The following is a 144,179-nucleotide window of genomic DNA, read 5'->3' on the forward strand; positions in this document are numbered from 1 at the left end:
AGTAGGGTGACATCGCGCAACTGTCTAAAACTTTTGTGCACCCATAAACCTAATAATCAAGAATCCCATCCAAAATTCACTGAAAATGTTGTCTATAATGAAATCCTGTGAAATAAAGTTAGGTTTTCTTTCATTATGACGTACCGTACTATCAATGATACCGCCTGTATCAATGATTGCTGATGTATACCTGTATCTATCTTTACTGTAACTATGATTGAAAATTAATGTATAAATGGAAAGGATTTTCCTTATATATTGTACACAAACAGTCCGTTCAATTACATTCTTTTCCATTGTCTGTACTGTAGACTTCCTTCTCTGTGTATTAAATACAAATGTTACACTATCTACTCTACTATCTGCGGCTCTATTACATTTTTATATCAGTTCACAGGAGTCATCATTTCTCATTGACCTCAAACCTCCAAGTAAGCCCGACCCTCTGCTATAACCGTCCTTTGGACGGGTACTTGGCTAGTGTATAAATAATTGAACTCATCATCCAATTATGATAAACTTTCTCAATGTTGGCCAGGAGGTGCTGCCCCTCTGTGACAAACTGGGACATTACAAGTTTTTTCAAGGTTTTTTGGACCATTTTCGCATGGCCAGGTCTCATCTTTCGGGGACCCCTAAATAAAACTTTTTTCTCAGAATTATTTTTTGGAAATAGGTACGAGTTTTGAAACGAGATAACTTAAAGTATTTATCCAATTCTCCACAGATATCACAGCCATTAGATTAGAGGGATGTTCCACTTGTATCTATTCATTAGAAGTTGTAAACATTATGATGTTTCCTAATATTATTTATAAATCTTCAAAATCATAAAGATTACAAATTCAAAGATGAAATAATCTTACATTAAGATATGTCTCTACAATTGGTAGAACCCGTATACCAAAAATTGGAAAATCCTCCCATCTGATTATCATAAACCATGCATTCATGAGATATCCCTGTACAAAAATTTCTTCTAAAAATTGTCAAAACCAATTACCATGGCAGCTACATTTGGTTTTTCATTTTTCCAATTGGTTTTGGTATTGCAATGTGGGCTTTAGGCCTATTATGCAAGTAATATCATCTGAAGAACAATTATCTTCACAGTAAAGGAGCCCCTTGAACTTGTGGAATCTGGAGAATGTTTATTTTAAGTATACTACAACTAAACTTGTCTTGTAGGTAGTGTTTTTTCTTTTATACCCCAATCTCAAGGACAATGCTGCATTGACATTGCAGCCTAATCCATGATAACTCCACTGTACTTACCATGTTAACATTACAATTCTGCTAGAACATGCCCATATTAACATATAATATGAATAGTTATTCTTCGAACCATAGGACTATATTGTCCTCTTGTTGAACATTCCGATCATCAGCAAAGGAGCAAGGTTTGGCAGCGATGGCTGCAGTACAATGATCGGGTGCCCAACGGTGCGGCTACACAGCTTAAACTGGTATGTAAAACATCTTTGAAGAATATACAATGTAATATTTTTTTGTCATTGTATTACGCGATTGTACAAATGTATAAATAATGTATCTATCTTTTTCTTCAGATTGAAAATACGATAGTTAGCAGCCATTGTATTGCTCACCGTCTTGCTCTCGCAATTGCTCAAGTAGAGAAGGAAATCAATTACATTAAACGCTTTAACACAACCCTCCAAAATATTTATGAACTTCATGATAATTCGACGGTTAGAATGGGAACATTAACTAGGGGTCCAGTGACACCATGTCCACTGTGGGCAGTGGTTTCAAATGCCCAATAATCTAACAATTTCAATATTCAATGCCTCCTGGTGGCCATATACAAAAACCAATGACCTTGAAACTCACCACAATCATAGAACATGTCATGAACTACAACTTTGCAATATATCATGGTAGCAAAATATGCCTAGGTACCGATATAATAGGGTTAAACTAAGTTATTCTACTTTTCAAAGCCCCCCTGGTGACCATATAGAATAGCTTATGTCCTTAAAACTCACTACAATCATAGACGATGTCATGAGCTACAACTTTGCAATTTATTGTGGTAACAAAATATTCATAGGTATAAATATAAAATAGAAGTTATTGTATTATTCAACCAATGACCTTGAAACTCACCAAAATCATAATACATCTTCATTTGAGCTACAACCTTCCAATAGATTGTTGTAACAAAATATGCTTAGATATCATTCTAAAGTCGAAAAACTTTTTCCCACCTATGGATGAGTACTGATGGCACCAAGATGGCCAACAATTGTGTCATAATTGGCTGATCAAAAGTACCAGTCTCAGGTATAAAACATCCCTTTTCAAAGAATACCCATCACAAATTGCAATGGAAAATAGCAAACCAGTAGGAAGCTAAAGGACTCAGAATTAGGATCAAAATTGACATTTTTGGGCGCTAAGGTCATAAGACGGCAATCTTGAGTCCAATCCACCCAATTTTTCTTAAGCTGATGGGCCCTTAGGGGATTCAAATATACCAAACATCAAGGTAATTGATCAAAGCATCTTCAAAATTTCCATCAAAAAGTTCAAAAATGTGTAAAAAGTGCTGATTTTGGCGAACAACAACGGCTGCCAGTCGGTCATCTTGATTCTGACAGGGCCAGTTTTTGGGCTGAAAATGTGTCTAGGGTAGACACATGAGTAAGTCAAATATCAGGACATTACATTGAAGCATCTTCAAAACTTCCCAAAATAAGTGGATTCCGTCTACGGACGGACGGACGGACGGACGAACAGATGGACGAAAAGTGAACGCAATGGCCCGCTGGGACTAAAGTCCCAAGCGGGCTAAAAATGATTCAGGTAGTGTTCCTCAAGATATAGGACAGTAATTGTACGTCAGATGTTAAAATTCCATTACCAGCGCAAGGGTAATATGATTAAATGTGTTTAAAAAAAATCCTCGTTTTAGGAATCTCTTGAACAGCCAGGATTATGGCAAAAAAGCAAGAACAACTTGTTGGTTGTCACATGATCAGGCATTTTCAGACTTGGCAAGGACTCTGCAGAGTGTGATCGCTAGTGGAAATTTGTGGCAACCAACAAATGAATGATATATCGCCACAATTGGCAATTCTTTCGATTTGTTTCCAGGTATTAGAGGAATATATAAATATAGTATCTGTTCATTATTATCATCATATACCTCTCCCTAGGGAGAGATGACTGATACATGGAACAGAGTTATAGGCTGGGGGTAATAATACCAAGTTTGGAGCGCATTTGAACACTCTAGTTTGGATACGTGCGCTATATAAATGTCAATTATTATAGTGTAATATTCTGCTCTGTTTCAGAAATCCTCTATCGATTTCGATTTGATACAGAGCGCAGTAACCAATAGGATCGCAGTTTTAGAAAGCCACATAATCGTCCCTGGCAGTTTCTTCAAACAGATTTTGGATGGTTCTGTGTTAAATGAGCTCAATGAGAAATATCATCTTAAAGTGCCATTTAATGACAATGACCTACAAGATTTCAAATCCAATGTAAGCTCATAATTGAAATATATTTTAACCAAGGAGCATGAGCATAGCCATACTGCTGAATCAATGCCAATTTCCAGGTACGTGACAAATTCATCTCATTGGTGATAGAAAATATTCGCAGCAGATTTCCGGACACTGGAATTGTGGGAGCATTTAGGATGTTCGATCCTAAAAGTTTCCCTGATGCCATTGAAACCATGGATTAACATAAAGACAATAATCTTGAGGTATTTTTTGAATTTTTTGATGTTGTTAACACTTGAATACAGTATCACAAATGAATCGGCTGGGTTTTTTTCAGACACTGTTAGACCACTACGCTGCGAGACTAGGTATTAACACAGATGCAGCAAGGGGTGAATGGATATCGCTGTGCCCTTTATTAAAAGGCGAAAGTAGTCTGAAGACAGCTATCTCGACCGTAATCTGTAAAATGAAAGATCTATATCCTAAGTTAAAGGGTAACTGACACTTTTTTTTAATTTCAAAATATGATGTATTCTATTGATCTATACACTCATCTTCAACCATTCTGTTCAAAAATGTTTAGTTTACGCGCAATTTGTGATTTTGTAACATGATTTTTTACCTCATTTTTGTCTCCACCAAGAAAATTTTAGAAATCAAAAGCGTTTTCCGAGCACTTAGAGTGATCTTGAACCCATGAACGACTACTATATTTTGGTAGGTAATGGCAAGTTCAAGTGGTACATTCTCATTCGATGATATTCAGCATCTCATGCATTACGGGTCGAGCCCTGAATTATTGCAGTTAAAATGCGCTGATGAATGCTCACTAAAAATCATCACCCAGTAGTGTATAATATCTGAAGGCGTTTGCCACACAGGCGCGGCAATAGTAAGTAGGCCTATATACATTACTAAATGATATTTTTCAATACCAAAATCCACGGGAAACCGCGGATCCGCGGGGAATTCTCATCCCTGAATAGAAGAATCACTCTTAAACGTACCTCGATTTTACATGAATTGGCTCAATGCCAACTTCCTATCACCGACAAAGGTTAACCAAAAATCCTTACATGTCTCTGAGTTAAGCGAGTTATGCTGAACCATTAAGAAGGTGAGGGCTAAGGAGAAAAACAAAATATGAATTTTTACTATCACAGAAGATTTGAAAATAGGGAGAGAGCACGCCTAATTTTTCCTGCAAGTTTTGTGGAAGGACTTCAGAAAAAATGAAAAGGAGTGAACACTGTATTTGATTGAATTCATCTGATGGTAGAAAAATGACTATTTGCAGATACAGTAGAACTGGCCGACTGTAAGTTGGACAACTCGAAGTTGGAAAATCGAAATTCCAAGGTCCCAATTTTTTCAGTTCATTTTCCTATCAAAATGTGTCTCGAAGTCTGATTCTAGAAGCCGAAAATTCAGAAAGTTGGGTAAAATATATGTTCCCAAAAGTTCCAAAACAATGCAATTCTTAATTTGTAAGTCTGGCTAATTTCAGTTATTTAAAAAAAAATTGTCACTGGCGCGCAGTGTCTATTACACATGTACACTGGTAGATCAATTTTTATGTCGACGGACACGCATGTTAAGCACACAAATTTTGGTCAGTGATAACTGACTTTTCAACGAGAATGAAATCTTCAAACAAGAGCCCCAAGGGGCACTATGGCCAGCCTGTCAGCTTTTCATAAAATGGCAAATGATGCATTCCGTGGATTGAATTTGTCCAAATACACAGCCCAGACTAGTCAATCCCAGGCTAATAATTTACACAATTCAATTGTGTTTTCATAAGTTGCATAGACAGCAACTGCAGCTGGCAGGAACAAATACCTCCGATAAATCTTTTCCTTAGTCTTATTGATTTGAATGCGGAATAGAATTGAATTTTCTGAAATTTGCTCAATAAAAACAAATTGAATTGGATTTGCTGTTTTACCTTGTTCAATAGAGTAAAATTGAATTGGATTTGATATTTTTTTTGCAGAATAAAATTTGATTTAATTTGCAGTTTGAGCACATGGCTAATTAGCATATCAAGGTCATCCATCCGATTTGAGAAAAAGCTATTTTTCGCAATTTTTGCACAATTGTCAATGATATTTTCTGTAGTGCAAATAAAGATATTCCTCCCAAGAACTTAATCAACTAAAGATTTCACAGAAATCGATATTGAAATACAATTTTAGATCTTAGAATAAAACCCGGAAGTAAAACGGTAGACGATACCGCGGGTTCACGTGAACACCTGCTGATCTCTGCGGCTAAGCCAATCATAGAGGAGTCTTTGCTTTCTGATTGGCTTTTAAAAACAGATATTTTTGCGATCAGAATTTCGCTAAAAAGCTCATATGAATTTTTACGAGGCCCTCTTTCAAAATTCAGCTTCATAGGGGTTGGAGAATGGATAATGCTCGAATGAATGATTTGTATGATTAAAAGCTCAGTTGCACAGTCAATGGGCCTTAGCTCTGGAAACCATGTCATTTAAATTTGCTCCATTTGTATAGTAATAGGCTCAGCCTACGGCTGGCCTTAAAACAACTAAAACTATGAGTGAACCGCAAGCAGGCAAGCTTACAAATCGGTGTGGCGCGCGTTATCAATGACTGATACATACATACATACAGTGAACATGAGACTATAAGGCAATATTGCATACACGACTGTACACGACATTCAACGTGAACACTTATCACTATGCCACGATTTACAAACTAATACAAATAATCAGGCTCCAAAATGGTCGTTAATGCGTTAATGCGAACGTCAATAAAATTACTTCAATTAATGATGATAAAACAATTATTAGTCGTGTAAATATCAAGAACATTTATCAAACATGGCTGACCAGGCTGGTAGTGTATCACCCCAGCTCTGATTGTAAAGGATTTTGCAAGCTAATTTCCAGGTTGATTGGTATTATTTTGACATCAGCATGTAGATAAAGTTTTGGTGATCGGTCTGGTGATAAGTTTACTTTGTTACTCAAAAAAACTGTATTTTAACTGTATTTAGATCAGAAATTGGATTGGATTTATGTGACAGCTGTCAAATTGATCACTCACTCATTTACTCGCTGCCATAACTCAATCGCTCACTCAACCTTGTGATTTTTTGTGTGACAATCTGTGACTACACCACTGATATTTACAGTATAACACTAAAACTTTTTTGTTTCGAGAATGGCTACACAAACAGCAATTACTGCCTTTACACAAGGCAATTCGGATTCTTCGTTAAAAGATACAGTGATTCCCGAAACAGACATAACCGAAAATGTATTTAGCGATTCTATCGCGATGGACAATACTTCTAGTTAGAATAGGAGTAATAAACGACCGAGACAAACCTCATCAACTAGTCAAACCTGACTCGGATCTACTAACTAAAGATTACTTACATTCATATATGGAAGCGTTCAAATCTAGCTTACAAGAATCGTTTAGAGAAATGTTATCTAGCGAACCAGCACAAATGCAAAGTAAACTCATCGATATGGAAAAAACTGTTCACATATATGATTCAAAATCCAAAAAACTCGAAGAAGAAAATGTAGCCATGAAGGAAGATATCTTAGAACTTAAACGGAATACTGTGGCTAATAATCAGTACTCTCGTCGCCATAATCTTTGGATTTATGGTTCTTCTCAACCAAACGTTGCATAGGGTGAAATCTGTAGCAAAATCGTAGTGCATTAAGTCTTTTCTAAATTAAAGATACCAAAGCAAATGAAAGTATGCAAGATGATATTGAAGTAGCCCATCGCCTTTTCAATAGCAAATCTAATAAAGACAAACCACCAGGAATAATCGTTCACTTCAAATAGAGACACTCGAGATCGTGTTTTAGCTCACCGTAGACATCTGAAAGGGAAGAATATCGTGATTCAAGAGGACCTAGCTCCTGAAATCTCAAGACTTTGTGATAATGCCTCTAAAAGTGGTAAATATGAAACTGTATTCGTATCTAATGGAAAAGTATTTGAATGGTCAGAAATCCAAATTTAAGCTCCAGATTTACATAATATAACTTTGAATTGTCACGCTATGTATATGTGTACGTATGCGTATGTATGTGTGAATATGTATATATATATATATGTGTGTGCGTGTGTATGTATATATCTATGTAGGTATATGTATATCACTAATATTGTAATAATTCAACTTCAAATAGTCTTTTGATATTCTATATCATAAGATTTTTTGCGATTTTCCTTTTTGATATGTAAAGTGTAAAGTGCGCCACCATTTAAGGAAAGCTTTAACGGAAACAAATTTTCCGCAGAAAGGAATTATTTACTCAGTATATATTGTTAGCTAAGTTAGCTATTGTTGTCTCGGAGTCACTCTTGTACTATTATGCTGCTAGTAATTGACACATCGTCAACGTTTCATAAAACACTTACTACAAGTGTTTATTGTTTATTTTTCATCTAATTAATCAATTTTTCGTTCATATTCATCATCCTGTATCCATTTAAAATATAATTTTTATATATATATATCTATTTTTTTTCTCCTGTATTATGTGTCTTGGTAATCTAGATTTTTTTCGAAAATTAATTAGTCATGCGAATGATCAAGATTTATACTTAAATAGTATAATAGATGATCAATTTTCATTCAATAATGAACGATGTCCCTATGTTTTAACTTAATGAACTTGGTAGCAAATTTAAGATTAATCCATCAAACTTAAATGTCCTACAAATCAATATTCATAGTCTTACATGTAAATTACAAGAATTGAAAGTAATTATCGATAATTTAGCCAAGCAAATTATAGTTCTAGATACCATCATGACAGATATGACAGAAATGCTTTATCATGTAAAATCCCTGGATATGAACTTGTTGAAAACCGTAGGCTCAATACTTCTGGTGGGGGTGTTGCTATATATATTAATAATATAAATTTAATAAATAGACCTGACCTTGATATTTTTCAGGAAGGCAAATTTGAATTATGTTTTGTCGAATTGAATTTGAATCGTTATCTAAGTAAGAAAATAATTGTTGGAGAAATTTATCGAGTTCCAGGCAATAGTGAAATTGATTTCCTAGACAATTATGAAAAAAAAAAATGAAAAAAAATCTGAAGTTATTCTTGGCATGGACCAAAATTTAGATTACATTAAGATAAATACACATAAAAATACCTCAAAATTTCCAACAATACTGCGGCCTACCAGAGTTACGCACACAACTGCAACGCTTATCGATAATGTTTATTTATAACAGAGGTAGGAACATAAACATAGGAGTGCTATTATATTGACTCATATATCAGATCACTTACCTTGCTTTGACACTATGGACTGTAAAAAATCCCAATCATCAAAGGAAGAATATTTTTCAAGAAATTTAAATAATAGTAATATTGAAAGGATGAATAAAAATCTTTCTGACTTAGACTGGTCTCATGTAGAAAGGCTTAATTGCAATAATTGTTATGATTTCATCACAGCTAAGTTTACAGCAGTGGTAAACGACGTTTCCCCAGAATTTAAAACTAATAGGAAAAGAAAATTAATTGAACCATGGATGATAAAATCTATTCTGAAATCTTCTATGAAAGCTGATAAAATGTTTAAAAAAGTCATGAAACTAGATCAATCGGATGAACGATACAGAAAACACAAACTCTACCGTAACCAGCTAAATTATTTAAAAAGACACCAGAAATTGAAATTTTATACTCAGAAAATAGCTACATATAGTAAAGATAGCCGAAAATTATGGTCTACCATTCCAGAATTAATTGGGAAATCCAATGACACTTCCACCACCAATATTTTTGTTATCGACGGCAAAGAAACTAGTGACAAATTTACAATTAGTAAAGGTTTCAATAAATTTTTCTCAACTATCGGTAAGAATTATGCAGAAAATGTTCCTAAATCTAAGAATGATTTCACCAAGTATCTTCCTAAAAAAATGAAAATGTTATATTTCTTTGCCCTACAAACAGTGAAGAGATATATAAAATAATTAATAACTTATCACCAAAAACAGCTGTGGCGGGGATGATAATTCAAGTAATAAGTTATTAAAACAATTCGTAATGAGCATTATTGGACCCCTCACTATTCTTTTCAATAAATCACTCCAGGAAGGCGTATTTCCTGATAACATGAAAATAGCTAAAGTAACTCCCTTATTTAAAAAAGGGAACAAAAAAATATTAACAAATTATCGACCTATATCATAACTCCCTGTTTTATCTAAGGTCCTTGAAAAACTTGTCCACTCACGACTCGATAGTTTCCAAACAAAATATGGTATCCTAAATCCTAGCCAATATGGCTTTAGGCCATTGCATTCTACAACGCATGCTATAACAGAATTTATAGGAAATCTAATTATAAATTTAGAAAAAAAAACAAATCATTGGGTCTTTTTTTAGATCTATCTAAAGCTTTTGATTCTATCAGTATTGATATTGTTAGTAAAACTAGATCATTATGGTATTAGAGGTCATGCCTACACTTGGTTTAAAAGTTATTTTAAAGATCGAAAAATATTCACTAAATTTAATCAAACAAGTTCGAATCAGAATGATATATCGTATGGAATACCTCAAGGTTCGGTGCAAGGCCCTCTTCTTTTCCTGATTTATGTAAATGATCTGAACAACAATTTAACCTTTACACAGGCGATTTCTTTTGCGGATGACACAAACCTGTTGATTATTAACAAAGACTTTCACAAAACGAAAAAATATTAAAATAAGGCCATCCCAAAATAATTGTTTGCTGCAACACCGACTCAACTTTTCAGGATGAGTCGGTAGGTAGGTAGAAATTTTTTTTGCAAAATTTTTGGGCAAAATAAACAAATTTTTCACCTTTGGGCTTTTTTACATGAAAACAATATCGCCAAAAGTTCATCTACGTTGTGCATGGGAAATTTGTCTAATAGCGTAGATTTCAAGAATTATTCTAAAATTATAACTTCGTCCAGAGCGTCATCTCTGTGTTAACGAGAGATCCACGGATCTTAATATCTCGGGCGCAGAATGTTATCTTTGTAATGTATAGGCGCCATCTGATTGATGCATCTTTAAGGTTTTCCTTGAACACTTCGTGGATGTGTAAAATCTGCTGATTTCGGTGAACAACATCATCGAAATCTAATCAGCAATCATCGCGGCAATACGGGATATCGACAAATTCAAGTTCTTGAATTACTCGTTTGATGGCGCTAGTCTGAACCGGAAATTGGAACCTAAATCCGCCATGTTCTAGTTCATTTGCAATAAAGATCTCTCGCTTCAATTTTCTAGTTAGCGATATTTTACTTACTATACAACGGCACGCATAATCCTTTGAGTATGATATCCTGACGTGTTGAATTCGATAAAACCTCACTTTGAACCCTAAAGATCACTAGAAATGTAAAAAAACTACCAAAAATAACAAATTTAGCGATGACGCTCGAAGCAGCTAACGGAAGTAATGACTGGTGCCGGGTGTCATCACTTCATTGTTGAGTTCAAGTCTCTAAGGTAAATTTATTGCAGGCAACACTGATAAATATGAAATGATATTATGAAATAAAATTGATTTTAGAAGGACTGAACTCGTAGATTTATTTAAAAAAAATATGAAAAGTACCAGGACTCGAACCAACAATCTTAATTGGGCCGTCAAGTGCTGCCACCATGTGATACCTGGAAACCAGCCGTTGCAAAATGTTTTTTGATAATTTTAGGACACTTATAGTGATTTCTAGCCACTGCAGTGAGGTTTTATCATATCCAACGTAGCAGTAGGATAACATATCTCAAGGATTACGCGTGACGATATATAGTAAGTAAAATATCGCTCATTGAAAACTTGAAGCGAGAGATTTTCATTGCAAATGAACTAGAGCACGGCGGATTTAGGTTCCAATTTCCGGTTCTGACTAGCGCCATCAAACGAGTAATTCAAGAACTTGAATTTGTCGATATCCCGTATACAGGAGGTTTGGGCCTATTCGATTGTGCGCGCATAATCTTCCGTGAAGTAGCGTATTGATTGAATCTTCGGTTATTTGCATAATGAAATAGATATGGGAGACAGAATCGATACTTCGGCTGTCAAATTAAAAATAAACATATAAGACTCTCCCATGACTGGGAAATGAGAAACTAGAACCGAGCAGATTAATAGATGAGAAGATTAAAAGACCGGTTTGTCTGCGTCAATCGAATATACCCTTTTACATTGACAGCGGGAGCTCAGCCAACCACAGGGAGCAGTTATTTTACTTCAATGTAACGTTGTACATCGGCCTTCTAGCCGTTTTATGAAATAAAATGCTCCTTGAAATTTCTTTAAAAATCGCCACAAATTCGTCGATTTCTCTTAAATGAACGCGATATTCAAAATTCCATTTCCAACAGATTTTAGCTGCATGATGAAGCTACATTTCGCACATAAACATAGTAGATTGCATGACTTCGTGTCAAAGTTATAACCTCATTTGTTAGCAAAAATTCGATTTTTGGACCCATTACAATATCTCGAGCTTCGCCCGAGATAAAAATGAAACAGTACATTGAATATGTGCGCGCTTTAATATAGTCACTATTAGAATGAATGGCAGCTTATTGGAACACTGCCAGTTTCTTGGAAAACTTAAACTAGGCCACACGTGTCAAGGCATGTTTTCACACGATGCACACTTGAATTCAAACATACGTGGCTCATAGTCGGCAGTCGGTCAGTCGGCCGTTTTTATCAAAAATAAAATTTATTTCAATGAATCCCAGAAAAAAGTTTTCACTACTCGGTACCTTTGAAGTCGGGTTATACTGAAATTTACCTCGACAGACCTTATACTTTGCTGCTTAGTATTTTCAGGTCACAAGAAATTACAATTTATTACAAATTCTATCGAACAGAAAACACAGCGCTCATCTACTGCTATGATTATTCAGCCTATTTTCATGTCAAACGTGCACGCGTTACAGCATCACCCTTAGTAGTGTACTGTACGAGTTTGTGTGTGTGTGTGTGTGTGTGTGTGTTGTAGCACTCCGCGCGCATGTGGAGGCTTTGTGTTACATTCGCTTACACCTCAATGTCAATCAAAACAATCACCAGGTTTTAAAATGAAACAATACCTATGGCGGATGAGTGAAATAATTACATCCTCACCAGCAATGAGCATTTGAGATTCAAACGTATACGGCACCGAGTCCAATGAAACGTACGCCATTCTATGGCTTCCCATAATTATTTTAGTAGCGCCGGAATTCCCCATATATCCAAAAAACAGCCAATCCCATTCGCTCCTAGAGACGGCGCCCCCCAATCATGGTCATTGCAATTTTACACGCGAGAGCTAAGAATTTTCCCGCCAAAAACAGTTTTTCGTAGAATTTTAACTCAGTTGACCATGTCATCGACGGAGGTTCGCCATGTCTTCAATCGCATCGATTATACGTCGTTTAACCCGAGAACCAATGACACAAATGCTAACATAAAAAAACGTACCGCGATTTTACATGAATTGGCTCAATGCCAACCTCATACTGCTGACAAAGGTAAACCAAAAATATGAAACCCATGGCTTTCAACTTTGCGCACCATAAAGAAAAACAAATTACGAAATCTTTGCTTAATCCGTTCAATTCGCCCATGAGTAGTGAAATTACAGGCTACTGAGATTGCGTTTGAGTGTGCTAAAAATAGCTTTGAGGGAAGCGTTTAAGCATACGATTGATTATCGATTGGCCAGACCGTTGACATAGGCTCACTAACGCTAGCCAAAATCTTAAAACAAACCAACATTTATAATGTTGGTTTGTTATGACTTCAAGAGGATTAAGCGTTGAAAATGCTGATCAAGTGTGTGTTGCTCCATGTGCATAGTGTGAACTTGGATGCTGAATGTACGCTGTGTATTGTGTATGTTAGACAATCTATCAATGTAAATTGAAAGATTTCAAAATCCAAAATCCACTGCTATCCATAGCCAGGAATCTTTTTTTTCAATTCACTGCTATTCACAGCTTTCACTGCCTGCGCTGAATTCTGACACATGAACTCTGACAACGCACTGGGAGAAAGTACAATGTTACGCCTACATCGCTGATTTTTTCTCACAAAAGATATTTACAATGGATACAATCATTTATTCATTTTTGATCATTTTCATGTCTTAAACTGAATTCAATAATAAATGTCGAAGGTTAATATATTCGAGAAAAGAGCTCCGAGCATACGCATGTTTGGTTTGATGCACGAGAATCTTTTAACAAAACTCATTTTACTGAATTTTCTGACTTCTCGACGATCACCAATCAAATAAGATATACTGGTCCCCATATTTACTGGTACAGTAAAGCATATTTTACGGGGTTATGGATGAAACTTTCAATGAACCATTGAGTGCTGCCATCTTGTAAATGTTCTATTAAAAGTAAGTCAACTCCTGAAAACGCGTAGTCACCAAAAATATGTTCTATGGATAGATTACCAATCCATGGTATTATCATCATCACAATATCACAATAACTGTTCCAAAGTTCCCTATCACATGTTAAGTTCATCACTTGTATTTCAGTTGGCTCAAAAAATACAGTTGAGCATTTCGTTACGCAGATGCAGCAGACTACCACAACAATAAACTTAGGTCAAATTAAATGCTACCAGTACAGATCAAGAAGGTCATAGTCAGAGGAATCACTATCGGAATCACTGCTCATGAATATATTCCCGAGAACATCAGCTAATGCAAAATCCAATAAAAGGCTATTTTCACGATCTTCAATGAAATCCCAAAGAAAAAGTTCTTGCATAAGTTCTGTGATGCTTTCATCTCCATCAGGTTGTTGTCGCCTTCTGCGCCGTCTTCGTGGCTTAGGAGAGGCAATTTTCCCATCAGGGTATGCATGAAGGTAGAAACATTTCTCATTGAACGGACATTCGCCTTTACCTTGTTTGAAATATTTACAGCTTTTCTTACTGTAAGAAAAAAAAAAATTATCTAAATTAAAGATAGATACTTTCAACGTACGTATTACATGCTTTATAAAAGGTAACTTGCAATTGTTTCATCAAACAGTATTTTCAAACTGACACCAGTGACTAGCCCAGTATATATTATAGTTGAAATATACCATATACCATTTCCTCCAATAAGCCAACATTTCAAATAAGTCGAGGGCATGTTTTAGCCTGAAATACATGGATTCCATAAAGATTCACCCAATAAGCCGAGGCCCATCATCAAAGATTTCAATTCACTGATTTGTCAATTAGTTTATCTTAATTGACGATGTAAGAGGCTGACAATACATGCCGGCGCCGGTGATGTGTGAGAGTCCTATGCATACTATCATAGCCTAGTCACTGTTCTATATTTAGAATCACTCAGGTGATGACTAGTACACACATCCTCCCTTGGCAGGAATCGAACCTGATGGACTGATTTCAATTATATCCTACACAATATTGGTCTACCTATATGGTGTTTTCTAATGCAAATTAGGATTGTTTAAAATTCATCTGCATATAGATACAAACGTTCTCTCCATCAATGTAACTCTGGGCGTATGCATAATCAATTTGGGTTCAAATAATCTTTTTATTTATCGATTATCCTTTATCAATAATAATATAAGGTTAACGGGTTCATTGATTTAACTATACGTGTTACTAAAACAAGAGAGCTATCATCACAGCTCTGCAGTAGAGTTAAGTTCCAAATATTGCAACATGGAATTTTGCACAGTACAAGATGTCTAAACTATCTTCTTCTATCTAGCTGATGTCAGTTGATAGTATGTGTGGACTACATGCACTGTGAATTGTGATACCTATTACTGATCAATAGACAGTGAACGTGCATTATATCTCATATCTGTGTCACAATTTACAAAATAAATACAGATAATAAGGCCCCAAAAATGATCGTTAACGCAAAAGTTCATAAAAACGAATCCAATTAATTAAGATAAATGTTGTTTACTTAAGTACCATAAGCAAATTTTCAGCCTTGCTTGGACTACAATTTATGATCTTCAAATTGGTTGTAGTCCAACTGATTGTAACAAGCAAAGTACACCGTGCATCAACATGGCATCATCAACACAGTATAAGGATCCTTATCATTTTACTTTCAAAGCTTAGTTGAACTAAATCGGATGACAATTACTAGTTCATTACTTTTGAAGTGGAGAAAAACATCAGTGACATACAATGGACCGGTATGCACCACTGAAAGACGCTAGTTACGCACATCCATGAATGAGTGCCGGTCTAATATTTGGTGTCCAAAATACATTTCTAAGCCTTATATTATTTACAAAAATGAAAGGAACCAAGATTGTGTAATTGTGTTTAAGTTTTGGACTTAATTTCGAGGGTAAAGCTACCAAAACGACATAACAAGCAGTTTAGCAAGAAACTTGGTCCACTAGAGGGAAAAAGGTCCTGTCCTCTCGAGGTCCAGTTTTTATAATAACAGTGAAAACATATTACATTGTTCATTCTACAACTCTTTTTATTATGCAGATCTGTTCACTTTAAAAACATCCCATGGGGCTATGGTGAGACTGAAGCTCAGACAGTGGTAGGCAGGAACATATATGTCAGATCGCTTTCTTTTACCTATTCCAGGGATGAAAACAGCCCATATTGAAAAATTCGGAAGATTTTTTCAAAAAAAAGATATTTTTCTGGGAACAAAAATCAGTAACTTTTAGCCAAAAAACTTACTTCCTTTTGGTCAAAATGTTAATAGTTTGGGCCTGAATAAGAGCCTCTTTTTGAATGAGACGCCATATTGGTTTCTCCGACTCCACAGTTGTGCTTACAACTGCCGAAAACCGTCTTAAGGAGCACACCTAACAACGGAGCAGTCCGATGTGACACCCGCGATTGAGGTGATTAAAGCAATTGAGGTGATTTACACTGTTCTCAGGAATAAAGAAAATGTTAGAAAAGGTCGGAAATCCGTCTATGGTCGGAAGATTTTCATCCCTACTATTCACAGAAACGTTCAGGAAATCTGACTCAATGTGTAAGAAAGTTAAGTACCAACAGCTAGCCCCACAGTTTTCCTTGCCATAATAGATAAATCCTGAATACTGCAGGGATCCCAGAGGGCTTTCAGCAAATCCACGGAAATATCTGATGTTACAATACAAGAGGCCCATGGGCCATGAAGCATTGGTAGATTATACTATGGTAAGCTATTCAGTGGTTAAAGGGGAACTGCAGTCAAAAAATTATAATTGGCCATTCATTTCTACTCTTGTTGTTGCTTAGCGTAACGCTAGTTGAAATTTCCAATTCTTCCTAATTAACTTCTATACAACGATTTTAATACTGTTATCAGCAGAATTTACAGCAGATGAGAGCCGCCATATTTAAATTCCAAAGTGAGGCAAGTAAACATTGATGACGTATCCCGGCCCATCACACACTACAGTGTGTACACAAATAGATACACTCATTGAAGATCTCAGTTGAAAATTGCAATTGAAATACTCCTGCTGGGCTGCCAGTGGGGTCTACTTTTATTTATCCTCTCACTGTGTGAAACATATCCAAATAATTGCTGGTGTGACATTATGCTGCAGTTTAGAACTGTTGAACTGCAAGTGATGAAAACACTATGAATAGCAGCAGTAACATGTATCGCAGTGGGCCAAACTACATCACAGCCAAGAGAAAAGCATCTGCTACGTGAAGAAATGGCGGCGGTCAGGCACTCTACAAAACCCTCTTTTTTGGATAAAGTATTAGATGAAATGTTTTTCTGCTTTTTTGAAAATTTATTTATAAAGGTGTCCAACACATATAGTTATAAAAAATTTTGCACTGCAGTTCCCCTTTAATGCTTTAAATCTGCCGGAGATGAAGACCCTGATGAACTTTGTTGGCACAAAGCCAAGTCCCTTTCAACAGTCCCAAAATAACCGCCGTGATGATGCAAAAGCGTCGAAACCTTGCAAGCACTTGACTCATAAGAAGCGAGAGAGTCCCGCGTTTGGGAAGAAGTGCAGCAAGTGCCAGCGTCTTAATCACTTAGGCAAATTTAGTCTATCTACATTAAATATCTGCGAGTGATATCATGTAGAAAAGAAATTAAGTGAATTTTGGTGACATCCGAGGCGTTCATGTTATAACGGACGACATGATCACAGCAGAAGATGATCACGATCATGATGAAATAATCCACATGGTCATGCTGCCCGAACGTGAAAGGGGTGCCACATTCAACAAGCCAAAACTCAAGATCAAAGTACCAGAGGTTTCCAGAGGCAATACTGTTAGCTCTGACACGATGTTTCGCTCCCCGATTAACGATCAGACTGGGCAATAGTCAGTCAGCACCATTAAGCATGGATTGCCAGAACGACAGCCAAGCCTATCGCCCGACATAATAGACTACTGGAATGATCATGACAAGCTACTTGTTGTCGACGGTGTCGTGGCGAAAGGTAGTCGCAACGTCATACTGGCTACTTTGCCATCACAAATGCTAGAACTGCTACATGAGGGACATCTCGGAGAAGAGAATAAAAAAGCTTGTGCCAGGCAAGTCCTGTATAGGCCCGGGATCAATGGCGACATTGATTGCATGGTGTCCACATGCGGCGTATGCCTGGAACACGCTGACTGGTCAGCGAAGGAACCACTCCCATCGTTCCCAATACCAGACCGCCCATGACATTGTCTTGTTGCTGACATAATCGAATTTAAGGGTCGCAAATACCTCGTTGTAGCCGATTGCTACTCGAAGTACCATAATCAATTGCATGAAATCCATATTTCCCCGCCATGGCATTCCCGAAAGGTTGATATGCGATAACATGCCGTTCTCGAGCAGAGAATTTCTACGCTTTGCAGATTAGTGGGGATTCCAGGTCACCACTTCCAGTCAACAGTTCAAGTTTCCTCAATCGAATGGTTTTAGCGAGAGGGCTGTTAGAATAGTGGATGCTCAAGAAAACCGAAGATGAGGACTTGGATCAATACATTGCTTTGTTACAGTATATCAGGAATGTCGTTAAGTAGACAACTACGCACAACACTGCCGATTGTTCCAGATTTGTCGTACCCGAGCACCATCCGACAAATCATGGCAACCAGCGATTGTAGAACATCACTCCGGATTTTCGCGATCATTTGCATAAGTCGCAATGGAGCGAGTTACCGCAGATACAGGCTTCATCTAGTGAAAACCCCTGAACCGGTTCCTGTCGACAATATGCCCGCAGACATTGATGACACTCAATTGTCTGATAACGACAAACACCCGGAAACACCTCCAGAGGAGAAGTGGACCCGGAATCGGCCAACCAAAATACCTCGAGGATTAAGTTACTTGTTAAGTGTCCAAATTATGTGGTCAAGTGCTAGCAACCTCTGATCATCGCGTGTGTTCTTGTGTGTTGAGTTTTGCGTAAAATTATACTCAATTCATTTGTTAAACTGATTAGCTTTCAGTTTTACTTTGCTTTATTGTGTAATTATTTTCTGTGACAAAAGCTAAGTGTTTAAAAATCTGTGACATTTTAATGCTTCCTGGGACAGCAGGATAAACAATGAAATTCTGTAGCTGTCCAGCAAAATTCGGGACGGTTGGCAGCTCTGGCTAATGGACTGGTTGCGTGTCAAATTCTGAGTCTAGACTGGTTGCCTGTCTAAATGCATGTGTACCGTCTTAACCGTACAGCTCCACTCTCCGATTTCACACCACCTCACTTTCTATAGTGTACTATCGATCAACTATCAGGCTTATGATAGCAGCACTACGTGAGCATCGTCATTCTGTAGCCATCATCGCTAACATTGACAATGCTGTAATAGCGAATTGGAAAAGCTAATCCTATTTTTACATCAAATTAACATCGATCTCGGAGACCAAAAAATCACCAACAAAACAGCAGATTTCCGCTGATCGCAGAACTCAGGGATGTGACTGCTAGGGCTACTGACTGCTAGGGCCAGTGTTAACTTGCTTGATTATGTGATCCATAGAGTATAGAAAATTAAATTATAAAAAATTTATGATAATTTGCCTCAGGCAAAGTGGTGTGTTCACCTTTCTGCTATCTAGAAGAACGTACAATTATACATGTATTCATTTTGATTTTCACTTGCGTGGCTGATAGTTTTGGTTTAAATATGTCCAGAAAACTATAAGGGCTCTGGGTAGCATGACACAAAATTTGATATTGGCTGTGTGCTTTAGTGATGCTTTGTATTTAGCATAAAAATGCAGGAAGCCAATTAAACAGTTCCAAAATTCGTATTTTCAGCCCACCAGCTCATTTTATTCCTGATGGATGTGGCAATATTTTCCTATAGGTTTAGATTTTGTTCAATGCACTATCCAATCATTCCAGCAGTTTCAATCGGCATCTTGAATGCACATACATATAGATGATGAGACAGGAGAGCGCAGTAGTGCAGCGCGTGTAAACGTGAATACAGAGTATACATACACTTTGTCATGCACTGCAGTGTGTATGTACGTACATTAGATATATGGGATATGGGATATATAGATATATTTAATGTGTATGCACTGTTATGCGAAGAGTGCCAATATACCACAAAAACATCGTCAAGCACACTAATTAGCCTCCGGCAATAGCAAATGAAAAAGCGCACACAACTGTGTGGAACGATTAAATCTCATTTCAACAACGATGCTTAACATTTGTTGACTGCCTTTCTCCAAAAACGGCGTGTCACCACCAGCTCAGGCTGGTGCCATCGTCTTTTAATTTTTCAAAGAAAGAATGTATTTTGTAGTCAAAACCAAGCTAGGACTATAGAAATTGCCACACTTACTAAGTTCGAGACACTAAATAAGAAGCCGACTCCATTATAATCCTCACAAACGAACAAACTATTAGCAAACTAACCTCGGCACGAATGTCAAATGAATTGCTTGCCATTTTGTGATTCCCAAAATTACGTCAGAGGTGCCGAAATTCCTGGAAATTTCGAGAATTTCCCGTATTCACGTCGGAAACACAAATATAGGTCAACACAAGTAACTTATAGAAAGCGATGAATTTTCGAAAAATATTGCATCATCCGTTCGAAGCTTACTGGCCTGACCTCCGCGCATCAATTCTACTTGCTTAACGATAAAAGACAACAACGTGAGTATTACAACTAAATTTTGTGCTGCGATTTAACATACACTTGGCAGACTGCCAACCAACAGCCATAACATAGGTAAACCAAAAACTATATTTTTTCCGTGACAAAAGCCATTTTTTTTAAAATCTGTAACATTTTATTGTTTCCGAGAACACAGGGAAAACCCATAAAATTCTGTGAAAGTCGAATAATATGCAGCATGGTTGGCAGCTCTGTGATGGTATACTGGGCTAAATCGAACAGATATATGGTGGTTGATAATATGAGTAAAAGCAAGTGACGAGTTGAAGCCTCTTGTTCTAACTGCATGTAGTGAAGTAACTAGAATTAGAATTACCTAAGCGCAGATTTATAGCCCCTGATTATAGTTTTCTTCTCTTCTGGCTCTTCTACCCAATATTCACTAGGAGTTACAAAATCAGACGTCACCCTACATTCAGGACACGCCCTGAAACAAAAAACATGCATATATAATAGTTAAGAATTCATTAATTCAAAAAATCTTCCAAAATGATAAAATGCCCTTTGAAATGTCTTGTGAAATGACTGGAAACAGTGTTCAACAGAGATTACATCAGAAAAACGCGCACCAGCACACATAATCAATTACAGCGAGCACATGTTCAAATCAATGATTTAAAAGTCTTATTTCTCAATAAAGGCTTAACAAAAATTCGAACCAGTAGCACATTCATAATTTGTGAACAGATAAGTTTATAGAATAACTTATACACGATATTTCCTCAAGTGGCTGGCAGAGGCTTGACACACCTACTATGACAATTTACCTTGTCACAGACAATGCAATTCCTAGCTTCCTGAGAGATTTGACAGAGGCATAAACCCAAATTGGGATGTTATGCCAAATTCTCTGCCAAATTTCATGTAAATGTTTTAAGAAATGATGGCTGTAAAATGGCAGCAAGAAAATCAAGATGTCTGCCCTAGCGACCATATTGGACACATGATGACCTCCATTTTCAATAGTGGTGAACATCTTACCTGCCCTAATCCTCAAAACATGTTTCATGTAAATCCATCAAGAATTGTAGGCTCTCCAACCCTTCTGAAAGGCTTAACTCTGATATCATCAAGAAACAAGGTCAAGCATTGAATTGTAGAGTTGGGAAAAATACATTAACTCTTTCCGTGTTGAATATATCATTGATTAATGGTATTCAGCTGTGATGAATTAGTTCATTGTTTTAGAACAATTTTGTAGTATTTTTTTCAAAGCCTTATTGCAGTCGTTCTAATGGAAATAGCATAATAATAGTTATAATTTTCTTGGAGCTTATGACCTCAGCTACCAGAATATTATTTTCAAAAATTCAACTTGGGGTCTTGGGGTCTATGGGGGTCAAGTAGACCCCTCAAAACAGTAAAATTTTGCAGTATATATTTACTATGTAATACTTCTAAAAGAAATTAGAGATATATATTCAAAAATATTCAAAAAGACATTTAGAAGAAAAATCCATGGTTTTTGGGGTCCAGGGTCCTGATCATGCACATCTACCCATTGACGAGCGGGCTGCAGGGCTTGTTGATGACCTCCACGGCCTCGACCACGACCACGACCTCAACCACGCCCTCGACCCCTAGCTGGAGCAGTGACAGCTGGAGCAGGTACGGCTGGATCGGTGTCCCTTCCAGAGCCGTCTGAAGGAAGCGCTGGTGGTGGTTCCTCGTCACTTTGACTTGCTTCATCGCTTTCAAATGTGTTTCCACTTTCATTATCACTTTCATCTACATTATCATCATCATTGCCGCTATCAAAAACGTCATCTCTGACGAGATCTCATTTATATATCGCAACATATAAATGTATGCGAGTCTATATAACGCTGTAGCCGCGTATTGTATACATTCATATATGTATGCACTAAGCGCCTAGCTACTAACACAGTTAGAATGTATGTCAGTGCATCTAACCATTCAAAACACGTGTAGTGACATTGAAATTCATGGAAGCTCAGCTAGTAGTAACCGCCTACATGTGGGTGATTAGCTTAGATGCTTCGAATAGCTTTATCGACTAGCCAATCAGCGATGAATTCACCTGATTGACATCGGCGAATATTTTCGCCAACAGCGTTCTAAGATAACCAATTTCACATCAATTCTCCGCGAACCGGTTCGCCGACGACATCGAAAGAGTTAAAATTCTGCACATTTTCTCCTAGCAGATCCAAATGGCGTAGTTTGGGTAGCCTAATAGCATTAATCTGTTCTTAAGTTGACGGCTTAATCCTTTCAATACCACATAGTGTCTCTGCTGCTTTACCGGAGGGAATTTAGGGGTTTATAGGGGTATATTTGAGGCTTCATAGAATAGTTACCAAGGCATCTTACAGAAAAATTATATAGCATGTTGTTGATAACCTTTGGGCCAACAAAGTATACATAAATAATTTGGATGTAAGTGAATTTGAGGTCAAGATCACATACTCCAAGATGGCCGCCATGAAAAAAATTCACGAATAAGTTTCAGATAAATTGCTCAGTCTCCCAGGAAAATGCACTGATCTATTCAATTTCAACTGAAATTGTATGCCATATATCCTTACTTTTTACGTAGTAAAAATTTCAAAGCAATAGAACAACTAAAAAATCTATTTTTCCACTCATTTATCCACTTTTCCACTGATATGTCAGAAGGCCGGATGTAAGGTGTTTCATTGGGGTATAATTTCAGGCCTCAGAAAATTGTTACCTATGTATTTGACACTGATATATTATATACCATGGTGTTGATAACCTTTGGACTTACAAATAAGACAAACAATTTGGATATATGTGACCTTGAGGATGGACGGTTTCTGGTTCTTCATTATTGTTATTGGTGTCCGTTGCCATGACAACCGGATCAACAGGGTCAGAAAAATTTGTTACTTATTTCATTTTCATCAAAATCATTGCTGGCACAAAACTATTTTCTGACTAAGTCTCATCATCTGAACAGCACTTTCATATTCGTTGTCACTCTCAATTTGTTCACTACCAAATTCCAAGTCACCAGCATCGTATCTGTCAATTTTTTGTTGAAATGCCCCGAAATATAGCACGACAGGCCAATCTATTTTCAAGTTATAAACACCATCACACCTTTAACTCTTTCCTGCCCACTCCCGGTATGTACCGGGTTCAGGGAACCCGTCCATATTGTCCGCTCCCGGTATATACCGGGTTGACGTCACTCATTCACCAGCGGCTGTGAGCCATACCAGGCACTGTACTAGCTAATAATCATCAGAAAACCATCACACTAGGACGTACTGCCATCTGCCGAATTGTTACCACACTAATTCAAGAGTTTTAGGTGACGTTTTATAAATATAATTGTCTATTGTGGAGCCGTTTTGTGGAGCTGTTATTTCATGTATTTCCTGGTTTCTACATCGACACGGACAGCTACACAGCTATTGTTTTGGTATGTATCGCTTATATACCTTACTGAGAATGCTTGTTTGATGCTTGACAGTATTTTTTTGTGATAATAGCATGATTATTCGGGTGTTCTACGTCCATTTGTGGGCCAAAAATAGGGGTACTTAGTCATATATTTTATTTACAGAGGCCTGTGGGCACAGGATACTGGATAAAAATGAAGTATCCGGGCACGAAAGGGTTAAGTGCTTAATTGCTGTGGCACCGAACGCTGCTGTTTTTGTGTCGGATCTGTTTGAAGGAGCAGTCAGTGATAGGGAAATTTTTGGAAAATGTGGTATCATCAACTATTTAGAACCTGGGGATTTGGTACTAGCAGATCGTGGTTTCAATGTTGAAGATCTTCTGATGTCTCGACAGGTTCACCTTCTCAGTGATAGTACGGCCTGAGTCAAACTCGAGAGCGAGTTGCAGATGGTGAACAGCGCACCACACGGCTTAAAATATAATCGTTGAACTGATACAGATAAAAATAGACTGTCGAGGAAAGTCCCTGTCTTATCATCTGGCTCATGGCACCTCACTTCCCACAGGTCGTTATTTTCACAGTTAATGACGGTATCGGCTTACATAGTAAGTGCTAATACACAAACATATTTTGCTACTGTTTGACTGAGTAGAATCAGGGACTTCCTGGTAGGATCATGAGAACAGACCATCGAAACACATCAACGCGATACTAGTGACAAAATCAAGATATCTTTCATTTTCATCGTCACAATAAATAAGACATTGAATCGACAAATAATAATTAATGATAACAATTTAATAGTTTTAATTTGATTTATCAAATTCATCTATTATCAAATGATTCATTTATCATTAAAATCATATAAACGATTTTATTCTTTTTAGAACCGATATCAATCATAGCGAGTATAACTTAATTTTGGTTAAATAATTTTAAGGTTTATGAATTAAAAACTAACCCGATTCAGTTTATTAATATGATATTCAAGTCTTTTGGCGTCACATTTCGTATGATCGCGTCTTGATAAAAAACAAGTAACTTATGAAATTTGCAGAATCGACGAAGCTTCTTCAGAAATGTTTCTAGCTATTGTATCAACTGCGGCCACAAGGATTATGACCCCTAGCAACTTGAGGTGGTGTTCGAATCGCCGCAATGAATGCAAAATATATATTTGCTATTGAGATGGAAGAACGATCCGACTAATAGAACTAAATACGATGTAATTATTGATGGTTTAACTCGTAGTTATGTTGCTCCGGCCAAAGTAAGTGACGATTCTGCCAGTTCGATAAAATATTAGGACAAACAGGTAACAGAATAACATTCTAATAATCCGCGAACGACGAATTCACCAACGTGCTTTAAAACGATAAATAATTTCACTATAGCGGTAAAAATGTCCAGTCATTAAATTTTATTCATCAGTATATTTAAATGCCGCGATTTGAAAATTCAGCGAAAGAAAACACCCGCTTAAGAAATAGTGCAGGCCACATTTTACCAGCACGGTAGTTTGTGTATAATGTTTACAGGAACACATCTGGCTCACACCAGTTACACACAGTACAATAATGACGATTCAAAAAAACTTTTTTCATATATCTTTGAAATCATTTTGATCATATTCTTTTTCTTAGTTATATTTCACTGATTCCATGGATTCCATGGATTCCTTTTGTTCAATTTCGATGAAATTTTGACACAACATTGCTGATAAGGAGCTTAGATGGTATTGAAATATTCAGTTTTATACAATTTTTAAGTAAAAAGTTTTATGACTCCCAAAGTATGCACTAGAGAGCTGCACCTGTTTGGTTTATGGTTTTATGACTCTAGGTTACTGTGTGAAGTTTGTTGCACCGCTTGTGTCCCGGTACTAGTAGAGTATTTCCAGGCAGTTCGCGCCAGCTACCGTATGTAGGCCAGCTCTCGGTGACCTTTTTCTCCCTGCAACCAGGATATTTCACATCATTGATACGGATATAGCCGAGTCGAAAAGGCGATGACATCACCAAAATTACTAATATAGCAGGATTTTATCGGAATAAGATTTCAACTCTTCCATTTCTTCAAGATTTCCATCTTAATGTAGAAAAAAACCGGGAATTCATAAACCAATTATCTGTGAGTTATGGTTCTGTCTGTGCAAAAATAGCCCATTTCGAGGCTAAAGTACTGAATTAATCATTCCAAACTACATATTTTCCCAGGATCTTTTAGAATAGTGTAGGTTGGAGCATTGGAAACATAAATCAACTCGTGAGCTTTAATAGGAAAATCCCGCTCATCTCATTTTTTTCTGAGCGACGGAAGTTTTCAGGATAGATTTTTGTAGCGCAAATGATGTTCTATCTGAAAACAAATTACATACACAGATTGCCCAAAATCTTCTTCTTTGAATAAAGCAAGAATTAAGAGAATCGGATGAATAATAACGAAGTTATGACCATTTTAAATAGACAAGATGCGCTCTGCAGCGCACTATACATTGACCCGCGCCGCACTATCCTGAGTTAATATCCCACCTTCTATAAATGGAAGGGATAGACTTACTCCACAGGAAGAAATATTGACCAGAAAAATAGCAAAGGCCAGGATTCAAGTTGAGCGCTATAATCTTATTTCAGGAACAATGCCTCTAAACATGACTCCTCTAGCTTCTCAAGCTGTTTTTGTAGCCTGCTGCCTCTTGTCAATTTTCAAACTCCATTGGCAACATAAAGAAAGAACAAATTTGAGTAAATGAATGATAAATTATATTTTTGTTCAATTTACCAGTATTATAAAAATGAATTAAATGTATTATACATTTGTACATGGATCATAATTTGAAAATATATAAGAATTTGTATCATATCTCAAATCTAACTGTACATTACAAAAGGTTTTAAGTTTCTTGGAATACGCATCTCAAAGATTTCAGGGGCAATGATGGCCCCCCAAAATTTTAAGTCTGAGGTAAACATCTGAGATCAAACTTTTATTCGGATAGATTCTTTCAACTGAAGGATCACCTTTCTCTGAGTATAATATAAAGTCACACCAATTGAACCCAGTAACACCTAATTGATATTGCACTTGATAGTAATACTGATGGCTTTGTTTGAGGACTAGTTTGTTTCCAAAAATGTTGAAACACGCAGACCTAATTATACTTTTGTCTGATTGATAGGCAGCTATCAGGTCCCTAACAGAAAACATTTCCAGTAATTTGAGGCATTTCCAGTATACCATACTCATTCAATGGTGGAATATACAATAAGCCATCAGGGCTGCAGGATAGTTAAGGAAATTCTCGATTGACCCAGAGCCCAGTTTTACTGACAATGTAATTAGGATTGGTGCTAGAATATATCCGTCGAGCTTCATCCTCCAAGTCATTACCTCTTTGCATGTAAGCTGTAGTATTTTTATCAATACCCCATACGTTTTTCATGATGTAATTTTGAAGGCGAAATAAAACACAGCTAGAAAGATCCTGGTTGACTGCTTTCCACAACATGAATCTTTCTTTAGCAGTAAAAGCAGTCATCCTAAGATATCGATTGGAATACCAAGCATCACATGTGGATTAATTTTCAGTATTGGGTACCATCAAATCATTTTTACTAAACAACTGTCCAGTGGGTGAAAGATTAGATTTCACGAGATTTTTCCAATCTATAAGTACACATTTTTTACTGGTCAACGGGTAATCATCATATTGATAAGACAGCAGAGTCTGCCACATGCTGGGTGATTTTTGCAGAGATAAATCCCCTAGAAAATTGTTTTTTGCAATCATACTGATCGTTGTGATTTTCAGGCCTCGGGTCAAATTTAATTATTTCATTGTTTGGCTTTGAACTATGATATCCTTCAGCTCACTTCAATCTCCAGATACTGCATGGGAATTTTGATAAATCCACGTTGTAAAGGCACTGTCGAGCCGTAAACATCGGAAATTTGGCTCCGTTCAATTAGTAGCCATGTTGTGTTTTCTTTCCGAAATTTCTCTCTTCTTTATGAGGAAGAGCTATCGAATTATTCCCTCTCTTCTCCACAATCAATTTCAAAGTCAATTTTATGAATTTATTGCTCAGCGGGTCCGAGTCCAATAGTTTACGAGTCCGGCGTTCGCGTATCTGACAGGTTTACGGGCATTTGTTCGTTACCTCTTTAATATTTTTGATTTCTTGTTATTCCGGTTATTTCATTTAAGTATATTGCTGATCAGTTCATGTAACCAAAAGCGTCAATAAACAGATTTTGAATTGATCAAGTTTAAATCAAGGTCGTTGAGTCGCGGAGGGCTACTAGAATTACGGTGCAGAATTACGTTTGTCTCAGAGAGAAAACAAACGACAGAAAAGTATCAGGTGATTATCGATAGCCTACTACGGTACACACAGTTGACAAACAGTGTTAGGCCTGTGCCGGTTGGTGCGTACTGGGATTAAATATACTGGTTGGTCAGTTGGTTCGGTTGTGAAGTGTGGAAGCTAAGAAAGCCTACCGGTATTTATTTGTCTATAGGCCTATTATATAGTAGCCAATACCATTTTTTAAGTACAAAGTTGTTACGCGTACGTGACTGTACGGTGATATCCACAGGTTAACCGTACGTGAGTTCCCTAAAAATGCCGTACGTGAGTTCCCTAAAAACGCCGTACGTGAGTTCATATAATCTGCAAACGCACATGCGTGAAAGAATAGTTTGGGTTAGGTGAGGCTAGGCTATTTGTAAATCAAATTTCATCCTCCCTGCAGTTACGTTCTGTGGCACCGTGGTGGGTAAACCACTGGACTACAACTGGATTTTTTTTCGTTTGGTTTCGAATCCCAATATTGCAAGTCTGAGCGTCAACGTACTCACATACGGCTAACCTGTAGAAATCACCGACCAGTCACGTACAGGTAACAACAGCATTTTAAGTATTAAGTGAGTACGACAAGCCTACCATGCCTATGTACTACAAACACAACTTTTTCCCTCTCGTCGGCCCTACAGTGATGTTACTATAACTGGTGCAATTATAACATGGATAGGATTTGGTCAGGACTAGTCTAAAGTCTAATTCAGTCTTTGTACTAATTCACTCGAAAGGCCTATTTTTAAAACAATACAGTGAAGTATTCACACACAGAAAGGCTAATTGATTTGAGCCATGTGATTAAATTAAGCTAGGCCTTCTCTGACCTGCTGACATTAATAGTCAAACCAAAACGTTCATGTGGTCACGGCTTGTATAACAGAAATCATTGTACATTTTGCTGTTCGTAGGTTTGGTATACCGATTTCTCCATACTTGACTGATAAGTGCTGCTGTACGCATTATACAATTGTTCCAATGGGAATAGGGCCTATTTATTGGGCTTATTATTTCCTGCTTTAGAATACTGAAATAAGCCCAACGTTCATTCAAATATCCAACATCGGTGAAAGTTTGATTACTGTATACATGTACTGTAGGTTTTCATGTTGTATGAATATTTTGCAGTTCAAATGGGTATGATGCTGATTCCAATGTCAAACGCATGAAGTTAGATGGTCAAGGACAGTCAACACCAAGATATCTCTCTTCGACCGATGTTGCACCATAGAAGATCTGATTCTTTCAACTCAAGGAAAGTGATTCAACACGATCGACATAACACTGGAATAGGTTTGCAGTAACTAACGGTTCATTTCATTTAGTCCTATGTACTTTTTAGCCAATTTGGATTTGATTGTAATTGAAACTCTGGAACTGTTAACAAAAGACAAGTTGAAAAAACAGAAGTTATGCTTGATTCTCATGTTCAAATTTAATTCAAATTCAAATTTATTTTATTACATCATATTTACAAAGCATATCATTGGTTCATACAGTAATAAAAATTAGGACAGAACAAATATTATTACAGAATTTCCAATAAGGCAATGAATTTCTATAACTAGATGAACATTATCTCCTGTTTATTAGGAAACACACGCAACTAGTGGAATAGGTTTGATTTACACACATGTTGCAGGTATCAACTGTTTATCACTATAGAATTTGTAATCCATAAAAGCCAAAATCAACATCAGCCGGAAACCCAGACCAGATCAATTCATAATTTATTGATTGAATCTACACTACAATATATGTATTTATTCAAATATTTCAATAAAAACATTAACTTCTTAAATCTTTTCTAAATCATAGTACGTTCTTATCTGTAAATTCACTCAATCTATCGACTCAGGTGCTTAAGATGAGTTCTTAATAGGACAGATCCATTTTTAAGGATGGTGATAATACAGTATCATGATGTTTGAATGCCAAAATAAATGCCTGGTCAAATAAATTAATATTTGTGATTGTACATCCGCGTATGTTCGGTTTCAAAGCTTAATCATATTTGACGTTTACACAGCATATTAGGTTCGAATCTGTCAATGCATTTTATTCTATGTATCGATATTTCAATTTACTACAATTACCATCACTCTGAATGGCTTTGCAGAAAACCTGTCATCGCTGCTTGGCAGCTATATTCTGTATCTTGAATTTCTTTGTGGCACTGTCATCACCGGTGGTTACACACGTTGTGGGTAGGGACGGCATCGATTCTATTACCCAATGATATACAAGTCCATAGTTGAATAGCTGAGGGAGAGATTCAGTCCGTCCAGTGATTGGTAGAATGGTTTGAGCCACTGGATTTGTGGTGCGCTGCTGTTGCAGTTTTTCCTCATACCATTTTCCTCTACCTATTTCAGTGTTCTCCACGGGCCAAATTTATAGCAGGGCGCAGTATGATATATTATCCTTGCTCTTCAACGACAATGCGAGCACCGAAGGTGTAAAGCCATTGCGGGGGGTTTGGGGTGCTCCCCCAAGAAAATTTTAAAATTTAATGCCTTTCTGAGTGTTTGAGACAGAAAATCATACTGGAATTCGTGAAAAGTCACAGATGGTTTTAATGCTGGACGCCAAATATCACAATAAATCTATCAACGAAAACTGGGCGAGTGGCTCAGTTACTATGATGGTTGTCTATTTTTAGAGAAACTAATGATGACCTACGCACTGGAGAGAATGAATGCATGAACATTTACATGCAATTTTTTTTAGAAAATAAAGCGAGACGATTTTGAAGCGTCAAATCTATTTTGATAAAAAGATTCTAGAGTTTTTGGTTCTAATGATAGCGGTTTTTATTCTAAATCTAATTGCTTTATTAATTCATAGGCCCTTATTACAGTTTATGATTCATAAAGGTCTTATTATACTCGTAATTTAAAGCTTTTATTATCCTTGAATTAAATTATAAGACGCGTACCAGAGCTCCCCGCCCTGCTAAAACAGCCTGTGGAGAACACTGCTATTTTAACATCAATTGGTTTTTGAAATTCTCTTGCTTCTTTACACCTGAAAATATACAAGGTTTGGATTCTATAAATTGAGTCAATTCGCTTACCTTTTCTGGGCCTACAAATCATAATGCATAACTCATAGTTTGTAGGCCTATGTTGATTAAGTGATAGGCCAATATGGAATTGAAATTATGGTCTAAAAGACTTAAACAATATCGAAAGTTAAGCAAAAATGAAAATCACTTGATCATAGTTGATATACAGTTAGTCGCAACACACGCATTAAAACCGATTAAGACATAACCTCTTCATTACCACTTGTGACGTATACTTACGTCACAAATAATGACCTCTCACCATGCGTGACGTATATTTACGTCACAAATATATGTGTTTACTACAACCGCTGCTGTGGTGAGTCATTACGCCGATGGCGTGTAGCCGTACTATATGCTATGTGCTACGATATGTACCTCTAACAGCCTCTAATGCCGAATTTATTTGAATTGAATGATGCCATTGGGTTACATTGGTTACATTATCTGTAGGAGTGAAGAGGTTAAACAAATAGAGCAGTGTTTAGACAGAAAATAAACAACCAAATACATACCGCTGAACGAAATCAGCTTTTTTCCCTCTTGCTTTCAGGCCACGACATTCCAACCACCTCTTTAGACGTAAAATATCATACTGGCTAAATTCACCTGTTAATTTGGCTCCAGGTACATCATTTTCAGAAAGCGTTATGACTGTTAAATGGGGCATTGTTCTGTATTCAATTTCAATACAATGAAGTCAGCCACTCGAGAGCTTCCGGGTTGCATTGAATCAGCTCATTAATATTCATGAGCTGATGACGTGTTCGGTGCGCTGTGCTATTAAACAATTTCCAAGATTCACTGCCCCTTCCCCAAATTCAATGTCTAGTTTTCATACGCAAGTGTGTGAAGCATGAATATACGTGACAGTGCATGAATCTTCCGAAACGAAAAGATATGTTACAGATTTTATAACTGCATTGAATGTTTTAAAAGTTCCAAAGAGAAACTAAGTTTAGTTCTGAAGTTATTATGTACCAAAGGAAGAAAGTTTCACATGTGAAAGCAAAATGGACTTCGCTAAAGCGAAATTAAAGCTCCACCCTTCCAAAGTTCAATTTAAACATGAAATAAAATTCCAAACATTCTTCAGTGTGGGGTTTGACTACTTCATGTGTTTCTTAGCAGCAGATCAGCAGGCAAAAACCAATGACAACAGAAATTGGCAGCTCCGAATGCTGGCAACAAACATTATCAACAGGAAAGTATGTCAATAGATAATGGCTGGGAAGTACATAGTTATATCACAAATATTCTATTACACTCTACCTTATTACTTTGTTTTCAAATTGCTTGGCTTGCCTCCATTTTCTTATGCATTCAAGACAGAAGCAGTGATTACAATTCGATAAAATCCCAAAACGACGATCACGAACTATCTCCTTCTCCATTACAACTTCCATGCATATTCCACAACTTTTTTTACTACTACGTTGAACAGCAAATGATATCTCCATGTCTTTTTCCAATTCATTCAGACATTCCTGATAGAAAACAAATCCGTTAAGTGTCAGGGATGAAAACAGAGGATTTTTCAAAAAAGCTGAAAAATTTGAAATAAAAGTATTGAGGCTGGCTTATGTCGACAAGCAACGCGACGCCTACCGACGCAACTGGGTTTATCGCCGATTAGCAGCAACTAGCGGCCTACGAGAGGCCGCCAGTTGCTGCTCTATCGGTTCGACATAAGCCTACTTGCGACGGCAACCCGACTCGTCACAAGCCGTATCCGGCTAGTTGCCCATGTTCTACTCCGGCCTACGGTAGGCGGACAGTTGCTTTCGATCGCAACCGACATAAGCTCATCTGCGATGCGACGGAACTGAGCGCAGCAATTCCAGCCAATGAGAGACCGCATATACATAGTACAAATTATGACCGCTAGTTAGCGTCATTAGTAATTAGTCATTAACTTTCAAAATTCAAGCAGTTCCATACGTAAACCAAACCTTCAGCACGGCAGATGATTGACTGAAGATCTAGAAACTAAATTGGTAGAATTATGGTGTGAGCTGCCGTCTTTACATGATGTCACTAGCACATTGTATTCAAAAGAGAATCAGAAAGAATAAGATCTTAAAGAAATAGCGTATCTACTGGAATTACTTTTTCTAATACATGTAATTCAAAATAATTCAAATCTATTGTCAAAATGCTTATCACGTGATCATCGGTGGTCAGCTCAGTTGCCAGTAATCGTACCGACATAAGCAGGGAAGCAACTGGGCGGATCTCGTATCCCGCTAGTCGGCCTCAGTTGCTGGGAATCGGAGCGCAGTCAACATAAGCTGGGCTGCGATCGCGGTCGCTCTCAGTTGCCTCGGTAGGAGGCGGTAGGCATCGCGTTGCTTGTCGACATAAGCCAGCCTTGAGAGGTCAACTACTGGCGGCTTGCAGTCACGAGCACCAAAGGTTTGGGTTACCTCCCCTCAGAAAATTTTGAAATTTCAAGGAGTTTTGGCACACCTGAGGCCCATTTTCCAATGACAAAAAGACTGCTGCCGCGCGGTTGATCGTCCATTATGGCTTGAAAAGGATGGCTCTGACGATATGCAAATTACTAGAACATGTTCATACTTTAATGAACTTGTGATAAATAGTAGAGTCCCAAGAGCCCTATCTATAATCTTCCAATCTATCACTCAAGCCAAGCGTATTGTGCCTGAATTAAAACAATGACTATTTTGATTGAGCACGTAGGCTATGCTTTGTTGGATGAATTGAAGCGTGCGACCGCACATTCTAAATATAGATTTTCCATTGCATTTTGTCAACGCTCCCTGGTGGCCATATGCAAAAACCAATGGCCTTGAAACTCACCACGATCATAGACCGGGTCATGAGCTACATGTTTCCAATTGATTGTGATCACAAAATTTGCTTACCGTAAAAACCGGCATATAAGTCGAGTTTTTAACCCTTGATTTTACCACTAAATTATTGACCTCGACTTATATGCCGAGTACAGTTTTCTACTAAGCATTTTCAGGTCACAAGAAATATTGATTCTACCAGACAAAAAAGACAGTGTTCATCTTCTCACTGCTATAACAGTTTGAATAATTAATCATGATAAATAAAGTTATTTGATGAAAAAAACCTCTTTCATTTTGACACAGCTTCATTTAAAACGATGTATTCATATATGCGCGCTCATAGCAGCGCTTAATACATTAGACTATATATAGCGTGTGACTCACACTACTGTATCTCTGTATGGTAGTGTATTATACCTGAGTGTGTGTGTAACAGTCTATTGATTAACACACAGCAGCAATCAGGCTGACGCGCACCGCGTGTGTGAAGGCGCACATCATTCTTCTAAGAGAAGGGACTCGACTTATAAGCCGTATATATGTTAAAATCATTAAATGTAGGTCTAAAAATCGACCTCGACTTATACGCCGCATGGACTTATATGCCGGTTTTTACGGAAAGTATCAATATAATGTGGAAAAACTTTTTTCCACCTACGAATGAGTACTGATAACACCCCAAGATGGCTGCCAATTGCGTCATAATTGCCTGATCAAATATACCTGCCACGGGTATGAGATCCCTTTCTAAAGAATACCCATCACAAATTGCAATGAAAAATGGCAAACCATTAGGAAGTTACAGGACTCAGAATTCAGGCCAAATTGACATTTTGGGCACAAAAAGCTCACAGGACAGCCATCTTGAGTCCGATCGACCCAATTTTTCTCATTCCGATAGGCCCTTGGGGGATACAAATATATACAAACGATCAAGGTAATTGATAAAAACGTCTTCAAAATTTACCTCGAAAACTTGAAAAAATGTGTAAAAAGTGCTGATTTTGGTGAACAACAATGGCTACCAGTCGGCCATCTTGAATCTGACAGGGGCAGTTTTTGGGCTGAAGATGTGTCTAGGCTAGATATTAGTACAAACCAAATATCAAGACATTACCTTGACGCATCTTTAAAATTTCCCAAAATAACTGGATTCCTTCTACGGACAGACGAAAAGTAAACGCAATTGGTGGGCTAAAAAAGATTTCAGAGATACTTAGCACCGGTTTTATGAGACGCTTTTACAGTCTGTTATTTAAGTATGCTACTATCTAACTATCAACTTTTGAGTTTACCGATTGAGTTCAATCGACCCAATTTTTCCTATACTGATGGGCTCTTTGGGGATACAAATACATATCAAAGCGTCTTCAAAATTTCCCTCGAAAGGTTCAAAAATGTGTAAAAAGTGCTAATTTCAGCGACCAACAATGGCTGCCAGTCAACCGTCTTGAATCTGACAGGGCCTGTTTTTGGGCTGTAGATGTGTCTAGGGTAGTGAAGTCATATATGAAGACATCGCATCGAAGCGACTTTAAAACTTCCAAAAATAACTGGATTCCATCAACACACGGTTGAAAAGAGAACGCAATAGCCCGCTGGGACTAAAGTCCCAAGTGGGCTAAAAAGTGAAATTTCACACCTTCTACATTAATAAGATTAACCCATTAGCACTCAGAAATTTCAATATGTAGTGTCAGTTACTCCTCAGAAAATTCAAGGGACATCCATGTCCATCACGATACCGAATAGCTCATTTGCTGTTCATTTCCATGCATTACAAGTTAAGTGTTATTTTGTAGTAAATGGTCAAGGTTTTCATATGATATAAGATTTAATGAGGTGGACCATCAAAATCGTGTCCTTTTGGCCCATCGAAGTTCATCCAAAATTACTTGGATTTGAAGTGAGTGCTCAGATCTGTCATGCCCATACTCCAAATACTCCAAAAATTGAAATAGGAGGATGTTGATTACGGTATTGTATTTTGAGGACTTAGCGGCATTTTTACAAGCATCCAAATTTTGCGATCGATCATAGAAACGCATTTACGAGCACCAATTTTTGCGATCCATTTCACGATCGGTGTTTTTACGAACACGATTTTCCAATCAATTTTTTCGATCGACCAACTCACTCGGCGAACGATTTGGTGATTTGATTTCCAAGATGGAAGCACCGGGAAGTTGATAAAGATACAATCTTTTTCTCAACGTGTTTATGTCACGTGATTAGCCTAAACCATCGTCATTTTTACAGACATTCGATTCAATAACGATCAAGCAATTTGTTCACGAAATCGATCGTAAAAATCCAATGCTTGTAAAAACGTGCCTAGTTTATCATAAGCTATTGGGTTCGAATCCCACTATAACTGTTTTTGTGCAGCGTACAAAAAAGTGCCGGGCGGATTCAGGCAGCTTGAGGAGTAATAGGCAGGGCGGATACGGGCGGCTGGAGAGTGCTTATGGGTTTAAGTATTTATTTGTTTGACAAATCTTCGTCTGAACTCCCATCAACAAATTTTAAGTGGTGACACGAAAATGACGTCATCGACTCACTACCATCTTATAACCTTCGTAATGTTCAGTTTTCAGCATTTTTCATTTTTCAGGTAATACCTTCTTATGTTCTTCTTGCTGCTTAAAGTCTCCTGGAAATAGGAGGGCATGGCCACAGAGGTCACATTTTTCACCATGAGTATATGCACAATTATCACCATATCGACATTCTCCATGGGCAGCAAAAGGGCAGATCAACTTTCGAGTTTCAGCTGTAGCTTCACCAGGATAGTCATCAATGTCTGCTAGCCCTGTTTTCATAGCAGCTGAATAGCTTGCAGGAACAACTGTGATAAAAATCAATAAAAACTTCATCAATTATATTCATTCTAAGAATCTTCAATTACTGTTAAAACAAGCCTTTCATCGGCCGTGCAGATTTATTCCCAACCCAGAAGTGTGACGTCATTCTGAGAACCCAGACAAAAACAACATGTTGTAGTGTATTGAAATGGGTGATACGAACAGCGATTAAAGTGCAAAATAGTGACTCAAATACATCAGATTTCAATCAAACGTCTGATGTTTAAGAATTAATGAATTAAGGAATTTGTGACTATAAAGTACAGCATATTTCTACGTCGTGGAGCGAGCATTCATCATCATTTAAAAGTCATTCCCTCTATTTGTTAAAACCACGAGGAGGGGATGACTGATATAGTCACGGATATTTCTGTGGGCAGAGATCGTTTTATCCAGTACTGGACCATAAAATCGTCCTGATACCGTAAACTTGTTCGTGCCTGCGCCACCCCGTGTAATAGTATTACAAGAGCCCCAAGGGGCACTATGGCCAGCCTGTCAGCTTTTCATAAAATGGCAAATGATGCATTCTGTGGGTTATATTTGTCAAAATACACTTCCAGCTCAGAATCAATACCTAATAATTTACACAATACAACCGTGTTTTCATAAGTAGCACAGACAGCCACTGGAGCTAGCGGGAACAAATACCTCAGATAAATATTTTCCCTCGGTCTTATTGATTTTTTTTTGTTAGTTTAAAACAAGAGCCCCAAAAAATTTTCATAAAATGGCAAATGATGCATTCTGTGGGTTAAATTTGTCCTACACTCCCAGCTCATAGACTAGCTATAGTCAATTCCAGGCTAATTATTTACACAATTCAATCGTGTTTTCATAAGTAGCACAGTCACAAACAGCGGCTGGAGCTGGCAGGAACTAATACCTCAGATAAATCTTTTCCCTTAGTCATATTGATTGAATGCGGAATAGAATTGAATTTTCTGAAATTTGCCCAACAAAACAAAATTGAATAGGATTTGCTGGTTTACCTTGTTCAATTAAGTAAAATTGAATTTGATATTTTTTTGCAGAATAAAATGTGATTGAACTTGAATTTGCAGTTTGAGGACATGGCTAATTAGCATATCAAGGTCATCCATCCGATTTGAGAAAAAGCTATTTTTCGCAGACTTTGCACAATTGTCAATGATATTCTGTAGTGAAAATAAAAATATTCCTCCCAAAAACCAAATCAACTAGAGATTTCACAGAAATTCACTGTTGCTAACCCTGAGTATACTGCTACTCATCCAGTTATGTGTTCTACCAGCCTCTCGTTGACTGTCCTGTTGACTCTGTGATGTCCAACACACCGTTCAGCCCCCTGCTAAGAAGTAGTCTGCGAAGCCGTTTACCAAGTGACTCTAAGTGCAGCCGCAAAAATTCATCGACACCAAGCAGCTTGCCTTATGATCTACCACGGAAACAGAACCTACGTCTCATGTCGGTCAACTGCCGGAGTATTGTCAACAATGCTGCGGTTGTGAACTACACCAAACCTGACATTATCTGTGGCTCCGAATCATGGCTATCCTCTAACATCATGTCCAGCGAAGTGTTCCCCGCTGATTATATAGCCTACCACAAAGACCGCAGCTCCCTCGGCGGTGGAGTATTCATCCTTGTACATCAAGACCTAGTGGCTGAGGAGCAGCCTCAACTCCAAACCGACTGCGAACTGCTGTGGACAAAGATCAAACTGGAGAAGAGCAAAAACTTGTTTGTCGGATCATACTATATGCCAAAGCGCACAGAAGGCGATGCCCACAACCTAAAGTCATCACTCGACAAACTCAATGCAACTCCAAACGTCAAAAACACGCTGCTAGCTGGTGATTTCAACTGCCCTGATGTCAACTGGGAAACTGGAACTGCCAACCCATCATCAAACCAGGCCAGCATCCAACAGCTAATAGTTGATGCAACATCAACAGCCCAGCTGACCCAAGTTCATCTTGAGCCAACCAGGAAAGATGCGTTGTTAGTCCTTGTCTTTACGTCCAACCCAACACTGGTGAAAACCTCGACGTCAATACCAGGGATATCGGACCACAGTATTGTAATCACCGATATTGACGTCAAACCTCAACATACCAGGAAGGCACCACGAAAATGTTATCAGTTCCGTAAAGCTGAGTGGGAAAAACTGTCGACACATCTCCAAGCCACCACAGACGAAGTCACCACTATGTACCAAGACGGTAGCAGTGCGGAAGCTCTATGGACTCATTTTAAAACAGCACTCCTGTCTGCCGTTGATAAAAACATACCGTCGAAAATAAGTCGCAAACCAAACCCATCACACAAAATTCGAAAATTACTCAGCCGTAAACGTAGACTTTATGCCAAGGCCATGAAAACCGGTAATTGGAAAAACTACAACTACGTTCAGAAGTTGTGTCGTCACAACATAAGACGCACTGAGTGGGACTATGTAAACAACACGATCGAGGACAGCATGGCCCAAAACAACAGCAAACCTTTCTGGAGCTACATAAAACGGAAACAACAGGACAGTGTGGGTGTCACACCACTTCGCAATGGCACCAAATGGACTGATAACAAGACCAAAGCTCAGCTTCTACTTCAACAGTTCAGATCTGTCTTCACCAAGGAAGACAGCGAGACACCACCAGAGCTTAACTGTAAATACGACTCAATACCCAAGCTCTCAATTGACAGGAATGGTGTCATTAAACTACTAAAATCGCTGAAGGTCAACAAAGCTAGTGGTCCTGATGGTAAACCCAACTGTGTACTAAAAAACTGTGCAGAAGTGATTGGTCCAGCACTCGCTTGCATTTTCCAGTGTTCTGTTGACTCCGGTTCACTACCAGCAGACTGGCGGAAGGCAAACGTCTTGTGTATTCCGAAGAAGGGAGATAAGCATAACCCATGCGAGTGGTTCTAGATGGTGAATCGTCAGATGACACAAATGTAGACTCAGGAGTTCCACAAGGTACGGTCCTCGGGCCACTGCTATTTTTGTGTCATATCAATGACCTGCCGAATCACGTTCAATCAACAGTTAGGTTGTTCGCCGACGACTGCCTGCTATATCGAACTGTCAGAAATACGCGTGACCAAATTCTCCTTCAAAATGATGTCGAAAGCCTTGGAAAGTGGGCAGCAACATGGGGTATGAAGTTTGATACCAAGAAGTGCAACATACTCAGCATTAAACCTAAGTTGTCCTACTTCTACACCCTGGAAGGATCAATCCTGCAACACGTGGAGTCCAGCCCATACCTGGGAATCGAGATCAACAACCAGTTGAAGTGGCACACCCATGTCAACAACATTGCTAGCCGAGCCAACTCCACCATTTCTTCGACGTAATCTACGAAGATGTCCCCAACGTTACAAGAAGACAGCATACATAGCCCTAGTACGATCAAAGTTAGAATATGGCGCTACTGTCTGGGACCCGTACTACGTGAGTGACATTAGCAAGCTGGACACGGTTCAGAGGTGCGGAGCAAGATTCATCACGAACGACTCCCAGCCCCGTACACCTGGCTGTGTAACAAAAATGCTAAACAAGCTTCAGCTACCAAGCCTAGAAGAAAGCAGGAAGTTGTTGCGCCTAGCTTTCATGTTCAGGGTAGCGCGAGGGTTGGTCACAGCTATGCCCCCAGAAGATTTCCTTGTTACACCAAGACAAGGTAGAAGAGTAACCAGATCTTTTTGTTTCAAAGACTTTGACACACAGAATCCAGTCGACCGTTACTGTTGTAACAACAACGAGCCGTACAAAATTCCGAACTCTAAAACTGAACAATATTGCCAGTCTTTTTTCGTGAGAACCATTGTTGACTGGAATCAATTAGACAATTCTATTATCACCGCTGAAACAGCCGATCAGTTCAAATCGAGGATCGGCCTGCGTGTGCAGCAGTAATCCATTCTGCGCACTCACTTCCGTTGCCAAAGCGCCTACTGAGGACATCTGCAACTACACCTACTGATACTGATATCGATATTGAAATACAATTTTAGATCTTAAAATAAAACCCCGAACGAGGCCCTCTATCAAAATTCAGCTTCATAGAGGGTTGGAGAATGGATAATGCTCTAATGAATGATTTGTATTTATATATGCTCAGTTGCACAGTCTAAGAGCATTTAGTCTGGAAACAATGTCATTTAAATTTGCTCCACTTGTATAGTAATAGGCTCAGCCTACAGCTGGCCTAAAAATTCAATTTGTTTTCCGTTTGCATTGCGCACGCGGCAATGTTATTGTTTACATCTGATGTCATGGATAAAATGAGGCACGCAGCTGAGCCTGCCTGTCAGTCAACATTGGTTTACACTAGAAATGCGCTTACTTGAAAAACTATGAAGTGTATCAATCTTGAAATTTCGGCACAATTTCCGATGCTAAATACTTTACTTTTAAGGTTTATCAGGTGTAAATCGGATCAAAAATATTTCTAATATTTTGTTCATAATATTTGAAGTGGAAGCCAGTGTCAGCATCAACGTGTACATGCATGGCTGTACATACGGGAACTGGCGCTTACAACAGGCGCAGCATTGATGGTGTAATGATTCGTTTTAACCGCTTTATCGGCGTTCATTACACGGGATTTTAAAAAATGATATTATTCAGAGTATTTGAATATATTTATCATGATAATTATAATATTCTTAAGACAAGCGAATTACGTATGTGGACCTATTCCGTTGAGGGGTATCACTCGAATCTGAAAAAATTATCTTCCGATCATGTCATGTGACTTCATGACTGCAACTTGACGATAGCTTAGGTTCTCATTCTTCGAACCAAACAAAAATAAAACCTGGAAGTAAAACGGTAGACGATACCGCAGGTTCACATGAACATCTGCTGATCTCTGTGGCTAAGCAAATCATAAAGGAGTCTTTGCTTTCTGATTGGCTTTTAAAAATAGATATTTTTTGCGTTCAGATTTTCGCGAAAAAGCTCACATAAATTTTAACGAGGACCTCTTCACAAATTTAGCTTCATAGAGTTTCAAGAATGGATAATTTTTTAATGAATGATTCGTATGAATAATGTGCTCAGTTGCACAGTCAAAGAGCCTTTGCTCTGAAAACCACGTCATTTAAATTCGCTCCATATAGTGATAGGCTCAGCCTACGGCTGGCCTAAAAATGTGTGTTGCATATACATAGCCAGCCAGTATGTTGTACACACTAACAGTGATGTGGGTCACTGGGGACAGCCAGAACTATATACGCAGTGGAAAGCGCGTATCTCTTACTAGGTATTGAATTCGCAGAAATAGCGTCACTTGGCAGAATAAAAGACTCTCAGATAATAAAAACATAAGTTTTGTGTATCTAAGTTTATGTGCCATCATATTTGCGAGAATCCTTCTCTAAGGTGCGGAGCTAGTTTACACATAGGCGGTGTTGGATCCTCGGATTCGATTTGAGTGTGGGGGGCGATGACAATCCACGAACATATGTAAATAACGCGTCTGTTTAGTAATTCAATAATTTATTTTCCTGGATTACAATAACGATAAACCACGAAAGACGGTTTCTGGAATACACAAGTACAAAGAAACATCTAACAGTTGTCCTAGAAGACAACGAACATAGACCAAGAACATAGTATTGACGATTAAGTCCCCGAATTGAAAAATATGCAATGATAACACAAGGGCTCTGTACTAAATAATTATAGATGCTACGAACATGTTAAAGGGTAACTGACACTTTTTCAAGAATTTTCTACTTTTGGAATAAAATGATTCATTATAGTATACTATTGAGATTGACAATTTGAAAGATCGGAAAAAATTTCAATTTATAATGATATTTGATGATTTTGATTTTCGCGCGCCTCGTTTTGTTTACATCGTTCCGGAAAAACACGTGTACTGCGGGCTATTTATAGAACTACGTCATTAAAGGCAGCGACTCAATAATGGCGTCTATAGAAATGAATAGAGAATCGGACAATGGGAGCGATTCATCTGAATTTAATGCCACTTCGGCATCAAATTCAGATGAATCGCTTAGTGATTTTGAATGGCAGGAAACAAGTGACGAAGAGGAATTAATGATCGGGCCGTATTTATACGAACCAGAGGCAGAACCGAAGCGAAACGGCGATGGACCCAGACCGGAGGCAGAGGGAGACGACGATGAAGGCCGAATAAACCGTTTGGAGCTGGATAATCTGAATCAGTGGTATGTTCATATAACAATTAACTTAAAAATATATATTTTAAGATTCATTAAGCCGTAGATTTAATTATAGGTTTTTGAGCTTTGTTGGCGAAGTTGAGAGAATCTTATCATGTTCGTTTCAAAAGCTCAGTGCGATTCAACGTCGTTGTGCTGGCACTGCTGGACTATTCTTGCACTGCATTGCATCAGCATAGGCTTACAACAAGTAGATACCTATATCCATACCTTAAAAATATTTTTATGGATAATCTTTTTAGGTGCCAATGTGGACACTGTCAGATCTTAGAGACGGAGCAAGAGTGTGTGTGCTGTATGGAGATTGATGTCGTGAAAAGAAGACTGGAATGGGTTTGGGAGGAGTCCGGACAAAATGAAGAGACCTGCATGACGGACACAGCAGCTTTCGCTTCGATCTGTTTGAACCCTTGGGTCCTGCAGCTGATGTGGACCGAATTTAAACGGCAGTACGGACGGAAAAGTTTTGAAGGGCCAGCAAATGCGAAATTAAGACATGTAGCATACAGATCATTTGTTCGGTGGTGTTGGGGATATTTGGGCAAGGAGAATAGGAGAATTTTGCCTGCTTGTATCGTTTCGTGCATCCGCGCACATTTCCCTGAGGACGGTTATGAGGAGGACCATGTATATAAAGGATTTCGTAATATGTCGTTTGATGGACCATAATGAATTAAAATAGAAGAATTCAACTTAAAAATTCTAACGATGTTTATATATTCTTCTTAACTTGTGCTTTTCTTACAGATATTTTAATAAAACAATGACATCGCTTAGATATAAAATATAAATTTTATTGCATATTTATAATGTATAAAACGTTTTGCTTTCAATCCATTGAGTTCTAATTTAAACATCTGATCGCAATTAATTGTTCAAGTAAGGAGCAGTTTTGTTATGCTTAAGCAGATCAATAATTTTATTTTCAGTTTCCTATCAATTTTCTACAGATCATTTATTGAGTGAACTGGTGTCTACAACTTTCACTTAGACTTGTAGTTTCACCATTAATCTTCCCATGCAAATGTAGATATTTTGTCTTTATCACCTGAAAAAGACATGAAAAATATTTTAGGTTGAATTATAAAACGAATACAAGATATATCATGATTCCTGATGTTGAAATAAAACGTACTCGGTATCTTTGAACTGCCAAATTTCAAATATATTTCTTCGTACATTATTTTTCGAATTAAATCATCACTTCGGGTCATCATTTTTTCCGCAGACCTAAAAAGAATGTATTTTTTAAGAAAATCAATATAATTGTCATGTTTTCATGTGCATGTATTACAATTTTAAATGAAATTATACCTTCAATACAAATGTCAAGAGACTTACCATTCAATCATCTATTAGTTTTTTTGAATCTTGTCCTGTGCATTGCGATGGCTTCCTCTTTGGTGATTTTTTCTTTGTTTGATGTGAGATTTGGTGGTACTGTGATTATTTTCCTCGGCCTATCTGCTTCTTCCACGTCCTCGAGTATCTTGTTCCAGCAAATGTCGACATATTCTGAAATAAAAAACACTGTTAGCCAACAATGTGTTTGGTAATGAATTATTTACATAAGTTTAGTTAATGACTTTAATATTCACCATAAGTGGCATCAGTGAGTAGTTTTCGTAATGTGTGGGTGTCCTTGTATTTTGGATAGACAATGCTATATTTTTTTGTCCCATCAATCTTTGTGCCTTGTATTCTGTCACTATTCTCATTGAAATGTAGGGCAGCTATTTGTAACCTAAGAGAAGACATAAGACATTGATATAAGTCTTAGCAGGGACATATGTATGAAAAAATAGAAATCACTCAATTGTTATATACTTTGCTTACCTGCTTGTCATTCCATTGTAAGAAAACTGAATCATCTTCGGGGCAAAATGATTGAATAAACTGTGAAGACACTCCAGTTTACTGGTCTGGCCGTATGGTGACATCATCTTCACTTTATTTATAACCCGTGTATTCGTCAGATATTTTTGCATAGAATCACCAACCAAAGATCCTGTAAATAGTACATCAAATGTTTCATCACATGAAATTAGATATAATTTCTGATTCAGTAGTTGCAATAGATAATATCTTACCTGGATAAAGCCATTTCTTTTCTGATGTTATGGGTTCATGGCTGCAGTCTTCATGATTGTCTTGGATGTGTTTGACTGCTGATGACCATTTTTTACTGATGCCTTCTTTATCCCCGGGTGATGATGATGCAGCGCACCAGTACAAATGACATTTTATTGACTTTATCCAATCCTTGATTTCTTCACATTCCTTTTTCCTTGACATTATTTCTAGTTTCTTAGTTATACCTTGAAATGAAAAATTAGTATTTCGTCTCATTTTTGATTCCGTGAGTGATATGTAAATTCTACACAAAGAATTTTTGAACTTACTTTTAACAACGTGCCAGCAGTCATAATAGTGAGCTACATTCCAAACTTCCCTTGTCCATTTAGTAATTTGAATGTGCATATCCGAAATAAATGCCATCACTTTCAGGTTTCCTATCTGTATTCGGCAACGCTTTAAGCCTTCCAATTCCATTGCATTTGAATTCTTTACCTCATTCGACTAAAAAAATCAATAACAAAGATAGACGTAAACCTTTCTCTGTTTTAAATTCAGGAAAAAGCAAGATTTTATGGTTCTGACATACCTGAACAAGTTGAAACGCGATCACTTTGTAAGTTATTAAATCCATCAGAGTGTAACTTCCAAATTTAGCAGAATGACCCATAGAATCGCAACGTCCATCACCAGCAAGCAATCGTGGCCCTGGTAATTTGTTGACAAGTGCCGATCTACTTGCTTCCCACACAGATGAAACAGCATCGTGAAGATAGTTTTTCTGGTACCGGAAATATGTCCTGGTACTCTGAGCCTTTATATTCATGAAACTGAAATTGGATTGACCATTACATTTATAACTTTAAAAAATTATGTTTGATTAGACTGAAAGTATTGTTTTTACTGCAACTTACTTGAACAGTCGAAAAACTTTTGTGGGCAAACTTCCTGTTAAAAGAACCATGGCACTTAATAAAACATCCAATATAGGAATTCCTCGAGCAACTGTTGGTTGGCTGGACCATTCAGTAGTTTCACCACAATTCAAACAATTTGTTCTGACAGTCAACATTGTTCCTCTGTGCCTCTTCCAAACTTGGTTCTCTCTTCCACAGCGCCGGCAGTATTGTAACAGCTGCAGAATTGCTGACTGGAACACAATAATCTTGGTTTGGTCTTTATACGACTTATCCGATTCATCACTGCAATGATAAATGAAGTTTTATACAAAAGAAAGGAAAATATCATTCATGATTAAAATATTATACTTTACTAACCTCATTTCTTCAAACATAACTCTGCCTTCAGAATCATCCTCAGAGCCACTGTCCATCTCTGACTCTTCTGCCGAATCTGGATGATAGTCATCATCTTCACTGTCACTCCCTAAATCTGATTCTTCTCCAATACAAATGGCTTTTGAGGTATTTGTAAGTTCTTCCGCAGGTCGCTTACATTGAATACCAATGTTTCGGGCTAAAACAGACCAATCACAGTAGTAGGATTAAATAGATAGGGAGAATAGATGATATCATAAAAAACCCCATAATACAAGCCGTACCATAATACGATATAGACTGAATAAAGAATACTCACTCAATGCATTTTCCTGGATTCCAACTGAACGCTGAGCCTTAAATGGCGTTCTGTAGATAATCTTAGGTTTGATGCGCTACACAATTTTGGTCTTCACCTGTGCAGTTTCTTTCAGCGTTTGCATCCCTAGAAAAAATTATCATTAAATAACATGAAATTCAATGATTACAGTGATATATTCAAAACTGAATGACAATGATACACCATACCATCATGAAAATCCTACCTCGAGATTTACAATCCGGTTCAGCCTGCACAGCAAATTCTCTTGTCGCCTCGAACTCTGATTTGATACCGGGTTCCGCATACACTTCCCCGCCGTCATCTTCACCAGGTTTTGCATAATCTTCAACCAAATTTGGTTGAAGATTATGCAAAACCTGGCTCTCAGTCTCAGCAATGACTCGCCGTCTCTCCCTCTTCTCAAACACTTTTCGTCCAGGCTTTCGTGGTGGCGAGAAGAAATCCTCTGGTTGAGATGTAGATTCAGGGGTTTCTATCACAGTGTGGATCGATGGCACGGCTCCTTGTTTCAGCAACAATCTATTTCAAGCAAAAGGCAACCGTTAATTCACAAGGCTCGTGAAATATTCATTTTGTTATTGTAGTTAGTGAGTGAAGTAAGGCACTCACAATGACAATAAAAGCCTATTGTACGATGGCCAATGCACTGTGGCCTATAGTAGTAGTTCAATGAAAAGATGTTTCTATTGTCACACGATGTAAGCTGACCTAGAAGGCATGGTTTTACAATCACGCTTAGCAAACAAAAGTTAAACGGCATTTTGACATAAAAAATTATGAATTGGATACCGCGCGTGGAAAAAATAAATTTTATTGATTTGAATTGGACTTGAAAATGCGACCCTTTTAACAGTGATTTTCAAGCCCATACAATAATTATTCTCAAACCATGTCTCGAATAAATGTTAAGATGACTGAATGAAACTTACCTCTTTGCAAATTGTGCATCATACTGCATTTTATTAACGAAATCATCGTTGGTAAAATGCCGGTAACACACGACGCTATTCGACGTTGGGCCGCTCCAATTCAATCGCTTTAAACCTACAAAAGAAGCCCATTTTTCTCGAAGAACAGGATTCTTCGGAAAAAGAAATATACCCCTATCCGAATAATCGCACCCAAAGCAAACACAACGATTTGGCATTTGAGAAAAAGCAGTGAAAACACGCCGAGTAGTAAAAACGCAACGTTATCTCATAGAAGAGAATTTTCAGTGCTCACTTTATTGACGTCACAGCGCCGGAGATCGACGGAAATTGCCAATGATTTCTAACGCGATGTATACAACGAAATGAGGTCAAAAATTGTCTTACAAAATCACGATTTTCGTGGAAACTACACATTTTTGAACAGAACTATTTCAAAGTCTTCCTTAGTTCGATAGAACTTATCGAATTTTGAAATAAAAAAAAAAAGTGTCAGTTACCCTTTAAATGCTACGTTTCTAAGTTTAACTAGCTACTAACATATAAATTCAAGTGACAAAATACGGTAAAACTTACAACACATTTTGTTCCTAAGCATATCCACGATCCGACACATCCAATGAACAGTGCTCAAAGAGACATGTTAATCTGAGAGAAATGCTTTAATACAGCGATGAAGCTATGTGACCGCTGAGGCGCCAGCCACCAATAATAATATAACTAGAGGTCAACGGTACTGTGCTCTCGAGGCAAAGTTTTTTTTATAATATCAATGAAAACATATTACATTGATCATTCTTACTCTTTTTTTTTGCAGATTTGTTCGCTTCACAACTGCCCTGGACACTACGGTGGAACTGAGCGCCTCAAGACAGTGGTAGGCAGGAACAAATACGTCAGATCGACAGACCAATGTATATCACTTTCAAAGTCTTTTTAGTAATAATGTGACCGATAATAACTTAAATGAAAATCTATGATAAGTTAACTTCATTCAAAAAAACTTATTTCACTGTATAAAAAACGTGCGTATTCATAACGCGCGCATCAATATGAGCCTATGCCACTATGTCACTGTCGCTGCTACGCAATACGTCTGCAGTAAATGAATAAACACACGCCACACTGTCATACAACTCGGTGGTAATTTCGGTCTGACTGTAAAAATTAGGACTTTCAAGGACATTGTCTGCCAACCTTTCAAGGACATTGTGTGCCAACCTTTCGAAGTTTAAGACTCCCACTAATATTCCCAGCAAAAAACAAGGAATTTAAGACTGATACGGTACCGACCCTTGGTACAAGGTGCCCGTTCACACCCGAGTGATGTAGTCATCCGCATATTAATTCACCTTGTACCTTAAATCTCCAAATGAATTATCAATAAAAAATTATTCCAAGATCTTTTTAATATCAACTTCTATCACCATTCAACCTAATATAATCTGAAATAATCGTTCCTCGAGAGCTAATAACGTTATAGAAATACTTGACTATCAAAGCACTGCTCCCCAAAACTAGCTTCTACAGGCCAAAAGTTTTTCCTCTTGCCTTCTTACGGTCCATCGACATCTAAGGGGCCAAATCTGTGGTTTGGCCACTAAATTTTGTCGCTGCCTTTGTGGGAACAGTTCATAGCTACACACAGTCAAGGTATTTCAAAAGACGGTAAAATTAGCGCGATATTCAACAACAAGAGGCCCATGGGCCTTGAAGCATTGGTAGATTATACTGTGGTATTAAGTGGTTATAATGTTTTACATCCGCCGACAAATCTTCTATGACGATGTTGATTGGGAGGACCACAGACTTAAAGGTCTATATGTCTAGTACGATTTTATTCCTCAAAATGAATTTATTTTCTGCCGAACGATTTAGCCTAGGTTATTTGTACTGTTAAACCTCATTAATGCGATTCTGTTAAAAAGATGAAACTAGTTTATTCTGATGTTTTCCATCATGTCCCAGCCAAGATATTTATATCAATCAAGATTTGGATACAAAAACCCATTTTTACGCATGAACTGTTAGGCCCCACTGACTAATGAAAACAAAAACAGAACGATTTTTCTGAATGCAATTGCAAGACCCTTTGATCTTAGAGTTCCAAGCTCTGATGCATGACGCATGCAAAACGTTGCAGAGAGCGATGCCGGCATTGGTGTCTCTGAGGCCGGCTGATGATTGTTTGTTTGTCTTTTTGTTTGTTTGGCTTTACATACATCGTTTGGATCTTGGTTTCCCAAGACTATTCCTATTTGATTGTTCATTTAACCTCACGACGGTACGGCCTTTGATGTGTTGCCCGCACACTGTTCGCAACCAGCAGGACTCGAACCCACTTGTCACTCAGCATTGATAGTAGATTCAACAGCATCACGCCTTATCTCACTGAGCTACCGAGGCCGCTCGATTCAATTCCAAACTAGGGGTCCAGGGACACCATGCCCACTTGGGAAGTGGTTTCAAATGCTCAACAATATAACAATTTCAACATTCAACGCCACCTGGTGACCATTTACAAAAACCAATGACCTTGAAACTCACCACAATCATAGAACATGTCAACAGCTACGATTTTGTAATTGATTGTGATAACAAAATATGCCTCGTTACCAATTTAATATGGAAATACTAAGTCATTCTACTATTCAACGCCCCCTGGTGACCATCTTCAAAACCCAATGACCTCGAAACTCACCACAATCATAGAAAATGTCATGAACTACAACTTTGCAATTGATCACGGTAACAAAATATGCCTAGGTACCAATATAATAAGGAAATACTAAGTTATTCTACTATTCAATGCCCCCTGGTGACCACATAGAAAAACTTATGTCCTTAAAACTCGCAACAATCATAGATGATGTCATGAGCTACAACTTACCAATTGATTGTGGTTACAAAATATGCAAAGGTACGAATATAATAAAGAAATGCTAAGATATTGTATTATTCAACGCCCCCTGGTGGCCATATACGAAATCCAATTACCTTGAAACTCACCACAATCATAGAACACGTTATGAGCTACAACTTTCTAATTGATTGTGGTATCAAAATAAGCTTAGGTATCAATATAATGTGGAAAAACTTTTTCCCACTTACGAAAGAGTACTGGTGACACCAAGATGGTCGCCAATTGCGTCATAATTGGCTGATGAAAAATACCTGTCTCAAGTTTAAACATCCCTTTCCAAAGAATACCCATCACAAATTGTAATGAGAAATGGCAAACCAGTAGGAAGCTACAGGACTCAGAATTCGGGCCAAAATTGACATTTTTGGGCACTTAAAAGGTCATAGGACGACCATCTTGAGTCCGATCGACCCAATTTTTGTTATGCTGATGAACCCTGGGGGGGGTTCAAATACATACAAAAGATCAAGGTAATTGAACAAGGCATCTTCAAAATTTCCCTCAAAGAGTTCAAAAATGTGTAAAAAGTGCTGATTTTGGCGAACAACAATGGCTGCCAGTCGGCCATCTTGATTCTAACAAGGCCAGTTTTTGGGATGAAGATGTGTCTAGAGTAGATACATGCATAAACCAAATATCAAGACATTACCTTGAAGCGTCTTCAAAACTTCCCAATATAACTGGATTCCGTCTACGGATGGACGAAAAGTGAACGAAATAGCCCGTTAGGACTTAAGTCCCAAGTGGGCTAAAAAATTTGATATAAAATTTTTTTCAAAACCTCTTCATGACCCCTTCAAAGAGCAAATGCCATCAAAAAAGAATATTGTGTATAAGTCATTTTCAAATGGAATACATTCAGAAATATCAAATATGCTACTGGTTTGAATTTTAGTTTAGCCATTACTGAGAAATATGACTTTTAATTCAGCAATTTCAGCCCGTGCTCACTGTTATTGTTTATGTAAGCAGGTGCTGGTTTCTGACTTTATCTCTGACAAACGCTCGCGGCTTCCAATCATTTCACTAGACATTTCATGCGCTATTTCATCGTTTTGGGAGTGATTTGAATTAGGCCTAATAAATTCTTACCATAGTATACGGTTGCTATCCTTGTATATGACATGGTTATGGTATGTAAGTGAGTAGAGCTGTAGGTCTATGAATACGGTGAACAAATGATGTTTATTTTATTGATTATACATAGACTACGCACACGTGCTCCTGTCGATTATAGATCATAGATAACATCAACAAGAGCCCCAAGGGGCACTATGGCCAGCCTGTCAGCTTTTCATAAAATGGCAAATGATGATGCATTCTATGGGTTAAATTTGTCAAAATACACTCCCAGCTCAGAGTCAATACCTAACAATTTACTCAATACAATCGTAGAATACAAAAGTAGCACAGACAGCGACTGGATCTGGCAGATACCTCAGATATATCTTTTCCCTTGGTCTTATTGATTTTAATGCAGAATAGAATTGAATTTTCTGAAATTTGCTCGATAAAACAAAATTGAATTGGATTTGATGTTTTTGTTTGTTCAAAAAAGTACAATTGAATTGGATTTGATATTTTTTAGAGAATCAAATTTGATTGAATTTGTAGTTTGAGCACATGGCTAATTAGCGTATCAAGGTCATCTATCCAATTTAAGAAAAAGCTATTTTTCCCGGACTTTGCACAATGGTCAATGATATTTTCTGTAGTGCTAATAAAAATATTCTTCCCAAAAACCAAATCAACTGAAGCTTTCACAGAAATCGATCTTGAAATACAATTTTAGATCTTAAAACCAGAAAGAAACTTTCCATGATGGGTTTTGGTATTGACTTAGAACTTGAAAAGTGAATGGAAATAACTGTGTTGATACAGTGCATGTTTAATCCATACTATCAAGGTAAAACATCAGTAAGTATACTTACCATGGCCACCGGATACAGTCTGCTCTCGGCACAATCGTGATGCCATAGGCCAATGACCATGCAGTCCATGGGGTACGATTGACCAAGTGGAACAGGAAAACAATATTCACCAGCGGAAGAATGGCAGTTATGCAAGTTAAATTATGGGCATTTTGGACTTGACAATTTTGATCCCGTGAGGCAATGACATAAAACATCTAAAACTTGAACAACTACTCGGGACAAACAAAATCAGAAGATGCTAAATAAGTTTTTCAAATTTCAGGGCAGTACATATTAAACCAGGACGGCCAGTTACTGTTGAAATCAAGTTCATCAACTGAGTGAATGTAGCTTCCTATAGTTTCCTTCATGATAGCTTTTAATAGTAAAATAATTTAGGTCCAAGCTTAAATCGTTTTTCAACAATTTAAATGTGGGCCTGTTGATGCATGTCTGTGTGCACGCAGTAAGACACTTATCTGCTCCGTGGGAAGCGTTATCTATTACTACACGTAATTGATACATAAATGGTTAACGGTTAACGCATTATTGCTGACAAAGCAATCGACTCGCTTCGGGGCACTAAGTATTAGAAATATCCAAATCATCAGTGTTGCAATCTAAATACAAGATAACCGGGCTCCAATGATTGCTAATGTAAGGGCATAAAAATGACGGGTTCAATTGATGACACTTAAAGGGCAAATGCCATCAAAATTGTACTTTCCGCCATTTCTTAACCAGAAGAAACTTTAGTATATAACACCCTGAGATATAACTTATTGAAAAAAGGAGCACGAATTAGCCGTGATAGTTAGCGGAACAGTCATCTATTTATCCTTCACTCCATGCGTATAGTTCATATTCAACCCACGGGTGGCGCTATTTTTTATGTTAACTATGACAATCAACACAAGCACGTGGCGCGCTAGTACGCGTAGCCTATGTATAATTGATAAAATAAACACCATTTGTTCACCGTATTCACTGACCTACAGCGCTACTCACTTATATACGATTATCATGTCATATACAACGGTAGCAACATTATACAATGGTAAGAGTTTATTAATTAAAATCACTCCAAAATGATAAAATAACGCATGAAATGTCTAGTGAAATGATTGGAAGCCGTGAGCGTTTGTCAAAGATGACGTCAGAAACACGCACCTGCTAAGGTAAACAATAACAGTGAGCACGTGCTGAAATTGCCGATTTAAAAGTCACATTTCTCAGTAATGGCTGAACTAAATTCAAACCAGTTCCATATTTGATATTTGTGAATACATCACATTTGAAAATGAATTTTACACAATATTCTATTTTGATGGCATATGCTCTTTAATGCCATCTTTAATTACTTGAGATTAGTTCTCATCGTTGATCAAAACACGGATCGTGGGCGTGTGGTGTTATCAATGCAGAAAGTACTGGATGCACGCTACCTGACGTGGTGCGCTGATATTATTTCGGTGTTTAAATGGGTGATGTTTTTTTTTGTCAAACGAAATAAACTCAATTCTTCAAAATGCCTCGTTTGTTTTGTGGAATATGTAGTTAAACTTCGACTTTGTCATCAATATTTCTTGCGACTGTGATTGAAGCTCCCGTACTCTTGAGTACTTAATTTGAGTGATATAATCGGGGTGGAAATCTCAGCTGACCAATTAATTTACGCTGGTTTTTACGTTAAGAGAAGCGACCGTCTGAAACTGCAAAGAATGATTTCACTGCGTAGAGTCCCTAACACTCCCCAGTCTCTCGGCATTGACGCGCGCGCTGTACGATCAATATCTCCATGTATAAGCGTGTTGCGTGTTAAACACGCACGCACGCATATAGCAGTATATTGAGCGTCGCCGTATTAACGCGCTACAGCGGCTTGAACTAAGGAGTAACGTTGATTATTTTATAACCAAATTTGAGCACTTATAAAATCAGAACAGACCTGCCAACATTGAATTTTTCAAGATAGTAACATTTTTCAAATTTGCCAGTATTTTTTAGATTTTGCCAGTGACCCACTAGACTTGATGTGACCTTTGCCAGTAACATTTTCAATATAGCCAGTAACGAATTTTCGGATTAAAATCAGAATATAGAATATTAAAACTACTAAAGAAATTAATTTTTAAAAATGCATTTATTATGAAATTAAACTTGAAACTGCAGTTTCCATAAAATATAAACAATTTTGAGACATCAGACACACCCCATCACCTACTCGCACTATCACAGGTAAACTTAATCTACCATCAATTAAAGATTATAATTACCAGTTAACTCAACTAGAAAACAAAAGGGCCAGGGTTTGTTGTGTTATCAGTTCTAAAAAAATGTGAAATTTCAGAGAGTTTCGCTTTATCCTTATGTCCTTTTCTTTCACAATGACGTGAAATATCATTTAATCCGCCATGTGAGATCACTATATCGATTTGACATATCGTACATCTTGCATGATATTTACTTAATTTCGATGCTATGAAACATGGATATTGTGCGCTGTACGATTTTTTATACTTCTGTTTCCGATATTTCTTAATCATACGTTTTCTACTGCCTGTTACCGCAGTATCAGTTTCAGATTCCGACTCCAAAGAAGACGGAGAACCCTCCGAATTTTCCAGATTTGACAAAACGTCATGAACTTCGTCCGCCATTTGCAACATTCATGACAATTTGAGCGATGAAAATTACTCGTTGTAATCGAAAATTCGCTAGACTGGTTCCCGGTATTACTCGTTGTAATCGAAAATTCGCTAGACTTGTTCCCGGCTTCCCGGAAACTTCGTGACAATTACTCAAATAAAAACCAAACTTCCCTGTAATAAATGTTAATAAACCATTAAAATACCGATTATGTACTGCAAAATTACCTTTATTGACATAATATAAGGAGATTTTTATTGAGGCCGTATTTATTTGCTCATTCGCGTGACATCGGAACGATATCGAAAAAAAGCGTATTCCATTGCCTGTGCCAGTAACGCCGTATTACCGCGGGTAGCACCGGAACGGAATACGGCAAAAACGTAACGGTTGGCAGGTGTGTCAGAATCAAAATTAAACCAAGCTGCACCATCTACACGAAGTACAGAATATATGTGCTAATTTACAGAAAAAACGGTCAACACAAGCAGCTTTAATCGTGTCATAAAGAAACATCCACAGACGGACGGACGGACAGAGAGACATGAAAACGATGCCATAGATGGGTTCATCTGATGTCGAAAACCATCAATAAAACCCGGAAGTAAAACGGTAGACGAAACCTTGGGTTCACGTGAAGATCTGCTGATCTCTGCGGCTAAGCCAATCATAGAGGAGTCTTTGCTTTCTGATTGGCTTTTCAAAACCAATATTTTTGCGATCAGATATTCGCGAAAAAGCTCATATAAATTTTAACGAGGCCCTCTATCAAAATTCAGCTATGTAGAGTTTGGAGAATGGATAAAGCTTTAATGAATGATTTCTATGAATATATGCTCAGTTGCACAGTAAAAGAGCCTTTGCTCTGGAAACCATGTCATTTTAATTCGCTCCATTTGTATAGTAACAGGCTCAGCCTACGGCTGGCCTAAAAATAGCACCGCCTTGTATGTGAATTACAGGCCTACGCACGGAGTAAAGAATAAATAAATGACTAATTTACGGCTACTTCTAGCAACTTATTTCGATAAGTCAGGTCTCAGGTCGTTATACATATAATTAAGTTTCTTCTGGTTAAGAATTTGCGGGAAGTTCCATTTTGACAGCATTTGCCCTTTAAGAGAACGAATAATCAATTTCTTTTCACAATTACTCAGAGAAATTTTCAGGATCTTGGGTAAATAGAACTACTTTTGGCTGGAGGAAAGTGTCCGTTTAACAGCATAAACACAGCCTCATGGAAACCCCGACTAGTTAAAATGAAATCTGTCCTCTTTTGGGGACCACACTTGTCCATTGCCCATTCTACCTAGGATAGGATCCGGGGCAGTGTCTTAGTGTTGTTTTTGGTGCGTGGTTGTTTTTGGTGCGTGGTTAAGTATTTAGTGTTTTTGTGATTTATTTGCTGCAACATTTTTGGCATGTAGGTTGGTTCTATAGTATTTTTCTGAGTTTCTGTAAATGTGTGTAAGATGGAAAGCAATTGAGAATCATTGTTTAAGTATTCATTTGAGTAAATAACTTTGCGACAGTGTTTTGTTTGTTTGTCGCCAGTGGAGAGGAACCTTTACAACCAAGCTTGGTTTTTCATCTTCATCTCTCTCGGGGCAAGCTGAATGGATGTACTGTTAATGAAATTTCAAGAGTTGCCTACCTGGGCTGCAGTATAACTGTCCAGGCACAAATTCAGCTGCTTTCACCCACTGCACAGGGTCTTTGTGTATTGGCGATTCTACAGTCATACCGGACTCAAGGTCGACCCCGCTGTCATTTGATTTACCTTTCTTCAGAGTAACAAGCTTATTGTTACAACTAACGATAACTTTATTGAGGGGAGGACATATTTTCCCATGATTGATTTCATCAGATGCTGTTTCTATCTGTGGCTTATAAGGTATATTTTGAGGCAGTTTAGGTTTTGAATGGTCATAACTGAAAAAAAAAAACAAGACATTAGGCTAAACAACTAGGGCTCTAGGGACACCATGCCCGCTTGGGAAGTGGTTTCAAATGCTCAACAATCTAACAATTTCAATATTCGATGCCCCCTGGTGACCATATACAAAAACCAATGACCTTGAAACTCAACACATTCATAGAACATGTCAGCAGCTACGATTTTGTAATTGATTGTGATAACAAAATCGTTACCAATTTAATATGGAAATACTAAGTTATTCTACTATTCAACGCCCCCTGGTGACCATATTCAAAACCAAATAACCTTGTACCTCACCACAATCATAGAACATGTCATGAACTACAACTTTGCAATTGATCATGGTAACAAAATATGCCTAGGAACCAATATAATCAGGAAATACTAGGTTATTCTAGAATATAGAATAACTAATGTCCTTAAAACTCTCCACAATCATAGACGATGTCATGAGCTACAACTTTGCAATTGATTGTGGTAACAAAATATGTATTAGTACAAATATAATATAGAATACTAATAAAATAAGATATTGTATTATTCAACGCCCCCTGGTGGCCATATACAAAAACCAATGAACTTGAAACTCACCACAATCATAGAAAACGTTATAAGCTACAACTTCCTAATTCATTGTCGTAACAAAATATGCTTAGGTATCAATATACTGTCAAACTTTTCCCACCTACGAATGAATACTGATAACACCCAAGATGGCCACCAATTGCGTCATAGGGCCTAATTGGCCGTTCAAAAATACCAGTCTCAGGTATAAAACATCCCTTTCCAAAGACTACCCTTCAGCAATTGCAATGAGAAATGGCAAACCACTAGGAAGCTACAGGACTCTGAATTCGGGCCAAAATTGACATTTTTCGGCACTTAAAAGCCCTTAGGACAACCATCTTGAGTCCGATCGACCCGATTTTTGTTATGCTGATGAACCCTGGGGGGAGTTCAAATATATATGAAAGATCAAGGTAATTGATCAAGGCGTCTTCAAAATTTCCCTCAAAAAGTTCAAAAATGTGTAATAAGAGCTGACTTTGGCAAACAACAATGGCTGCCAGTCGGCCATCTTGATTCTGACAGGGCCAGTTTTTGGGCTGAAGATGTGTCTAGGGTAGATACATGTATAAACCAAATATCAAGACATTACCTTGAAGCGTCTTCAAAACTTCCCAAAATAACTGGATTCCGTCTACGGACGGACGAAAAGTGAACGCAAAAGCCCGCTGGGACTAAAGTCCCAAGTGGGCTAAAAATGATATCTTGTTTCTCCGCAGCACCCGGGTAATTTTTTAAGACATAATAAAAGTTGTAAACAGTTCATTTCTATAGCGGCCAAGTCTGTTATAGTAAATTTTATCACGACTAAAAAAAAATAATGTACAGGGTAGATAGGCGGTCGGCCAGGTAAACTTTTAATCTCAGCTGAGCGGAGAAACAAGATATCATTTTTTTAGCCTTAGTTTCCATGATTGACATTCAACCCAATAACCGTTAAGTATTCCTTTGAAATATTTTGACCAGGAAGAAGCCAAAAATGAGCATAACACTTACCGACAGCTTGATCCATATGTACAAGCACCTTTTAGATAAAACTTACAAACCATTGATGGGTTAGAACTTCGATCATGGGCATAGCGGCAGTTATTTCCTTCTCGACAGATGCCATGCATATAATATCTAGAAAATTAAGAAAATTATATCGTAATCATATTACTAAGATACTTAAGACTTAGAAGCAGGTCTCACAGTTTGTCCTGGAATCTGAAAAGTCCAATTTTCAATAGGCCTAATGCAAGCCGAAAATACTGAAACTGGGTCAGAGTTTCACAAAAAAGGATTAACTTCTAAATCATAAGATAAAGTGAATTAGATCTGACAATGACGAACACCAATGGCCGCTGGTAAACGGAATTACTTAGTGTCGAAATGTCGCTCAGAGAGTCTGTGTGACAGTAGGCTTCGGATGACTAGGGGCTCCCAAGGATCTAACTGCAATTTGGGTCACATTTCTACTGTGTTATTAGTGTTATTAAAGAATAGTGTTACGGTAGGTATTTTCAAAAAAAATTCAAAATCATGGAAATTCAATTCAACACAGCATTGTAATATATAATATTACAATTATAATATTGTGAGTCGTCGATTGGTCTCTTGGCGACAAGAAGCTGCTTCATCCCCCATGATATAATTGACGCATCCCCGCCTCATTGCGCATGTGTGCAATGCCTCATATGCATAAAGAAATAGGCAAAAACGAACAAAATGGCGGTCTTTCTCGCCGATTTAAAGGTCATTTTCGAGTATGTTCATCAATCCTTCTAAACAGTGTAAAATGGATATAAAAACGATGATTTAACTGGACTGCACAACTCTGCTGATTCGATTAACAGATTAACCCTCACAATACCACTACCGTATGGCATACGGTACAAAAGCTAGCATACCCGTACCGTATGTGATACGGTATCACTTAACCCTTCTTCTAGAAGGGCATATCTATCAGTATCAGCCGGTGCTGCCATCTGCATAAAATCCAAGGTGGCAACAGCCAGGAAAAAACAATTTGGCTGGATGAAACGGTTCAGCAGCTCGTATATGATGCTGACAGTGATGCTGGTGACTTGGAATTTGGTAGTGAACAAATTGAGAGTGACAACGAATATGACAGCAGCAGTTCAGATGATGAGAAAATAGGTTTATAGTGCCGGCAATGATTTTGATGAAAATGAAATCAGTGACAATTTTTTTAGACCCGGTTGATATGGTTGTCATGGCAATGGACACCAATAACAATAATGAAGAACCAGAAACTGTCCATCCTCAAGGTCACATATATCCAAATAATTTGTCTTATTTGTAAGCCCAATGGTTATCAACACCATGGTATACAATGTATCAGTGTTAAATACATAGGTAACGATTTTCTGAGGCCTGAAATTATGCCCCAATGAAACCCCTTACATCCGGCCTTCCAACATATCGGTGGAGAAGTTGGTAAATGAGTAGAAAAATAAATTTTTTAGTTGTTCGATTGCTTTGAAATTTTTACTACATAAAGTTACAATTTCAGTTGGAATTTTATAGATCAGTGCACTGGGAGACAGAGCAGTTTATCTGAAACTTTTTCGTGAATTTTTTTCATTGCGGCCATCTTGGAGTATGTGACCTTGACCTCAAGTTCACTTATATCCACATTATTTATGTCTACATTGTTGGCCCAAAAGTTATCAACAACATGCTATATAAATTTTCTGTGTCAGATACCTTGGTAACTATTCTATGAAGTTTCAAATATACCCCTATAAACCCCTAAATTACCTCTGGTACAGCAGCGGAGACACTATGTGGTATTGGAAGGGTTAAGACCTATGTGAAGTATGCACACCTTAAATTAAGCGAAATATCCCAAAAAGATGATCATAGACAATCAAAAATGGGTAAAAGTGCAGATCCGCACCTCTCGTGATTAACGCAATCTACTGAATTACAAATCACTGTTCTCACTTCAGAATGTCTCACAGAATCCAATGCAGTGATTTATTTTATGATATCTCTTCTAGGAAGCAGATTTTTGGCCCGGTTTTTATCTCAGAATCGTGACGATCTTTCGATAGGACGCCATATTGGATTAGGAAATCTAAAGCGATGATTTGTCTTAAGTTATTACTGAAACGATGTGAGGGTAATCAGTACATAAAACTAATCAAATTTTGGTCAACTGTCACTGGGGTTATTAATGCTAACCGAATTTCATGATATCATCGTTGAAAAAGACAAGAAATTTATATTTTTCTTCCTCAAAATGAGTGGGTCAAATCTTCACTTTAGATTGACCCTTCCAATGTGGCGTCCGGTTCAAGACGATTTCGAGACAAAATCCAGGCTAAAATGTACTTTCTAGTGTAGATACCATAAAATAAACCAGTGTACTGAATTGCTGATGACATTTTGGGACTGAATCAGTGATAGGCCTATTTAATGTAAATGATTGCAGTCCTCCTTATTACCGAGATGACGTATTTTACCGAGATGACACGAAATATAGTAATAATAAATATAGCTGCAAGCAGCGATAACGGGTTTCTGCCTTTCTGGATAGAATGTCGTTCAGGGATGCGAGCAAAGATTTCACCCGAAATCACTTCGTTACATTCCGTTTTTTTGAAAGAGTGCCACCTAGGGGTCAACTCACAACATGGATATGTTGACCCACATGTGCTACCACGCCCAAAGTACTAATGTGCCAGGTTTTGGGGAAAATATCATCGAGAAGAACAAAGCTACGGTGTATTTACCTAGTGACAGTTCAAGCACATATTTGGTTATTATTAGTTCCGAAAAAAAGTCGACTAGATAAGAAAACCGAATTCGGCCCAAAGCACAAATTTGGCCTATAGGGTAAACTATGCAGGAGGGAAGGCCTTGTAGTGTTACTATTAGTAGAGGAGTGACAAGTCAGTCTGACTGACAAGTCAAGCAATCAGATAGGGACTACAATTCACATATGAAATTGACGTCCAATATCCATTATAAACTAGGGGTCCAGGGACACCATGCCCACTTGGGAAGTGGTTTCAAATGCTCAACAATCTAACAATTTCAATATTCAACGCCCCCTGGTGACTATTTACAAAAACCAACGACCTTGAAACTCACCACAATCATAGAACATGTCAGCAGCTACGATTTTGTAATTGATTGTGATGACAAAATACGCCTCGTTACCAATTTAATATGGAAATACTAAGTCATTCTATTATTCAACGCCCCCTGGTGACCATATAGAAAAACTAATGTCCTTAAAACTCGCAACAATCATAGATGATGTCATGAGCTAGGCCTACAACTTTGCAATTGATTGTGGTTACAAAATATGCCTAGGTACCAATATAATAAAGAAATGCCAAAATATTGTATTATTCAACACCCCCTGGTGGCCATATACGAAATCCAATTACCTTGAAACTCACCACAATCATAGAACACGTTATGAGCTACAACTTTCTAATTGATTGTGGTAGCAAAATACGCTTAGGTATCAATATAATGTGGAAAAACGTTTTCCCACTTACGAATGAGTACTGGTGACACAAAGATGGCCGCCAATTGCGTCATAATTGGCTGATGAAAAATACCTGTCTCAGGTATAAAACATCCCTTTCCAAAGAATACACATCATCACAAATTGCAATGAGAAATGGCAAACCAGTAGGAAGCCACAGGACTCAGAATTCGGGCCAAAATTAACAATTGGGCACTAAAAAGGTCATAGGACGGCCATCTTGAGTCCGACCGACCCAATTTTTGTTATGTTAATGGGCCCTGGGGGGATTCACATATATCCGAAAGATCAAGCTAATTGATCAAAGCGTCTTCAAAATTTCCCTCAAAAAGTTCAAAAATGTTCAAAAAGCTGATTTTGGCGAACAACAATGGCTGCTAGTCGGCCATCTTGATTCTGACAGGGCCAGTTTTTGGGCTGAAGATGTGTCTAGGGTAGATACATGTGTAACCCAAATATCAAGACGTTACCTTGAAGCGTCTTCGAAACTTCCCAAAATAACTGGATTCCGTCTACGGACGGCCGGACGGACGAAAAGTGAACGCAATAGCCCGCTGGGACTAAAGTCCCAAGTGGGCTAAAAACATAATCACGAACGGTATCATCACTCCCCAATACCATAGAAGTGTAAACTTCAGTTTACACTTCTATGCCATTACTGACTGTCACTGGTCTCTGGCTAGAAATCATTCTTTATCGGTGCAGTAGGTATGAATTTTCAACTGACTTTGTTCTATGACAATACCATCGCCGCTGCGTTACGATGTGATGTAGGCCTACATGTACAAGGGACCTCCAATTTGTAATGTATGTGATGTATAAACTGACTTTAGACCGTTTAATATCGACGATAACAAGGTATCACCGACGCCGACATTTTCTGATGCTAACTAGTATGACCCGCCTTTTGGACCGGACCAATTCAATTAAGAAAACGCGTACCGGTACAGTAAATAAATTAACCGCTGTTGATTTTTCGAAGTATTGATATCCACGAACAAAACTATACTATTATAGAATGTTTAAAAGGAACTGCTTTTAATAACAGTATGAATAAACTTACTTCACAAACAAGGAAGTACATTTTTAACTTGTGAATGGTCGAACCCCAGTTATTCACAGTAACCTGTGATTTGGATATTCTCGGAGCCTTCCTTCTTTATTTATTTATTTATGAAATGACGTCACAAACTTTCAGATCCGCGCCAGTATGCGCGCCATGATTGATGATTGCTATTTCCACCGGTGTTATCTTTAAGTAACTTCAAGTTTAAAATAGGAAGCACAGTAGCCTACATCCATAGAAACTACGCGCAGAAAGAGACAGTTATATTATCATCAGAGTTTAACATTTCGTTTCAAAGTTGTTAGTAGTCAAATCTAATAGAAGATGATTTTTATGTGACGAAACTCAGTGGAAAATATGTTAAAATAATAATCAGCAGGAATCAAAAGGGATTCGAACCCACTACGCCAAAGCTGTTCCCCGAACCCCTTGACCTCACGAGTATTTGGAGTCATTACTAGCCGACCAGAATCCGGTCGTACCAATCACAGCGCTTGTAACTAACGACAGAAGACATCGGATGGTTTTCCCGTTAAATGGACCAAACAGCGAACGTTCAATCGAACAAGGAAGTATTTCGCAAATCGATATATGACCAGCGCCAGTAATGAAATCACGCTTCGTGAGGCCAGGGGGCTGGTGGAAGCGAGTTCGGGAGTGATACCGGACCCCTGGCAAGCGAGGATGGCTGGATACAGGTTGCGACGAGTCGGTAAGCGTCGGGTTGCCCAGTTGCCGTCGCAAGCCGGCTTTATGTCGAACCGATAGAGCAGCAACGCCAACTCTCGTAGACCCGTTGCTCGTCGACATAAGCCAGCCCGGTAAAAGTGCAGATCCGCACCTCTCCGCGTAAACGATTTAATCAATTACGTTAAATATCATTGTTTCAGATTCAAAATGTCGTCTGCAATTCAGTACATTGCCATTGCCTGGTTAATTCTTAAGATATCTCCACAGAAAGAAAGATTTTAGCCAAGATTCTGTCATTCAGCAGATTGCATCAATCACGAGAGGTGCGGATCTGCACTTTTACCGCCAGCCCTTATTTAGGCCCAGCCAGGTTCATTAATCAGACAACACATACCGACACCGAACTTTATTGGTCCAACCTCCCTCAGCCATGCTCACAACTCCTGACCTGACGAATAGGCTTAGTACTATAGGCCTGTAGTAGGGCCTAGTTCGTGTTAAATGAAAGTCGACTTCCACTCCGGATGAATAGGCAAATAGAGGGTGGCTCCGAGAAAATCCAGATCGGGTCTACGTGGTTTCACCTAATTAGTCTGAATACCAGTAGTTGTTACCGGTTCCCTACATCGTCTGAGGCTAAAGTATCATAGAGGTTAACTCCTGTTAATTGCAATGCAACAACTGATTTTAGTGTCAAATCAAACTTTTGCACTCAAATAAATTAATTAGTTACCTTGTTGACTGAGAAAGGTGCGATATTTCTGAATAGCAAGAATAGCATTATATTTGATGTTCTTGCTTTTATAAACGTTATTCTATAGAAAATATGTGCTATTGTACAATTTTGCGATTCTATGCTTTTATACTGCTATTGTAATGTTACTGTGCTCCTCTTTATTATAGCACGGAAGTGCTTTTCTAACGATCTTAAGATTAGCGTACGATCGCAATACGATCGCGTGCTCCTGTGCTATTGTGCTCCTCTTCATGTAACTATGAACGGAAGTGCTCTTCTAACGATCGTAAGAATGGCGTACGATCGCAATACGATCGCGTGCTCCTGTGCTATTGTGCTCCTCTTCATGTAACTATGAACGGTACCCAAGTAGCGCTGTGATGTCAGAATGACATCATAATTACGTCATACCTTGATGTCAGGATGGCATCATATCATGATGTCAAATTGATATCAGAGTTGCTCATAGGAATGATGTCATATTAATGTCATATCATGATGTTATTCTGACGTCTTTCTGATCCAAAATGATGTCAATATGACATTGATTTTGATGATCAGAAATACGTCATTTTGATGTCCCTTTTTAAATCATTTAATTGATGAAAATATGACATCATTCCGACGTTCCATTTGCAACCATTGATTTATTGATTCCACTTATCCAAACAAAATCCTTAAAAGGTGTGAATCCTCAGTCTGTAATTGAGCCCACTCATTAAAAACTACTGAAAAGAATCTTATGGTGAATTAAGGTAAATCGTAGGCTTAATAGCACATTTTATTTTTTTTTACAAAAAATTAAGGCGATGGAATAAAAAATAATCCCGTCATCAAAAAGTGAACATATTCGTGTACATGGATTCTACAGTTATAGAATTATTGCTGATTTTTTGATACTTAGCCATTTACATTTCGATACAGCTTACAGCTTTACAGTTACAGTTATTTTAAAATGAATATCTCTTTAGATTATACATACGTTACAAGGTTAAAAATTGTTGTACTAACCTCTACTCTTTTCAAAGTATCTAACAAAATAACAAATTTTTTATTCACTTAAATCTAAACCCTGCTCTCTTGTAAGCTACGTCTTCAATTTCATAAACTGTACATAAATATATTGACTCAGTTTATACATAATATTCTATTCACAACATTATTTTTTAAAGACTTTACTACATATTTGCTCCTTCATCAGTCAAATTATGCGAGAAATTCCACATTCCGAACAAAAATTGATTAGTCCTATTATCAGAATTACTTTGGTATATTAATCAAACTCCCAAGTTATTTATGCCCAAAAAGGAGATGACATTTATGGATTTCAATTCTACTGTTAACTCCACGTATCTTGAATCAAAGAACTCGGAAAACCGAATTAGTCGGACTAATTTACAATACTTTCAGAAGCAATACATGTACAAATATTAATTCAACATTTATGGTTACTTGGCATTCGTCTGACAAAAAATGGCGGTCCTGAAAGATTTGATTTAAAGCGTAGTCTACTAACCTGACGTTAATTAGATATGAAAATGACAAATGTTCTACGGGTTAAATCGAAGAAACATCCTCATTGGTCCGATCAAATGATCATTATAACTGGTTGAAATTCATAGAATACAACTGTTATTCGGAATATTGAGAGATCAAACAAACATGACTTAGATAAAAGAAAACCTTTCAACTACATATACATCGAGAATACTAAGTTAGTTTTCAAGAAAACGTCAACATTTAAAACAGATCCTGAAACACCTCAAGCAGAATTAAACCAAAAAGTAGTCTCTTTTGAAATTTGCTAGCTAGTTTTCAAGAAAACGTCGACATTCAAAACAGATTTTGAAACGGATTTAAGCAGAATTAAACAAAAATGTAGTCTCTTTTGAAATTTGCTAGCTAGTTTTCAAGCGAAACGTCAACATTTAAAACAGATCTTGAAACAGTTTTAAATAGAATTAAACAAAAATGTAGTCTCTTTTGAAATTGTTGGTAGAGAGTTTAAAAAATCATAAGCTCATAAAGGCAAAACACCACATGAGATTTCATTTTTAAATAAGTATATAGGTTGATTAATAACAGATGTTTTCTGGAACATTTTTTCCCTTGTCAGATTAGAATGCGGCTGAATTCATACTAATACATGTATTCAGATTATGTACATGACTATTGATTACCTCAAGTTGAGTTTATTTATAAAATAACCGAATAGAATTTGATTTAAACACTGAGTTAGAATTATCTAAAGACGTTAAGCATGAACTATGAGCCGTGTTAATGTTCCAGAAATGTTTCGTGATGAATAAATTTATGAAATTTAATCATTTGAAAATGAGCTCTTTCGTGGTGTTTTCTCTCTTATATGTAACATACTAAATCTAATTATTGATGTCGATCTCCTGCAGTGCGTTGTTTCTTTTGGCGCTCGCCTTTACGCGGTCTGGGGCGTATCTCAGCCAGTCCTTCATTGTGCGCTCGATATCGATCCTGGTGTGCTGGTTTCCACCGCGCTGTACTGTATCTGAATCGAAAGAAATTTTGTTCATACATCTGTTCAATAAAATATATGAATAAAAGAATCGGGAAAAACAGAACTACATACCTATAATGACCTTGGAAAGCCTTGTCGAGTTAAAGGCTGTTTTCGGAGCTTTCCCCAGCCAGTTGAATTCTGCTGCTAGTTTGTTGGAAAGTAGGGTCTTCATAATTGACTTTGTGGAATCTTTAGTCGTTTGCGCAGAATACAAACTAAGGTACCCTATCTAGAACATAAAAAGATTGGTTTACACATAGGTTTATTTCTTCATTTCTAAGCAGCTCCAACGTTAATACAGAACCTTGAATTTTATGATAATAATCACTTACCAGCCCTTCTCTGGTCGCCAAGTCTCCCCCAAGCCTATCAAATTGCGTTTTCTCATCAAGAGGTAGATCTATGTCGTCTGGTAATTTGGCTATGGCACCGTGCAGGTGATGTTCAGCATCAACCTGGCGACGGAAATCGTGATCTCTCCGTAAGGGACAATTGGAATCTGTAAACAACATTTTTCCATTCCAGTTTCCAGGAATAGTACATTTACTGCAACCAGAATAACCACTATGCCCTTTTATATGCTTTACAAATGCCAAAGCTGGGGCATCACAAATAACTGCTGCTACATAAACATAATAAGTTTTATCTTTGTAACTAAAAACTAGATTCAAGTTGGTGAATTTCATCGACAAAGGGTATTAGAAAATCAGTATCTGAAGGCTTTTTTGGCCGTAAAATAGGCCAGCAATGAATGGTTGACTTACGGTATCATTATTTGTAGGTAAAGTAATTTTACATAAAACTGGCCAAAACTGTGAGTTAGAACTTTTGAATAGCGGAAGACCATCAATATTCACTTGTAATAACAATTTTTGGTCATCATCTAAATCAAAGTCAATTTTATCTAACCAATTACAAATTCCTAATCGTGCCCCGAAGTGATAATATTGACCACTTGATACTGAACTTATATCAACTGTCGAGATATTATATGTTTGTAATAATGTTCTGGGGTCTGTAGGCAAGGATGGGTGACATGGGCTTAAAATCTTTAATAAAGCGCCTACAGCTACTTGTGTAATATTGTGATCAGTAGCCCATTGAGCAAGAGATTTAGACAGCTCTTGGGGTGATTGTTGTTCTTCTGTGTAACTTTCACAGTCGTTAGAAGACAAAGTGTTTATTGATGCAGAAGAACCAGTTATTTCTGATAATTGATCATCCAGTTCATCAAATGCTATAGGACTTGAATTTCCAAGTCCGTAGCTTGAATCTTCCCCCAATAACTCAGGTGAATTCGGCAATACAGCACCCAGAGTTACATCATTTTCATCATTGGGAGTATTTACAGAATAAATTTGACTCTGATGTTGAGTAGAATTGGATTCTAAGGAATTTACAATTGATGCAACTTCACGCCTAATGCGGCGGCGGCGTGTCCAAAACGATGGCTTTTTCTGATCCATAAAATGGAGAGGCTATTGCTTATGATTATTCATTTAAATTAGAACAGGCCAAAATTTAAAGTGTTGTGCCGAACTGTAATCAGCCAACAAGACTCGAACCCACCGGTCGCTCAGCACTGCTTATATAGTGAACGCAACACGCCTTACCCCACTCCGACTGCGAGGATGCTTCTAAATCAGTACAATCAAATAGAAATAATACGAATATTTGGAGATACTGCTAGATAGTTAACTATACTAATAAATACTGAAGTATAAATAAAATGTTTTTTATCTATGGTTTTAAGAATTTAGTTTCAAATCTCCGCAAATGAAATTGAGGCTTGCAGCAATAAAATGTCAATCAAATTCAATTTTAAAAAAGGATCCTGACAAAACAAAAATTACGTCCAATTTAAACGAATTGAATTGAACTGACAAACAACTCGACAGAATCCAATAGCTGTGGTTACCGGGTATATAAGACCATTAATCAGAAACGTGAATACGAAACAAAAGCAAAGCATACTTAGGGTAAATTCAATAGAAAACCTGTTTCTTTTGTCTCCGAAGATCGCTCCTTTGTTCGTGTTCACGGTGAATAATGCATCTTATGCGCATGTGCAACAAATAGCGTGACTCAGCATTGTTATCGTTGGTTTCGAATCCCATCGATATATTGCCGTAATAAAGATTGATAATCATCTAAATACAAACAACTTTTTTTTAAATAATGTAACACACCTTTATTTAAATATAGTTTTCAAAGAATGATCAATAATCGAAAAGTTTTCTACCCATGACCCCATGATGTCGAAATTTCATCGCTAACGGACATCATAATGACGTCTATTCACGATGGAAACTATAACTGAATTTTCACCCATTTAACGACGACATACGGATCATAAAACATCAAAATATATCTTTTAGAATTATTACTCAAATAAGGCTCCCCATAATTGTCGGAATATTTGTCCCCAATATTTCATTTTCTAACATCGCAATGATGTCAGATTGTCATCATATTCCGACAGTCGGTACGGTCAGATTTCGACGGATTTCTGACATCATTATGACGTAATGCTGCTACTTGGGTAGTGCTTTTCTAACGTCTTCAGATGATGCTCCTCTTGGTGTTTGAACGGTTGTGTTATATTTTTACATTTTTATATATTTTTACAATTTTATTATTAATGCTCTAATTAACTCTCAAAATACCGGACAGCCTAACGAAGTATCCAAGAACTTTGGATAATACCGGTACTCCACGTTTGTTGTCGTCATTCGTCGCATTTTTTTCGTTGACGTAATAGTCATCGTGCAATTCACCAAATATCGCTAAAGCATCTTCTCCAAATTTATATTCCACTTGTTTGGTGTGCATTTCTAAAAGCGCTTTATAGTATCTTTTTAAGAATCCTTGAAACTCTTCCGGCATGGGTATCTTATAGTCAGAGAATTTGAAGATCACTTCTCCCGGGCTGGATACAAGGTATCTGTAACAAACAATTATTATACACTTAAATCTTTACTTATTATTCATTCTAACTTTCATTTCTTTATATCCTCATTTACCTATCATAAAATCCGTCATAATCAAAACTAAACCCTAACCCTCTAGACCCTAACTCAATAGACACTTAACTCTCTAAACCCTAACCACCTAAACACTAACCCTATAAACCCTAACCTTCTAAACCCTAACCCTCTAAACCCTAACTCAATAGACACTTAACTCTCTAAACCCTAACCATCTAAACCCTAACCCTCTTAACCCTAACTCAATAGACACTTAACTCTCTAAACTCTAACCGCCTTAACCCTAACCCCTAAACCCTAACCCTATAAACCCTAACCTTTTAAACCCTAATGATACTAGTGAACAAAAATTACTATAAACCCTTACCCTCTAAACCCTAACCCCATAAACCCTAACTCAATAGACACTTAACTCTCTAAACCCTAACCGCCTAAACCCTAACCCCCTAAACCCTAACCCTCTAAACCCTAACCCCTAACCCCATCAACCCTAACTCAATAGACACTTAACTCTCTAAACCCTAAACCCTAACCCCTAAACCCTAACCCTGTAAACCCTAACCTTCTAAACCCTAATAATACTAGTGAACAAAAATAACTATAAACCCTAACCCTCTAAACCCTAACTCAATAGACACTTAACTCTCTTAACCCTAACCCCCTAAACCCTAACCCCCCTCAACCCTAACTCAATAGACACTTAACTCTCTAAACTCTAACCGCCTAAACCCTAACCCCTAAACCCTAACCCTATAAACCCTAACCTTTTAAACCCTAATGATACTAGTGAACAAAAATTACTATAAACCCTAACCCTCTAAACCCTAACCCCATAAACCCTAACTCAATAGACACTTAACTCTCTAAACCCTAACCGCCTAAACCCTAACCCCCTAAACCCTAACCCTATAAACCCTAACCTTTTAAACCCTAATGATACTAGTGAACAAAAATTACTATAAACCCTAACCCTCTAAACCCTAACCCCACAAACCCTAACTCAATAGACATTTAACTCTCTAAACCCTAACCGCCTAAACCCTAACCCTATAAACCCTAACCTTCTAAACCCTTACTCTCTAAACCCTAACCCTCTAAAGCATAATCCCCTAAACCCTTACCCTCTAAACCCTAACTCAATAGACACTTCAGTCTCTAAACCCTAACCCCCTAAACCATAACCCCCTAATATAAATCCTATAGGCCTAAACCCTAACCTTATTACTCTATACCTAAACCCTAACCTTATAGAATAGCGAAGACGTTTGCTATTCTATGCTATCGTAAGGTTTTGTAGAATAGCAAGAATAGCAATAAATACTGCGATTCAGTGCTCCTCTTGCTATTCAGAAATATCGCACCATTATGTGTTGACTTTGAAAACAGGTTTTATAATAATAGTCTTAATGATTTAAATCGCGAACCGGGAAATTTATTGATTTGATTTGAATTGAATGCCACAATCGCGATTTCCAATACGGGGGTCATTCTACAGTAACATATGAATCTACTGTCCCGACAATTCAAGCTGTAATATTTATACACAAATTATAAATAAATAATTTTCTGAAAAAGAATCCATTATCTCATAATGAAATGGGACATTCGGCCCACTTTTACACGTGTTTATGAGAGTAACTGATTTTTTTTTTCGTTTTTAAAAGTTTTGTGGTCCCGATATTTTGCCTGTCCTGGAGGCCGTATCCAAATTTTGAAAGACAAATAAAAGAATAGATTCGTGATTTAATAGCGGTATTTTCGCAGAATTAAGTTATGTGATATGAATTAATTATAAAGATGCATTAATAATCATGAAGCTCCATAAATAAATAAATTATTGAATAATTGAAACCTCTTATCCCTTGTCCGTATTTCCTGGTCATCTACGTCACGCTCAGTTAAAATGTACGCTTAGGTGGGATTCGACCCTAAAAGTTAAATCACGTGATCACAAGTCAACCGTGACAACGCGCTCTTTTTGAATGCGAAAAGTGCAGGTGAGTTAATCTTAGTATTTCTATCAATTCAAGCTGAATGAACATAATGTCTATGCGTACCTTTATTCATCGTCATCTACGAACGGTCTAGATTCGCGGCAACATCAGTTTTAAGTAGAAAAAAAATGCCCTGACCATAATATATGCGGTGCACATTTCCGTAGCGATCATGACTATAGACCCTTGGTTAATAAGTAGGTCAGGTGGAAATGTTATTAAGTGCAGTCATCTACGTCACGGTCATTTACGTCACATTCTGCCACCTCAGAAAAGTGACGTAGATGACCAAAATTTCGACCTATTCCTCACCAACTTGATATGCACCTAAAAAACTTATAGAATGCATAATTATTTCGTTTTAAAATATAAATATCTAATTTATGTTTGTAGGATGCCGTTAACTGCCGCCGAGCGGGCAAAACGTTATCGCGAAAGACAAAAGGCCAAAGGCGCGGAATTTCTTGAAAAAGAGCGTACACGGCAGAAAAAACTTTATGTGCCAATACAGGAAAAACATCGCGGGATCAACGACATCAACGACGAAGATGGAAGGTAAACGGAGCCGCATATAAAAAACGGAAACGCGAGTTCACTGAAATAGAGAGGGCTTTGGGCACGCCCCCAACGACACCGACACAAGAAGATGGTCCAACACCACCCAGGCCAAGTGAGCGGCGTCAGCAGGGGCGCAAAAAAGTTAAGCGTGATAGGGCTGCGGCCTATAGGCAGTTGAAATCCCTAAAAATTAAACTCTTTAATGAGTCTCGCAAAAGGGAAATGTATCGGAAACGCTGTGAGAGAACTCGGCATGAGTTAAGCTCCTTGTTGTCTCCCGTAAAACAAAAAACGAATGCGCAGTTACTAGATCGTAGCAAGTTGAAAAAACATGACATTCCACCATGCGTTGATACACGATATTCGTTCAAAATACAACCAAACTAAAGCAATAAGGCAGAAGCAAATCTTTAAAATGATAACATGCGGTTGGCTCATTCGAAAGTATAGATTGTTGAATTATGCACGAAAAGTGCTTGGCTATCACCACAACACACCCGTCTTAGGGTCGATCTTAAATCCATCTCGTAAGAAACGATCCGACGCGATATCCAATGAGAATATAAATCACATTCGTGAATTTTATCAGAGAGATGACAATAGTCGAATGTTACCTGGCAAGAAGGACACCATCACAAGAGGAAAAGTAAAAATGCAAAAACGCACATTGACGGATGATATAAAAATTCTTCATCAAAAGTACCTCTTTGATCATCCCACCATATAGCGTTGTGTCCGGTGGTGTTGTACGTCTTCGGGCTGTGGATATCGCCACCTTAATGCCTCTTACGTTTTCAGCACATCAAAGTGACGGAACGTCACGAACGCTGCAAACTTTGACAGCTCGCGGGCTTGCAAATACACGTCAATTAGTTAAATTAAGTAAATTGTACTTTGCGTGTTGAAGATCTGGTTGGTTTTTTTCTGACGTGTATCACTTTGGCGTGTACGTTTCCCGGCGAAAGTTCAAAAACTAATATTCCTCAGTAGTGCCTCGGTGTTGGATATTAATTCTATTTAGTCGTTGAAGAATCTTACAGTCACAACTCTCATATTTTACGATTAATCCAATGAAACCATTCCTAATATTAGTTTTATAAACAGTAGATAGTGAAGTAATATGTCGAAGTGTTACTTACAGTTAAATGAATGCCTTTATAAATATAAAATGCATAAATTGGATGGTGTTTCCTGTGGACAAGAGTCATTGCAACATCGCCTTTTTGGCTTGAACACCGTTTGAATACATGCAGTAGTATATGGAAAAGCATTTTTCATGTGACACTTTTCATGAGCGTATTAAGAAAGTGCGAGACAGATGAAATTTAGCATAAGTAAGCTATGGGCTGCGACCATATTGGGTTGTGTTCCCTCGCAGTAATAGGGGTAATGGGCTTTCAGGCCAAAGGTCGAAGGGTCGAGCTCATTAAAAAACAAAACATTAAAAGTAATTTAAAACTATAATATATTTTCATAACCGTGTGTATTTTATATTATAACTAAATATTTATTCTAAGATATTAATAATTTTAATTTTAAAAGCATATTGTATTAAATCAATTGGTCGCTCCACGATAGGTAGAACACAATATCCGTGTTGACGCGATGAGGAGAGAATCCCACAATGATAATAAAAAGTCCGAAAATGAAACTTCGAGATAGTAGTTTATTTCAACGTTTCGACTATATCCTAATAGTCATCTTCAGGAATAATGAGATACTACAGAAATTATGAGATATATATACAATCCAGAGACAAAGAGACTAATTCAAGTAATCAGAGATGATACAAACTAAAGGAAAATTAACGTAGAAACAGTTACACGCTAAAATAGATTAAAGGGAAGCAAACTAAGGGGTGATTATAAACAACAATAGTGAGTATAAATATAAATGAAACTTAAAGTCAGTAGTAAAAAGAAAGACAAACTAGGGGGCACTTAAATTAAAACAAAGGTGAATCCAAGTTAAGTCAGAGACGAAATTGATGAGAGAACAATTCGCTTCGCTTCGCTACCGCTCCGCTCCGCGACGAATTGATTTATTTACAATACACAAATTCATATAATCAAATATATTTTAATAATAATAATTATTCTATTATTCAACTGAAATACACACGGTTATGAAAATATATTATAGTTTTAAATTACTTTTAATATTTGTTTTTAATGAACTCGACCATTCAACCTTTAACCTGAAAGCCCATTACCCCTATTACTCTTAAAATAATCATGTACATGAATAACATTTAAATTGACAGATTATTCAATATAAAAGTATATATTTACAACATTATTTCAATATTCATATTTGTATGAGTTAGATTTTTAAACATTAAAAGTGTTAGTAAAGTGTGATTGAAATAATACATATTTAAATCATTGAACTTCTAAAATCAATTTTAATAAAAAATTTAGTATTAAAATGGAAGCAAATAAGTACTACTGTCCAACATGTAATATCAATATAGATAAATCCCAAAAATCAAGACACAATAAAACTAAAACACATTTAGAGAATAAATTGAAATTAGAATATAAAGATGATATATTAGAAACTAAATTAGAATAATTTAAGAATGAAAAAGAAACATATAAATGTGATACATGTAATCAATCATTCAGTGATAAAAGATATTATAATGAACATTTAAAATCTAAAAGTCATATTAGAAATATGAATAATGATATTTTAGGTGAGGATTATTTTGATAATGACAATGATAAGAAACATAAGACAATTAAAAGAATAAGAAATAAATTAAACAATAAAAGACCATACATGGAAGATGTAAGAAATTATATTAATTCATTAGATAATAAAAAAGATATAGAGATAACCGAAGCATTTAAAAGTGATATCGGTCCAGCAGCTATTGAGTTTAAATTTCATAAAGGAAAAACAATAGAAGAAAATAAAAAACATTTAGAAAATATGAAAGAAATAATAAAAATAATTACAGATGTTGAATACCCTAAAATTAGTATATCAGTTAAAGTAAAGTTTATAAAATCTGAAGATAAACCAATATATAATATTAATTCTCATTCACAACATATTATTTCAAAACAACATATAGATGATAAATTAGATAAATGTTATAATGAAGTAAAAACTAAAATAGAAGAGAAATATTTTGAAGGATCTGGTTTAATATTTGATGAAATAATATTTATGACTTTACATGTTTATAACAGAAAATATAATAAGTTAACTAAATCAAAACCAATTGATGAAAATAATGTATCATATTATAAAGAACCAGATATTGAAGCATCGAGTTATATCAAACTACCATTTAAAACTAATGCTGTAATAAATGTACAAAATGAAGATGATAAATGTTTTCTATGGGCTATAATAAGTTGCTTACACCCAGTTGAAGATTATAATAAACATACTTATAGATTAACAAATTATAAACAATTTGAAAATAATTATAAGATAGATAAGTATCCAGTTATAATTAAAAACATCCCAAAAATAGAAAGAGATAATAATATAAAGATAAATGTATTTGATTTAATCAAATTACCAAATACAAAAGGTAACAATATAAAACATTATACATTAGAACCTTTATATCTATGAAAAGATTTTGATTCAAACGATGTTATAGATATATTATATTATGAGAGTCATTATATGTGGATTAAACAAATTTATTCTTCAGAACAGAAAGTGATCACCATAATAAAATATATCTATGTAGAAAATGTTTACATAAATTCAGTAATGAAAGTACATTATTAAATCATAAACAATTATGTGAAAATCATGATTATTGTAAATTAGTTTTACCAAATGAAAAGGATAAAATATTAGAATTCAAAAAATATGATTACAAAAGTACCATTTGTAATATATGGAGATTTTGAATCATTAAATAAAGAACTAACTGATCAAGATAGAAATGAAATATATTATAAGAGAAAGAAATTAAATTCTAATGAAAATGATTATTCTGAAGAACCACCAAAAACAAATACTATTAAAAAGATTCATCAATCAGCTGCTGCTTTCGGGTTATATATAAAATCTGATTATCCAGAACTAATTGAAAGTGAATATTATGATTATAGAAATGAAAATGTTATCAATCATTTTTGTGACTTATTAATTGAATATGAAATAAGATTTAGTAAATTATTGAATACAAATATAGAAATTATAATGACAGAAGAAGATAAAGAAGCATTTGAGTTTGCAGATAAATGTTATTATTGTGAAAAGATATTTAATTATAAAGATAAAAAAGTAAGAGACCATGATCATTTGAATGGAAAGTTTAGAGGCGCTGCACATGAGAATTGTAACTTACAAGCTAAGAAAATTAACTTTGTACCAGTTATATTTCATAATCTATCAGGATTTGATGCACATTTATTCATCAAACAATTATGCCATGAAATAGAAGAAATTAATAATGAAATAGAAAGATTAAATTCAAATAGATCAAAAGATAAAATACCAACTTATAAATTTAGAATGTTAGCTAAAACATCTGAGAATTATATATCATTCCAATTTGGGTGTTTAAGATTTATAGATTCATATAGATTTTTTAAATAGTTCATTAGATAACTTATCAAAATCATTAGTTGATGATGAATTTAAGATATTAAAAGAATATTACCCAAATAATGATGATTTTAAATTAATGAGATATAAAGGAGCAATTCCATATTCTTTCTATAAAAATCATAATGATTTTAACGTAACTGAATTATTAAAAGAACAATTTTATGATGAATTAAAAAATGAATATGTTAAAGATGAAGTATATAATATAACATTTGGAATCATTTCAAAATAGAAAATCATGGGCAATTAGTAGAATTATATCGAAAATCAGATGTATTATTATTAACTGATATATTCGAAAGGTTTAGAGATGTAAACCTAAACTATTTCAATATTGATCCTTGTCATTGTTATTCAAGTCCAGGATTAACATGGGATTGTGGATTAAAATTTACAGATATAAAAATGGATTTGTTAACAAATATAGATCAATTACTATTATTTGAAAAATCTATAAGAGGAGGAGTTTCAGGTGTATTGGGGGATAGATATTTCAATGTAAATGATAACCCTGGATATAAGTTATTATATATAGATGCAAATAATTTGTATGGTTGGGCAATGATGGAACCACAACCTTATGGAGTATTTGAATTAACTGAAGTTTTACAGGATGAAATAATGATAAATTTGATTGGAAGAAAAGAATTCTAGATATTGCAGATGATTCAGATACTGGTTACTTCTTTATTGTAGATTTAGAATATCCTGAAGATAAAAAATTTAAATCTAGAAATCTAGCATACTGCCCCGAACATAAAACTGTAACACATGAAGAATTATCAAATTACCATAAAAGAATTAAACCCGAAAATCATATTCATACAGAAAAGTTAATGGTAACTCAAGAAGATTAATATAATTATGTAGTACATTATAGAATGTTAAAGTTTTATTTGAATCAAGGAATGATTATAAAAAAAAGTACATAGATATATTTCATTCAGCCAATCTAAGTGGTTAGAAAAATATATAGATTTTAACACCAAACAGAGAACTGAAGCTAAAACTGATTTCGAGAAAGATTTCTTCAAGTTAATGAACAATGCATTCTACGGTAAGACTTGTGAAAATATTAGAAATAGAAATGATATTGAGTTAGTCAGTAATGGTAAAAGAATTAGACATTTACAAACATATCCTAAGTTCATTGGCAACAGAATATTTGATGAAAATTTAGCTGCCGTTAAGATGAGAAGAACATCAATGAAATTTAATAAACCAATCTATGTTGGTGCTTCAGTTTTAGAATTATCAAAATTACTAATGTATGAATTCTATTATAATGTATTACAACCACTTTTTGGAGAAAAACATATAGAAATATTATATTTTGATACCGACAGTTACATATTAAAGATAAAAACTGATAACATAACAGATGATTTAAAAACATTGAAACATCATTTTGATTTTAGTAACTATCCTAAAGATCATGAATTGTTTAGCAATGATAATAAAAAGTTCCAGGGAAGTTTAAGGATGAATTAGGTGGTGAAGAAATGATTGAATTCATCGGTATTAGATCTAAAATGTATTCATATAAAACTAAAGAACATGAAGCTAAAAAGTTAAAAGGAATAACCAAAAGTGTAGTAGAAAAGAATATTCATTTCAAAGATTACATCAATTGTATATTCAATGAAGAAGTTAGAAAACATAAGATAAGATGTTTAAGATCTGAAGATCATGAAATGTTTATTGAAGAAATTGAAAAGATAAGTCTAAACCCATTTGTTGATAAAAGATATATTTTAGATGATGGAATTCATACAGTTGCTTATGGTTCTAGTTTAGATGAATACTTAAAATTTAAAAGAGAAGAAACAAAAGAGAACGAGATAATGAAAAGAATTCTAACGTGTTAATCAAATTTTAATAAAAATATGTTATTAAAATCGAGAGTAAACAAGCGCACAGTGAGAACAACAAATTATTTCTAGATAGAATTAAAGATATCACAAATGTAAAATCTGTAGATTATAAATTCAAAAAGTTAACAGAATTAACAATCCATAAGAAATATCTAATTACAGATATTGTTACAGTTACTAATAACTATGGAGACAAATTAGTTATACACTTAGAATATGAAGGATTAAAAGGAAATACGTATAAATTCCGAACATATTTACCGGATAGATTTCATAGATTATCAAGTGAAGATTTAGAAGAATTATGTTCTGGTGATTTCTATTTCGTATACAAAGGTAAGAATGAAAAAGGGCACCATGAAATAGATTTCAAATAAGAAAATATGTAAAATAAATGGCGGAATTAAAAGAATACAGAATATTTGTTGATTCAAGAAAACTTACTAATTATAAATCTCATAATTTACTAGTTCAATTAGATAGAGAATTTAAGAATTGTGTAGATTTAAAATTAGTTAATATAAGTTTATGTAATTCTTTTTATAATATAACGGATAAAACTATTGAAGATAATACTTTTTTAATTCATATTGGAAATGTAGATAAATGGTTTCATATAATTTTAAAACCAGGATTATATAATTTAGAAACATTAGCCCAAGAAATTAATCGAAGAGCACGGTTGAAAATTAGAAGAGATGATAAATTTTCAATTAGATTTATAAAAAAGTGATAGCACAAATAAAATTAAAATAAAGGTATATGATGAAAGTCAACATGCATTTATGGTAAAAAAAAAACCATTAGCCAAATTGCTAGGAATTGCACCAGATACTGTTACAGGAAACATAGATGGTAATTCAAATATAATACCTTTTACACACTTTTATATTTATTGCAATTTAATCGAGCCTACAAAAACTTTCGAAGCAACTAAAGAAACAATTTTTAGTTCTAGTATACTAAATATTTTACCGCTAAAAAATGTTAAACAATTTGGAACTCAAATAAATTATAATTTAACAGAATGTGATTTTAAACCTTGCATTCCTAAATATAATAATTTTAAATTAGAAATCATAATGGTTATTTAATTGATTTGAATAACTTTCCTGTGATATATGAATTAGTTATAAGATGTAAAGAGTAATTTTTTCACTATAGAAATGAATATAACTGTTGGGCCGAGTATATGTTTTGGGTTTGATTTTAAACATGAGAAAGAAATGAAATTTAACGTTAATGATGTAATTACACATATCAAAAATATTACATTTTCTAATGAAACAACATTTGAGTATGAAACAACAATAGATAAAGAAACTTTAAATGTAGAAAAGATTACTAATTTAATTAGAGAATCTTTAAGATTTTATGAATTAGATGAAGATTTTATCATCGATGATATTACAAAAATAATAATTGAAATATATACAAATGAAACTAGTAATGAAATAAATGTTGATTTAATCATCACTAAGATAACTAAATATTTTGATGATAGTAATTTTTTTGATAAATAAATGAGTGATAATAAGTGGATAATAACTGGATTATATAATGGAGCATTACTATCAGTTGGAACTGTTGGTTATTCAATGGTATTAAAAAAAGTATTTAAAATGGGAAGTGTTAATGTTGATAGATTTGATATAAATGATATTTTAAAATTAACATTAGCAGTTACTTTACCTAATTTAACTATTGATTATTTAGAAAAACAAAAATATATTCCTCCCATATAAATGCATAATTTTTTTGCTAAATAAATGGCTTCTGCAATTATAGCTATTATAGGATCGGCAATTGTTAACGCTTTAGCATTTACTGGTGGTGGTTATTTATTTAAGCATATTGATAAAAATGGATCATTAACAGAACAAAAAAGACATAACTTAGCATTAGAGAAATACAATAAAGCAGCTGAAGAATACAGAGAAAAACGACAAAACTATATGGATTACATCAATAAAGAATTATATGATCAGAAGATTTCACACAGAGATTTTCAATCAGTTGATGATGCAATGAGTTTATATAACGCGGTAACCAAGAAAGAAAAATTACATCTATACAAACCTAAATTATCAGATTATTATACCTCAAGTAATGAACAGAAGAAATATGAAATAATATGGATTTTAGGCGGAACTAATATTGTTATATTTGTTGCTTATAAGTTTACTAATTAGTAATTTTTTTCTAAATAAATGGAAGATAAAATTGATAGTATTGATATCATTCCTCATGATATAAATAAAACTAAATTAAACATATATTTAGAAAAACAAATATTAGAATTTGAAAGTGACTTAAAGATAAAAAAGAAAAAATATCTAAAAAGTAAAATTATATATTATCTTATTATCAGTGGTTCGGTTACAATTAGTTCTGTGATAACATTTCTAGCAATATTCAGTCCATTAACACCTTCAGCTATATCAATTGGTGTGTTAGGATTAAGTTCAAGTGTTTTAACCGGTATAAGTTCAAAATTAAATATAAAAAGTAATAAAGAAAAAATTAAAACTAATATAAAAGAAATTAATAGATTAAAGAATACACTAGATTATATAATAAGTTTAAATGGCCATATAACAGTTGAAGAACAAGATAAATTATTAAAAGAATTAATAAATTATTAATTTTTTAATTATATAAATGGTAGATAGTTTTCCAAAAGCTTTCCAATATAATAAATCAATTAAATATAATATTCCTGCAATAGATTTTAATAAAGATATTACATATAGAAATGAAGTTTTAGATTCATTAACTGATTTATATATTTATGTTACTGAAAGTAATAATTTTTATGTAAAGATGGAAAATATATTTCATGTGTATACAATTAATTTCAAAAATTTAAATGAGGCAAAACAATGGTTATTAAAATCTAATATGAAGTATTGGCAGAACCAATTAAATTGTGCTGTTTATTGCGCAACAATAGGATGTGGAATTAGTTGGAATGATCATTTAAACAAACCAAGTTTACCATTGATGTTATCACTTTTTAGATTTCATACTTATTTTCAAATAAAATTAATATTAGATGAATTAGAATGTCCTTTACCAGGTTCAAAATATTTTAAAGAATTGAATAATAATATTAATTTTTCTAAGTTTTATAAAATATGTAATGAATTTAATATTAATTCAAATAAAGATTTTAGAGCAAAAATTGGAACAATGGGTGGATTAAGAATATTATATACTAAAGAATTTGGAAAAATAATGACAAATTCAGATATAAGAACACTAAATTGGAATGAATTACCAAAATATTATAATAATATACAACAACAAAATAATAATGGTTGGGTTAATTTCATTTTAGAAAATAGTGAAGGTTTTACTAAAGCTGGTATACAAAGAATAAATCAATCTATTAGAACTTATTTGATATGTATTTTAGGTGCGCAAGTTGAAACAAGATCCCCAATAATTGGAAATGATAACACTTCATTCGATGCGCAGAAACAATTCAAAGTATTATTTGAAGACTCAATTCATAATGATAAAAATAGATCGATTCCAGAAAACATTGTAAGATATCAAAATTATTTAGATAAATCACATATTAGATTAAATTATTGTATAGGTCCTAATCTATTTATTATTTCTAATGATTTAGTATTAAAGATCGGAAACATAATTGGTTACAATAATCTAATTAAAACTGCAACAATAAATAATTCATTTGGATTAAATGATATAAATAAAAAGATTATGACTGCTCCAAAATTAATGGAAGGTGAAAAAAATAAAAAACACATTCAATCAACAGAAACTAAAACTAAGAATATTAAATTAAATAATGATTCTAAAATAAAAGATTACAATACATCAGAAAATATAAAAACTGATAATATTCAACATGATATAATTAAACTGAATGATGATAATAAATCCCATGAAAATACTAAATTAGCTTTAACTTGTATAGGAATTGTAATCGGAGGAATATTATATTTTAAATTTTAATTTTTTATTATGTAAATGGCAGAAGGTGGAGAAGATCATGAAATGGAAGGCATGGGAAATAATAATGAAGGATATATTGATGATGATGATTATAATGATGCAGAAACTAATATTGATGATGGTAATGAATCAGCATATAATTCTAATTTAGCAGATAGTGGTTCTAAAGCCCCATCAACAGATGAATTTGATAGAAGAACTAGATCGAGAATACCTCCTGAAAATTTAAATCAAGGTTTTTTAAGACAAGATTTAGAATATAATAAAATTATTTATAAATTCAAACCTGTATTTGAAAGATCTGGGTATAATATAAGTGATAGAGATGCTGAACTTTTAGTAGAAAATTGAAAACTTTTTAAAGGTAAATATTATTATCATTTGGATGGTGATTATTATATTGATATCACTAATCAAAGGACAAAACTAAATAAAATATTAGCGGAATCAACTTTGAAAAATTTAGAAACATTTAGAATTAAGAGAATAAGTAATAGTAATGAAATAACTGATGTTAGACAAGAAGAAAGAGATGATAATATAACAGAATTTAGTGAAAGAATTGATGACTTATTAAAAATAATCAATAAAAATTCAGATACAGAAATGGAAGAGTATAGAGATCGATTAGATAAATTAAGATCTTCAACGCCCGAAACATCGAGAAGAGATATTCAACAAATTGATAATGATTCAAGTCAATTACAATTAGTAAAACATTTTGATAACATGTTAGATACAGTTCATTCATTTGAAGAAGAGATGAATAGTGTTTTAGATACGCCCGGTGCTGAAACTGGAATAAATCGAATACAATCTTTACTAGAAAAAAGATTATTTGATTTAACTGATGATGAATTAGAAGCATTTCCTGAACAAACACGTAGAGAAATTAAAGGTATGCAAGAATCGGCTGATAAAATTGCGCATGAAAAAAGTAAAAGAGATATTAAAATTAGAACTTTAGAAAAAGAATTAACTGATAAAAATAAAGAAATAGAACAACTAAAATTAGATAGAGATAATAAAGTTATTGAAGAAATCGAATTTAAAAAAAGAAATGCATATTTAGAAAAAGAAAAAGATGATTTAGAATATAACATAGAATTACAAAAAGAAGAAATTAAATTATTATTAAAATCATATGATTATAATATAAATAGATTAAAAGTTATTTTTAAAGATTTGTTGATAAAACCAGATTCTAAAATATCATTGAAAGATAGAATAAATTAGAAGGAATAACAATTCTTTCAATTCTAACAGCTGTAACTATGTTATTTACAACAATTGGTTTAGCAATATCAAATGCTTTAAAATCTACTCCTACTCTCAATAAACCAGATAAACCCCCGAATGATAATAATTCTATACAAGTTAAAGTTAAGGATGGTTTAAAGAAATTAGCAAAATATTTATGGGAACTATCTAAAAAATCTGCTGCAGCATTACCAGGAATTATTGCATCAATTGTTGGTTTTATATTGAAATCTGCAGGAAACATAATTAACTTTGCTGCTGAACATATTATTTTATTTTTAATTACAGTTGTAAGTGCTATTATTTTTGGGTTAGTAAACATGATAAAAAATAAATAATTAATTTTTTAAATAAATGAGTGGGAGTTATATCAATCCTTCTAAGAATCATAGAATATCTAATGCTATTAAAGCAGAAAGATCACATCATATAATTACACATACTCCTTCTAACATTAATCCTGATGAAACTTTATATGTTAGAATCCCTCGATTAAAACAAAATACTTTTTACGTTCCAAATAGTATTTATTTATCTGCCTATATAAAAGTAATCGGTAATAATAATAATTATGTTGTTGATAATGTTGGAAGATATTTGATTAAAAAATTAACTATAAAGATTGGCCCAGAAACAGTTTTCTCATTAGATGATTATAATTTATTTATGCATTATAAAGATTTATGGTTAACTAAAGAAAATAGAAATAATATGATATTTCAAGGAATCCATTCAGAAAACCAAAATAAATTTAGATCAGAAGCACATAATGCAATATTAACTAATGCTGTAGATAAATTGATAAAAAGTATATATGGAAGCAAATATAAAATTCCATTAGACTTTGAATTGATAAATAACAATGCACCTTTATATAAATACGCAATTCAAGAAGACGTTATATTCGAAATAACATTTGCTCCTGTAACTGAAATTGTAATATCTAGCGTTAATAAAGATATGAGTTATAAATTATCGAATATATGTTTAGAATATGATACAGTAACTGATGAAAATATTTCAAGTATAATTCAAACTAAATACAATCAAGGATTTTCATTATTATATGATTATATTGATAAATTTAAAACTGTAACTATTAATGCAAATGATGAAATTATTAATGAGAATATTAACTTCCCAAGAAGATCTATTAAAGGTATATTAATATTTTTTACCATTGCAACATATACTAATGGTGCAATAAATGTTGATAATTATTATAATCCTGAAATAACAAAAGTAGAAATAACTATCGAAGGAATAGCAAATAAAATATTTTGTCAAGGAATGAGAATGATTGATCAATGGCCAGAAATTAGAAAACATTTTATGAATGAAAAAGTGAAATCATCTGAAAATTGTAATATTAATCAAATTGATTATTATACCGGTAATAAATATGCATTATGGTTAGATTTTAGAACAACAGAGGATAATTCATTACATGGTTCTGGAAAAAAATTACAAAACACTAAAGATGGAATACAATTATTCATGACAAAGAATAAAGGAATCAAAAATTTCAAAATGCACATTTATATTATATCTGACGCGCAATTAAATATTGTAAATTCTCAATTGAATAGTGTTATGTATTAAAATTTTAACTTTAATAAAAATTTATATAATAAATGGAAGGTAAAGTATATAAACATATTCCATACATCGATACACATGAAAATAATGATGGTTTATATTATGTAATACCTTGTAATATAGCTTTGATATTTGATCCTATTTTCAAAATTTATAAAACTAAACTAATAGAAATCGATAATAATAAAAGTGGTGTTGTTGATAATTTAAGTAATGTAATACCTTCTACATCTAATAATGTAATACCTACTACATCTAATAATGTAATACCTACTACATCTAATAATGTAATACCTTCTACATCTAATAATGTAATACCTTCTACATCTAATAATGTAATACCTTTTACATCTAATAATGAAATAATATTAAATGTTAGTGAAAATAGAAATTATTGTGGATATTGTAAAAGTGAATTTTCAAACGCTACATCAAATTGGAATAAAAATATGAATACAAGGGTACATATAAATAATGTTATAGAACGTGTTGGTTTAAAAGAATTTATAGAACACCCATTTAGATATGTTACAAAGTTTGTTTCAAATCAAAAAGTAAATGGTGAAAAAATATATGAAGATTTATTATTAGCAACACCTAATAAAGATGAATTAGATCTAACCGATGCTAATGAAATATTAGGATCAAACACTGTAAATGAAATATTAGGAGCAAACACTAATAAAGATTCTATGAAACATAAAGTAGAAAATAATGATAAATTTGATTGGATGAATAAGCATAACAATGAAACAACTATTAATGATGCGGTAAAAAGGATGAAGAATAAGTATAAAAATAATAAAGAATTTGAAGAAGAAAATTCGGTAGAGAATTTGAATAAATTGTTAGTGTCTGATAGTGAAAGAGATTAAAATATTAATTATATTTAACACAAATAATAATATTGGTTGAAAATTGTATAAAATAATAGTAAATAAAAAAGGGGGTTTTAAGTATTTAAGGTATTTAAGGTATCTAATACATATCTAATACAATCTAATACAATCTAATACATAAAATATCTTATTTTATAAACTGATATTCATATGGAAATTGAAACCTCAGTAATAATAAATAACCTTTATTATTTTCAAACTTATTCATTTATTAGTTGAAAAAATAAAAATAAATTGGTTGAAAATTGTATAAATAATATTTATTTCAAAAAAGGGGGTTTTAAGTATTTAAGGTATCTAATAGGGTATCTAATAGGGTATCAGGTATTAGGGTATCTAATAGGGCATCTAATACATAGATATATAAATAGTTATTTTATAAATTTATATTCATAGGGAAATTGTAGTCTCAGTAATAATTTTGAACCTTTATTATTCTTTAATTTATTCATATATTCATCATGTAATTCAGTAGGTATAATTTGATTTTCTTTGTTATAAAATAAAACTAGAAATCTTATATTCTCCCTAAAGTCTTTAACAATTGAATTATATTTTTGATTTAAGACCCATGTTGTTATCCCAAAATGTCTCCCAGAGAAAGCTAGATAACATAACTCACTTTCTCTCACTTTTGAATCATGTAGATTAGCACAATCATCTATAATGAATAATGTATTTGATCCTTTATAAGTATCAATTGCTATCTTTATACAATTATCTAAATTTTCTTTTACTGTTTTAGGATCTAATATAATAAACTTTTTTATCTTAACTATATCTCTATTATATGTTTTATTCATTTCATAAGTAGGACAGAATAATATCATATTATCAAAATGATTCTTATAAATAGTTTCTAACAAGTCTAATATGAAATGTGTTTTACCACAATTGGTTACTCCAGTAACTAACATATTATGCGGTTCAAATATAAATAAATCTTTATTCATTTATTCTTTTAATTTTACTAGATAAAATCCATTCATTAAATTTATCATCGTATCCTTTATATTTCACCAAAGAATACTTTTTTCCTTTAAGAGTTTTTGATTTCAATACTTTTTCTATTTTGTATTCTATTTCATCTTGATTTGGTACAAGTGATAATTCTTGTTCATAGAAATAACCTAATATTTCTTCATCTTTTAGATCTTCTAATTTATAAACAAAAGGTTTAGTTAATATTATCTTCTTAATTTTAAATATTTCTTCTGTAAAATTAGGGGTATAACCTTTATAAAATGTTTTTCTATATTTAGATATTCTTACGTGTTGTCCTATTTTAAATTTAGGTTCTCCGAAATCATGTGTAACAAACGCTCCATATAAATTATTCCAAACTATTTCTGAATTATCTTCTTTTCTAGCTTGTATAGGTTTCATATTTATAGAACTATGTTTAGATTTATTATAACCTTTCACTAAATCATCTAACACATCGATATATTTATATGTTTCATTAGCAGTAAAATATTTCCACATTCTAGTTTTCAATGTTTTATTAAATCTTTCTATAATAGATGCTTTTTTATCTGAATGTGTTGAAAAATATTTCAAAATCGTTATCAGATAATAGTTTTTTAAAATGTTTGTTATAGAATTCCTTACCTTCATCAAATTGTATCTTATCTGGAATAGCTTCTTTAAATATAGATTTAAAAGCATTTGTCACTTCTATACCAGTTTTATTTTTGATTGGAATTGACCATGCGTATCTACTGAATATGTCTATAACATTCAGTGTCCAGAAATATCCTTTGTTGTATTCCTCTAAGTTCTTCATGTCAATTAAATCTGCTTGCCATTGTTGATCAATATATGAAACCATAACTTTTCTTGTTAAATAAGTTTTATCCATTTTCTTGTGGATTTGATTTTGTGGATGACACTTCACACTTCTGCAATAGCAGTGGGAACAAACAGACGACAGCAGAGAGCCAGTTAAATCATATAACTTTATTCAGTAAGACCACCAAATATGTTATGACCGCGACCGTGCACAAATAACAAAGTCAGTGAATGTCAATTCTGTCTATCACATCCTCCCCAGCATCAGTTGATGATTATACAGTCTATTAACAGTTATTTATAAGTCCTTATCATCACACGGTAACAACACGCAGACCTTTGTTGCAGGTCTTCGATAAACTCCGGTTTTAGTTTTCAGTTCGACAGATCGTACTCGACCGTCTGCAGCAGGAAATGTTTTTGTAATTCGAGCTAACGGCCACATTCCACGGGCAACATTGTCCTCAGCGACTAGCACAACATCGTTCACTTTTAAGTTGCGCTGCTCCTTGGTCCATTTTCGGCGAGAAATCAGCGTAGGAATATACTCCTTGGTGAACCTCCTCCAGAAATGATCTGTGATAATCTGCGCTTGACGCCATCTTTTCCGTTTCACCAAGTCGACATCAGTAAACACTCCTGGCGGCAAGTTGACACTACTTCTTCCAAGTAAGAAATGATTTGGAGTCAGTGCTTCCGGTTCATTCACATCAGAGTTTACGTAGGTCAGCGGCCTACTGTTCAGCAGCGACTCAACCTCTGTGAAGATCGTGTGTAGTACTTCATCGTTGACAGTCTGGTTTCCCAGTACAGCGTAAAGACATCTTTTAATGGACTGCACCATACGTTCCCAAATACCGCCCATATGCGGTGCGGATGGTGGCTGAAAGTACCACTCAATACCAAGTTGTGTAAGTTCGTCGGATATCTTCTGTTGATTCCATTCAGCTATGGATTCTCGAAGTTCGCGTTCACCACCTTTCAGATTGGTATCATTGTCAGAGTGGATTTTTGCAGGATGACCACGTCTAGCCATGAATCTTCTCAGCGACAGCAGAAAACTATCTGTGTCCAACTTCTCCGCTAATTCCAAATGGACAGCCCGAGTTGTTAAGCAAGTCATCGGAACACCATAACGTTTCTCGGTTTTCCGGAACCTTCTAACAGTGAAGGGTCCAAAGTAATCAATACCAGTGTTGTAGAACGGGTAGCTTCGTTCAAATCGTACAGCAGGCAAGTCGGACATCAATGGAGGTTCTGGTTTAACTCGTCTCTCCTTGCAAAGCTTGCAGTCAAACACCAACTTTCGTAGTCTCGATCTTCCTTTCGGAACCCAGTACGTTTGACGGACTTCATTTAATGTGTGCTCAACACCAGCATGAAACAGCAAATAGTGTTTATTCATCAAAACGAGTCTTGTAACTTCATGTTTCGTCGGCAACAGGATCGGGTGCTTAGCAGAATAAGCAATCGGAGCATTCTCAAGACGACCTCTTGCGCGTAGCAGACCATCATCAGTTATAACTGGTGTTAACTGCAGAATATGACTTCGTCTGGGAATGTATTTCTTCTGCTTCAAAGCTTCTATCTCTGCGGGAAACAAATTCGCTTGAACATCTTGAAGAATCAATAATTCAGCTTCCTTCAACTCCTCAGCCGTCAAGGGGCTTTTCAAAGGAGACATCTTCTGAGTTAGTTTCTTCAAATTCTTCTGATAACGACAGATCCACGAGACAACACGTTTGTACCCCACCCAAGATGAAAATCTTGCCGGGTCAGGTAGAACTTCAGTTCCAACGACATTGATATGATACATCTGTCTTCTAACTTCTGGATCTTCATCTTGTAATTTCGGAAATTCTTCCTCACGCTGTGGCCAGTCTTCAGGCTGCGACAACAGAAAACTTGGACCGTTCAACCATTCATCATTTGCCACAAGTTCTGATGCTGAGGAACCACGGGAACATACATCTGCAGGATTCATACAACCAGGGATGTGATGCCACTGGTCTGGTTTCGACTCGTCACGGATCTCTGCAATTCTGTTGGCAATGAAGACGTGGAAACGACGACTTTCATTAGTGATATACCCCAGTACTATCAGACTATCACTCCAGTACACAGTGTCATCGGCGGCAAACGTCAGTTCTGTTTTTAAATTCTTGGCCAATCTAACAGCTAATACCGCAGCTTGCGTTTCCATGCGTACAATTGACATCTTTTTCAGAGGAGAGACACGGACTTTAGACATCACAAACGACAGTCGGACTTCTCCAGATTCTGACACCAGTCTCAAGTATGCAACAGCACCAAATGCTTTTTCAGATGCATCGCAGAATACGTGAAGTTCTCGAGTAACAGGAATTATCGTCTGTAGACATCTTGGAATTCGTAACTGGGTGACATTCTGCAACTGCTCCATCCATCCCTGCCACGCCACGAGTTCGGGTCCTGTCAATTCTGCATCCAAGTCGATCTTTTCACTCCATAAACGCTGTACCAGTATCTTCGCTACCAGAGTAAATGGTGCAGCAATACCAAATGGATCAAACAATGATGAAGCTTTACTCAGCAGACCACGCTTAGTAGCCGGGACATCAGTCACCTGGACTTTAACTCCAAGGGTATCTTTTTCACAATCCCACAGTACCCCGAGGGCTCGAACAGTCGGTAAACACTCATCAGGACTGAGTGACTTGACAGCAACTTCGGAATCTGGTACACTGGCTAACAGCTCTCTTGAGTTACTTTGCCATTCTGTCAGACGGAAACCACCTTTCTTGACCATTTCTGTTACAGCAGACTGCATCTGACTTCCTGAGGCAACATCTTCTTCCGATTTTAAGAAGTCATCCATGTAGAAGTTAGACTTAACAGCCTGAGCAGCAGCTACAGAAACAGGATCATCTTCTTGGCAGTGGTCTTCAGCTGCTTTTCTCAGTGCATAGTTTGCCATCGCTGGTGAGCATTTCGCGCCAAATATCGTCACCATCATCTGGTAAACATCAGGACTCCGGTCAACGTTCATATCACGCCAAAGGAAACTTAATGCAGGTTGATCGTCTACGGCTACTCTGACTTGATGGTACATTTTTTCGACATCAGCCATCATCGCAACAGGATTCTCTCTAAAACGTAGCAGGATTCCTGGTAAACTCTGCAGTAAATCTGGACCAGTTAGAAGTTTGCTGTTTAATGACTTTCCTTCACAGGTGGCACCAGCATCAAAAACAACTCTCAACTTCTTCTTGTTTGGATTCACTACTGCGTGATGAGGCAGGAACCATCTTTTAGTGTTCGGCTTAGCAGCTTCTTCTGGACTTAGTTTACGAGCGAAACCTCGATCAACATAGTCTTTGAACGTCTTGTCATAAGCAGCAGCTCTTTCAGGGTTCCGTTGCAGACTCTTTTCGGTGGACATCAATCGCTTCATAGCCATCAGACGATTATTCGGCATCTGAACGTCATCTTCGTTCCAGAGCAGACGGGTCTGGTAACGATCTTGACCTTCTATCTTCACTGTACTCGATTTTAAGATGCTCAAGGCTCGGGCATCTTCTTTCGATTCAGAGACTGGTTTCTCGTATTTCACTCCAAAGGCTTCAGTGGACCACCATTCTTCAACCATTTTATTCAATTGGTCGTCACTGGACATCTTCTGGATAAAATGTACTCCACGATCAGCATCAGATACCAGATTAGTCGTCAGACCGGTTAATGACCAGCCGAAATCAGTCTTCACAGCAAACGGCTGACCAGGTCGACCTTTTCTTTCATCATGCTGAACGACAGCTTCCATTACATTAGCCCCAAGAAGAACTTCCACTTGTCCACGCCCAACATCAGGTATCGGAATATCAGCCAGGTGGCACCATTTGGATCTGTTCTTCTGTCTTAACTGCGGCATTGAGACATTCAAACGTGGTATGGACCATATTTCGTCTACTTCGATCTTCTTATCAGTAGCATCTCTTGCAAGAGGAGTCAATTCAAGTTTCAGCTTCGTGGTTGACTTCACTTCACCGCCAGACTCAAAAGTACCAAGTCGTAACATCTTCTTCTCACCACAGAGATTCAGCTGATTTGCTAGTGCATCAGTACACAGCGACGTCTGGGACCCTGGATCCAGTAGAGCAAACGTATCTCGGGAAGCAGTTTCACCATGGACTCTCACAGGAACAATCTGCAGTAATGTAACACCGTTGGTTTGAGTTACAGCATTCGTCTCTCTTTTTTCGGTATTAGTGAAACTGTCGACTTTTGACATCTGACCAGCGGACGAGTCATCTTGTTTAGTAGGTTGACTTCCAGGCTTCGGGTCAGCAGGCTTAGTAGAAGTTGCGTTTTTTCTTCGTCTTCTTGAGTATACAGGTTTACTACCATGCAGCAAAGGGTGATGATTAAACTTACAACCGTCTTCATCACAGGGCTTCCGATTTCTGTCTTGATCTGTGACCCACTCGAAGGCAAGTAAAACATCTGTTATTTTCTGCAACATACACAGCTCGATCATCAACCGTCTTCTTCTTAAACACTTCACAGTCCTTCAACAAGTGACGTTTTTGACAACAGGGAGAGACTTCTGGATTCACATTGACGAACATCACACCAGACTGAACTTCACCATACGACTCTTCTTGAACACCAGTAGTATGGACGGACCTTGTCACTCCAGACTTTTGTTTCGTCTTCGTCTGACCAGAGTCCGGCTTCGTCTCATCAGCATAATTCAGGCTAATTCTGACTTGAAGGGTCAACCACTCATCAAAATGCATCAAATTGGGTCTTCTCTTCTGTTGTTCTAGCTCAAAAACTTGTTTTCCCCAATCTCGGCGCAATTCAATGGGCAGCTTTTGCAGTACTCTTCTCAGATTTTCAGCGCTTGCCAAATCTCCAGCAAAATCGAGCGTATCAAGAGTCGTCACAGCTGAGTGAACAGTAGCTTGAAAATTCTCCAGGGCCGAGACATCATGAAGACCAATGGCTGGCAAAATAAAAATCTTCTGCAGACACGCATGAACAATGTCTTCTTCTTTTCCATAACGATCTTGAAGAACTTTCAGGGCATCTCGGTACTGTCTTCCATCAAACATCATTCCAGAAATTAGCTTCTGTGCAACACCAGCAACACTTGACTGTAAATGAGTCATCTTCTCAACGTCGGTTAGGGCATGCTGTTCATCTACCAGTGCTCTAAACAGCGACAACCATCTTGGCCATTCTGCTGTATCGCCCTTGAATGTCGGCAACTTGACTTTCGGCAGTGATTTCAGAACTCTGGCATCATGATGACGATCAGGTCTGGGTATTCTCGGCTCATCACCTCTGGGTCTGGGATGGAATCTCCAAGGATCGCCTTCATCTTCTTCATCTGGATCAGGAACAAGTGGCGGTCTTCTGGGTGCCGATGGCCTCCGGGTGTCAGAGTCTTCATCGTCAAAATCATGCATCCGGTCTGCTTCCAGCCCACTGATTCTGGAAACCATCAACTGTGCTTGAAGGGCTGCCATCTCAGCACCATCTCTAGCCTCCTGAAGTAAACGCTGGCGATGGAGTTCCTGTTCTTGGCGTTCTTGGTCAAGTCTTCTCTCAAGCTGTTTCACCTCAAGGGCCTTCAGTTTTGCTTGGACATCAGCAGCTTTTGATGCTTCGGAACCTCTAGAAGACACCTTCGATACGCTGGACTCACCGCCCCCTCGGAAGGCTAAATAACCACGTATAGATGACACAACCTGACGTTGGCGTGTCTCTACTTCGGCAAGGTATGCGTCGGCTTCAATAATTTCCGGTTCGGCAGTCAGCAAAGCAACCACGCCTTCATTGGTCTTCTGGACGTCTTCAACAGCAACATCAATCTCGGATATGAGCTCAATTCCCGTCGACTTCCATTTACAGCAATGAGGTCTTCTGATTTGTTACACTTCCGTGTGAAACCAGCCTTCGCCACACCTCTGGCTCGTCTTCTCTCCTTCAAGGCAACGTCTGTAGACATTTTCCCTGCTTTCTCTCATTCATCAGTGGACAGACATCCGGCTCGAGGGACCAATAAATGTGGATGACACTTCACACTTCTGCAATAGCAGTGGGAACAAACAGACGACAGCAGAGAGCCAGTTAAATCATATAACTTTATTCAGTAAGACCACCAAATATGTTATGACCAACCATGTAAAAATCCCCCAACCTTTATACAAAAATCTAAGTCACAGTATGTAATTTCCTTTGTCCAAATAGTTCAAATTCCCTGGTTATTCATAAAACCCTCTGAATGCAAATCGGTGCATTGTATTGTGTTATAACATGCATCCAGATGAATGCAAACTATGACCATGACCATGACCGCGACTGTGCACAAATAACAAAGTCAGTGAATGTCAATTCTGTCTATCACAGATATGTTGGTTGATTTTGTAACCATGATTTCAATTCACTATATTTTATACCACCATGTGGGTGCCGTACGGCGCCATCACCATTTTCATTATCAGATTTAATTTTACCCCATAATTCTGCAACGTTAGAATATGATACTTCACTTTCTGGGTTATAATATAAATCTCTTAAATATTGTTCTTTTTTCATCTTCTTTTAATCCATTAATAATAATTTAGATTTAGTTTCAATGGCTTTATGATTTGACTTATTTTCTGGTATGATAGGTTTATTGTCATTGGAATCATCATCAGATTTGAATTTTGATTTATATATTACACCGGATAATATAATAACTGTTACTAATCCAATTGTAATATATAATTTATAATTACTTCCAGCATTAGAAGAATCAGATGGATTATTATTTGAATCAATATCAGGTGATTCATTTATATCAGTTAATTTCTTTTTCTTAGCTTTTTTTAATTCTGAAGACCTTTTACCTAATTCTCTTGCCCATTTAATTTTTTTCTCTGATCTAGCCTTTTTCTTAACTCCATCACTCATTTATTTTAGTTAATTTTTGTTCTGATTCATTTTCTGTTTCGACGTTTGGTTGTAGTACATCTGTTTCGTTCTTACCTGATTTATATTCCATAGGCTTGATGCTCGAAAATGTTATGACGCCAGTAGAAATTAATGTCATAACCGATCCTAATTGAAATGAAGCATAACCAACCCATTATTGTAATTCAGTCATAACTAAGTAGTCATTTTTCAAATCACTATATAATTTATTTTCATCATTAATTGGTATTAACCGGTTACATAACTTAGAATAACATTTGACAATACCATCTGAAATAGAATCATTTATTCGGGCCAATCTTGCCTCTTCATAAATCTTAAAATATTTTATTACTTTATCTGGTTTCATAGCATCTAATTCTTGAAAAGTTATTATTTTCCCGATAAACTGATTACATTTCCCGCCAGCAATTAATAATTGAAGATGATGCTTACAATATAAATAGTATTCATAATCAATATTGTTATTAACTTGAATAGAATTAGAAACAACTGTATCTTTATTATCACTTATGCCCAAATCATCTAATATTTTTTCAATATCAATACTATTCTTACTCGATTTCTTTGACATTTATATTAGAGAAATTTAATAAGAAAAATATTATTAGTATTCTGATACTAGATAGTTAAAGGTAAATAATTCTAGTATTCACTACTGATACTAGCTATTTGAATTTAAAGAATTTCTATTTGAATCTATTCAAAATATAAAGTATTCTCTTTTGAAAAGCAAGTATCAAAAATATAATAGAATTCACTAGCTAGTTGAAGTTATTGTTTTTTAAATACTTTTTATTTAAATTAGGATTTAGATTATCTCACTACTATTGTTTATCTATAGGAGCAGTAATTATAACTGTCCAGATAAGTCATTTCGGATTCTCGATAATAAATCCTCAAACTGAAAATAAATTCAAAGAAACGACTGGTGGAAATACTATTTCATAAACACACATATATTTTATTCTACAATCATTATCGATTTCCACATTCCAAGCCGCTCGGCAGCCGAGCGGTAAGGTATGCGTGGAATGCAGGAATCAATAAAGTATAATACAACATCTGTCACTGTGTGTGACATTAACAACAGCTGAATGACGCAATTGAAATTCCGGCAAACGTAATGCATTGAAAGCCTATACAGTATGGCTAAACTGCTACAGTCTCATGAGTTGAAATATCCATAATTTCTGATTCCACATCCTCCTATCTTCACTTTCTTGATTCAATGGTCTTCATTTTGTTTTCTAAAAGATAAATATCTAACGTAGAATAAAACTAACTTGAAGTTGTAGATGTAAAATATTAATTACAACACTTAAACATAACCATTTGTGGCGCATCTTACCAGGATAAGTTTTACATGTTTAACGTTTCCCAACGCCTTAATAACAACAAAAACAGTACTTACATTTATAACTGTAAACTCCTAAAATTGTGTTTATAGAGAGAATATCCTATACGTTCCTATGCTTATGTGCTGCGCGTTTATAACTGCCAGTTATTCACTAGCTAAACACTGTCTGTGCAACAGATGTTCTTTTGTAATGTTATTGATTAATCCTTTTCAACTGAAATAGAACATTCGATCAATATTCAAATGAGGTACACCCCATTCAACTGAATATAACGTGCGACAGATGCTTTTGTAAACAACCTAATACAATTACATATAGGCGGTTTGACATAGATCGAGAGTAACCGGTTTTCTAAGCGTTTAACATTCAACGTATTTTTCATTATATGTTGAATTCCATAATTCAACAAATGTCTTTGCTTTATCCAGTTGATCTAAATATAACTGTAAATCTAGTTTGTTAGATTTAATTATGTTTTCCTTCTTTTCTAAAGGTCTTAAATTCTTCCAACCCCAAATAAGTTTTTTATTGTATTCATCATTCATGTTAAATTTAGAAATCGGCAACAAATGATCAATATCAAAGTATTCACCATATTTATCTATATTCATTTTATCATCGAATTGATATATTATCCATGATATAAAAAATTCATCTGAACAACCCAATAAATTAGATAGTGTTTCTGAATGCGTTTCTTTGTTGAATAATTGTGTTAATCTAGATCTTAAACATTGTTTCAATCTAAAATTAAGATCTGTTTGATATCTTTCTCTTTTATATTCTGTCATATAATCATTATAAGCTTCTCTATTATCTTCTCGATATTGTTTGGTATATAGTTTAGTACAAGTTTTACAGCAATATTGAAAACCATCTTTGCTAATCTTACGCTTATTAAATTCTGTTAAAGCTAATTTATCTAATTCACATTTAGAACACTTCTTGTAGTATATATTTATGACGCCAGTGTTATTTGTAATATTGATAGTTTGTGGTTGTTCTGGTTCCATTTATTATACATATTTTTTTACTAAATTGATTTTAGAAGTTCAATGATTTATATCATGTATTATTTCAATCACACTTTACTAACACTTTTAATGTTTAAAAATCTAACTCATACAAATATGAATATTGAAGTAATGTTGTAAATATATACTTTTATATTGAATAATCTGTCAATTTAAATGTTATTCATGTACATGATTATTTTAAGAGTAATAGGGGTAATGGGCTTTCAGGTTAAAGGTTGAATGGTCGAGTTCATTAAAAACAAATATTAAAAGTAATTTAAAACTATAATATATTTTCATAACCGTGTGTATTTCAGTTGAATAATAGAATAATTATTATTATTAAAATATATTTGATTATATGAATTTGTGTATTGTAAATAAATCAATTGGTCGCGGAGCGGAGCGGTAGCGAAGTGGAGCGACCAATTGATTTAATACAATATGCTTTTAAAATTAAAATTATTAATATCTTAGAATGAATATTTAGTTATAATATAAAATACACACGGTTATGAAAATATATTATAGTTTTAAATTACTTTTAATGTTTTGTTTTTTAATGAGCTCGACCCTTCGACCTTTGGCCTGAAAGCCCATTACCCCTATTACTCCTCGCCTATCAGATAGGAATACATGTGCCTGCAAAAGACAGCAACGTACAACTATTAGCCGATAGGCTGCACGCAGAAGGGGCTCTAACCAATACAAGACCCAGAGAACATGTGTCGTTTCTAGTATGTGACATCAATGATAAAGCCTGTATGTGACAAATGTGCGAGGCAAAGACTTCCCCCACTACCGCTGAATTTAGATAAGGAAAAGAAGGTATCTTATTCACAGTGGGTAACAGCAGAGAAAGATATAGGATCGGAGCGAGAAAAACGACCAATAAAAGTAACGGTCAAAGAAGAGAGGATGGACTCGTTGTTCGACATGTATGATAAATATGAAACTGACCTGAAGCCAAGGTTTACAACCCACATATTTAAGATTAGTCATCAATTTCATTCTCTCCGAGAATTAAAACAGAATCTAGACATAAATGAACTTGTTGTTCACATGGACTTTTCCGAAAACTACAGCTGTTTTAATTCTACAGAGATTCAGAGCACGCACTTCGGTGGATCGCACGCACAGGCATCCCTGCACACTGGAGTCATGTATACCAAAGAGGGCCACCCGTCATTTTGTAGTATATCGTCGAATACCCGTCATGACCCATCTGGTGTTTGGGCCCACGTTCGCCCTGTACTTGTGGATGCAATGAAGATAAATCATGATCTTAATACCGTTCATTTCATTACCGACGGGCCCACGACGCAGTACAGAAGTAAATCCAATTTTTTCCTAGCCTCTGATATTCCACAAAGGTTAGGCTTCATCAAAACAACGTGGAACTTTTTGGAAGCAGGCCACGGAAAGGGGGGCGGCTGATGGGATAGGTGGTTCCGTCAAACGTTTGGCTGATCGTTTAATTGCTGAAGGAATGGATATTCCGAATCCTAGATTGATGTACACCGCCCTGGTCTCAAGAAAGTCAGATATCAAATACTACTACATCGAGCACGAAGATATAACAGCATTTGACAACAGGATCCCTCAGAATATCATGACTATCAAGGGAACAATGAAGATACATCAGGTAGGCCCTAATGTACTACAGAGTATTATCTAAACATAGGCAAAAGCCATGTATACGTCCAGGATAATATTTTTCATTCATTTTCATTTTCAGTTGCTCTTTGACGATCAAATTACTGTCCGACATCGTCCGTTTAGTTGCTTTTGTAAGAAACCAGAATTCTGTAAATGTTTTGGGTTACAATCATCAAACCTCCAACCAGCTATAGATAGAGCAACAAATACATATACAGGTAGGGAAACCAGTAAAACTTTTATTTAGTAAATAATCGATGGCGATAGCCTCTCATGGCAATCAAGGTTTTGTGGTCACGTCAGCCGACATCACCGGAACCTAATGGGTTACATTGACAATATCAGGCTGTCGTTGCAATGAAAAAGTTCTTAACTGAACTTAATTGTACTGTACCTTCTATATTTTTGGCATTAAAATACTTAATTAATTATGATCATATTTCGTTTTACAGATGAACTTCATACATGTGTTCTTCAACCTGTATCAACAAGTGATGAAAACCTCAAAGGAAAGTGGGTCGTGGTATTGTATGATGGTCAACCATATCCCGGAATTATAACTGACTTCGATGAGGACTCCGTTGAAATTAAATCAATGAGCCGCATAGGTCAAAACAGATTTTTCTGGCTTATGAGAGACTATATTATATGGTATGACTATGAAGCCATCCTATCTCTCATACCGCCCCCAACAAATGTTACCTCCCGACATGTTGAGATTGAAAAAAACGTGTGGGAATATATTGCCAATAGGTTAGGCATGTAACATTCCGCCTGATCACTTGGGTCAGTTCAAGGTATTTACATTTCACGACATGTATTTGCGTTATTAGTTGATAGATTCCGAATTTTTGACGCCGTAAAAACCATTTACAGTAGACTCCTCCCAACTCGAATCCTATTAAGTCAGCATATCAGCATATGTTGAAATTTTTTTTCTGTCTCCTATGTTAAACCATACATTTGAATTCACTCTACTCGAAATAGCTTTGTTCAACTCGAACTATTTTCTAACAAAATACGTTAAAACTCCTCTCAACTCGAATATCTGACCGACTTCCCGGCAGCAAACACGAAGTTTCGAATAAAAACATGCATGTATTTACTGCTTTAATTAGTAGGCTACCAGTAGTAATACGTGTAGTAGAAGATTCACGCTACGCATAAAGACAATACATCGCTCGCGGAGACATTCAGTCATTCAGTACGTACACAATCTCCAACAGGGCTAGCGATCCAAAAACCCGAAAATTAACAGCCCGTTGCCCGTTACACATGTTTATTGATTATCTATCAATGAATGTTAGCATCGTTACGTTAGTTTCGTCTACTTTTTTTGAGCCAAAAAAAGTTCACAGTAAAATGATTCAAGCCGCATTTCATGATCGTTCCTTTTTCTTCACACCAAGTAAGTTCTTTGGAGGTAAAAAGAGACTAAACAAGCTTTGCTTCAACGGAATTAATTTTTATTCAGCATCAAATTGTCAAACAAGCCATGTAGGATCGATACTGAATCGTTTATTGAGGTTTAATTTCTTAATAATTTTTGGGCAATTTCGTCAAAAACCCCAACTCGAATTCCGCTTAACTAGTTGATTTTTTCCTGGTCCCAATGAATTCGAGTTGAGCAGAGTCTACTGTAGTACCCCTTTAATAACGCATACTAATATCATTTATAATGATATGATTATGGTACTCGAGTCGAGTGCTCATCGCGATGAGCACTTCGTTGTGAATATTGGTATTTTGAAAAGAAAAAAATTACCGTGGAACCTCGTTACAACTCCACAGGACCGAAAGTCTGTCCGTTATAACCGATAGTTCGTTATATCCAGTATGAAATTAATCAAATTGTCTTATTTGGGGCACAACTGTATATTTGTTATATCTGATGAATCCGTTGTATCATATTCGTTATAACGAGGTTCCACTAATTAAACAATTGTGAATTTTGGCGTTCATTTTGTATTCAAATATGTTTCATGTCACGTTCAAATATGTTATATTTTCTATTTTATCAACGTTCGTGTCTTTTTCACAATGAATTTTGTCTGAATAGACCGGTTGCCGGCCAATTCAATTATACAACGCTACTGTGGCAATCGTGGATTCCACTAATGGCACGCAAGGATCCAGCAGGTGTCGCTAGTAGTCACTGGTCGGTCTAGCATTCAATTTCATCTATATTTCAGTTATAGTTGAATGAACTTTTCTCTTAAATTAATTAATCATTTATGAAAACCATACTCACCTAGTAGAAAAATAAATGTTATGTATTTTGACGGGTCATGTGATGATATAACTGGTGTTGCAGCTCGATATATCTCAAATTCAATATAGCTTTATTGATCCTTATTTTGATAATATCGGGTAATTCTTTTTCAAAGCGTCAATAAAGTTAGTTTTCATGTTTTTCAACTGCCCAGTAATTATACTCGACCATTTTTTTCTTACAAGGGTTTGACTGCCTCCAGCATTTGTATTGAAGGAAGCTAGCAGAGGCTGACATGTGAGGATGCCCGGTGTGTTTCGAGTCCTGGAATTTCAAGGGATGTATTATATATTGTCGTCAGTTTCTAAACATTTTCTTGAAATGTGTTGTATTGTGTTATCATAGATTAAAACTCGTTTTTACTGTTAAATGATGCTTTTTCTCTAGTTTATCTTGAGTCAGGGATTCGGCAAACAATCTGAAGTTGAATATTCAGTCATCTACGTCACGAACTAATCATTTACGTCACATCAAATCATCTACGTCACTATCGATATTTTCATAAAAATAATTGTTTACAATAAAAGTACAACAGCCATTCACGGTGGTTAGTCGAAATCTGTGCTAATGAAAAGACTTTGAATGATGAATTGGATTTAATGGATTATTGGCCGTTTTGCAAATTCATATGAAATGTTGTATTTTGGACTCCAGAACATGTATTATTTTGTAAGACATCTAAAAAAACCTGTTGAAACTCAAGCCCATTGGCCAAAATCCACCAGTTACATAGCATTTCTTTTAAACTTACGTGTAACATGATGAATTTTAAGATTTGTTACACAATTCTGAATTTAAAGTGTTTCACCAGTAACATAGAAGGTCGTGACGTAGATGACCTTACATCGTGACGTCATTAATTGGTGACGTCATAGTGGGCACCGGCTATTCAAAACATCGTGCCAAATATCATTCCAATGATGCAGGTCATCATTAGTTTCAATTTTATTAAGTACTTAATGAGAATATTTAACTTGACAAATCAACAAGTGCAACTGTCATTTTCATGTGTTACTGTAGAATGACCCACGGACTAAATTAATAAAATGTAGAAAATTCAATATTTCTCTCTAAAATTACTCTAAATGTTATTTTTTGTTGATAAGATGCATAAATTTTGGTCAATTTTAACCTTAAGAATATGAAACAAGAATAATATCTGCATTGGCATCGATGTCAGTCCATGTTAAAGTTAGAATGGTCGCCTATCCAATTCTGCGCCACCTGCATTCGCAGTCAGAATAGGACAGGTTTAAACCGTCCGCCATCTTCCGCAGAACTTACGGATCCAATCATATTTCAGTATTTCATCACGTGAACAATGTAACACGGCCGCCTCCAGAGTGTCTCGATTTACGTCCCATGGACCTCTTAAAAGTCGATTTTTAACATCAATGAAGAAAGAAACTCGACCAAAACTATCAGTAACGCCTTTTGTGAGAACCTGTACCTCGTGACCTCGAAAATATCGATATACATCTCAGGATATCTTCGTTACAGCGCCGTCAAAATCTACCCTGCTCGAAGGTATGGTCGTCAATCGACAACAAGAACGAACTTGAGATGGAAAAACCAATCTCTACTGACTGACAGTGACATAGATAACTGAACTAGCGATGCTGCTGAGGCCACGACACCGGCAATTGGTTTTTTGACGCCTTATAAAACGTTACCATTATGAAACCTAAACAATGTTAACCATTCAGCGTCATTTTACAAACGAAAGCCGTAAATCGATGTGCAAAACGTCACAGGTCTATGTGTACACAAACAAGCTATCTGGCAAAATATTATTGACATAGATGTAGAATGGCTTCCTGTGATTATATAATGACCTATATTTGAACGTCGAAATGTTATATTGCATTGAATATCATTAGAAGACGTATTGTAATAGTAAAGGATGTATGATTATATCAGAAGCGGCAGGCATAAATAGAAATGATAAGTAAATCGGATTATTCGGTTAAATGGCGGATGTATACACGATTTGGAAGACTGATATAAAAGTCAGACCCTGACGTGGGCATGCCGGTGGAATGACGAAGCTATCTACGATGTGTGTAGGGCCGGCGTGAATTTCATCAGCGGCTACAAGCGGTCAATATGAAAATGTGTAAACATATAATTTCAATATTCAAACATTTTAGAAAATATGTTTGATATTAGGAGTATGCAGGTTTCGTGAGATTAGCAATTTATAATAGCATAGCTATCATATACGGCTCCGCGTCCTCTGATGGCATGTGTATTAGGTGACAATTCAATTCAATTCTTTATTGATCCTTATTACATTGAAATTTCGGGATAAAATTCCCAAATTCAATAAATGAAAATTTTAAAATAAAATAATACAACATACATGACAGACAGGTAATTCATACAGAACAACATAAGCATGTTATTTTAAATGACAATGTCTACTTCAACCCACCCAGACTCTAGGATATCGAGTGACAGCCAAACCCGTGGCCCGGGGTGGCTAGGCCACACGATATGCTCGAAGTCATGATGAAGCAGACATCAGAAGAGCTCGTTCTTCAACCATGGAGGCAATGAAGTTGCAGACCAGCTTAGAGGCATAAGTAAATGAAGGCGGTCGCAAGTTCGCGATCAATTATTGAGAATTTTCAATAAAAAAATTTAAACCACAGAGTAGAAGACCCGCTGTATCATCTACCCAATCGCCAAATCTCATCATTCCCCAAATTTCTTAAAACTTCGATTTCAAATTTGCAATTCCACATTAGCTTAGCCCAGAAATTATACATTTTTTCGCAGGCGTCAAATAATTTTCTAAAATTAATTTTCTTGTTTCACTTAAGATGATTGATTGATTATTCTGAATGTGACACTGGACATTAGCAGTCATTTTCAATGTGGTGAAAATATTATACAAGACACTCGACATGACAGGTCCGTAACTTCACTTACTTCACTTCAATGTTTTTTAAAACTTGTGAACAGTAAATGAATACTTATTTACAAATATTCTGTTGATTGTCCATTGAATCTGTTCATTGTCCCAACTCAGAGAGCTCAACATGCACAGAATGAATTGTTGTTGTTTCATGGTAAGTTTAATAAACGGATGAAACATGGAATTGAAAAGTCAATCCAGGTTTGATTGTTGGTATATCTATAGTGATTTAATTTCAGAAAGTATCGTCAATCACGAATCAAAGAGATCCAGCACTAATTGTCATGAAATGAGATTCCAAATAAAGGTGAAACTCCTAGATTCTGATACAGAGATGAGGTTTAAAGAGCTGGAATTTATGAATTACTACACGAGCGAGCATGCAATTGGAATTAGGCCTACTTTCTGGTCAAGACTTGGTCTTTGTGATTCGAGTTAAAGGGGAACTGCAGTGAAAATTTTTTGTATCTAAATGTGTTAGAAAACTTTATAAATACATTTTCAAAACAGCAGAAAAACATTTCATCTAATACTTTATCCAAAAGGAGGGTTTTGTAGAGTGCCTGGCCGCCGCCATTTTCTGCACGTAGCAGACGCTTTTCTCTCGGCTGTGACGTATTTCGGCCCACTGTGATGCGTGTTACTGCTGCTATTCATAGTGTTTTCGCCAATAATAGTTCTAAACTGCAGCATAATGCCACATCAGCAATTATTTGGATATGTTTCACACAGTGAGTGGATAAATAAAAGTAAAGACCCCACTGGCAGGAGTATTTTAATCGCAATTTTCAACTGAGATCTTCAATGAGTGTATCTACTTGTGTACACACTGGAGTGTTTGATGGGTCGGGAAACGTCATCAATGTTTACATGCCTCACTTTGGAATTTAAATATGGCGGCTCTCATCTGCAGTGAATTCTGCTGATAGCAGTATCAAAATCGTTGTAAACAAGTTAATTAGGAAGAATTGGGAATTTAAACGAGCATTATGCATAACAACAACAATAGTAGAAATGAATGGCCAATTATAATTTTTTGACTGCAGTTCCTACAGCAGCATCCTGGCGACAATTATATTTATCTTTTTTGTAGCTCCCAAAAACATGATTATTTTAAATCAAATTAATTTTCTGTGTGAAAAAATCACACAGAAAAATAATCTATATTTATATTTATCATTTTCCTCGACGGTGGCCATTTTACTGTGTGAAAAAATCACACAGAAAAATAATTTATATTTATATTTATCATTTTTCTCGATGGCGGCCATTTTTCTGTGTCAAAAAATCACACAGAAAAATAATTTATATTTATATTTATCATTTTTCTCGATGGTGGCCATTATATATAAATATAAATATAAATTATTTTTCTGTGTGATTTCTACACACAGAAAAATGGCCGCCATCATGCAGTCCCACGTAACATTGCACAACGGGTCGATGTTGGTAAGCATAATTGGCCCAATGATGGTTACCAATGTCGGACCAACATTGGACTTACTCATCGGTAATTGGAAGATGTGGGTTTCAGATCAGAGTACTAGAGTACTAGACACCACTCATCACCACGAGTAATTTTTTTTCCTTATAAATGGGAGAGAGTGAGTACCAGACAGAAAACAATAATGTTAATAAAAATCAATATTATTGCCCATATTGTAAAAAATACATCGATAAATCTAATAAATCTAAACATGAAAAATCTTCAAATCATATAAAAAATGTAATAGATTTTGAAACTCCAGAAAATTCCAATGAAAGAAAAGAAAGATTAGAAAATATGAATGTGGATGAAATAAAATGCGAAGTTTGTAATGAATTTATAGTAAAAAGGAATTATAATAGACATCTCGAATCACAAAAACACCACCAAAATTTGAGTAATAATGTTTTAGGAAAAGCTTATTTTGACGATAAACCTCAAAAAGTAAAAAAACCAAATTCAAAAACTAAATCCATTTCAAATAAACCTTACATGGAAAATGTTAGAAATTATATTGATTCACTAGAAATAAAAGATACAATTGAAATTTTAGAAACATTACATAGTAAAATTGGTCCTGCAGCTATTATATTTAGATTTTTTAAAGGTACAACAATAGAAGATTATAGTACATTTAATGAAATAATAGAAAAAATACTAGATTTAATAACAGATGTTGAATATCCAAAAATTAGTATCTCTGGGAAAGTAAGTTTTATAAAGTCAGAAGAAAAAATGGATTATAATATTCAAACACACTCTGTGTAATTTCAAAAACACAAATAAAAGAGAAGTTAGAAAAAATATTTAATGAATTTAAACGTCATATTGAAGAAAGATATTTTGAGGGTTCTGGCTTAACATTGAACGAAATTATATATTTAGATTTAAATGTTTATAATACAAAGAGGAATAAAACATCAAAAAGTAATAAAATGTTTAAAAATGATTCAAACTTTACAACAGAAAAGGATATTAAAGCATCATCTTATATTAAATTACCATTTACAACAAAAGCAGTAATAAATGTTCAAAATGAAGATAATAAATGTTTTCTATGGTCAATTATTAGTTGCTTACATCCAACACAGGAAAATGTTTGTAGAATAACAGATTATCGGAAATGTGAAACATTATATAAAATTGATCAATATCCAGTAACTATAAAAATGACACCCAAAATAGAAAAAATTAATAATTTAAAAATAAATGTATTCGAATTAATGCAATTACCAAAGACAAAAGGTGAAAATATTAAAGATTATACATTGGATGCTTTATATTTAACAGAATATTATGATGATGAAAATGCTATAGATTTGTTATATTATAAAAAAGATGAAAATGAACATTATATGTGGTTAAAACAAATTGATTTATTCTTTAGAACAGAAAGTGATCATCATCGTAAAATTTATCTATGTAGAAAATGTTTATCTAAATTTATGACTGAGAATACATTATTAAAACATAAAGAATTATGTGATAATAAAGATTTTTGTAAATTAATAATGCCAACAGAAAAAGATTATAAATTGAAATTTACTAATCATAAATTTAAGAATATTGTTCCATTTGTAATTTATGGGGATTTTGAATCGTTGAATAAAGAATTAACTGATCAAGATAGAAAAGAAATATATAACAAAAAGTAATTATTAAAATCAATGGATAAAGGAAATGAATTAAATGAAGACGCAACACAAGACCCACCAATTATAAATACAATTAAAAAAGTTCATCAAAGAGCTGCTGCTTATGGAATTTACATCAAATCAAATTATCCCGAATTATATGAAAGTCAATATATTTCTTTTAGAGGTGAAAATGTAGTTAATGATTTTTGTAATAAAATAATTGAATTAGAAAGTGATTTTGCAAAATTATTAAACAAAAATTAAAGAATAGTTATGACAAAAGAAGATGAAATTGATTTTAATTATGCAACTCATTGTTGTTATTGTGAAAAAAGTTTTTATTCATTTGATAAAAAAGTTATAGATCATGATCATTTAAATTCAAAATATCGTGGAGCTGCTCATGAAGATTGCAATTTACAAGCTAAGAAAGTTAATTTCGTACCAATATTATTTCATAATTTATCAGGCTATGATACCCATCTATTTATAAAACAATTATCGGGAAAATTGGGAGCAATTAATCAAGAAATAGAAGAATATAATGCTATGAATGAAGCAAATGTAAGAAAATATGATTTTAAACTATTAGCTAAAACATCTGAAAATTATATTTCATTTCAATTTGGTTGCATTAGATTTTTAGATTCTTATAGATTTCTAGCAAGTTAATTAGATAATTTATCAAAAAGTTTAGTTGATAATGATTTTGATATAACTCAATATTATTATCCAAATGAACAAGATTTTAAATTATTGAGATATAAAGGCGCAATTCCTTATTGATTTTATAAAACACAAATTAACAGAATTATTAAAAGATCAATTTTATGATCAATTAAAAGAGGAGTATGTGAAAGACGAAGTGTTTAATAGAACATTAAATATTTGGAACCATTTTAAGATGAAAAATCATGGTGAATTAGTTGATTTATATTTAAAATCAGATGTTATGATATTGGCTGACATATTTGAAAAATTTAGAGAAGTTAATTTGAATCATTTTAATGTTGATCCTTGTTATTACTACTCTAGTCCTGGTTTAACCTGGCAATGTGGTTTAAAATATACAAATGTAGAATTAGATTTATTAAAAGAACCAGACATGGTTTTATTATTTGAAAAATCAATTAGAGGTGGAATTAGTGGTGTTATGGGAGATAGATATTTTAAAGCAAATGATGAATATAAATTATTATATATTGACGCCAATAATTTATATGGTTGGGCAATGATGCAACCTCAACCATATAAAAATTTTATATTAACAGAAGTTGAAAATGGTGATAAAACTGATTGGGAAAGCGCAATTGCGAGTTTAAAAGATGAAGCACCAATTGGTTATTTCTTTGTAGTTGATTTAGAATATCCTGAAAATATAAAGTTTAAAACAAGAAACTTACCTTATTGCCCAGAACATTTAACTGTAGATGATAGTTATTTAAGTGAATACCAGAAGAAAATAAAACCGAAAGATCATGTTTTTACAGAAAAATTAATACTTACTCAAAATAATAAATACGATTATATTGTTCATTATAGAATGTTAAAATTTTATCTAAAACAAGGAATGAAATTAAAGAAAGTACATAGATATATTGAATTTAATCAATCGAAGTGGTTAGAAAAATATATAGATTTCAATACTCAACAGAGAACAATATCAAAAACAGATTTTGAAAAAGATTTCTTCAAATTAATGAATAATAGTTTTTATGGTAAAACATGCGAAAATATTAGAAATAGAAATGATATTGAATTAGTGAATAATTCTGAACGATTAAGACATTTACAATCAAGTCCTAGACATTTAGGAAATAAAAGATTTGAAGATTATTTAACAGCAGTTAAATTAAAAAGAACGTCAATGAAATTTAATAAACCTATATTTATTGGTTCAACTGTTTTAGAAGTATCAAAATTATTAATGTATGATTTTTATTATAATGTTTTACAACCACTTTTTGGGGAAAAGCATATTGAAATATTATATTTTGATTCTGTAACAGCTGACACCCCAATATTATCAAAATGTAATGATAAAATATTGATAAGAAGAATTACAGAAATAATTCCAAAACAAAATGAATGTTATATTTCATATGGTTAAAAAAAGAATTAATACAAATAAATGGATTAATGAATGTTTGGACAAGAAATGGATGGAAAAAATTAGAGAATATTATTAGACATAGAACAAATAAGAAAATCTATAGAGTTAGAACTAAATTAGGGTTTGTAGATGTTACAGAAGATCATAGTTTAATTAAACGAAATGGCGATGAAATAAAACCAACTGATATAAAAATTGGATATGAATTATTACATAAAAGATTTTTCCAAAGAATGAATCATATGTCATTTGATGAAATTATTGATAATATTTTTAATATAGAACCCGAAACATTAGAAGAAAAAGAATATTTGATCAAAGGATTTTTCATGGGTGATGGTTCAGCAGGTGTTTATAATTATGTTAATCGCACTCAATATTGCTGGTATTTATGCAATCAAGATTTGAAATTATTAGAAAGAATAAAGAAATTCAGTGAAGAAGTTTATTCACATAAAGCATTCAAAATCATAGATGTTATGCAATCATCGCAATGTTATAGAATACATGTGAATAATCCTAAAGATTTTGCTATAAAATATAATGATGAATTCTATATTCATGCAATAGTGAAAAGTAATACTTCAACTAAAGAAAAAATAGTGCCAGATTATGTATTAAATGCAAAAAATAATTTAAGAAAATGGTTCTCCATTGGATTCTATGCCGCAGATGGCACTAAAAAATGTACAAAGGATAAAAAGATAACCTTTGCACAGAAAGGAAAAGTTGCTATATCAGGATTAAATATATTATGCAATTCATTAGGATTCAATATGAATATTGGATTGATTAAATCTAAACCAAATTGCTTTAATCTAAGCCACACAGAAAAAGATTTAACAGAAGAAGTTAAAGATTTATTTGAAATATATAACCCAACAGATTATGTTTATGATTTATCAACTGAAGATGGTACATTTAACTGTGGATTTCCATTAATAGCCAAAAATACTGACGCCTACATACTAAAAATCAAGACAAATGACATAACAAAAGACTTAAAAACATTAAAACATTATTTTGATTTTAGCAATTATCCCAAAGATCATGAACTATTTAGCAATGATAATAAAAAGATTCCTGGTAAATTTAAAGATGAATTAGGGGGTGATGAAATGATTGAATTTGTTGGGATAAGAAGTAAAATGTATAGTTATAGAACAAAAGATCATGAAGCTAAAAAGTTAAAAGGAATAACAAAACATGTGGTTGATAAACATATAGAATTTCAAGATTATATAAAGTGTTTATATAAATCAATTGTAATGAAACACAAAATGAATTGTTAAAGATCAGAAGATCACGAGATGTACATTAATGAAGTTGAAAAAACTAGTTTAAATCCATTTGATGATAGAAGGCATATTTTAGATTATGGTATAAAAACATTACCTTATGGTCATTAAAACATAAAATCAATATCATCATACTCGAAATCACTATTGGCTTCTTCATTTTCATTTAATTGTTTAGGTTCTTCTTCCATTTCATTTTTCTCATTTAAATAAAGTTCTATCTTGTTCCACATTTCATCTCGCTCTCTTTGTTTCTTTTTGTTTGTTAATTCATCAAATGGAATTATAATATCTATGTTTAAATAATTTACAATCTTATTTATAAAGAATTCATAATTTATTGAATCTGTTATTCTATTTTCCAAATGATACATTAATATTTGTTTGAATATTTGTTTGAATATTTTTTTAATATTTTTCATATCTTCTGTTAATTTAGGTTTTTCATAATAATCGTTAAATAATAAATATAAATACATTTTCTTTTGTTTTGTGTTAAATGTTGACGGAATAATTGTTTTTATAATATCTTTTTTAGTTATTTCACCATTTTTATGTTCTATTATTTTCATTTTTTCAAGCCATTGCATATATTCTAGTGTATGATCTTCTATAGAAAATATTTTAAAAATTTCATCTAGATAATTTAATTTTGGATGTATGAGAAAATTTCTAGTTTTTTCTTCACCCCATAAATTCTTTTGCCATCCACATTCATTACAAAATAACACAGTACCTTCTTGTCTTAAGGTCGCATAACTACATTGTGGACATTTTCGTTTATAATTTATTAGTAATAGATCTTCATTAAGCTCTTGGTATTTTCTTACGTTTTCTTTATGTTTTATTGTTCTATTATGTAGATTTGAATTACTTGTTGTAATAATCAATTCACAATATTTACAATAATATGTTTTTCTTGTTAATTCATTATATTGTTTTTCTAACTTTTCAACTGTTTCTTTATTATCTGGTAACGTTTTCTCATATTTTATTTTTTCTAATAAAATATTTTTTCTTTCATTGAATTCTGCTTCAAATTTCTTAGAAATTTTATCTATATGTGCTTTACGAAATTGATGATTCTCCCAATCTTCTGTATTTTCAGGGCTATATTTCATTCGACAAGGCTCACAGAAACGATCTTTTATATTATCCTTATCATAGAATAAGAAAGGTCTTTTCCAAATAATTTCAGGTTCAACTTCAACAGAATTACTATTACTTTCGTTACTATCAACATTAGCCGTTGCGCCATTAATTTTACACTTCTCTGAATGTTTTTAAACATAATTTCTTGAGAATAATATATTACATTTTGGGCAGTTTAGTTTAGGGGGTTTATAATTTTCATCATGTTTTTTCATATGTCGAGCCATATTACTTTTTCTTAGAAGTTCACCATAAATTTCGCATGCTATCTTCTCATCCATTTATTTAGGAAAAATTTTATTAAAATTAATTTTTAGTGATGAGCGGTAATTTTTTTATGTTATAAATAATGGTAGAATTAAAAGAATACAGAATATTTGTTGATTGTAGAAAACTTACAAATTATAAATCACATAATTTACTAGTACAATTAGATAGAGAATTTAAGAATTGTGTAGATTTAAAATTAGTTAATATAAGTTTATGTAACTCATTTTATAATATAACGGCTAAAACTTTTGAACATAGAGACTTTTTAATTCATATTGGAAATAAAAATAAATGGTTTCATCTATTTTTAAAACCAGGATTATATAATTTAGAAACATTAGCCCAAGAAATTAATCGGAAAGCACGATTAAAACTTGAAAGTGAAGATAAATTTTCAATTAGATTTATAAAAAGTGATAGTTCTGATAAAATTAAAATAAAGTTAGCCAATGAACAAAATAAATTTATGGTAAACAAACCAATAGCTAAAATGTTAGGAATTAAACCGCGTATTGTTACTGGAAACGTAGAAGGTAGCTCAAATATAATACCTTACACACATTTCTATATTTATTGCAATTTAATTGACCCAACAAAAACATTTGAAGCAACTAAAGATACAATTTGTAATTCTAGTATATTAAATATTTTACCATTAAAAAATGTTAAACAATTTGGAACGCAAATAAATTATAATTTAGCTGAATGTGATTTTAAACCTTGTATTCCGCATTTTAATAATTTTAGATTAGAAATTAGAAATCATAATGGATATTTAATTGATTTGAATAACTTTCCTGTAATTTATGAATTAGTTATAAGATGTAAAGAGTAATTTTTTCATTATATAAATGAATATAACTGTTGGACCGAGTATATGTTTTGGATTTGATTTTAAACGTGAGAAAGAAATGAAATTTAACATTAATGATGTAATTACACATATCAAAAATATTACATTTTCTAATTAAACAACATTTGAGTATGAAACAACAATAGATAAAGAAACTTTAAATGTAGAAAAGATTACTAATTTAATTAGAGAATCTTTAAGATTTTATGAATTAGATGAAGGTTTTATTATAGATGATATTAAAAAAATAATAATTGAAATATATACAAATGAAACTAGTAATGAAATAAATGTTGAATTAATCATAAATAAGTTAACTAAATATTTTGATGATAGTAATTTTTTTGATAAATAAATGAGTGATAATAAGTGGATAATAACTGGATCATATAATGGCGCATTACTATCAGTTGGAACTGGTGGGTATTCAATGGTATTAAAAAAAGTATTTAAAATGGGAAGTGTTAATGTTGATAGATTTGATATAAATGATATTTAAAAGTTAACATTAGCAATTACTTTATCTAATTTAACTATTGATTATTTGGAAAAACAAAAATATATTCCTCCCATATAAATGCATAATAAACAAAGAAGACATAACTTAGCGTTAGAGAAATATAATAAAGCTGCAGAAGAATATAGAGAAAAACGACAAAACTATATGGATTATATTAACAAGGAATTATATGATCAGAAGATTTCACATAGAGATTTTCAATCAGTTGATGATGCAATGAGTTTATATAACGCAGTAACAAATAAAGAAAAATTACATCTATACAAACCTAAATTATCAGATTATTATACCCCAAGTAAAGAACAACAGAAATATGATATAATATGGATTTTAGGTGGAACTGTTATTGTTATATTTGTAGCATATAAATTTACTAATTAGTAATTTTTTTCTAAATAAATGGAAGATAAAGTTGATAGTATTGATATCATTCCTCATGATATAAATAAAACTAAATTAAAAATATATTTAGAAAAACAAATATTAGAATTTGAAAGTGACTTAAAGATAAAAAAGAAAAAATATTTAAAAAGTAAAATTAAATATTATTTGATTATTAGTGGTTCGGTTACAATTAGTTCTGTAATAACATTTCTAGCAATATTCAGTCCATTAACACCTTTAGCTATATCAATTGGTGTGTTAGGATTAAGTTCAAGTGTTTTAACTGGTATAAGTTCAAAATTAAATATAAAAAGTAATAAAGAAAAAATTAAAACTAATATAAAAGAAATTAATAAATTAAAGAACACACTAAATTATATCATAAGTTTAAATGGTCATATAACAGTTGAAGAACAAGATAAATTATTAAAAGAATTAATAAATTATTAATTTTTTAATTATATAAATGGTAGATAGTTTTCCAAAAGCTTTCCAATATAATAAATCAATTAAATATAATATTCCAGCAATAGATTTTAATAAAGATATTACATATAGAAATGAAGTTTTAGATTCACTAACTAATTTAAAAATTTATGTTACTGAAACTAATAATTTTAATGCAAAGATGGAAAATATATTTCATGTATATTTAATTAATTTTAAAAAATTGAAAGATGAAAAACAATGGTTATTAAAATCTAATATGAAGTATTGGCAGAACCAATTAAATTTTGCTGTTTATTGTGCAACAACGGGTTGTGGAATTAGTTGGAATGATCATTTGAATAATTCTAAATATAAATTAATTCAAAGTTTATTTAGATTTCATACATACTTTCAAATAAGAATAATATTAAATGAATTAGAGTGCGCTTTACCAGGATCTAGGTATTTTAAAGAATTAGATAATTATATTAATTTATCAAAGTTTTATAAAATTTGTAATGAATTTAACATAGATATAAATAAATCTGATTTTAGAACAAAAATTGGAACAATAAGATCACTTCCTTGCCCTAAAAAGATTGCAGAATATTGTGCACTTCCCATACCATCTAATAGCTTTTATAATATCTATAGTAATAAATTAGGTTATGGTAAAATAGAAACTAAGGATTTAGAAACATTAAATTTCAATAAATTACCGACATTTTATGATAATTTAAAACAAGAAAACAATAATGGTTGGGTTTATTTCATTTTAGAAAATAATGAAGGTTTTACAAAATCAGGTATACAAAGAATAAATCAATCTATTAGAACTTATTTGATATGTATTTTAGGTGCGCAAGTTGAAACAAGATCCCCAATAATTGGAAATTTAAATACATCATTTGATACACAGAAACAATTCAAAGTATTATTTGAAGATTCTATTCATAATGATAAAAATAGATCGATTCCAGAAAACATTGTAAGATATCAAAATTATTTAGATAAATCACATATTAGATTAAATTATTGTATAGGCCCTAATCTATTTATTATTTCTAATGATTTAGTATTAAAGATGGGAAACATAATTGGTTATAATAATCTAATTAAAACTGCAACAATAAATAATTCATTTGGATTGAATGATATAAATAAAAAGATAATTACTGCTCCAAAATTAATGGAAGGTGAAAAAAATAAAAAACATATTCAATCAACAGAAACTAAAACTAGGAATATTAAATTGGATAATGATTCCAAAATAAAAGATTACAATACTACAGAAAATATTAAAACTGATAATATTCAACATGATATAATTAAAGCTGATAATGATAATAAATCCCATGAAAATACTAAATTAGCTATAACTTGTATAGGAATTGTAATCGGAGGAATATTATATTTTAAATTTTAATTTTTTTATTATATAAATGGATGTAGAAGGTGGAGAAGATATTGGAATGGATAATTTTGATGAACCTGGCATAACTGATGAACAACCGCCTGATTTTGATGAAACAAGTTTTAATGATGGTAATGAGCCAGAATATAATAATAATTTGAATATGCCTGATTATATTAAAAATGCAGAATCACAATTAAATCCTGAAAATTTAGACCCAGATTTAGTAAAACAAGATTTAGATAATTTAAACAAAATACCTAAATTAGAAGATTTAATTGAAAAATCTAAACTTAACATAAATGATGAAGACGTTGGACTTTTAGCAGATCAATTAAAATTTTTAGATAATGGTTAATGTTATTATCGTTTGAAAGGTGATTATTATATTGATATCACTCATAAAAATAATAAAAATAAAATATTATCAGAATCAACTTTAGAAAAATTAAAACCAGATAGAATTAAAATAATAAGTAATAGTAATGAAATAACTGATGTTACACAAAAAGAAATAGATGATAATATAGACGTATTTAAACAAAGAATTAATGAATTATTTGAAATAATCAAAAAGAAATCAGAAACAGAAACAACTTCTGAACAGAATATAACTTCCAAAAATAGTAAACTTAAATCAAATAAAGTTCCAATTGAAAAAATTTTACCGAATGGATTACTTGATGCAACAGATCAAGAATTAGAAGATTTAGATATATATTCTGATAAAGCAATTAGAGAAATTATTAGTATAAGACTTGCATCTGATAAAATTGCACATAATAAAAGTATAAGAGATCAAAAAATTATGTATTTAGAAAAAGAATTAACTGATAAAAATAAAGAAATAGAACAATTAAAATTAGATAGAGATAATAAAGTTATTGAAGAAATCGAATTAAAAAAAGGAAATGCATATTTAGAAAAAGAAATTAATAATTTAAAGGATAATTTAGAAGTACAAAAAGAAGAAATTAAATTATTATTAAAATCATATGATTATAATATAAATAGATTAAAAGTTATTTTTAAAGATTTATTGATAAAACCAAATTCTGAAATATCACTGAAAGATAGAATAAAGTTATTATTTAAATTAGAAGGAATAACAATTCTTTCAATTCTAACAGCTGTAACTATGTTATTTACAACAATTGGTTTAGCAATATCAAATGCTTTGAAATCTACTCCTACTCCCAATAAACCGGATAAACCCCCGAATGATAATAATTCTATACAAGATAAAGTTAAGGATGGTTTAAAGAAATTAGCAAAATATTTATGGGAACTATCTAAAAAATCTGCTGCAGCATTGCCAGGAGTTATTGCATCAATTGTTGGTTTTATATTGAAATCTGCTGGGAATATTCTTAACTTTGCTGCTGAACATATTATTTTATTTTTAATTACAGTTGTAAGTGCTATCATTTTTGGGTTAGTAAATATGATATCAAAAAGATATCAAGAAAAAAATAATAAAAAATAAATAATTAATTTTTTTGTTTAATAAATGAGTGGGAGTTATATAAGTCCTTCTAAGATTTCTAGAATATCTAATGCTATTAAAGCAGAAAGATCACATTATATAATTACTAATAACCCTTCAAATATTAATCCCGATGAAACTTTATATGTTAGAATTCCTAGATTAACACAAAATACTTTTTATGTTCCAAATAGTATTTATTTATCAGCCGATATAAAAGTAACTGGCCATGATAACAATTATGTTGTTGATAATGATGGAAGATATTTGATTAAAAAATTAACTATAAAGATTGGTCCGGAAACAGTTTTCTCATTAGATGATTATAATTTATTTATGCATTATAAAGATTTATGGTTAACTAAAGAAAATAGAAATGATATGATATTTCAGGGTATTCAATCGGAAAACCATAATAAATTAAGATCAGAAGCTAATGACGCAATAGTAAGTCGTGCCACAGATAATTTGATTAAAAAGATTTATGGAAGCAAATATAAAATTCCATTAGACTTTGAATTGATAAATAATAATGCACCTTTATATAAATACGCAATTCAAGAAGATATTATATTTGAGATAACATTTGCTCCTGTAAATGAAATTGTATTATCTAGCGTTGTTAAAGATATGGGTTATAAATTATCGAATATATGTTTAGAATATGACACAGTAACTAATGAAAATATTGCTAGCACAATTCAAACTCAATACAATCAAGGATTTTCATTATTATATGATTATATTGATACATTTAAAACTGTAACTATTAATGCAAATGATGAAATTATTAATGAGAATATTAACTTCCCAAGAAGATCTATTAAAGGTATATTAATATTTTTTACCATTGCAACATATTCTAATGGCGCAATAAAGGTTGATCATTATTATAATCCTGAAATAACAAAAGTAGAAATAACTATCGAAGGAATAGCAAATAAAATATTTTGTCAGGGAATGAGAATGATAGATCAATGGCCAGAAATTAGAAAACATTTTATGAATGAAAAAGTAAAATCATTTGAAAATTGTAATATTAATCAAATTGATTATTATACCGGCAATAAATATGCATTATGGTTAGATTTTAGAACAACAGAGGATAATTCATTACATGGTTCTGGAAAAAAACTACAGAACACTAAAGATGGAATACAATTATTCATGAAAAAGAAAAAAGGAAGCTTAAATTTTAAAATGCACATTTATATTATATCTGACGCGCAATTAAATATTGTAAATTCACAATTAGATAGTATTCAATATTAGAAATATAAAGTTAAAATTAAGGATATATAAATGGGTGGTAAAAAAACTCCTAATACTAAAGAACAATATTTAAGAAATTTATATTACAACCCTGAGAGTTCGGTTGCTTATTCTTCTACTAAAAATATATGGCGTCAAGTAAAACAAGATAAATTAGATAAGATAATCCCACAAAATTTAGTTAAATATAAAGATATAAATGAATTTATGTTAGAACAACCAACATATACAACACATAAAAAAATTGTTAGAAAATATAAAACTCGTAAAACTATGGTAAGTTATGTAGATCAACAGTGGCAAGGAGATTTAATTGATATGAAAAATGTTAAGAAAGATAATGATGATTATTGGTGGTTATTGAATATAATTTTTAGTCGTTATGTATGGAGTTTCCCACTTTATAGAAAAGATGCTGTACAAACATCAAATGTTTTAAGAAAATTTCTTTCGGATGATAAACTAAAACCAGAAAAAATACAATTTGATGATGGAAAAGAGTTTGATAATTCACTTGTTCATGAACTCTTAGATAATCATAATATTAAATATTTTTCAACAAAATCAGATAAAAAAGCAGCAGTTGTTGAACGATTTAATAGAACATTAAGAACAAGAATGTGGAAATATTTTACAGCAAATAATACTTTTAAATGGATTGATGTTTTACCAAAATTGATAGAAGGATATAATAATTCTTATCATTCTTCTATTGGAATGAAACCTATTGATGCTAGAAAACCTGAAAATGCTGAAATTGTTTGGAATAATTTATATGGAGCATTTCTTGTAGATGATTTTGGTGAACCTAAATTTAAAGTTGGTCAAAATGTTAGAATTTCTAAGTATAAAAAGATATTTGATAAAGGATACGATCGAAATTTTACCAGAGAAATATATAAAATAAAAAAAGTAATAACAACAATACCATATGTCTATAAATTAGAAGATTTAGATGGTGAAGAAGTTGATGGCTACTTTTACGAAGAAGAATTAAGTTTAACTACTGAAAATCTAGAACAAGAATATAAAATTGAAAAAGTATTAAAAACAAAAACTATTAAAAGAAAAAAATATTCTTTAGTAAAATGGGTTGGATGGCCAGATAAATTCAATGAATGGATATTATCAAGTAAAATTAAAAATATATAAATGAATAAGGAATTATTTATATTTGAGCCTCATAATATGTTAATTTCTGGCGTAACAAATTGTGGAAAAACTTATTTTATATTAAATTTATTAGAAACTGTTTATGAAAACTATTTTGATAATATAGTATTATTTTGCCCAACATATGAATTTAATCAAACTTATGATAGAAATATTACTAGAAATAATAAATTTATTATATTAGATCCTAAAACAGTAAAAGAAAATTTAGATAATTGTATAAAAATAGCAATTGATATTTATAAAGGATCAAATACATTATTCATTATAGATGATTGTGCTAATCTACATGATTCAAAAGTTAGAGAAAGTGAGTTATGTTATTTAGCTTTTTCTGGCAGACATTTTGGGATAACAACTTGGGTTTTAAATCAAAAATATAATTCAATTGTTAAAGATTTTAGGGAGAATATAAGATTTCTAGTTTTATTCTACAATAAAGATAGAAAATCGATGAAAATGCACTTGAGGAAAATGATATTATTCCACATGATTTACATAATGAATATATGGATAAGTTGAAAAATATTAAAAGATCAAAATTACTATTTAGATTACAACACCCATTTAAATATGAATTTATTTAAATTCAACTAGCTTGTTAATCTAGTTTAATTCTAGTTACATTCTAGTTGAATTCTAGTTGTTAGTAGTTGAAACAAAAATCAACTAGATTTAACTAGAAATAAACAAAAACAACAATATTTCAACTAGCTTGTTAATCTAGTTTAATTCTAGTAACATTCTAGTTGAATTCTAGTTGCAACATCACAACTAATTTATTTGTTATATAAATGGGAGGTGAAAAGAAAAGAAAATCTAAAAATGCTGATGTTCCAATTGAAAAAACTTTAGATGATTTAGGAATAACAGAAAACAAATTAACTCCAGATGATGGTGCTTTAAATAATGTTACAAAAAATAATAATTATGAATATTATCTTTATTGTAAACATCAATTAGAAATATTAATAGCATCTGGAAAATGTAAAAATTTTGTCGGTAAAAATTTAACTTATAATGAATTAGATACAATGAAATCAGATGAAATTATTAGATTATTTAAGATTTATGAAGCCGCGAGAACAGCTAGAATTAATGATGCGATATCAGAAAATGTAGTAAAAGCTTATAGTAAATTATGTAATTATATACTACCAATTGAAGATGAAAATAGATTATATTCCGATTTAAAAAATTACTATTTAGTTATGACTGAATTAAATAAATGGATTGGATATTTATCATTTCAATTAGGCGGATTTATGACATTATTATCAACTGGGGTTATAACATTTTCAAATATTGAAAGTAAAAATATTTCTATAATAAATGAGCGAGGTGAAAGAAGTGAAGGAATTAACTGTGAAGAAAAAACCGAGATCACAGAAACAAATTGAATGGTCTCGGCAATTAGGAATTAAATCACAAGAATATAAAAAAGCTGTAAAAGAAAAAATAAGTAATAAAAATGGTGAAAATATTGTTATTTCTACTCCTTCTAATAATAGAATATTTGATAAATGTCTATATTTTACAGTTGGATTTGTAATTGTATTCATTTTGATTGGGTGTAATTGGTATAAGAAATCAAATAAAATTCATGATATTAATAATTCTGAAACAACTGCTATCAAAAATGAAAATACTTCTGAAATTCCAAAATTGATAATAAAAAAATGGATTAATATTTTAGAAAAAAAGCAAAAAAAATAATATTTTTTAATTAATTGAATATCTCACTACTTTTGTCTATCTATGCGGAGCAATTAAATTGTCCAGATAAGTCATTTCGGATTCTAGATATTCATTATTTTTATTAATTTATTTTGTTTTTACTTGAATATTGTATTACAGTCGTTTCTTATTATTAGTTTTTTCTTAAATTGAAAGATGGCAGCACTGGGCGTGTTGCTAAAATGAATATTTGAATTTGAATTTGAATTTGTTTATCAATTAACATAGTAATTTATTACTAATTTGATTAAAAATTATATCATAATTAAGTTAAAAATCCATAATTCATTTATCAGTTTTCATTCTTATATTCTTTTCATTCGGAATAATTTATAATTTCAAATTTCACATATTTTTTAGCACCAGCAACATTTACTTAGGTGTTTTAGCTAAGTATATAAGGCAATTCATTCAACCACTGGAGTAGCTCTGGCCAGCAGAGGCATTTTGAAAATGCACCTTCGTCCACTCTCCGGGTTTCTCCTTCGGTTTCGAATTTCAAGATTGGTAGAAATTACATTAGGCGCCTTTAATATAATGTGATTTCTGCCAATCATTGAAGGAGATCCCGGTTGACGTGGGTCGCGGGGGTGTAAGTAGAAATGACGGGGGATAAGCGTCCCGTGGCGCCTTTCAATAATGGGATGCTTATCCCCTGAAAACTCTGTAGGTCGAGGATAGGGCAATTTTGCTCAAACTTACCGTAAAAACATTGAAATATTCCTTTTAATCACGAGAGAATGATGACTATCCTTCGTCACGGCCGAGCTAATTTAAATAAACCTCGCTTTCAGCAACCATTGAAAACGTGGTGGTTCAATGCCGGCTAACTGGCCTGTGTGTGTTGTATGTACTGCGTGCTTATTATATAACTGCTAGCTATCCAATATAACAACAACGTTGTGCAACACCTGTTTGATTGATCAATATTCAAATGAAGCACTCTCTTATAATAACATGTAACAGATGTTTGACTGTATGATTGTAGTTGTTTATAAAACGACTAAGGTCATTTTGGATTCTAGATATTCATTATTTTTATTTTTTATTTAATCAACAATTTCTAAATCATGATGACCGTCTTCATTTTTCCCATGATATATTATTTTAAATCCTACTAAATCTTTCAATTCCTCTGTACTCAATGAAACCCATTTATCGGGTAAAAACACTTTAAATTCTCGTGATGTACTAACATTACAGTAGCTTAAATTAGCTAATACTTTCTCTCCATATTTAGTTTTTATCTTTTCTAATTTCAATATCTTATGTTCAATTTCTTTTGTAACATCAACTAACTTTTTTATTTCAAATTGTTTTTTTGTTGGTTTAATTCTGTTATTTATTGTTGCTAAGAATGCTTTTCTATCTCCCATTTATTAGGGAAAAAAATTACTTGTGGTGATGAGTGGTGTCTAGTACTCTAGTACTCTGATCTGAAACCCACATCTTCCAATTACTCTCATCGGCACTGCATTGGCCCATATTTTTTACCGATGAATGACCAATGAACCAACACAATGAGCCAATGAATTCCCAATGAAATACCTATATTTATCCAATGAAATGCCATTTATATTCCAGAAGTCAGCCAATGATTTGCCATCCAAGAACTCGTAAAAAATAATAAATAAATTCTCGCACGCTCGAATTTATTTTTACTTTTTACTCACTCGCCCCTTCAACCTTTATGAACCCCCATATTCCCTTAATTACTTAATTACTTTATTCCCATAATTACTTTAGTATTCATATATATGAAAAACATATACATGAATAACATATTTAAATGAATAACTTCAAAAATCAATTTTAATAAAAAATATGTTATCAAAATGGAGAGTTAACAAGTACACAAATCATTTTTAAATAGAATGAAAGATATCATTTATTTAGTAAAAAAATTATGTATTTATATAGGAGGAATATATTTTTGTTTTTCTAAATAATCAATTGTTAAATTAGATAAAGTTACTGCTAATGTTAATTTTAAAATATCATTGATATCAAATTTATCAACATTAATACTTCCCATTCTAAATACTTTTTTTAATACCATTGTATAACCAACAGTTCCCACTGATAATAATGCTCCATTATATAAACCAGTTATTATCCACTTCTGATCCGCCATTTATTTAGAAAAAAATTACTATCTTCAAAATATTTAGTTATCTTAGTTATAATTATTTCAACATTTATAGTATTATTAGTTTCATTTTCATATATTTCAGTTATCATTCTTTTAATATCATCAATGATAAAATCTTCATCTAGTTCATAAAATCTTAAAGAATTTGTAGTTAAATCAATTGCTTTTTCTATATCATTATTTTCTTCATTAATCATTGATGCATTATTAAATGATTTACTTTTAATATCAGTAATCACATCATTTAGTTTAATTCTCATTTCTTTACCACGTTTAAAATTAAATCCAAAACATATACTTATACTCGGTCCAACAGTTATATTCATTTATATAGTGAAAAAATTATTCTTTACATCTTATCACTAATTCATAAATTACAGGAAAATTATTCAAATCAATAAAGTAACCATTGTGATTTCTAATTTCTAACTTAAAATTATTAAATTGTGAAATGCAAGGTTTAAAATCACATTCTGTTAAATTATAATTCATTTGCATTCCAAATTCTTTAACGTTCTTCAGTGGTAGAATATTTAATATACTACTATTAGAAGTTATATCTTTAGTTGCTTCAAATGTTTTTGTAGGATCAATTAAATTCCAATAGATATAGAAATGTGTGTAAGGTATTAAGTTTGGTATAGCATCAACATTTGAATAAAGTTTATCTGGTGTAATTCCTAACAGTTTAGCTATAGGTTTTTTAACTAAAAATTGATATTTTTCACCATGAGTTAACCTAATCCTTATTTTATCAGAACTATCACTTTTTAAAAATCTAATGTAAAACCCAGCATTACTACCTAACTTGAGCCAGGCTTTTCTATTAATTTCTTGTGACAATGTATCTGAATTCTATAACCCTGGTTTTAGATATAAATGATAGCTTTTATTTTTTTCCTGAACCATAAAAAATCTATGATCAATAGTTTTATCCGTTATATTATAAAAATTACATAGACTAATATTTACTAATTTTTAATCTACACAATCTCTAAATTCTCTATCTAATTGTACAAGTAAATTATGTGATTTATAATTTGTAAGTCTTCTTATAACACAAAAAAATTACCTCGAACCACTAAAAAATAATTTTAAGTAAATTTTTCCTAAATAAATATGAGAAGATAGAATGTGAAATTCGTGGTGAACTTCAAAGAAAAAGTAATATGGCTCGACATATGAAAAAACATGATAAAAATTACAAACCCCCTAAAATAAACTGCCCAAATTGTAATAAATCATTCTCAAGAAATTATGTTAAAAAACATTCAGAGAAGTGTAAAATTAATGACTTAACGGTTAATGTTGATAGTCACGAAAGTAATAATAATTCTGTTGAAGTTGAACCTGAAATTATTTGGAAAAGACCTTTTTTTATTTTATGACAAGAATAATATAAAAGATCATTTCTGTGAGCATTGTCGAATAAAATATAGCCCTGAAAATATAGAAGATTGGGAGAATCATCAATTTCGTAAAGCACATATAGATAAAATTTCTCATAAATTTGAAGCAGAATTTAATGAAAAAAAAATAATATATTATAAAAAATAAAATATGAGAAAACGTTACCAAATAATAAAGAAACACTTGAAAAGTTGGAAAAACAATATAGTTAATTAGTAAGAAAAACATATTATTATAAATATTGTAAATTGATTATTACAACAAGTAATTCAAATCTACATAATAGAACAATAAAACATAAAGAAAACGTAAGAAAATACCAAGAACTTAATGAAGATCTATTACCAAGATATGATAGAAAAAAATGCCCACAATGTATTTATGAGTACTTAAGACAAGACGATTCTGTGATATTTTGTAATGAATGTGGATGGCAAAAAATGTATGGGGTGATGAAAAAACTAGATATTCTTATAGAACCAAAATTAAAATATCTAGATGAAATTTTAAAGACCATCACGCGAAATATATCTTTTATCATCGAACGGATTTAAACTAGTTTTTTCAACTTCATTAATGTACATCTCGTGATCTTCGGATCTTGAACAATTCATTTCGTTTCATTACAACTGAGTTATATAAACACTTTATATAATCTTGAAATTCTATGTGTTTATGAACCACATGTTTTGTTATTCCTTTTAACTTTTTTGCTTCATGATCTTTTGTTCTATAACTATACATTTTACTTCTTATCCCAACAAATTCAATCATTTCATCGCCCTCTAATTCATCTTTAAATTTACCAGGAATATTTCTATTATCATTGCTAAATAGTTCATGATCTTTTGGATAATTGCTTAAGTCAAAATGATGTTTTAATGTTTTTAAGTCTTTTGTTATGTCATTGGTCTTGATTTTTAGTATGTACGCATCCGTATCGACCGCTATTAATGGAAATCCACAGTTAAATGTGCCATCTTCAGTTGATAAATCATAAACATAATCTGATGGGTTATATATTTCGAATAGATCTTTAACTTCTTCAGTTATTTCTTTTTCTGTATGCCTTAGATTAGAACAATTTGGCATAGATTTAATCAATCCAATATTCATATTAAAACCTAATGAATTACCTAATGGATTCAATCCTGATATACCAACTTTTCCTTTTTGTGCAAATGTTATTACCGGAGAACTCGTAAATTTTTTAGCATCATCTGCTGCGTAGAATCCAATGAAGAACCATTTTCTTAAATTATCTTTTGCATTTAATACATAATCTGGAACTATCTTTTATTTTGTTGAAGTATTACTTTTAACTATTGCATGAATATAGAATTCATCATTATATTTTATAGCAAAATCTTTAGGATTATTCACAAGTATTCTATGAACTGCTGATGATTTCACATGATCATCGATTCTAAATGTTTTATTTGGATTAACTTCTTCACAGTATTTTTTAATTCTTTCTAATAATTTCAAATCTTGGTTACACAAATACCCACAATATTTAGTTCCACTAACAGATTTATACACACCTGCTGATCCATCTCCTATAAAAAATCCTTTTATAGAATATTCTTTTTCTTCTAATGTTTCGGGTTCTATATTATAAATATTATTAATTATTTCATCAAATGACATATGATTCATTCTTAGAAAAAATCTTTTATGTAATAATTCATCTCCAATTTTTATATCAGTTAGTTTTATTTCATCACCATTTCGTTTAATTAAACTGTGATCTTCAGAAACATCTACAAACCCTAATTTAGTTCTAACTCTATTGATTTTCTTATTTGTTTTATGCCTATTAATATTCTTTAATTTTTTCCATCCATTTTTTGTTCAAACATTCATTAATCCATTTATTTGTATTAATTCATTTTCACCATATGAAATATAACGTTGATTTTGTTTTGGAATTATTTCTGAAATTCTTCTTATCAATATTTTATCATTACATTTTAATAATATTGGGGTGTCAGCTGTTACAGAATCAAAATATAATATTCCAATATGCTTTTCCCCAAAAAGTGGTTGTAAAACATTATAATAAAAATCATACATTAATAATTTTGATATTTCAAAAACAGTTGAACCAATGAATATAGGTTTATTAAATTTCATTGACGTTCTTTTTAATGTTACTGCTGTTAAATAATCTTCAAATCTTTTATTTCCTAAATGTCTAGGACTTGCTTGTAAATGTCTTAATCGTTCAGAATTATTTACTAATTCAATATCATTTCTATTTCTAACATTTTCACATGTTTTTCCATAAAAACTATTATTCATTAATTTTAAAAAATCTTTTTCAAAATCGGTTTTTGATATGGTTCTCTGTTGAGTATTGAAATCTATATATTTTTCTAACCACTTCGATTGATTAAATTCAATATATCTATGTACTTTTTTAAATTTCATTCCTTGTTTTAGATACAATTTTAACATTCAATAATGGGCAATATAATTACATTTATTATTTTGTGTTAATATTAATTTTTCTGTAAAAACATGATCTTTCGGTTTTATTTTTTTCTGGTATTCACTTAAATAACTATCATCTACAGCTAAATGTTTAGGGCAATAAGGTAAATTTCTTGTTATAAACTTTATGTTATCAGGATATTCTAAATCAACTATAAAAAAAATAACCAATTGGTGCTTCATCTTCTAAACTCATAATTGCGCTTTCCCAATTAGTTTTATCATCATTTTCAACTTCTGTTAATATAAAATTTTTATATGGTTGAGGTTGCATCATTGCCCAACCATATAAATTATTGGCGTCAATATATAATAATTTATAATCATTATTTGCTTTAAAATACTCCCATAACACTACTAATTCCACCTCTTATTGATTTTTCAAATAATAAAACCATGTCTGGTTCTTTTAATAAATCTAATTCTACATTTGTATATTTTAAACCACATAATTCATTTAATATTAATCTTATTTGAAAGTATGTATGGAATCTAAAGGGCGATAATATTAATGGTAAATTTGGTTCATTTAAATGATTATTCCAACTTATACCACACCCTGTTGTTGCACAATGAACTGCAAAATTTAATTGGTTTTGCCAGAATTGCATATTTGATTTTAACATCCATAATTCTGCTTTACTTAATTCTTTTTCAAAATTAATTTCATAAACATTGAACATATTTTCCATCTTTACATTAAAATTATTACTTTCAGTAACATAAATATCTAAATTAATTAATGAATTTAAAACTTCATTTCTATATGTAATATTTTTATTAAAATCTATTGCAGGAATATTATATTTACTTGATTTATTATATTGGAAAGCTTTTGGAAAATTTTTTTCCATTTATATAATAAAGAAATCAATAATTAATTAATTCTTTTAATAATTTATCTTGTTCTTCAACTTTTATATTACCATTTAAACTCATTATATAATCTATTGTAGTTTTCAATTTTTTTATTTCTTTTATACTAGATTTTATTTTTTCCTTATTACCTTTTATATTTAATTTTGAACTTATTCCGGTTAAAACACTTGATGATAATCCTAGCACACCAATTGGTATAGCTAAAGGTGTTAATGGTGAGAATATTGCTAAAAATGTTATCACCGAACTAATTGTAACCGAACCACTTATAATAAAATAATATATAATTTTGAATTTTAAATATGTTTTCTGTTTTATCTTTAAATCATTTTCCAATTCTAATATTTGTTTTTCTAAATATAATTTTAATTCAGTTCTATTTATATCATGAGGAATAATAACATTATTATCAACTTTATAACCCATTTATTTAACAAAAAATAATATATAATTAATTAGTGAACTTATATGCTACAAATATAACAACAACTGTTCCACCTAAAATTCATATTATTTCATATTGTTGTTGTTCTTAACTTGGTGTATAATAATCTGATAATTTAGGTTTATATAGATGTAATTTTTCACGATTTGTTACTGCGTTATATAAACTCATAGCTTCATCGACTGATTGAAAATCTCTATGTGTAATTTTCTGATTATATAATTCTTTATTGATGTAATCCATATAGTTTTGCCTCTTTTCTCTATATTCTTCTGCAGGTTTATTGTATTTCTCCAATGCTAAGTTATGTCTTCTTTGTTCTCCTAATGAACTATTTTTATCAATATGTTCAAATAAATATCCACCAACAGTAAATGCCAAAGCGTTAACAATTGCCGATCCTATAATAGTAATAATTGCAGATGCCATTTATTTAGTAAAAAAATTATGCATTTATATAGGAGGAATATATTTTTGTTTTTCTAAATAATCAATTGTTAAATTAGATAAAGTAACTGCTAATGTTAATTTTCAAATATCATTGATATCAAATCTATCAACATTAACACTTCCTATTTTGAATACTTTTTTAATACCATTGTATAACCAACTGTTCCAACTGATAGTAAGGCACCATTATATAATCCATTTACTATCCACTTATTATCAGTCATTTATTTATCAAAAAAATTATTATCTTCAAAATATCTAGTTATCTTAGTTTTAATTGTTTCACCATTTATAATATTGTTAGTTTCATTTTCATATATTTCAGTTATTATTTTTTCAATTTCATCAATGATAAAATCTTCATCTAATTCATAAAATCTTAAAGACTCTCTAATTAAATCGGTAATCTTTTCTACATTAAAAGTTTCTTTATCTATTGTTTTTTAAAAATCAAATGTTTCATTAGAAAATGCAATATTTTTAATATGTGTAATTGTATCATTAATATCAAATTTCATTTCTTTCTCACGTTTAAAATCAAATCCAAAACATATACTCGGTCCTACTGTAATATTCATTTATATAATGAAAAAATTACTCCCTACATCTTAAAACTAATTCATAAATTACAGGAAAGTCATTCAAATAAATTAAATAACCATTATGATTTCTTATTTCTAATTTGAAATTATTGAAATGTGGAATACAAGGTTTAAAATCACATTCAGCTAAATTATAATTTATTTGCGTTCCAAATTGTTTAACATTTTTTAATGGTAAAATATTTAAAATACTAGAATTAGAAGTTGTATCTTTAGTTGCTTCAAGTGTTTTTGTAGCATCAATTAAATTGCAATAAATATAAAGATGAGTGTAAGGTATAAGGTTTGGCGAAGCCTTAATATTTGAACAAAGTTTATCTGGTGTAATTCCTAACAGTTTAGCTATAGTTTTTTTAACTAAAAATTGATGTTTTTCACTATAAGCTAACCTTATCTTTATTTTATCAGAACTATCACTTTTTAAAAATCTACTGTTAAATCCAGCATCACTACCTAACTTGTGCCAGGCTTTTTTATTAATTTCTTGTACCAATGTATCTTAATTATATAACCCTGGTTTTAGATATAGATGATACCATTTATTTTTACTTTTATTAAAAATTAAAAAGGCTCTATGTTCAAGAGTTTCATTCGATATATTATAAAAAGAATTACATAAACTTACATTTACTAATTTTAAAAATACACAATTCTTAAATTCTCTAAATTATCTAATTGTACTAGTAAATTATGTGATTTATAATTTGTAAGTCTTCTAGAATCAACAAATATTCTATATTCTTTGAATTCACCCGTTATTTATAAGACAAAAAATTACATCGAACCATTAAAAATTAATCTTAATAAATTTTTTCCAAAATAAATGGATGAGAAGATAGGATGTGAAATTTGTGGTGAACTTCAAAGAAAAAGTAATATGGCTCGACATGATGAAAATTATAAACCCCCTAAAATAAACTGCCCAAATCGTAATAAATTATTCTCAAGAAATTATGTAAAAAACATTCAGAGAAGTGTAAAATTAATGACTCAACGGTTAATGTTGATAGTAACGAAAGTAATAGTAATTCTGTTGAAACTGAACCTGAAATTATTTCGAAAAGACCTTTCTTATTCTATGATAAGAATAATATAAAAGATCATTTCTGTGAGCCTTGTCGAACAAAATATAGCCCTGAAAATATAGAAGATTGGGAGAATCATCAATTTCGTAAAGCACATATAGATAAAATTTCTAATAAATTTGAAACATAATTCAATGAAAGAAAAAATAAAATATTAGAAAAAATGAAATATGAGAAAACGTTACCAGATAATAAAGAAACACTTGAAAAGTTGGAAAAACAATATAATGAATTAGCAAGAAAAACATATTATTGTAAATGATGTAAATTGATTATTACAACAAGTGATTCAAATCTACATAGTAGAACAATAAAACATAAAGAAAACGTAAGTAAATACCAAGAACTTAATGAAGATCTTTTACCAAGATATGACAGTAAAAATGCCCACAATGTATTTATGAGTACTTAAGACAAGAAAATTCTGTGATACTTTGTAATGAATGTGGATGGCAAAGAAATTTATGGGGTGATGAAAAAACTAGAGATATTCTTATAGAACCAAAATTAAAATATCTAGATGTCATTTTTAAGATATTTTCTATGGAAGATCATACACCAGAATATAAGCAATGGCTTGAAAAAATGAAAATGATAGAAAATAATAATGGTGAAATAACTAAGAAAGATATAATAAAAACAATTATTCCATCAACATTTAACACAAATGAAAAGAAAATGTATTTATACTTATTATTTAACGATTATTATAAAAATCCTAAATTAACAAAAGAAGATATGGAAAATATAAAAGAAACATTCACAAACATATTAGAATATTATGTGGATATTAAAATAACAGATTCCTTATAACTTTTTAGCTTCATGATCTTTTGTTCTATAGCTATACATTTTACTTCTTATCCCAACAAATTCATGATTAGTAAATTTCAACTTACATTCTTTTTTTGTTGGCATTATTAATTTACAAAAAAAACTTTCCCAGAGATACTCATTTTTGGATATTCAACATCTGTAATAAAGTCCATTATTTTTTCCATTATTTCAATAAATTGACTATACTTCTATTGTTGCTCCTTTAAAAAATCTAAATATAATAGCTGCAGGACCAATTTTACTACGTAATGTTTCTAAAATTTCAATTGTATCTTTTATTTCTAGAGTATCAATATACTTTCTAACATTTTCCATGTAAGGTTTATTTGAAATAGATTTAGTTTTTGAAACTGGTTTTTTTACTTGTTGAGGTTTATCATCAAAATAATCTGTTCCTAAAACATTATTACTTAAATTTTGTTTGTGTTTTTGCAATTCGAGATGTCTTTTATAATTCCTTTTTGCTATTAATTCATTACAAACTTCACATTTTATTTCATCCACATTCATATTTTCTAATTGTTTTTCTAATTAGAATAATTTTTTGTGTAATTTATCTTGTTTTACTTGACGCCATATATTTTTGGTTGAAGAATAAGCAACCGAACTCTCAGGGTTGTAATATAAATTTCTTAGATATTGTTCTTTAGTATTAGGAGTTTTTTTACCACCCCATTTATATATTGTTAATTTTAACTTTATATTTCTAATATTGAATACTATCTAATTGAGAATTTATAATATTTAATTGCGCGTCAGATATAATATAAATGTGCATTCTGAAATTGTTGACTCCTTTTTTCTTTTTCGTGAATAATTGTATTTACATCTTTAGTGTTCTGTAATTTTTTACCAGAACCATGTAATGAATTATCCTCTGTTGTTCTAATAACCATAATGCATATTTATTGCCGGTATAATAATCAATTTGATTAATATTACAATTTTCAGATGGTTTTTACTTTTTCATTCATAAAATGCTTTCTAATTTCTGGCCACTGATCTACCACTCTCATTCTCATAATAATTATCAACATTTATTGCACCGTTAGAATATGTTGTAATGGTAAAAAATATTAATATACCTTTAATAGATCATATTGGGAAGTTAATATTCTCATTAATTATTTCATCATTTGCATTAATAGTTACAGTTTTAAATTTATCAATATAATCATATAACAATGAAAAATCCTTGATTGTATTGACTTTGAATTATGCTTGAAATATTTTCATCAGTTACTGTATCATATTCTAAACATATATTCGATGATTTATATCCCATATCTTTAACAACGCTAGATAGCACAATTTCATTAACAGGAGCAAATGTTATCTCGAATATAATATCTTCTAGAATTGCGTATTTATACAAAGGTGCATTATTATTGATTATTTCAAATAATTCATTAATTCTTTGTTTAAATACTCTTTTATTTTGATTTATTTCTGTGTCGGTAACATTTTCTATTTCATTACTATTACTTATTCTTTTAATTCTAGATGGTTCTAAATTACTCAAAGTTGATTCTGCTAATATTTTGTTTTGATTTTTATAAGAGATATTAATATAATAATCATCTTTCAAATGATAATAATATTCACCACTATTCATATCTGGCACCTCTATCATTTATATTATATCCAGATTTTTCAAATATAGGTTTAAAATTATTTATATTCAAGTTCAAGTTCAAGTTCAAGTTTATTTTCCATATATATATATATATGATTAACAAATTACAAAGTATATATATATATATATATATATATATATATATATATATATATATATATATATATATATATATGTATATATATATATATATATATATATATATATATATATATATATATATATATATATATATATATATATATATATATATATATATATATATATATATATATACATATATATATATATGGCAGGATACATGGAAGCCATTATAGGCTGTAAACCCGAGAGTCCCATGCACGCTGACAACAATACAATGCAAGTACAAGTGTTATGGTTGAGATGAAATGGAATGGGGCGGATGAAGAGAGAAATAGCCTGCCTAAAATTTGATTCCACAAATAGAACATTTTTATCAATGTTTAAAGCGACAATGAATTGGAGAATTATTATTTAAGAGTACGATTATTTAATTTCGATTGATTTCAATAAGAGGAAATTGTGATTTTCTTAAATCTATTTATCAGTGTTTTGATGCTTGCTTCTCAAGGTGTCTGTGCTGTTTTGCCATATCATTGGTATATTTTTCATAAAGGATCTATTATATAAACTTGTGTTATGTAAGCCTATTCTGGGATGGTTTCTTTGGCGGGTGTTATAATTATGAGTAAATGAATTTCTATTAAATATATCTAGGACCGGTGCCGGTAGTTTGGATTTGCAGAAGTTATATGCAGTTTTTAACATTTCAAGATTGATTAGATCATATAGCTTTAATATATTTAATGATTTGAATGCGGGGGACGATGGTGAGCAAATATCTGAATTTTTGATCAAACGTACTGCTCTTTTTTGAAGGATGAATATTTTGTCCAGAGTAGATTTGGTAATTAGAGGAAAGTTTAGGCAATATGTTAGATGGCTTTGGATATAACTGAAGTATAGGATTCTTTTGGTCCGGGTTGGAACAAAATTTTTAAGTGTTTTAATCATGTATAGATTTTTATTGATTTTGTTAATTACGGTATGGACATGTTCTTCAAAGGACAAATTTTCACTTATATTAAGACCAAGCAGATTGAAATTTTTTTCATTTTTTACGGACTGATTGCCAAATTTCAGATTAATTTCATTATGATTAACTTTAAATGAATAAGGCTTAAATAACATATATGCTGTTTTAGTAAGGTTAAGGGTAAGCTTATTGGCTTTAAACCAATTCCATAACAACATTTAGGTCATTTTTCATATTAGAAACTAGAACTTTAAGATTTTTATTAATAACAAATAGTGTAGTGTCGTCCGCAAAGAGAACAGCTTTACAATTTTTTAAATTCAGTGTCAAGTCGTTGGTATAAATGATAAAAAGCAGAGGCCCTAATATTGAGCCCTGTGGTATTCTCAACTCTGAATTATGATTTTTATATTGCACAAACATATTTCGATCTGTACGATAGCTTTTAAACCAATCTAAAGCTATTCCACGAACGCCATAATAATTTAATTTTTTGATAAGAATATCAATATCGAGTGAGTCGAAAGCTTTAGAAAGATCTAAATATACACTTAACATAAAGTTCTTTGTATCGATACTATTAATAGCATGACTCAAAAATTCAGTCAAAGCATGACTGGTTGAGTGATTGGCTCTAAATCCGTATTGGCTTTTATAGAGTAAGTTATTTTTATTGACAAAGTCGTAGAGTCTTTAATGTATGATCTTTTCCAGTAATTTAGATAAAACTGGTAGGAGGGATATCGGTCTATAATTATTGATGTCCTTTTTGTCTTTAGCTTTAAAAATAGGTACAACTTTAGCGGTTTTCATATTTGTAGGGAAGTGACCTTCACTCATCGACTTGTTGAATACAACTGTTAAAGGCATAGAAATCTCATGGGCAATTGATTTTATTAGTATGTTATTCAAATTACCATGACCACAGCTAGTTTTGTAAGGTAGACTATTTATGAAAGTTTGAACTTCTTTTTGGTCTGTAGGAAAAGACATATTGAGTTATTGTTAGATCGCTTTAAGTATACATCATAATTATTGGTAGGGCTCTGTATTTTTGAGGCAAATGACTTTCCAACTGTCCTGAAAAAATCATTGAAAGAGTTACATATTTCTACAGGATCACTTATTACTTTTCCTTTAATTATGAAATTACTAGAAGTTACACATGTTTTATCATTTTGCTTACCTATGACTGTTTTCCAAAAACTCCACAGCTTTCTTGCATTATTTTCAAACGATGAAATTTTGTCAGCGTAGTAGATTTTCTTGGCCCTACGCTTTATATGATTTAAGTTGTTCCGATAATTTAAGTAGTTTACATATCGTGGGTGAGTTTTCTCAAGTCCTATTACTTTTTTATACATTTTATCTTTAGTGCGCGAAGCTATACAAAGGCCTTTAGTCATTCAAGGTTCGTTAATGTTCAGTTTTCTAGTGGTTTTAAGTTTGCAAGGAGATACTTCATCTACAGAATGTTTTATATTTTGGACAACAAAATCATAACCGGCTTCACAGTTTAATTCTTGCAGAGTGTGCCAATTTATATTAGACAATTTTTGTTTTATTTTAATGACATTTGCATCAGATAAATCTGTATAATAAAACTGTTCATTGACTACTTTGGTTGTATGCTTTTGTGTATCAATTGTAGTGAGGCACGCAAAATGATCAGATACATGATTAGTAAGAATGTAGCTTTCATAATTATTGAACTCTGAACTAATATATATGTTATCTATTAAAGTTGCTGTTTTAGAAGTTACTCTAGTTGGTCTTATGATAGTTGGTAATAAGTTATGACTAAGATTTGAATTTAAAAATTCCGCAGTGTTTTTATGCTGATTGATTTTAATTAGGTCAAGATTCTGGTCCATGCCTAATATAGCGAGTTTATTTTCTCGACTTATAGCTTCAAGCAAGTTGTTGTAGTCGGACAGGAATTCCATTTCACTTGTTCCTGGGATTCTATAGATCTCACCTAGTATTATATTTTTAGAGTTTATTCTTTTTATTTCGAGGATACACGATTCAAACTGTCTTTCTTTAAAAATTGATAGATCACCTCGAATTTTAAAATCGATTTCATCATTTATATAGATTGCAACTCCTCCTCGAATTAGATTGGTGCGGTGCCTTTCTACAAAATTATATCCCGGTATATTATAGAGATCAAAATTTAAATCGTTTAGAAATGTCTCGCATAACATTATTACATCTATTTCATAATTGCATTGTCGGCAGCTTTTTATTACATTTTCTAGTTCATCTAGTTTAGACGGTAAATTATGAAAATTCAAATGAAGTACATTAAGACTACCTATACAGTCAAGTTGCCCAAGCTCTGATGATTCAACGTAAGGACACAATTTTTCAAACATTTGAAAATCATCAATTAACCTTGAAAAATCAAATTCTTTATCATTATAAATTTTCTCCAATCTTGTCGACATATCCATGTTACCTAGACACATATTTATCAAAAAGGTCTAAGCAGGCTAGTACTCCAATGAAAAGATGAGGAAATGATAACATGATGGATGGATAAACATTTAATGACATTTCTAAGTTTATGTTGGGGTACTCAACAACCTGAATATTTTAAAACTTGAGTTGGATATCATATTGTTATGGAATGCAGGAGTTCTAGTAGGGGTTAATTTTCTGGGAATTCACGGCGATAAAATGTATAGAAAATTGTTCACAGATAAGATATTGCATTATACGAAAACATTTCAAGATTAAGCCCGTTTGATTTTGGCAGGATCGTCCACAATTCTTTTTATCATGGAACTATGTACAAACATAATGAGTGTAGTGTAGAAGCCATTTACAACATATGCAATATATGTAATGCATGGATTTCGGGTTGACTGAGAATCCATACACACACACGCACACACGCACACACGCACGCACGCACGCACGCACGCACGCACGAACGCACGAACGAACGCACGCACGAACGCACGCACACACGCACACACACACACACATGTATATGTATGCATACACACGCACATGCACATATCTACATATACATATATACATATATATATATATATATATATATATATATATATATATATATATATATATATATATATATATATATATATATATATATATATATATATATATATATATATATATATATATATATATATATATATATATATATATATATATATATATATATATATATATATATATATATATATATATATATATATATATATACGCATACACATAAATGTATACGAAGCTATTCATAAAAAATATATATACGAGTACATTCTGAATTGAGCCAGTACTTTATGTTAATCAATTGGATGAGAACTCCAAGGTGGAAAGACCATATTTGATATATACGTGGTGAGAATAATTCACAGTAAAGTAAAAGCTTCTTTCAAGCCAACTGAAGGTCTTGTAGTATGTTTACTGCAGTTTCCGAAGAAGAAATATTTCGTATAATATATATGTGAACTAGGGGGAAACGTGTAATTTCCATGTCTATACATATGAGCATATATGATCATGGGATTTTCAAGCCAAGTGGAGATCATAAAGTATGTTTGCTACAAGTTACAAAGCAATAATGCACAACTGATATAGTATACTATAATACAGTGAGGAAATGTCAACTTAGCGGAACATGTAGTTACCATATCTATCTAAATAGTACAATAGCCCAACAAAGCACTGGATTTTTCAACCCAAATTCAGGATCAAAAATTTTCAGTTTGTGCTTTTCTTCCGTGACGTTATCGATACCATAGACAAAACCATTTTGAGTCCAAACTTTCGTAAATTCATCACTGTCCGATGCTCTCATTTTACATTTGTACACTTCGGGGCACAAGTCCTCACGAAGAAATAATTCTTTACCCTTCAAATGTTTTCTGTTAGCATAGATATCGTTTCTAAGTTCCCGATCATTGAATCTGACGATTATCCCATCTGGGGTATTATCGCTGGACTGTTTGTTTTTCCTGGGTACTCGATGAGCAATCTCAATATCGATCTTTTTAACCTTTCGCACATATGTACTGAGATTGTTGTTTATTTCATCAATAACTAGTCTTTTACAGTTTTAATTCGGCAGTTCCTGGATGTTGAAAAAGCGCAAATTATTCCTTCTAGAATACTGATTATTTTCAACAATTTTTGTTTTCATTTCTGACATTTCTTGCTGTACTTTCTTTTTTATTGGCTAGTTCGCCATCACTACACCTCTTTTCCATTGATTTCAGATCCTCTCTTAGTTTACGATTCTCTGTTTCAATGTCGCTTATCCTCTGATCATATTTAATCATAAGTTCGTCTTTGAGCTCTTTAATCACGTTTGCTGTAGAAGTTTTAAGTCCTTCGATGCTCGCCAGTATATCTGCCAATGAAATATTTTCTGGATCATCTTCTAATGTTGAAGTTCTCCCTCGTTTTGCTGCTGGTTTAGACTTAGATGACTTGGTTGGCTTTACAGCATTCTCAGCTGAGCAATCATCAGAATTTTGGGCAGCATCCAGTGCAGTAAAGTCTTTTATGGATGTTTGACTCTTGTTCTAGAGTTATTGTTGCGCTGTTGTGACTATTTGATAGTTTATTTTAAGATAATTGATTACTCACTTGACTGATGTCAATAAAATCAATTCAAATTCACAGAAATTCACAGTTCCACTCCTCTAGATAATGAAGTCCATTCTACACCACTTTAGTCACCATGTGTATTGATATATTCCATTTATTGGTAGTCCAATGCATTAGATTTACATTCTACATTACTTTAGAATCCATAACAGTATCCTGGGTGTAGATTTTGGTGGTTGAAGTTGCCTGTGATTTTAAGACCAAACAACACAGGCGGCCATTTTCGTATCAAATCATTTTCATCATATTCTAAATTCTGTCTTACTAAATCTGGATTTTAATTTTCAATATTTATTCTCCGTCCAGCTCTTCTATCAAAATCGCCTGTTGATATTATATTATCATTAAAACCACTATCTGCTAAATTATTATTATATTCCTGCTCATTACCGTCATTAAAACTTGTTTCATTGAAATCAGGCGGTTGTTCTTCAGTTATGCAGGGTTCATCAAAAGTATCCATTCCAATATCTTCTCCACCTTCTACATCCATATATATTATAAAAAAATTAAAATTAAAAATAAAATATTCCTCCTATTACAATTCCTATGCAAGTAATAGCTAATTCAGTATTTTCCTGTGATTTATTATCATTATTACTTTTAATTATATCATGTTGAATATTATCAGAGTTTATGTTTTCTGTAGTATTGTAATCTTTTATTTTAGAATCACTATCCAATTTAATATTTTTAGTTTTAGTTTCTGTTGATTGAATATGTTTTTTAATTTTTTCACCTTCCATTAGTTTTGGAGCAGTAATAATCCTTTCATTTATATCATTTAATCCAAACTTATCATTTTTTGTTGCAGTTTTAATTAGATTATCATAACAAATTATATTTCCCATCTTTAATATTAAATCATCAGAAACAATTAATAAATTAGGTCCTATACAATAATTGAATCTTACATGAGATTTATCTAAATAATTTTGGTACCTGACTATATTTTCTGGAATCGATCTATTTTTATCATTATGAATGGAATCTTCAAATAAAACTTTAAATTGTTTTTGTGTATCAAATGATGTATTTAAATTTCCAATTATTGGGGATCTTGTTTCAACTTGAGCGCCTATGATACATATCAAATAAGTTCTAATTGAGTATCAAATAAGTATACCAGCTTTAGTAAATCCTTCACTATTTTCTAAAATAAAATAAACCCAACCATTATTATTTTCTTGTTTTAAATTATCATAAGATTTCGGTAATTTATTGAAATTTATTGTTTCTAAATCCAAAGTTTCTATTTTACCATAACCTTATTTATTATTATAGATATTATAAAAACTATTAGATGGTATGGCAACTGCACAATATTCTACAATTTTTTTAGGGCAAGGAAGTGATCTTATTGTTCCAATTTTTGTTCTAAAAATCAGAATTATTTATATCTATATTAAATTCATTACAAACTTGATAAAACTTTGATAAATTAATATTATTATCTAATTCTTTGAAATATCTAGATCCTGGCAAAGGAGTCTCTAATTCATTTAATATTAATCTTATTTGAACACTAATTCATTTAATATTAATCTTATTTGAACATAAGTATGGAATCTAAATGAACTTTGAATTAATTTATATTTAGAATTATTCAAATGATCATTCCAACTAATTCCACATCCTGTTGTAGCACAATAAACTGCAAAATTTAATTGGTTTTGCCAATACTTCATATTAGATTTTAATAACCATTGTTTTTCAACTTTCAATTTTTTTAAATTAATTAGACATACATGAAAAATATTTTCCATCTTTGCATTAAAATTATTAGTTTCAGTAACATAAATATCTAAATTAATTAATGAATTTAAAACTTCATTCTTATAAGAAATATCTTTATTAAAATCTATTGCTGGAATATTATATTTAATTTATTTATTATATTGAAAAGCTTTTGGAAAGCTATCTACCATTTATATAATAAAAAAATTAATAATTTATTAATTCTTTTAATAATTTATCTTGTTCTTCAACTGTTATATCACCATTTAAACTTATTATATAATCTAATGTATTATTAGGCCATTAATGTATTATTATTGACCTTTTTTGTTCCCAAAAATGTCAATTTTGGCCTGAATTCTGAGTCCTCTAGCTTTCTAATGGTGTGCCATGTTTCATTGCAATTTGTAATGGGTATTCTTTGGAAAGGGATCTTTTATATCCGAGAGGGTATTTTTGACCAGGCAATTATGACGCAATTGGCGGCCATCTTGGGGTCATCAGTACTCATTCGTAGGTGGAAAAAAAGTTTTTCCACATCATATTGATACTTAAGCATATTTTGCTACCATAATCAATTGGAAAGATGTAGCTCATGACATGTTCTATGATCGAGGTGAGTTTCAAGCTCATTAGTTTTTGTTTATGGCCACCAGGGGGCGTTGGACAATACAATAACTTAGTATATCTATATTACATTTGTACCTATGCATATTTTGCTACCACAATCAATTGGAAAGTTGTAGCTCATGACATGGTCCATGATCTTGGTGAGTTTCAAGCTCATTGGTTTTTGTATATGGCCACCAGGGGCGTTGAACAATACAATAACTTAGTATTTCTATTTTACATTCGTTCCTGCTGTCTGTGTTAACACACGATTTTACTATGTAAATGATATTGAGCAGGGAGTGTTTGATAAATATAACCCACAGATTACATCATTTATAAAAAGCAAATCTGACAGGCTGGCCATTGTGCCCCTTGGGGCTCTTGTTTAATTTATTAATTTCTTTTATATTAGATTTCATTTCTTCTTTATAACTTTTTACATTTAATTTTGAACTTATGCCGGTTAATACACTTGAACTTAAACCTAAAGCTCCAATTGAGATAGCTAAAGGTGTTAATGGTGAGAATAATGCTAGAAATGTTATTACAGAACTAATTGTAGCTGAACTACTAATAATAAAATAATATATAATCTTACTTTTAAAATATTTTTTCGTTTTAATTTTAAACCATTTTCAAATTCTAATATTTGTTTTTCCAAATATGATTTTAATTAAGTTGTATTTATATCATAAGGAATAATATCAATATTATCAATTTTATCATCCATTTATTTAGAAAAGAAATTACTAATTAGTGAATTTATAAGCAACAAATAATACAATAACTGTTCCACCTAAAATCCAAATTATTTCATATTTCTGTTGTTCACTACTTGGGGTATAATAATCTGATAATTTAGGTTTGTATAGATGTAATTTTTCGTTTTTTGTTACTGCGTTATATAAACTCATAGCTTCATCAACTGATTGAAAATCTCTATGTGTAATTTTCTGATTATATAATTCTTTGTAAATATAATCCATATAATTTTGTCTCTTTTCTCAATATTCTTCTGCTGCTTTATTATATTTCTCTAATGCTAAGTTATGTCTTCTTTGTTCTGCTAATGAACTATTTTAATCAATATGCTTAAATAAATAACCACCACCTGTAAATGCTAAAGCGTTAACAATTGCTGATCCTATAATAGTTATAATTGCAGATGCCATTTATTAAGTAAACAAATTATGTATTTATAAAGGAGGAATATATTTTTGTTTTTCTAAATAATCAATTGTTAAATTAGATAAAGTAACTGCTAATGTTAATTTTAAAATATCATTGATATCAAATTTATCAACATTAATACTTCCCATTCCAAATACTTTTTTTAATACCATTGTATAACCAACAGTTCCCACTGATAATAATTCTCCTTTATATAAACCAGTTATTATCCACTTCTGATCCGCCATTTATTTAGAAAAAAATTACTATCTTCAAAATATTTAGTTAACTTAGTTATAATTATTTCAACATTTATAATATCATTAGTTTCATTTTCATGTATTTCAGTTATTATTTCTTTAATATCATTAATAATAAAATCTTCATCTAATTCATAAAATCTTAAAGACTCTCTAATTAAATCAGTAATCATTTCTACATTAAAAGTTTCTTTATTTATTGTTGTTTCATATTCAAATGTTGTTTCATTAGTAAATGCAATATTTTTCAGATGAGTT

The 144,179-nt window shown here is 33.1% G+C and overlaps 3 protein-coding genes across 7 annotated transcripts; all 3 read right to left on the reverse strand.

Moving 5' to 3' along the window:
• Positions 1-3,788: 3,788 nt before the first annotated feature.
• On the reverse strand, positions 3,789-64,739 carry LOC141901092 (putative E3 ubiquitin-protein ligase makorin-1). Of its 4 annotated transcripts, XR_012618809.1 has the most exons (8): positions 64,621-64,739; positions 58,960-59,085; positions 57,112-57,389; positions 36,901-37,127; positions 32,733-32,947; positions 20,955-21,065; positions 4,487-4,603; positions 3,789-3,938 (listed from the first exon to the last, which is right to left on the reverse strand). XR_012618809.1 is itself a non-coding variant. In XM_074788173.1 (7 exons), the coding sequence occupies exons 1-7, from the start codon at positions 64,656-64,658 to the stop codon at positions 14,134-14,136; spliced, it is 1,314 nt and encodes a 437-aa protein (XP_074644274.1). In that variant the 5' UTR covers positions 64,659-64,673; the 3' UTR covers positions 13,593-14,133. The 4 variants fall into 4 exon arrangements, 2 of the variants coding, with proteins under 2 accessions (XP_074644274.1, XP_074644273.1); XM_074788173.1 differs by lacking the exons at positions 3,789-3,938; positions 4,487-4,603 and adding an exon at positions 13,593-14,452 and having other exon boundaries at positions 64,621-64,673; XM_074788172.1 differs by lacking the exons at positions 3,789-3,938; positions 4,487-4,603; positions 64,621-64,739 and adding exons at positions 13,594-14,452; positions 63,534-63,633.
• Positions 43,979-46,890, reverse strand: LOC141901091 (uncharacterized). 2 transcript variants are annotated; one of them, XM_074788171.1, is made up of 10 exons: positions 46,701-46,890; positions 46,338-46,625; positions 46,013-46,253; positions 45,750-45,927; positions 45,438-45,665; positions 45,184-45,355; positions 44,946-45,091; positions 44,689-44,862; positions 44,483-44,577; positions 43,979-44,395 (listed from the first exon to the last, which is right to left on the reverse strand). In XM_074788171.1, the coding sequence occupies exons 1-8, from the start codon at positions 46,754-46,756 to the stop codon at positions 44,696-44,698; spliced, it is 1,476 nt and encodes a 491-aa protein (XP_074644272.1). In that variant the 5' UTR covers positions 46,757-46,890; the 3' UTR covers positions 43,979-44,395; positions 44,483-44,577; positions 44,689-44,695. The 2 variants fall into 2 exon arrangements, with proteins under 2 accessions (XP_074644272.1, XP_074644271.1); XM_074788170.1 differs by having other exon boundaries at positions 44,689-44,877.
• Positions 64,740-89,332: 24,593 nt separating the features above from the next.
• On the reverse strand, positions 89,333-95,026 carry LOC141902123 (uncharacterized). Its single transcript, XM_074789763.1, has 3 exons — positions 94,954-95,026; positions 93,535-94,870; positions 89,333-93,392 (listed from the first exon to the last, which is right to left on the reverse strand). Exons 1-3 carry the CDS (start codon positions 95,024-95,026, stop codon positions 89,333-89,335), a joined length of 5,469 nt encoding a protein of 1,822 aa, XP_074645864.1.
• Positions 95,027-144,179: the final 49,153 nt, after the last annotated feature.

Source organism: Tubulanus polymorphus, chromosome 3 (genome assembly GCF_964204645.1).
Source record: "Tubulanus polymorphus chromosome 3, tnTubPoly1.2, whole genome shotgun sequence".
In the NCBI taxonomy this organism is placed as follows: Eukaryota; Metazoa; Nemertea; class Palaeonemertea; order Tubulaniformes; family Tubulanidae; genus Tubulanus; species Tubulanus polymorphus.

Coding starts and splice junctions, on each gene's coding strand:
- LOC141901091 (XM_074788170.1), bottom strand. CDS start 46,756: ATGGACAGTGGCTCTGAGGATGATTCTGAAGGCAGAGTTATGTTTGAA. Junction 46,626..46,700: donor GTTATGTTTGAAGAAATGAG/GTTAGTAAAGTA, acceptor TTATCATTGCAG/TGATGAATCGGATAAGTCGT. Junction 45,928..46,012: donor TCGCGTTTCAACTTGTTCAG/GTATGTCAGAAC, acceptor TGATTTTTTTAG/TCGAATGAGGTAAAGAATTC.
- LOC141901092 (XM_074788173.1), bottom strand. CDS start 64,658: ATGGCTGAGGGAGGTTGGACCAATAAAGTTCGGTGTCG. Junction 59,086..64,620: donor ACCAATAAAGTTCGGTGTCG/GTATGTGTTGTC, acceptor TTAATTTTCTAG/ATATTATATGCATGGCATCT. Junction 14,453..20,954: donor GGCTATAAATCTGCGCTTAG/GTAATTCTAATT, acceptor TTTTTCTTACAG/TAAGAAAAGCTGTAAATATT.
- LOC141902123 (XM_074789763.1), bottom strand. CDS start 95,026: ATGTCTACAGACGTTGCCTTGAAGGAGAGAAGACGAGCCAGAGGTGTG. Junction 94,871..94,953: donor GGCTGGTTTCACACGGAAGT/GTAACAAATCAG, acceptor TTGCTGTTGAAG/ACGTCCAGAAGACCAATGAA. Junction 93,393..93,534: donor ACGGTTGATGATCGAGCTGT/GTATGTTGCAGA, acceptor TGTATACTCAAG/AAGACGAAGAAAAAACGCAA.